At 32.6% G+C, this 144,179-nt stretch overlaps 5 protein-coding genes, 1 long non-coding RNA gene and 2 pseudogenes across 8 annotated transcripts in view; 5 read left to right on the forward strand and 3 right to left on the reverse strand.

Annotated features, from left to right (window-relative positions):
- The first annotated feature begins 12,760 nt into the window (after nucleotides 1–12,760).
- LOC128162641 (sarcoplasmic calcium-binding protein-like) lies at nucleotides 12,761–13,300 on the forward strand (annotated as a pseudogene).
- Nucleotides 13,301–55,519: 42,219 nt separating this feature from the next.
- Nucleotides 55,520–56,059, forward strand: LOC128162909 (sarcoplasmic calcium-binding protein-like; annotated as a pseudogene).
- A 7,426-nt stretch (nucleotides 56,060–63,485) lies between these two features.
- On the forward strand, nucleotides 63,486–66,716 carry LOC128162730 (uncharacterized). Its single transcript, XR_008240702.1, has 5 exons — nucleotides 63,486–63,538; nucleotides 64,933–65,050; nucleotides 65,552–65,650; nucleotides 66,481–66,495; nucleotides 66,629–66,716. It is a non-coding gene; the product is annotated as an uncharacterized LOC128162730 (long non-coding RNA).
- A 1,981-nt stretch (nucleotides 66,717–68,697) lies between these two features.
- Nucleotides 68,698–77,409, forward strand: LOC128162355 (uncharacterized). 2 transcript variants are annotated; one of them, XR_008240641.1, is made up of 16 exons: nucleotides 68,698–68,782; nucleotides 70,440–70,563; nucleotides 70,901–71,026; nucleotides 71,350–71,484; nucleotides 72,607–73,039; nucleotides 73,198–73,235; nucleotides 73,487–73,585; nucleotides 73,703–73,831; nucleotides 74,080–74,289; nucleotides 74,954–75,043; nucleotides 75,248–75,339; nucleotides 75,434–75,514; nucleotides 75,813–75,908; nucleotides 76,138–76,191; nucleotides 76,389–76,856; nucleotides 77,207–77,409. XR_008240641.1 is itself a non-coding variant. In XM_052825510.1 (15 exons), exons 2-15 carry the CDS (start codon nucleotides 70,458–70,460, stop codon nucleotides 76,410–76,412), a joined length of 1,713 nt encoding a protein of 570 aa, XP_052681470.1. In that variant the 5' UTR covers nucleotides 68,698–68,782; nucleotides 70,440–70,457; the 3' UTR covers nucleotides 76,413–77,026. The 2 variants fall into 2 exon arrangements, 1 of the variants encoding a protein (XP_052681470.1); XM_052825510.1 differs by lacking the exon at nucleotides 77,207–77,409 and having other exon boundaries at nucleotides 76,389–77,026.
- A 2,315-nt stretch (nucleotides 77,410–79,724) lies between these two features.
- On the reverse strand, nucleotides 79,725–92,450 carry LOC128163582 (probable C-mannosyltransferase DPY19L1). Its single transcript, XM_052827208.1, has 21 exons — nucleotides 92,293–92,450; nucleotides 91,938–91,962; nucleotides 91,678–91,765; nucleotides 91,130–91,267; nucleotides 90,541–90,661; nucleotides 89,881–89,974; nucleotides 89,301–89,358; nucleotides 88,465–88,556; nucleotides 88,179–88,251; nucleotides 87,951–88,055; nucleotides 86,545–86,631; nucleotides 86,213–86,269; nucleotides 86,026–86,106; nucleotides 85,640–85,741; nucleotides 84,884–84,955; nucleotides 84,516–84,617; nucleotides 84,138–84,257; nucleotides 83,567–83,741; nucleotides 83,123–83,222; nucleotides 82,595–82,720; nucleotides 79,725–82,227 (listed from the first exon to the last, which is right to left on the reverse strand). The coding sequence occupies exons 1-21, from the start codon at nucleotides 92,444–92,446 to the stop codon at nucleotides 82,068–82,070; spliced, it is 2,130 nt and encodes a 709-aa protein (XP_052683168.1). The 5' UTR covers nucleotides 92,447–92,450; the 3' UTR covers nucleotides 79,725–82,067.
- A 372-nt stretch (nucleotides 92,451–92,822) lies between these two features.
- Nucleotides 92,823–101,541, forward strand: LOC128163925 (spermatogenesis-associated protein 48-like). Of its 2 annotated transcripts, XM_052827618.1 has the most exons (10): nucleotides 92,823–93,477; nucleotides 95,809–95,870; nucleotides 96,149–96,166; nucleotides 97,075–97,166; nucleotides 97,905–98,043; nucleotides 98,525–98,592; nucleotides 98,700–98,741; nucleotides 98,927–99,034; nucleotides 100,242–100,352; nucleotides 100,826–101,541. In XM_052827618.1, exons 1-10 carry the CDS (start codon nucleotides 92,943–92,945, stop codon nucleotides 100,962–100,964), a joined length of 1,314 nt encoding a protein of 437 aa, XP_052683578.1. In that variant the 5' UTR covers nucleotides 92,823–92,942; the 3' UTR covers nucleotides 100,965–101,541. The 2 variants fall into 2 exon arrangements, with proteins under 2 accessions (XP_052683578.1, XP_052683579.1); XM_052827619.1 differs by lacking the exon at nucleotides 96,149–96,166 and having other exon boundaries at nucleotides 92,824–93,477.
- An 809-nt stretch (nucleotides 101,542–102,350) lies between these two features.
- On the reverse strand, nucleotides 102,351–114,900 carry LOC128162379 (tyrosinase-like protein 2). Its single transcript, XM_052825552.1, has 5 exons — nucleotides 114,845–114,900; nucleotides 114,267–114,441; nucleotides 110,468–110,658; nucleotides 107,548–107,651; nucleotides 102,351–103,896 (listed from the first exon to the last, which is right to left on the reverse strand). The coding sequence occupies exons 1-5, from the start codon at nucleotides 114,860–114,862 to the stop codon at nucleotides 102,471–102,473; spliced, it is 1,914 nt and encodes a 637-aa protein (XP_052681512.1). The 5' UTR covers nucleotides 114,863–114,900; the 3' UTR covers nucleotides 102,351–102,470.
- A 29,238-nt stretch (nucleotides 114,901–144,138) lies between these two features.
- The window catches only part of LOC128163614 (toll-like receptor 13), a 3,634-nt gene continuing 3,593 nt past the window's right edge, over nucleotides 144,139–144,179 (reverse strand). Inside the window, exon 2 of the mRNA XM_052827246.1 lies at nucleotides 144,139–144,179. This exon is cut by the window's right edge and continues 2,613 nt beyond it. The gene's annotated coding sequence lies outside the window, so the exon portion shown is untranslated.

Consider the following 144,179-nt stretch of genomic DNA (forward strand, 5'->3'; position numbering starts at 1 on the left):
CGTCCGTTCATCCTCTTTTTGCAGTAGACATTTTTTCTTAAACTAACATACAAAAATTGACTTATCATAGAGCCACCCCCCCCCCCCCCCCATGATAATTTTTTTTTAATTTACACATAGAAAATCGATTTATCCTGGAGCTACCCCCTCCACTTTAACAAAAAATATTTTTTTTTAATTTACGCTTTAAAAAAATTTGCTTATCATATTTTACAAGGAAAATGAAGTCCACTCCCCTTGGGATTGGGAGCATGTAATAAATGGAAGTCAGAATGAAGAAACCATTGAACTGCTAAAGAGCTGAAGGATTTCAATTTTCATGATTTTGAGAATTATCCTTTTTTTCTCTTTGCTTGTAAAGATTTTTTGGATGAGGCTGCCATCCGCCCACCCTTCCCCCTTTTAAAAAACCGATGCTACGTGTACGTTCCTGGAAATTAACGTTACCGTTATTATAGTGAATAAAATAAATGTTAGCATTCATTCAAATGAGTGCAAATTACAACTTAGCTGCAGAACTGTAGCTCTCCGGGAAAAAGATATTGACAGAACGAAGAGCTACAGGGCCACCTATTGAAAAAATTGTATATTTATTGCGCAGAAAAACGTGCGCTTGTTTTCGACTGATTTACCGTCTTGTCACTTGCCTCGGATAGTCTTTTAAACACCATCACCAGTCCCATAAATTCATGTGGCGACTCTCGATCTCGATGTAAATTCAACATACTTGATTTTCCGAGGTCGGTAGCGTGTTTCGATGAAAGTCTGAGGCAAATAAAGAGGGGATATCAGTAGTAAATTGCATGAAGAATTTAATGGTACTAATTGTTTTCACAGAATTTGCGATTAAATAAGGTTAATCATTCGAAAACTAGGGCACGTTTTACTGCGCAACAAATATACAATTTTTTCAATGAGTGGCCCTGTAGCTCTCTGGTCTGTCAATATTTTTTTTCCCGGAGAGCTACAGTTCAGCAGCCAGTTACAACTGTTTAAATGTCCTCATTCTTAAGCATTGCAAGATTTTGAGAGGAGTTTCAGCAGATTTACAATAAATGTGTCACAGGGGCAGAAGAACAGACGAGGAAGTCACGGATATTTTTTGTACAATAACTTCAGTTAGAGTAATTTCCCCTTATTGTGACGTCAAAGTTCACGTTGGTTATGTGTCGTCTGACTCTTTAAAACACCGCTGAGAAATAAAAGTACGCGTAGTATACTGTGGTTTTTTACTTTAAAAGCATGATGTTTTAAAATTACAGATCATAACGTTATATGCCTCTCAAAAGTTTTTCTTTGATTCTAGCGAGGACATGAGGTTGGAAACCATTGATACTATGAATTGTGGGTAAAAAAAATCTATCGGATCAATGTGTAAACCTTTATGACGTCACTCGATTATGTTTGATTGAGTGTACTGAGGTGAACTTTAGAGGTAACATTAGTTGTATGTCGTATACATCGTTATTGTTTTTATTGTCTTGCTGGTTCTCTTGAGAGTGTGAATTGATAAAAACTGCCATGACTACATGGAACTATTGGGAGGATTTAAACAATGCAATTCTGGTCCGATTTACTGACGCCAGAAAAATCCGTTGAATGAATGTGCAACTAGTCCGAAGTTTCTATTCACACACGCCTTGCCGGTAGAGCTGCGCTCGCTATAACAAATGATAAAACAAAAATAAAAAAGGTTGAATTAATTTCACTAATGGAAGAGATGTTACTAAAAATAATTTGATGTACATTTATATTTTGATCTGAAAAATGTAAATCTGAGTTTTGAACCAGTTTCATACTATTACGTTCTTCTGAAGGCAAATTTGGTGAGAAATAATTACTTTAAATGTTTTTATCTTAAATTTAAAATGTCTAAATATTATAAAAATGTTTTCATTTCAGGTCAGCGTCTCATCATTATCATTGTTTTTCATCATAATAAAGTAACGTTGGAAAACTGAACCAAGCATCCTTTTATTTATTATGTACGAGGAGTAACAACCTCGTAACATTTGTATTCCATATGCAAACCTACTTAAGCGTTATAAAATTATGCTTTTGAGATAAATAGTGCGTGTTTTTAAAAAATAATTTTACATCGAAGAGCAACTCTGGGTTCTTTCAGCCTAAGGCAATGTTTAGACCTCATTACCTGTAAGCACTAACAGTCATGTAATTGTCAATTGATATCAAGTTAGTAGATCGTATATGAATGGAAACATATGCAATAGGTAAGAAAGAACTTTCTTAATCCAAATTTCTAGTTCCTTTTTTTTAAAACTCTTGCACTCAATTTACTGACCGTAATATATATGGTCCAGTATCATACATGAATTTCATTTGGAATGTTTTAAACATTTTGAATCATGTTCATTAATGAAGCAGTAACACGAATATGTATAAGATCTTTATGCTTTTTGTGCAAAGGACCTTGTAAGTTAACAAAACTGGTGTCTAAACCTTTTGAATGTTTTACTATATATGTCAGATATCTAGACTGACAATTTTAAATTGATGGGGAAAGCGCAAAAAATTTAAAAATATAAGCCATTTTGTCTATAAAAGGAAATTTTTATTATTCTACTGTGTATATTGTTAATCAATACTTTCTAAAATGATTTAGTACCAAAATCACCTTTTACCATTTAGAAGAAAATGAGTTTAATTTGCTTGTAGCTCAATTTAAAAAACAAATTAACTTCTTGTTTAGAACTGAAAAACAAATTACCCTCATGTGGTAAGATGTCCTTTAAAAGAATAATATAAAAAAGATATAAGAAAATATATGAGAATACGTAAATTTAACACTTAAAATATGTGATTTTTCTCTTTACGAGGTAATAGTAAATAGCTAAACAAATATCTAAAATCTTAGGTAGATCTGATGATTATTTGTTGGTCATCAAGCATCCAAAATACACTATTTCTTGATTTTATAAGCTAAAATATTCCTATGACAACCAAAAGCTATTCGCACGGACACACGTATACGATTCATTGAAATGAGTACCGTTTGAGGGTAATCAAAGATGACATGTGGTGATAACAGTTTTCAAAATCAAAAGTCCAAAAGAAAAATACAAAAACAGGAGCATAGCAAACACGGATTTCTAAAAACAAATAGAGGTAGGATCAGGTGGGTAAAAAAATACCACATATAATGACGTATTTTAAAGTCAAAAACAAATTACCAGGTGAACATGACAACTATTTTCAGTTTATGGGTCAATCAGAATCGTTAATGAATGTTTTTTTGTCATAAAATATATTTAACAAAAAATTGAAATTCTTGAGTCGCGTAGGTGTTCCCCTGACCAAATGTCTTAATTGTTCGTTTGTTAACTTATTAAAAAATTTGACAAATGTCATTTAGAGTTACCCTTTACAATTTCATGATCATTTCAAGATTTGTTTGCAATAGTTATCCTTTCGAATTATAGTGAAATGTATACGTTGTTGTAATAAAGACAAATGTTTTCTATAAATTTATTAATTTAACTGTAAATACTTGCTTTTATAAATGATTTTGGTTTCCAATTTTTTTATATGTTAAAAAAGGATTTGATATAAAAGTATTTCAATTTCACATAAGCCTTTGAAAATGCGTTTAAGCTTCTTAATTAAAAAAGGATACTGATTAATATCAATGTTTAAAAAAGTTTAAACAGATACTGTCAATTCCTTATGTTACGCGATTACATAGTTCCGCGATTCCGAATGTTTTGTTTCAAATCGCGAGAATACAAAATCGCGAGTTCGGAACATTTATTCATAGTTCTAATAGTTTCTAACTCTCAGAAAATATTGCCGAGGTTTTAAAATCTGCGAGGGTTGCTTCTCGAGATTTTAGGAATTTATTGTATAATGATCAAAAATAACCTTTTATATATATAGCTTTAAAATACAAATTAAGATGAAATTATAAGTCCAAATAATATAATCTTTAAATTTTATTAGATTTGTCTAATAATTGTTGGCAGAATGTTATATTCATGAAAGCTAGATTCAATGGCCTTGAGTCTCATGACAAGAAAGGGATTGGAACACAAAACCGACTCTTGTGTACCTAGGAAATCGATCTGAGAGAGAAATGACTACATTTTTCTATATTTAACTCTTTTTAATATTTTGTTATACGAGTATGTGCCATTGTTGTTTACTTAAATTTATCGTTTTTTCACATTCTTACTGATTTTTTATAAATATTAATAGTAATTTTTCCCTTTTATTACATACGACAGTGTCTTGTAGTTCGATATTTATCAAATTTCTTATTTCCAAAGAGTAAAAATGGAGTTTATATTGTTGAAAGGATTAAAAAAAACATTATCAATTTTAGTTCTCGTATTTTGATACAAAAGAAGCTTAAAATTGGTTAATGTCTTATTAGTGCACTTTATTTGTTGAAAGAAAAAAAACAGTGCTCATGTTACTACTCAGAATATGAATCTAGTTCAACTAGTGGAATCAAATTGTCTAACTATAAGTATATTATGTCATCCATATATGTTAAACTAGATAAGTTTGCAATAGCTGACTTAATAAACTTAATTTATGACATGATTTTTAAACCACGATCTGCTAATCAATAAAATGTTAACAATTCGAATTTTTATTGTATTTTCTAGAAAAATCAAACATGTGAAAGTGTCTACTAGCATATTCTAGCGTAAAAAAGAAACTGTGCATTATTTAATATATGAAAAAACATTTAAAATTACAATGAACAAATTTTATTTTTTGTATTATAAATACTGTTAACACATGTATTCGTAACAATATCTCATAACACATTCATGTCAACGTCGAATAACGTCAATTTCAGCACACTCGAAAGGCACTGTTATTTGAAATTAAATTAACAAAATTAATAACGCGTGTGACCACCATTTGCGTTCACGCATGCTTGACAGCGACGCCTCATTGATGCCACTAAAGTGTTCAGAAATGCTTGAGAAATGTTGTTTCAGATGTTGGTTAAACCTGGCCTAAATCAGCCAATGTCACTGGCTGATTTGGTAAACGGCGTAAACGTCTTTCCATTTCATCCCAGACGTGCTCGATCGGCGACAAATCGGCGGAAACAGCTGGCCAAGGCAGGACATCGAGATTCTGTTCAACAAACAAGTCCCTGACTACACGTGCAACGTGTGGCCTTGCGTTGTCTTGCTGCAGAGTGATGGGATTTTGATGTTTCTGTATGAAGGGTATCACATGACGCTGACTAATTTCATCTCGATGGCGTACGCCGGTGAGATTTTCATTGACAATTTGTAGAGGGGTCCTTCCACGTGCTGATATTCCACCCCACAACCATAACGCTACCTCCACCAAACTGTTGACGTTGCACTACACAAGCGTCCTGGTAACGCTCTCTCCAACGCGACGATACACCCTATAACGGCCGTCACTGCTATCCAAATGAAATCTGGATTCATCAGTGAACAGAATATTGTCCCAGTCCTGATTTCTGAATCGCAGATGTCGTGTGCACCACGCTAGTCTGGCGATACGATGAAGTTGAAGCAGTACTGGGCGCACCGCTGGACGTCTTGGTCTGATGTTTTGCTCGGGCAGATGATTACGCACAGTTCTTGGACTAATTGGGGGAAGCCCTGGAATGCTACGGGTAGTCAAACTTGCTGTCTGGAAACGATTTCTCAGATGCACAAGTCTAATATGGTCGTCCTGTTGACGTGACGTCACAAGAAGTCGCCCAGAGTGCGGTTGATCTTGAGTGTTGCCAGATTGTTGAAAACGTCTCCATAATGACTGGATGGTGGTCTGATGAACTCCAAAGTGTCTTGCTACAGTATTTTGTGCCATTCCAGCTTGCAGCATCTCAACGGCACGATTACGTTGGTTTTCGTTGAGTTGTGGCATGACATAGGGGTAAATTTTGTTGAAAATAAAGTGATTTTCTTAACCAAAAAAAAGTATAAAAAATTTACAGTTCATATTCCGAACAGTATTGGCCCGTAAAACTCGTGCGTACAAATTCTTTAATAAACAACAGGTGCTCACTAACCATGAAAAAGTCCGTCCACCCGGACGATAACCATCCGATATTGTCAAAAACATTACCATTATCGATTATTTAATTTTTATAAATACAAGCAATAGATATAGAAAAATTATACTAAATTTTATAATGCACATTTTCTTTTTTTCCGCTAGTATATACGATTGCGCTGTGCTTTATGGTGTTACCATTTGCAATGGAAACCATAAAAAGAAATAACCCAAAGAAAACCAATAATGATCGGTATATGTCCGTGAAAATAAAGGTATATAATCAAAAAAACTTTTCACCAATCAAGAGCTTGATTTTGTTATTTGTTCTTGGAATTTATGGATTTAAAAGTTCGATAATTTCTTACCTGCAACAATATTTACATTTTAATTTTCATAATCAGTATAAAATAACTATCAACAGATAATACTGTAATCCTATTTTAAGCGATTTCAAAATTCTTTGATTCTGTCATTTTGCCTTAATTGCTATTGTACTTCTAGAATAATACTTATCTTTCCCGCAGTTCTAAAATATGAGCGTGTTTCTCACAATAATGGAGGCCATAAAAGTAAAATCCATAGATAACAGAAAAATCTGTCTAGAGAGAACCAAATTTCTAAGTGTTCACTGCAATCTAAGACCTTGATTATTGCTGAATATCACGATTACTTCCTGTCTGGTTTAACTTTGCCAAGAACGTTTGGTTTAATTTTTTCTGCCTATGGAAATGACGATACACTTATAGAAAAGAAACATTTCGTTAGAATTACGTTTAATTAGGATCTTATATCGAGGTCGAAATGAACAGCAGATGTCTTACTCATCTGTGGCATTATTGAGAAGACATATCAGTTACAAAAATGTTAAAAATATCACCTTTTTTTTCTTTTTTTCAAATTATTAAGTTTTTAATGGTGGACACTTCAAAGTGTTGTTTTAAATGTGTAGACTGATAAATGATCATTTTAATCACCATATAAAAAGTGAGTGATTCGTAGAAAAGATAATGACCTTTAAATAATAATCGTTTCAAATCTTTGTCCGTAGACTATTTCATAGCTAAAATGTCAAAATAAACTTTACAATTAAGTGTGGTGATCATATCTAAGTACAATGTCATAATATACCGTATTCAATATTAAAATTCTATATTAGTTGGTTACTTCGTATATTTTTTGTTCGACATAAGGGAACCAAGGGGCATCCTCGGTGACATGGACTTTGACATGCTGAAAGGAAGAAATCATTATCGTCAAGTGGGGCATGGACTTAACATTTCTCATTTGTAAGAAATATTTTGTTTTATTTACTATTAATATATTTGCAACGGACCACAAAACGTGAATCCCTCTCAGACGCATTTTATGCATATGTATTTATTTAATATTGATTTTAAAAAAGTATGGCTTTCCGCTGATTTTCATCTCGTTAGAAACATTTTATCTTACTCTCGAACTGTCAAAAAAATCATCAATATCTAATGTTAATTGATATGAGTGTATTTTATACATTTGTACGAACAGAAAAGAATTACAATCATGTAAAATTATTCGTCTCAATGCAATACAAAACCAAAGAATATCTACACCTCAATAAGTTTCGTTGCATTAATCTATCAATCAACTTTTGACGTGTATATTGTCTCGATATACAAAAATCGTCTATTCAAGACAAGGCAATACCCTAATTTAAGATCAGTATACCATTCTTATTTAATAATATATTTAAATATGTAACATTGTTAAAACTTGATCAATGTTTCAGCCAATCTCAAAACATAAGCTATAGCAAGCTAAAACAAAAGATATACTGCAGTGCATGGTTTGCCATATGTTGACAGAACAACAGCTGAAATTGTTCTTTACACAAAAAATGTAGTTCCACCGTTAAATGTATGTAATGTATAGCATGACAGTTGGTTAGTTGGTTAGCGTAAGTTATATTTGATTATATGAAATTTCGTGGTTCTCTTGTTCTTTGTAACCTTTTACAAGGTAAAGTTTCTTAGTAGCGGAATATATTGTTTACACTAAGTTCATGAAATCATACAATTAAAGAGCCCGCTATCAATATGAAAGAACAAAAGTTTTAAGAGCATGTTGAATAGTTAATCGTACTTGAGATATATATCTGACCGTAGCGCGATTTATTATATTTACGATATAATATGTATTAGATTAAGGAATAATCCAATAGCTGCCCAATTTATACAAAAATAAATATTTGTATAAAAATTGGCAGTCTACGCTTTTGTATGAGATCTAAAAACGGTTGATAAAAAAAAAATCAAAACTGTTTCAACATATTTTACATCATATGAATTAGGTGGTTATTAAAATAAATTTAATAAATTAGTCAGGCGGATCTATACGCTTATAAACTGATACATAAATTCATGAATAATAGAACAATGTGTCTATGTTGTCCTTTACATAGTCATTTCAGAAAACGTTTTCAATACACATTAAATTAGACCGGAAAGCTGTACGTTGAGTACTTTGATTGATTTAATCGACTTAGATAAAAAATCTAACCTCTCTATACCAGAACAGTTGTACTTAATATATATAACAAGAGGCCCACGAGTCACATCGCTAACCTGAGCAACAATAGGCATGATAAAATCAGCTTCATGGAGTCATAATACAAAATATCTGGACAATGTGGTATAATACATTTAGATCCTGTATAAATAAAAATTCATTTCCCCCTACACAAAAAATCTCTTTCCCCCTGGATATTCTTATATTTATAATCAAGTCCCTTTTTAATAGGATGATTTTATAGTCATATCACATTCAGCATTGCTGTTCTCAAAAAGACCCTTAACAATTGTTTATATACAGGATATAAACCTAAATCAAACTCTGAACCCCTTGTGATGCCCAATAATCGTCAAGGGGTCAAACTTTAAAGAATCAGCAAAATATGAAACTGCTTGCATATAAGTAAAAGCATATATAATAACATTTTCTGTTTTTTGTGAATAATTACAATGTTTTCCTTTGTACAACTGAATCCCCAATGTGGCCCCACACTAATCCTAAAGATTGTGATTTGAACAAATTTGAATCTACACTATCTGAAGTTTCTTTCACTAAAGTTACAGCTTTTCTAGGCAAATGTTTTAAGAAAAAAAATTAAAGATATATTTCTACATATTCCTACATAAAAATTTGCCCCCCCCCCCACCTTGTGAACCTATCCTACCCCCTGGGATTCATGATTTGAATAACCTTAAAATCTCACTACCTCACTACCTGACGATGCTTCCAAACAAGTTTAAGCTTTCCTGCCCCAAATGGTTCTTGAGAAGAAGATTTTTAACGATATTCTCAGTATATTTCTATGTTAAAAGCCGACCCGCTTCTTTAATGGCCCCATCAAACCCCCGAGGGTCATGATTTTCAAAACTTTAAATTTCACTATCTGAGAATGCTTCCATATAAGTTTCAGATTTCCTGGGATAATGGTGTCCGAGAAGTAGATTTTAAAAGATTTACACTATATAATCCTATTAAAAATCCCCCCTCAATTTTGGCCCCATCCTCCCCCTGAGGGTCATGATTTTTCACTACTTTGAATCTACACTACTTGAGGAGGCTTCCACACAAGAACACCTTTCCTGACCAGATTGTTCTTGAGAGAAAGATTTTTAGAAATTTACTCTTTGTAGTCCTATGTAAAATTTATTCCCCAGTGTGGCTCCACCCTACCCAAGAGGGTCATGAATTTTACAACCTAGAATTTACGCCAGTGAAGGATGCTTCCATGTAGGTTTCAATTTTCCAACTTGCCAAATGGTTCTTAAGAAGAAGATTTTTAAAGATTTACTCTATATATTCCTGTATAAAAAGTCGACTCCCAAATGTGGTCCCACCCTACTCCTGTGGGTCATGCTTTTTCACGACTTTGAATCTACTCTTCCTGAGGATGCTTTCACACAAGTTTAAACTTTCCTAACTGATTGCGTTATGAGTAGAAAATTTTTAAAGACTTACTCTATAGATTCCTTTGTAAAAATGTGGCCCCTTGCCAATGGTTCGTGAGATTTTTTAAATTTTCTCGAAAATTTTCAATAATTCCTAATTATTTCCCTTTGCAAACAGGCGTGGTCCTTATTTTTACAACTTTAAATCCCCTTCGCCTAAGGTTGTTTTGTGCCAAGTTTGGTTGAAATAGGCCAAGTGGTTCTGGAAAAGTTTACAGCAAGACAGACGGACAGACGGACAGACAGACAGACGTACGACAAACAGCTTGTGATCAGAATAGCTTATTTAAGCTTTAATGTCAGGTGAGCGAAAAACACTCATGAGGCTGACAGGGTCTTATTGAATTTATTCGGTTATTTTAGCTTTAAAGCAGATTTGTTTAAAATTCAACATTATTTTAAGCTGAATTTTTATCTTCAAAATCATAGGAGATGAAATACTTTAAGAAAAAAAAAACACAACCCCTCCTTATTCTGTCATATAAAATATGGTTGGCACCAAATCATTCTCAAATGTTCTTATACGTATTTTCTTCACCTGGAATGGCTGAAGTTTTATCAAAATGTGAAATTTGATTTTCAGAAATAAAGTATGATTGTACAAGATTGAATTAGAACACAAATATATACTTTGTTTACGAGAGGAAGCTAACTGCTTGCCTTTTGGGACATTCATTATGAGCAGGACAATCTCTGCAAGATGGGCCGGATGATTTGAAGTGATAATATTGGCAACAGCACATGTTGAAAAATTGCGAAAGGAATAAAAAGGAACAAACCACAAACAAAACATTGCTAATAAAGCTTGTTATAGTAGTGACTGGTCTTTTAGATGGTTTCCTGCGTCGTTTTTTCGTCGTCCATATGTGGTCCACATATGCTTTTCATCTTTTGATATTGTTGCAAAATTCAATGACCGTATCTTAATCTGCAGGAGATCTACTTGCTTTTCAGGTCACTTTTTAACTCACCTGAGGTGAAAGCTCAAGTGAGCTTTTCTGATCACATTTTGTCTATCGTCTGTCCGTCTGTTCGTCCGTCTGTCTGTCCGTCTGTCCGTAAATTTTTCACATTTTCAACATTTTCTCAAGAACTACTGGGCCAATTTCAACCAAACTTGGCACAAATCATTCCTAGGCAAAGGGAATTCAAAGTTGTGAAATTAAGGGTCCCACCCTTTCTGAAGGGGAGATAATTAAAAATTGATAAATTTTCAAAAATCTTCTCAAGAACCATTAAGACAGGAAAGCTGAAATTTGTGTGGAAGCATCCTCAGTTAGTGTATATTTAATGTTGTGAAAATCATGATCCTCAGGGGTAGGGTGGGGCCACATAGGGGTTCGAAGTTTTACATAGGAATTTATAGAGTCAATCTTTAAAAATCTTCTTCCTAAAAACTAACCAACCAGGAAAGCTGAAACTTGTGTCGAAGCATCCTCAGGTAGATAAATTCAAAGTTGTGAAAATCATGATCCCCAGGGTAGGGTGGGCCACAATGGGGGGGGGGGTCGAAAGTTAACAAAGAAATATATATATATATATATATATATATATATATATATATATATATATATATATATATATATATATATATATATATATATATATATATATATATATATATATATATATAAAGCTTTAAAAATCTTCTCAGAGACTAATCAGCCAGGAAAAAGCTGAAACTTGTGTGGAAGCATCCTCAGGTAGTGTAGATTCAAAGTTGTGAAAATAATGACACTCCCTGAAGTAGGGTGGGGCCACAATGGAGGGGGGTTAAAGTTTTCAATAGGAATATTTGGAGTAAATCGTAAAAAATCTTCTTCTTAGAAACTAATCAGCCAGTTGATTCTTTATAATTGATAAGACTTTGGCCCCAGGACAATTTTTTAGCCTTACAAGAAGGTTTTGAATTGATGTAGGTTTATATCCCATATATAAACAATTGTTAAGGGTCTTTTTGAGAATTACAATACTCAACATGTGATATGACTATAAAAACATCCTGTTAGAGAAGGGACTCATGATTATAAACATAAAATTATCCAGGTGAAAAATAGATTTTATTTATACGGGATCTATATGTATTATTGTACATTGTCTAGATTGTCTGCATAATGACTCTATTCAGCTGATTTATCATACCTATTGTTCCTCAGGTGAGAAATGTGGCCCATGGGCCTTGTTTGCAATTATTAAGCTTATAAACCCTGCCATCAATCCTAGAGCAATGGGGTCGGTACGTTTCTCGAACATCACAAATTCACAAAATGAATTAAAATGATATTTTCTTGTATTCTCTTTATGTTTGAATTTTACCCACACTCCTCTAAAGCTAAACACTCTTAGTCAAATTATCAATATCTTTAGCAGAAACTGGGATTTCCTAAATTTTAACCTAAAGTCCGAATTTGGAATAAGTTGATTTCTCTGTAAGGTGCAAACTTCTGTCAATTTATCTTAAAAGTTCGTTGCACGTTGCACAATTGGTAATGAATTCTCCAACAACTCCAAATACTTTGAGCAAGAACCCAGGTAACTTTCGATACACCTAGTAAAGCACAACATTAGTCAGAAAAAAAATCTGAGCTTGATGATATGGACTCCAAACTCATTTTTGAGCATTTTCCTATATCTTCATACAGAGCTCTTTTTCAGATGGACTTAAATATTGTCTAAAAATGGCCACGACCACCCAGCCCTCCTAATACGATAAAAAAAAATTATATTTACATTATATTAAATTTCAGAGAAACATGGATTATCTTACAAAGAAGTGGAAATATTGGTATTCCTATCTAGATGTAAACAAAGATGGCATGATTTCTTTCGATGACGTCGAGGAGTGCCGCAAGAAATTCGCAGAGCTCCACGGCCTGAAAGAAGACAAAGCCAAATCCGTCAAAGTAGATATCGAAAAATGGTGGAATAAGTACACATTCCGATCGGGAGCCTGAAAAGAATTAAGCGAAAAGGACTTCCTTGACATTTTGACCGCCGATTACAAAAAGGACATGGCAGAGTTCAAGAAGAGCATTGAAGAGTGTTTCACCGAGGTTTTCAAGGTCATCGATATCGACAAGGACCGTACCATTGACCTAGACGTGTTTCTGTACGCCTTCAGAGCGTTTAGTCACGATGACGACGCGATTCTGACAACAGTGTTCAAATCCTACAAGGAAATCAATGATAAAGTTCCCATGAAGCAGTTGGTAGATTCTTGAGTCCAGTTCGTGTGTGACGAAGACAGCAAGAAAAAGGACGTGCTGAATGAGGCCTTTGAAAAGGAAATGTAATGAACCATCTAATACATTTTCCGTGAATGGCTGTCAATATGATCTTGCTTTGAATGCATTGTATTATTAGATAATGAAGACATAATTCTTTGATATCTAGAAAATTTTAACAGTATAGATTGTTTTGCAAATAAAATTGATTGGGGTTTTTTTCTATTTACTTTCGGCTTTTTAGGTCAGTTTAGTCACTTAGGTGACCTATGGCTATTTTGTTTTGTCCATCGTCGTTCGTTGTTCGTAATACGTCGTTCGTATGTCGTAAATTTTTAGCCACTTCTCTGGAACCACTGAACAAATTTCAAGGAGAGCTAGCATATAGCACCTACGGGTGATAAGGGAGAACAAATTGAGAAATACATGACCCTGCCCCTTGGGGCCTGAGGGGTAGGCTTAAACCCTTCAAAATCAATGCAATCTTTAAAAATTCTTCTTGTTCACTCTTGGACACTTAGCAGTAAAACTGCTGGCATGATTGTAATAAACATTGAGGTCTCTACCAAAATTGTGAATTTCAATGCCTCAGTGTCATGGGTTCTAGCACTAGGGTGGGACTCTAATGATTATATAGTGAAAATGCATTCATTGAAAATCTTCACCTCTGCTCCTAGGTATCTAGTCCTTGAACTAAGTACAGGTAACTCTCGATAGCTCGAAGTCCATGGGACCGAGGAAAAAGTTCGAGGTTTCAAGAGTTCGAGTTTTCAAGAGTTCGGAATTTTCCGGGTTGACCGATGGGTTTTAAAATTAGTCTTACCGGATGTTATGATTAAGCCATTTATTTAGTGCTAACCTTATGCACGTGCTTAAACAACGTTTTCTTTTCAGTTAAATTCACAGACCTGTATATTTTAAAAACTAAATAAATAAAACTAAAAAAACAAATATTAAATTAATTCATGGTACACTGCAATTATTTGTCTTATGCATTATATTATGATCAGATTGCTCAATACTACTCTACTGCGAGACGACATGTTAAAAGTTAAATAAATGACTATCACCATGATCATCCATTGTTCCCATTGTACGAGTCCTTCACCAGTTGTAAGAACTTGTTAAGCAATAATCAATATAATTTCTACAGTTTTATAATTCTAAAATTTTCACCATGGCTCAAAACTATCTTTTCGTCTCAATTAATTTTTCATTTTCACTGCGTCTCCAGATTATCGCATAACGGTTTGGGTAAATTATAGATAAGGTTTCGATATGGCCAATCATCAAACAATTATCACCTTGCAGGACAAGTGTCGCCTGAATAAACAACTCGTGACACGGGTCACCCGTCTAACGCCTGGAACCATTTATTTGACCAAGTAGGTGTTAATTAGGTAACGCTTGGATATACACAGCCACTTCGAGGTATCGAGAGTAAAAAACTATAGATTATGAATAACGGGACTGCAGTTTGACTTCGAGGGATCAAGGGTTTCGAGAGATCAAGAGTTCGAGAAATCAAGAGAAGATTTGCTTAGTTATATAGGGAAAAAAATCGGGACCCTAGACTCACTTCGAGCGATCAAGAACTGCGATCGCTCGAAGTTCGAGCCATCGACAGTTACCTGTACATATAAGAAAGGATGCATCTTCCGAAATTAACAATTTTATGGTCCCTGGGTCAGAGGTTCTGGTGTTTGGGGGGCACTCTAATGATTATATAGAGAAAATGCACATTAATTCTTCAAAAATCGGTTCGTCTGCTCCTTGATATTGAGCAGATGAACTAAGTTCATAGTAATGATGAGGGAAAAGACCTCTGCCAAAATTGTGAAGCCCATGGTCCCTCGGTCAAGAGTTCTTGTGTAAGTTGCAAATCTCCTTTGATTCTGAACTATAAGTACATAGTTATGATGAAAAAGAGTGCCTCTTTCAAAGCTGTGAATTTCATGGCCCCTGGGTTAGGGGTTCCAATGTTAAGGCGGACTCTAAATGAATGACGTAATAACACTGCTGGATATTTATGACAATGCCAACCTGGCATTTTTTCACCCGCTTAAGATGCAATTTCGGAAAATTTCATAATTATGTACCAAATGATAGACCATTGTCTAGAGAGTGTATGACCACTTCTGTTTAAGTGTGTTTCACCTGACAGGTGAGATATTTACCTTTGAAAATTAATATTTCATAGGAAAATGATAATTCCCATAGGCGAAATGATTCTCCTACAGAAAATATTGACAATCCTAGAGGATTTTCGAATAATCCTTAGTGATTTTATTTTCTGTAGGAATTTGCTTAAGTAAGGTAGATTTCCTGTAGGAAATTAAGATTTCCTGAAGGATTTTATCAAATCCTATCGGAATTAAAATTCTTATAGGAAGTTCTTGTATTCCGATAGGAAATTTCAAATTTCCTATAGCAAAATTGTTTTACCTATGGAAATAATTATTTTTCTGTAAGAATTTATTTTTGAAATGTAAAAATCTCACCTGACAGGTGATATAAAATGATAACAAAGGCGTTTGTAAAATCTTTAAGCAATGGTCCATCATATGTCATATTTGAATTTGTCGATATATGCAACTTTAACGCGTGCAAAAATGCTACCTTGGTACTGGCTTAATTATCCAGCACAGTGTTTAATTCATTGAAAATCTTCTCTGCTTCTGTTTATTTATCCGATAAATTATGAACATAGTTATGAAAAGAAAGAGTGCCTCTTACAAAATTATGAATTTCATTACCCCTCGAGCAGGGGTTCTGGTTGAAGGGCAGGGCTCTAATGATTATGCAGGGTAGGGTGGTGTATTTCGATCGATCATTTTTTTTATCTAAGATTTGTTCAATTATATCACTGTACATGTATGTTTTGCTACACTTTTTTTTGTTGAAGTATTTGATTAATCGATCTCTGAATATTAAAATGATTTCATTAGCCCTGTAATTAAAATGCACATGAATGTACATTTCAAAAGCCACACTGCAGCTACTCAGGTGACCGATAAGGCCCAAGGGCTTCATATTTTGGGGGGGGGGTTTAAATATCCAGCGAAACTGTATTTGTTTCGATGAAAATTGATGAATAGCGTGAAAACGAATAACTTATACATCGATATCCTTTTGATCGTCTTACCAATATATAAATCACAATGTATTTTTATTCAGTCTGTATTGCATTTTTACACGTAGAAAGGAATTTTTGGTTACGTTCATATTTTAGAAACATTGAAAATATTGTTGTAGAATTAACTTTGCGGGCTCGGGTATTCTAATGGTACATCATCTTACTTTGAATCTAGCTCTAGCCAGCAGATTGACATTGACATATACTGTGGAATCATTAGAATTGTTGGTTCAATTTTTAATAATCTCGTAGATTCAAAAGATATTTTTGAGAAAAAAATATCAGTTCATTAGTTATAATTAACTTGAGAATGTTGTGTCTAATAACTTGTAAAAAAAAAAAAAGTAAATACCTTTCTGTTCCAAATCAGTATCATGATACAATGATTGCATTATATTAGTGTTAAAGCAGTAAGGTTGAAGTACATTTATTGGTTTTTCGATCAACGTGCGGTACAATGTATACTTTACACTTAAGGTTCTCGGCGGTTTCCGCTTATTATTACTACGCTGCATTTGTCAGATCTGGTTATTAGTCATACCATGTACCATATATGACGTCAAGCAAGTCGTCCATCAACAACTATACTTGAAGCAGTCCTAATTGCCAGTAAACTCATATCCAGTAAAGTAGTCTTAACTGTTTGTTATTCTGATAATAAATATTTTAGTTTCATCTGTGTTGCATCATCATAAGTGAGGATGTGATGGGTTTTTATCCGGTAAAATTGATTTAATTAAGTTAGAGGAATATGAGCCTGAAAACAAATGAATGAAACAAGAATTGGAAACCATGCAGAGGAGGCTAGAAAGTCAACAAATCCACCTTCAGATTCCATTAAAATTTTGACATGATTTCTGTGGCCATAAACAAGTATTTATTACAGAAAAAAAATACTAATTTAAGAAAAAAGGACTATATATGGTTTGAGCCTAAAATGGCCCCCTTAAATAAACATTGTCATTTTACTGTAATTCTTTGTTTTATGACATTGTACAAACATGCATTTGAAGATTTTTCATAATTTTCATTTTAATTTTCGTGCCCACAATTTAAAAATATGACATCATAAAGTTTACCTTTTCCCGCCATTTTCTCATTTTTAGCTTAAAACGGCTTGTTTTGAAGCCGTTTTTCTTTAAGGAACCATTGAGCGACTGCTTGAACAAACAAAATATTTTCACCAAAGATGTATCTCTCCAATACTTGTAAGTGACAAATAGATCTTTCTTGTTCAAAGAGTCGCTCTAAATTTCCCATTCGAAAAAAAAAATAAGAAAAATGTCAATTTTTGACTTATTTGATTGAATTATAAAAAAAGCGTCACTTCTGACGTTATATACTCCCAGTGAGTGTATATTTATCAAATAAATAGGTGAAAACATAGTTTATGACAACTCTTTTATAAAATAACACAACAAATTAATGTACCTGAATCATTTTAAAAATAGCTAATTATGGGGGCCAAATTTGACTGATATCATATATAGTTCTTTGGTTTTACAATTAAATTGAATACTGTAAACCAACTTTTTTTCGCGACGATTTATTTCCCGATTCAGTTCCTATAAGCTTGTTTGTGATGACTAATGCTTGCAATCAAGCCTTCTCCAGACCCGTCTTGTTATAAGATTCATAAGACAACAGGATCACTGTGAGAAATTAGCAGTATTTTTCTATATCTTTACAAACGCCTTATTTGCGTTACAACGCCTATGAAAATGCACTATAAGAGTTTTATGATAAATTTGACCACCTTAGACGAAATTGATCACCTCTTAATATGAAAAAAAAATGATGACTTATAACTTATATTTACAGTACACCTTAAAACAACATTTTAAAACCATTATTTTTTTCATGAAGCACACTATGTATTACTACGCGGCGCAGTCAATATACTTTATTGCATGATAGTGAGGAAAATTTAAAGATTTATTCCCGAGGGAAATATGATTTCTCTGGGGGAATAAATCTTCATGTTTCCCAAACATTCATGCGATAAAAGTTTTGTTAAATTGAACACTATATGATTACATAAATACGTCGATTTTTAATATTTTTCCGACTTGTCGAAAGCAATTACGTCGTGATTGTTTGGGTTTTTTGTAATTGTCTCTCTTTTCTTTTATAGATTCGAATCAAATATAGTAAAATTGGTTTTTTGTGATGTAAAGATAATTTAAATGAATAGATATTATGATTTGATCATCTTTGTCAACATCGTACGCTCAAATTAGCTTTTTCGTACATTTGGAATGAAAAATCCCGAGACTTCGGAAGAGGTGATCTATGAGACATGATATTTATTCCCCGGGAGACACGACGTTTTGTTCGCCTTGTCACGTGACGCTGGAGACCAATTAGATGCCCCTTATATAGAATAATCATATTGATGGTATTAAAATATTCAAAGTCTATAGCTCAATTACAAAACAAATAAACAATCCCTCGGATACAATACAAATTGAAAATTTTAGAATACAAATTGAAAATTATAGAATACAAATTAAAAATTATACAATACAAATGGAAAATTATACAATACAAATTGAAAATTATACAATACAAATGGAAATTATACAATACAAATAAAACATTATAGAATACAAATGAAATTTATACAATACAAATGGAAAATTATACAGTACAAATTAAAAATTTTAGAATACAAATGAAATTTATACAATACAAATGAATAATTATAGAATACAAATGAAAAACTATACAATACAAATAGAAAATTATACAATACAAATGAATATTTATATAATACAAATTGAAAAGATCGAATATTGCAACGTTTGACATGCCATACACTTGCCTATTCAAGTCTTCAGCATTTCAATTTTATTAAGTGCTTGAGCTTTAACAAAAAATATTTTAAAATAAAAATTATTTCAGGGTCTATTTCAGTGTATTTTACATTAAAACAGCTCTATTTATTTCCAAAGTAACGTTCTAAATTGTATAGCGCAAGTTCACAATGACCGCATAACACAATGTTACATCATCGATTAGAATAAAAAAAAATCATGTTATTCAAGTCGTTGTCTTAAAAGTTTTATAATCTAAATCAAGCCGTATGAGATAAATAAAATATGCACTACTGTGTGATTCTATATTTGCTTTATCCAATTCTTTGAATTTGTTATATCCGCTCGACAGGCTTCTTGAATATATACAACATGTCACCTCATCGAATAAAGTAAATATAAAATCGCAGAATATAAATATCCTCTACATATACAATTCATAAAAACCAACTCATTCATTTACATTAAAATATTCAGTAAATACAAAAATATTAATCTGAAGAAAATATATTGAAGAAAAAAAACTCTTATTAGAATAATCCCAAGAAAACGGAAGATCCAGGGTAATTGTTGCGTTGCTGACAATCTTTCTGCTAATTTATAGTGACTAAGTACACATAAGCCCATGGAAATTAGTTAAATTAGCTTTGAACCGCCTCTTCAAGCAGTTCTGCACAAGAAAGTTTCTCTTCTTAAGGTACTTATTATGTAATCTCCCAGGAAAGCTCTGAACATTTCTGTACTTTTTTTTTCTCTGTAATTGAAAATCTGAATGAAGGAAACTTGTCTCGCAGGATAGGTTGTTTTTATTCACTTTTACTCTATTTGCTTTCCACCAGTATATAATCATATGACTTGAGGGAGACAAAAAACATGTCATTTTGGTGTCTTTGCCTACGTATTCCTTTAATAATAAATGCATTTTACCCTTTCATTTTTAATTAATTATTTTGTGTTTGTGCATGAAATATATATGCATTGTACACTACTTCAAGTATGTATGACAAAATATTTCTTTTATCGTTGGGTGATATATTCAAAGGATTTTGACGAATAAAAAATGCCTTTTGATATCGGAAAAAAAACTTTTTTTTTTCATAAATCAATTCATAAATCAATAAAACACAGACTGTGATCATTATTATAATATGTCAAGGTCGTAATAATAAAATCTGTAAATATATTATTGCTTTTGTTATATAATTCTCAACAGAATATAATAATTATTAAAGCAAAAAACGATGGCAATGAGCCTCATCTTATGAAAGGGAGTGGGACACGAACAGTATAAAAACCGGATCATGTATCTCTCTGCAGCATTGGAACCCTTGGTATCAATATGAGTAAGTACAATCTATAAATTTTACCATTTCTTAATACTTTATATCTTTTACGTTGTTGATTCTTAAATAATATTCTAATGTGATGGAGATTTTGACCTTAAATCATAAAGTGTATAACATCCTACAATAGTTTTTTTTTAATTAAAAAAATAATGAAGCCCTACAATATATATTCAACTATATGGATGTGCATCGTTAAATTGATTTTAATTTTTTTAATCACTATCTACAGCTTTAAATTATTATAAGCTAATTAAATACTTTTTAATAGTATCGTGTCGCCATGTGTTTTCAATAGTCATGTGTTTCCGAAAGTCGATTTTCGTTACGTGAATTTATTCCAAAATGACTTCATTTTCCAAACTACCTGCGACATCAGATATATAAAATCTTCTTTTGTCCTTATACATACATGTATATGCTATCAAAACTATGGTGTGTGAAAGGGTTAAAGCCACATAATTACTCAGGTGAGTTTTAAAAAAATCTTCTATTTTACTAATACTTTAATTAAAGTCCCTAAAATTGCCAAAAACCTATTTATAAAATCGAGTATCTAAAATGTACTTATTGTCCGGTCAAATAAACTTCTGATGACGTATTTACTTGATCATATAGACTAGCTTTGTAAAGGTTTTTAGTTAGTTTTTTAGTTAGTTTCGAACCCTAAGAGCTCTATAAAATAAGCTTTCTTATAAATAAAAACGTTTATATTAATAACCATAAATTGACGGTATTGTAAAAATATATAAGTAAAAGATTAATGAATGGGAAATTTAAATAATTATGGCATTTAATTAAGTTGAAATAAAATCTTAAAAAACAATTGAAAATATTATAGAACATATTCAAAGGCTACGTAAAATATTTTGAAAAAAATTGTTGATGAATCATACTTTTAGAAACATATCACTCCCGTTTTCATCGGTTGAATGCGGCATCCAGTTTATTTATAACTAGAAACTCTGTATGTAGACGACTAACTGTGATTTTGTATCGGCGATGTTCGATGCATTGTCGTAGGTTAAAACTGTTACAGATCCAAAGTGTTGACTGGAGAGACAATCATCAGGGGGTAGCGTTAAATGTTAGACTATCGGAAACCCATGATACCGGGAAATGAATCATAAGAATCCTACGTACATGTATGTTTGCTTCATCGAATAAAAAGAATTCTTATCAAATCAAAAACTAATGCTGAGATTTGTCATCAAACCTCGTACAGATGAAATTCTCATAGTTCGGCCAACTGATTGTTGGTTAATACACATGAATTAATGTTGTCTATCCATAAAACGAAAACGATATTTATTTCATTTATTATGACTTTTTAAATCCTCTCATTGTTATTGTTTATGAGGGTTTTTTGCAGATTTTTTGCATTGTAGAACTTCGTTGAAACATGAATTGTTGATTTTAGTGAGATTTCCTTATTTTTTATAGATAACACTTCTATGACAAAGTGTTTGCTAATTTGTACCATTACCTTGTGCCTAACAGTGTTGTCGTTAGCAACACAATCCCCCGACAGAAATAGTCCAGAAGAAACCAAACATGAAAGGTCTGAATAAAAAGTACATGGTATGATATATTTAAAATCGAATGTAGAGTTTTCGCTATTTGTTCATGAAATGAAAGGTTTAAAAGTCTGATTAATTAAGAATATATAATATTGATTATCGACAAAAAAAAGATCATCTTGCGGTATAGAACAAAATGTGTTTCTTAAAATTAATATAGATACATTTATTTCCAAGTTCCTTGTTCCAACTGAAAAAGATAGTAATTTATATAATTGAATATAAGTTTGTTTCTTTTTTTATCTGTTGGACAGGAGGGAGCCACGGGGCGTTCTTGGTGATCTGGAATTTGACATGCTTAAAGGAAAGAACCGATATCGCCAAGTGGGGCATGGACTAAATATTTCTCATTAGTAAGAGACATTTTGTAAACTTTGCAATATCATATATTTATTGTATAATCATGGTGAGGAAAATATGAAGATTTATTCCCCAAGGGAACATCATATTTTCTTATGGCAACGCCTGAGGGAAACATGATTTTTGGCAAATATTCCAATATTTCCCGAAGGTCTATGCAATGATTGTTTATTATGCAGAATATCAGGTGATAATATGCTTGCATTCGTTGGATTCTTATCCTTATGAAAATTATGTAAAGCAAAAACGTAGTGATTGTATACTGGTTACTTATAATGATAGATTTCTGATATGAAAAAGATAATCGGTTGTTGATGTAATACGATAAAAAAAATACGCTCATCCTCGGGATTTTTCTTACGCATGAATTGTTAATTCTTTTGGCTTCAAAATGGGTAAGATATGAAGCGAAGTGTGACGATGACAGGTAAATATGTAGTTTAAATGCCAGGACACGTGATTGTCTAGAACCAGTCATATAACGCATTAAACATAGAGAATTATCTTAATGAGGTATAATAAAAAATATTTCGCAAAAGGTCAGGACACAAAACGTTGATTCCGTAAGTCCCTCTCATCGAACAGTGTTTTTCCTCTACAAATACAAACATACATTTAATGGATGTACAATTATATAAATTTTCATCAAAAATAGATCGTCGTTTATTTTCTTATGGACCGTTAATCAAAACCAACTGTATCAAATATCCTCGGTGTCTTCCATATTACATAATTCCATATGCACTTTATTGAACATGTGTTAAATAATTTTTGCTGTTTTTTTAACTTCAAGTACTTATCCTGTGTATAAACTTTATGTATTTTCTTTTCAGTGGAAAATGATACTCTGCAAAAAAGAAACCGTTTACCGTAAGGTGTTTTTAATTTGTTCCATTTTTTAATTTAATGTTTCACATTGAAAATAAATGGTTTATAATACTCTGTTTTCTTTCAACAGATTGGTCAGATGGCTGCTTTTTTTCAAACATCTTTAAAATAAGAACAGAACATCAATGCAGAGAAGAAAAAGAAAAAATATTAACAGAAACCCAACGAAAACCACCAGTTTTGTTGAATATATGTGTTACTTTTTCATCAGTTTGATAATAAACTAGTACGATTTTATTTGAATTTCATACACAATAAATTTTTAATTCAATTTGAATATAGTGTCTGTTTGCATGTTTTATATTATTACTGCATCATAATTCAAAACTGTTTTAACAACAGTTTGTTTTCTAACTATTGACGACTAACGGAATGAATAGTTTCTTTGCCCTTTGACACATATTCTTTATCAGTTAAAAGACTATAATTATTAAATTATTAAAAACTACGTCCTCTCTTAAGGGGTTTGAGTTCTCAAATTCCGATTGTTAAAAAGTTCAATGTAATGAGTAAAATTTGTTCTAAATACAAAAAGTATTTATGAAATGGATTATTATTGACAAAACATTCAATAGTTTTACTTTATTATGGAGTTATGCTCAAACAAAAATTGACTTTTAGCCAAACAGAGGAAATTCGGACTAAATTTTGCAAATTTTGTTTTCTGCTAAAAGTTTTCTGGCAGTAGTCTTATATTAAAAGTTAGGATTTTATATTTAAGTCTACGTAATTTTGCATATTTTCCGTTGGTTTTACCTCACTTATTCATTAGAATAATCTTATGGCACGAATAATAATAATATTGAAAAATGCTTAAAAACAATAAAAGGCATCATATCTCAAAATTTTGATCATTGACCTCATATAAATTTTATGCCAACAGAATAAGGTCAATATAAGTAGCTCAATATCATAAATGTTTTTGTATTATCATCATTCAATTTTTTGTAAAATTGAATCAAAAATGGGTAGGGATTTGAAAACTGATAGAGGAAATTTGGACTGAATTATTTTTAAAAATTGATGCTGAAATCTTAATGTTGTGCACTTATTTAGTGCCACTACAATTCGTTAACTGTATCTTATTTTTTAAAGTGTTTAATTATTTGTAATATTTTTATAATTAAGAAAATCTCAAACGTAGTGTAAAATTTTATGGGATTTTTCTTGAACTTTCAATAAATATTCAATGGCCATTAACTCAAAAAGTAGGTCATTGACCTACTTTTCTGAAAGTGAAAAATAACAATACAAGCAAAGGTCTATAACACACAATAGATGGTTTTTCATTATCATCAGTGGATTTTTTTTTCATTCTGAGTAAACGTCATCCTTAAAGAGATAAATTATAATTTTAAGTAAAACGATAGAGAGGTCTGACCGGTACCCTGGCTTAATTATACAAATCTCAACTAAATTGGACAAACTATTAGAAACCAGAAAATAATCAAGACGACCTTGCTTTAATGGGGGTTTTTATCCCTTGTATAAGCATTTTTATCTGGATGCAAAACTCTATAGTGATCAAGATATTGTAAATCCTCCATGACTTCTAAAACTTTACAACGAGCCTTAGGGTTATTTATATTACAATAATTATGGGAATATTAATCCCATAAATGATGAAACACTAAATGAAAACACCACATAATATGTAATATTCATTGTCAAGTTCTAAAAATATATCTCTAATATTTCCTTGAAATTGGAGATAATCTCAATTTGAGCCATAAATGTTTATACGGGTTACCCTGTTATCTTCAATTGACAAATCTAAAGCAAGTAAATTACCCCCTGTCCTGTTTTTCACCATGGATTTTAAACTCAAAATTGTTGTTAAAAAGAATACATACACTCCTTGAATTTGAAATGTAAGTATAAAAACAGCATTTATATTTCCACTGAGATTCAACGAATGGTTCATTATCAGGAATACAATTTGTATCTTGAAAACAAATTATTGAATATTGTTTTTGTTTGTAATCATTAATGACATCTTTACGTTTACTAAGAGCTGCAAGCCCCTGACAGTTCACCGTAGCTATTGTTATATTACCTAGTTGTGGCATCTGAAAAATAATGTGAAAAGCAATATAGAATGACAGAGAATAGAATGGTTTTGAAAGTTTTGTAAATCCCTGGCAGTTCACCAAAGCTACACGTATTAAAATATTGTCAGTCGATGGCATAAACTTGTGAACATGAACACAAAAACATCAAAAAATAAAACAAAGTAATAATAAACAAATGGATAGTTTCCTATAAGCAAGCAACTATTTACCAGCCCATGGTTAAGCCCAAACACACACGCACCTGATCTTACATTCACACAGTCATTCATTGTTTTTAGAGTATTTTGACTCAAACCACCACCAGTCACAAAGTCAGGATATTTCGATTCTCAATCCCCATCAATATAGGACACCCCACACCTTAAAATTTTAAACTTCCTTCCGACAGTTTCTAATATGTCAAACTTATGACGAACCCCTTTCTGGTACAGTAGGAAGATTTTTTCATTGTAGTGCCACGCATTTTGGATTCGATCGTCATTTTTCAATTCGCGCAGAAGTTCGGAATTTATTTGCGTGATATGGTCAAACTTAAGAAATCTTTTCTTCACCTCTTCCTTTGATTTGTTCTTAATGATCTTCATCTTTACTTCCAAGTTCATGAATTTAGCGATGTCTGGCCTCGTTTTCCCTAGTGCATCTGGGGTTTTAAATATCGTCAGTATATCCGAGGGGTCGATGGTCACGCCTGCCGCCATAATAGAACACAGATCCTCCCGTAGGTTTTCCTGCCCTCAAATTTAATGATATTCTTTTGGTAGTACTGTTGATTGTTATTAGCAAGTGTAAGGGTAGTTACCGTCACGGCCTGGTACCGCTTTAAAGTGTCCTTCAGTGTTCTCAATTCCTGTAGCGGGTCAAGTAATTTCTCTCGCAAAACCGTTAAATCCATGTTCACACCATGTGCGATTTCTTTGTATGCGATTCGAATGTTTTTTTTCTTGCTGTCAATCTTGTTTTCGAATTTAATTTTGACCAGAACCGTTACGCTTTCTGTGAGTTCTTGTGTTAAGGTTGCCTTTACTTCCTCAAAAATTTCTTTCTTAATCTCGCTCTTTATTACTTTGTTTGCAATTCACCAATGTGAAAGGCTACTAGGCACCGTACTGTGTGTAGATAACTCCAGCAGTCTTACGTGCAAAGAGTTCTCCTCAGTGAGGAAACGTGCTGTCGAATTTTTTAAAGGTTAGAAAATAATAGTTGTGGTTTGAATTTTCAAAAACTCAATTATATTTTTGTTAAACTTGGACATACCTAAAACAAAATGAAAAGGAAAGAAAATATTTTATTTGAGTACATACATAAACCTGTCAAGTTGCCTAAAATAAGCTAATATTTGTCGTTAATAGAAAGCAAAGACAGATTAAAAAGCAAGCTCAAGTATGGTTGATGTTTCAGAATGTGTGCACTTAAATTGTTGTAAACAAACATTAATATATTTATTCATCTTAATCGAAATGGTTGCCTTCAAAGAGCTTGACAAAAACAAACATAGTAAACTCCATCTGGACAAAATTGTTGACATGGATCCACACAGTTAATCCCATTCGATACGAAAATGCTAACAGGAACGAACATAGTGAACCACATTTAGACGAAAATGTTGCCATCTTTGGTTTTGGAGATTAGTTGGAATATGTCAGTGGAATTTCTTTAAAGATTCAAGACCAAATTGCACTTACATGTAAATAAACTATACAAAGTATAGATTTTTGTTTTAAATGTCTGAAAAACTAATTTTCAGCTTTGTTAAAGACATATTTTCAGAGTACGTAAAAAATGTATGTTTCAGGTTCGGAATATTTTGATAATTCATATGAATTATGTTTTCTACATGTCCTGTTTACAAACATGTGTTTTAATACTTGTCAGACAAAATGAAAAAGGAAACTATATACAGTTCAGGATCAATACAAGTACTTGAGGCAGTCGTCACGGTTGGCTTTCTATTAAAAGAACATGGTACTGTATAAAACAATCAGCTTTAATTTGCTAGTAATTTATCTAGTATACTCTGTCCCAAGATTCTGCTTCCGCGTTTTGCATAATATATCGATAATAATAGATACCTTTGCACCCAAACTAAATCCATTCATTGGAATGAAAATAGCCCAGATTTTCTCTTTCGAAACTTCCGTTTTGATACAGAACCAAAAACTAGAATGTCTACGGGGATTTTGCATCGCAAAAGACATGAACGTACCCGGGATGATAACGTTAAAAAATTGTCCGAGGTGTCCCGAGTACTTCGGAATGGAGAAAAGACGTAAACACTTACCATATTGATTCTCCGTAAGATGTTTGGTTTTTGTGTTTGTTTGTACCTGTGAAATTCTCCGGGAACAAACAGATGATGTATCGATGAATTTATCGATTTTAATTGCTCTTCATTGTTAGGTATATTTATTTAAATTAAAAGTTTTTGAAAAGTGATGGAAGCAATAACTTGGGACAGACTGGGGTATAAGCATACTGGTTCACTTTTCAATGTATTTTAAATTTAATCTAGAGCAGTTTCTGCTTTCCGTGTAGAAAACGAGAACGCGATGTATCTATATACTTTGAATTAATAATATAATTATAATTGAATTCAATTTTAAAATCCCTTTATATCGTTTTAAGCCGAGAGGCTAAAGTAAAGTTCTTATACTTTTCTTTTATTTTTTACAACTTGGTGTAAAGCAGTTGATTGATCGGCTTAGAGACAAGGACATGTGTTATCCTGTGTATTGTTGCAATATTCGAAGCTCTGTGGTATGTTTTTATTTATCTATTTTAAAATGTCATATTTTTTTCATTCAAAAACATAAGTACATGTAATAGAAAACTCTCTCTCTCTCTATAATATCTATATCCCGCATGGATCATTATAGAAGGCATTTTATTGTTTATATTAACATCTTTCTTTTAACCAATTGTAAAAAGTAGATAAAATTCACTAAATTACTGTTAATGTACATAAGTACGTTAGCTAAAGCAAACAGCCAAGCGGTCTCAAGGTTATTTCATGCTGTCCGTCATTTTTCTTAGGTAGTTGTAGGTCTCGACTTATCGATAAACTGGGCGTGTCAATTTCAGTCCTATCACTATCCTGTCAATTTCAGCCGCTGTAGATTTACCAATCAATAAACGGGGCGTGTAGATTTCAGTTTGGCTGTTTCTATAAAGCTATGAATTAAGTATAAGTTTCCGAAAAAATAGAGGGAATAATACTTGGTGTATATATAGATATATATATATATATATATATATATATATATATATATATATATATATATATATATATATATATATATATATATATATATATATATATATATATATATATAAACAGATGAGGGTAATGGTAAAAATGGTCAAGCGTTAATAGTCTATTTTAGATTAAAACTCCTCTAGATTGGTCATGAATCTATACAAATAAAAAATAAAAATCTTTATTTTGAAGTGGAATGATATATTAATTGTAAACCACTTACAATATATAGTACTAATTAAAAGTTCAGAAGTACATCAAAATTTACAAATCTTTTATTTATCAAACACTTTAATTATTTATGGAAAAAGTTTTTTTAAAGGAAAAAAACTACATTTATTTAGTATGGCATTGGATATATTAAAATTATGTTAAAAATTGTGACATGAATGAACAATGGTCGGTTTCTAGTTGTGATACCTTCCTGCAGTGGCGATTTCACGACTTTTACTCTGGGTCTACCTCAAAACAGAAAAGAAACGGAGCACAAACCAGTCACTAGAAATTTGTTAATTAAATAACATGTTGCTTTTTATGATGAAAGTTTGTTTGTATTAGAATGTTTATTTCGTGAATATATTTAAAACTTATTCCAATTATGTGATTAAATGTGTTGAAGCTGCATGAATACAAAATAAATCCAAGTTCATTATGCTGAAGAAGAAAAATAATTGGTTCTGTGAATAAAATATTTTAAGGAAAATAATCAATAAAAAAAATGAGCGTTTTGATATGAAGTGTTGTTTTTATACAAAAATACTGAAAAGAAATGTTTCATATGGGAACATTTGATATATTCGATAAGAGATGTAAATTTTACAATGTAAAATTGCTTCATAAAAAATTCAAATCACCTTGTTACCAATCTGCATTTAACAAATTATTTAATATTGGCAGAGAAAATTGGAAAGATATTTATGAAAGAAAGGTTAAGAACATGTATGACAAAAGACTTAATGAGTTTAATAATAAGTTGTTAAATAATATTTTGAATTGTAATTCCTTTCAATACAAATGAAAATCAAGGTCTAATGCAAAATGTGAATTCTGTTTTGTGAAAAGGAAGACATTAAGCACCTTTTATTTGATTGTCTATTTGTACAAAGATTGTGGCAAAATTGATTAGTATTTTGAATTTCGATGTATGCTGGAAACACATCATTATAGGCTTCTATTTAGAAAAAAAAATAATGAAAAACAGTATTTTTAATACAATTATATCATATGTATCATTTGTGATTTATAAATATAAAATTACATGTAAAATAACAGAAAATTTTCAGTCATGTAACACTTTTGAATTTTTTCAAAAGCTCTCTCTCTCTCTCTCTCTCTCTCTCTCTCTCTCTCTCTCTCTCTCTCTCTCTCTCTCTCTCTCTCTCTCTCTCTGAAATGGACTTGATGTTAAATTTTTCAAAAACAAAAATATATAAAGGTAACTATTTGAAATTATTCGATTGTTATAATTTGTTTAGTTTAGATTTAACTGCTTGATCTGTCCCGAGGCAATCAGATATTGTAAAGGGTTGCAAATTTCTGAATAAGATATATAATAAGGAAAAAAGGTTCATGTCTTGTTTGGCATGACTAAATTGGGAAATATGCTTCATTCAAATAATATAATATTGGTGTCTATAGTTAGACAATTTTAATTATAATGTTCGATAGTTTATTTTTTCCAATTTTCATGTGTGAAATTACTTCTATTTCGTTGCAATAAATACCTGATTGCGTATTCATTAAACTAAGTATTTATTATGGGATAATTATCTTTTTCTTGTCATATTGTAAGATTTGATCACACTCTGACCAAAATTTTTACCTCAAAATATTCAAAGAATGATTACTTTTTACTTATATTTATATAATTTTCAACAACTGTACGATTAAAAATTAGAATAATGACATATTTATGTGATTTGCATTTCTTTTTATTGATATGCAAACCCCACTTACGCCCAAACAGTGCGTTATTTGAATTTATTGGACTGTACAATACAAAATTGATTTGAAGTGTTATCACAGACATAGGAACTAGCAAATGTAAATATTATCAAATAAGTAAAGCTTGTAGTAAACTTTTCAACGGTAAGTTTATTTGTTTTTAAAGACTAAAGAGTACTACAGTATATCAGGTTTTTTCCGCATGCATCCAATTTCCGCTTTGTTCTGGACGATTTCCAAATCGCGGAAAATATCTCAGCGTAAATAAGATACAAAGTTTTGTTCTTATAATATAGTTCTCTCTTTCCTTATGAAGTAAACAGGTATGTAAAAGTACAATGAACTGTGTTCAGTAAGTTTAGAGTAGAAATTGCGGGATCGGAGAGCAAGCGCCAGATTACAGGTATGTAAGCCTCATAGTTTATTTAATAATCCATGGACAAGCTAATTAAAACGGTTGCTATTCTTTCGTAAACCAATGTCTAATTATACCTGAGCTACTGGTATATGTAACGGTACATGATCTATTTATCTATGACTGTTTGCGTCTCTGAAAAAAATTATCGGTAATTATTTAACATTAAGGAAATCGTGTAAATGGTTTAATTGTCCGAATTTTACATTATAAAGAGCGGCAATTAAGATACTTTTACCCTCTTACTTCACAGGTTTAAACAATCTTGAATTGTATTTTCACTATGACTTTAAAATAGTGAAAATTTGATTCGCAAAAAATTTTATATACCGTTCTAGGTTCTGAATCGCAGAAATTAACATGACGCAGAAAAAAACCTTATATACGGTATTTCCATATAAAATCCGTAACAAACCTTGTTGAGACCACTGGGTGTTTAATACTACCAACATTACTTATGATAGAGACATTGGACATTTGAACACGGTATAATACAGTCATTGCAATTTCTTAATAAAAAAAATCGTGCTCATGTTGCTGAATGATCCCGAAAAATTTCATCAAGGTTAGACTTTTTGTTGTATTTGCTTAAAGAAATCATTTTTTATTTCTTTTAAGATATATGCGTTAAAGTTTACACAATATACAATAGAGATGCACTCTAAAAAACTTTTTTAAGGTCAACTCTAGAAAAAAAATTTGAAAGACTTTGATGATATATCGGAAATTGAAATATTCGAGCGAGATGTCTTGATTTTTTATGACATCTTGTTCACAATAATTTAATAACAACTTTGATCACAGGATTTTGATATTTTGTCATCAGGTGCATTTACTAATTTAGGGAGTGTTTTAATGAAAACCATCAAAATGTTTTGCGTCATAAAATATTTCAATAGATTACAATTTTACATGATGTCATGTTGAAGCTATATTTAAATCTCGTCTCTCGATGCCTAGAAAACAGTGTGCTATGAGAGCTGTAAATGTCGAATATTCTGAAAACACGTAATTTAATTCAACAATACAGTTAACCCTATATATGATTTGATAAGCAGGCGCGTTTAATCTTGAGAAGATTGTTAAAACAAACGCCGCAGACGAAGAATAACGTATTGTGAAATAATACATACCAAAGATTTTTTTAGCAAACATCAAACAGTAATTCAGCCTTGTGATATATCTGATTGACGACATACACAATGTTAGGGGGTTAGATTAATGCCTTCTGGATACAAACTCATTCAAAACTAATATGACATCCATCATAAAATAAGTCTTCAACGTTCGTAAGTATTATCAATAAAGCCCAATGCTATTATTCTTTTTAGTGTTGAATGAGACGTCCATTGTGAGTTTTTTGTCTATATATTGTCATCTACGCAAAAGTTGAGTTTAATATTTTTCTAAAGTATATTTGAAAATTAATTTTGACCTAATTTGCAAAACATAATGTTAAAATAAAATTGAAAATCTTAAATATAATTCAATTCCATTGAATAAGTAAAAATTTTGATGAAGTCGGAAATTCAAAGCAATGTAATATGATAAACACTGGTTTTGCATGTTTGCGATCGCAGTGGAAGATCAGCTATCGACCATCCAAAATTCTGAACTTTGAAAAGAAGTACTACATGTATTTCAAAGAAGGCTAAAGATTAATAAAATATAGAACTATGAAATGAAACCCCTAGCCTTCTAATCTTGATATAGCTATATAGCATGAAAGCTATCAATAACAAACTACCAAACCATCTATTAAAGATTGAATTTCAAAATCATATCATTAATTATAAAAAAATCACATCCACTAAAAATATAAGAGAAAAACCTAAAATAAGTTCATCAGTGTACCTTTGATGACACAACTGTTCAACCTTTAATGATTAACTTATGTATGAAATAGTACTATTTGAAAATTTGCTCTTTGACTGTACCTCTTCATACATTATCGTTATTGGTTGAAATATTTTCATTTACAAAGGCCCTCAACTAGAGCTAACGCAATAAAAAGATATATCATAACTGATCAAAGATGTACTTGTTTTAATTTTTTTATACTCTTAAAAGAAAATTAAAATCTGTAACTGCATCTAAAGGAAATATTACTAAATAATAAAAAAAAATCAAGTAAGTGTCTTTAATGGTTTTTGATTTCGTTTTAACTCGTGACTATTTTTGACTTAATTTCAATTTAAAACTGTTTGAAAAGATCAAAAAAAAATTCTGAGTGACAAAGACGTTGGGGAAATGTTGCATTATTTTTGGTAGTCACTGTAGTTCTATTTCTTAAACTAAAACCTCTATTTACACAATTGGGTTAAACACTAAAACTAATTGGGTTTAACAAAAATTTAGTAATAACTTCATAACTACATGTATAATTCATTAAAACAAAATAATAATAAAACAGTACTGTGTCAGTTTCTTTTATTGAATACAAACGCTTTGAATCGCATATATGAAATTTAATACTCTTTTATCTTTATTCTTAATGTTAATTGTAGTCTCAAATTTTGGAGATGTTTGATCTTTAATCAAAATTTGATATTTTGCAAGAATACCTCATATAAATGTTATACTATTCAATAATCAAATAAATAAAGATCCCTTTCTCTGCAATTCATTTATTTTAGAAAACAGACATGCTAAATGATCTGAAAAGAAGTCCTTTGAATAATGATTTACAGTGCTGCTATCGTGAAAGTTGACAAAACAATCCTATCCTATCTAATATACTGGAAAGCAATTAACTTCAACTCATGAACAGAATATATCTCCATGTTCTGATTAACTATCCAACAAAAACCAGTAAGATGATTACTTAAAATAATGTTAAGTTTGTAGACAAATCTGGTTTAGATAAATCTGATAAGACCGATTCCGGTCGTATCTGATCAACCTGCTGAGTGTCGATGTTTACGAAGTTTCTGGTAAAAAGATGTTGAGTTTCAGTTTTGAGTCAATTAAATTATTCTGTTTGTTCTGGCCAATTTTATGTGTATTGAAAACGTATATATAAAATAGCAATATAACATACTAAATAAACACATTGAGTCATTATAATCAATTTCCTTTTTCATAATCCTATTGATACATATTATATCGTAAATACATGACATCGTAGGAGGATCACATATTTACCCCAACTAAGATTTACTGTAGAATATTCTCTTAAAAGATGTGGTCTCTCATATTGATAACGGGATCTCACATTTCAGAATTACATAGGCTTTGAGTGTAAACAATAAGATTCAATGTTGATATGTTGAATTGAAATAAGGTATAACCACATAGATATTCGTCAACAACAATTAACATATCTCATTTCTTCTTGGAATAACAAATTCTATTTTTCAGTGTTTGCCGTATCTTATATCTTATATTTTTCGAAAATGTTTGAGGCACCTTGTAAAATACTGATTTGCTTAACTGATCGTCGTATATATTTTTTTAGAAATATTTGCACAATCCTGATTATCTATGTGTAAAACAGGCTTATTAATTACTTATGCAAAAAAAAAAACAGTATTACTGTCTTTTCAGATGAAATGTTATTAATTTTTTTAAATCCATGAAAATCTAACTTCAAATGAATTGGTTAATATAATTTCCTATGTTTGAGTATATTCAGATGGATCAATGGTGCTGCTGTGCTTAAATTATGTAACTTAATGGGCTGAGTTTTGCAATATATTGACAAAACGAGAATCTATAACGACTTCTATACGGAGAGAGCTGAAAGCATTACATTTAGTATCACAGTTTTTAGGTACCTTTTTTCGCAAGAACGGTTTTGGGGCAAAGAGATAATCATAATTACAAATAGATTTCGCAGAATGGCAAAACCGGATTGACGATCATTAACATTTGATATATTTGCTATATATCTATGTATTTCTAGGATTTTTTTTTTCAATTCCTATAAATTTGATTACAAGGGCACTTATCTAACATCATTGATTGATGAGGTATTGGCAAATAAAGAGGTTTTTTTAAGTTTAAAAATTCTTTCTGGGACTCGAACAATTTCAATATTAAGTTAGAAAGTTCATTTCTTTTTTTAAAAGTTGCATAAAAAATAGTATTCACAAAATTCAAAAACTAGGGCAATCAAAGAATACCTAGACATTATTGCTATCTGCCATACATATCTCATTATAGTACTTATTAAACATTAAACAATGCAGCATTATTTATTTTTTTGATATGAAAAATTTCGTTTCATTTGATGAAAAGGTTTTGTTACTCAGTTATAAAAGCAGTTTGTCACTACAGAGCACAATGACGTCAAATGGAGACGCCAGTTAAAATCGTACAGAGTTTAACAAAATACCCCTTTATACAAGACACTTTGTCTCGTTTGCCTTCCCAAAGCTTTTCACAATGATGGTTTACCACATGACATCTTAAAATTGTTCGAAAATTAGAGGTTTAATTGTTCTTCGATATTTTTGCCATTTTTCTCTTTGTTTACAGTGAAGAAAACGTTAAAAGTTGAATCTATACTACTATATTAAAATAATAGACTCGAATTTTTGGCCTTTAATACCGATAAATCGGAAGAGTATTGTCTTTTGTTTTATATATTCTAAGCATCATAGATACTTCAAGATTACCAATTTGTTTTCTTTTTTTCCTCAATCAAGCTTCGCTATTTAATAATCAACGAAAATTCCTCAACAAATTCCGGAAATTATCTGAATTTTTTGTTTTGTAGTTTACAATCTTGTGCATGCGCATTTCACACTAATTCACGGGAGGCTCTTTATTTTATGTTTCCACAATATCACATTTGCAGGGTGTATAGAATAACCGAAATCCGCGGTAATCACCGAAATCCTCCCAAAATCTAGCAAAATCTAACAAATGTGGGCATTTACTTTATTGATGGATAAACTCAGAGACAATAAAACATATGCGTGTAAATTTTCATTGGAATTTTTTTTCTGTTATCAAAGAAAATACAGGAGACAATTAACACAGTGCATTTACAAAAAGGTGGCAGGGGATAGTTTCGAAGGAAAGACCCGGTCTTAATTTTAAAATAAAGGGAGAACCTGGGGTTTGGCTGGTTATTTGAGGCGTATAAATTGCTAGAATATTTATTGCATTCATTTTGTGGATAGAGGAGCTCATGTCAATTTCATTGGTATATGACACTTTAATACTGGTAGCACTTCATCAGATATGGAATGAAAATGCGAAACTGTGGCCAAAATTTTCACTTCCGGTTCTGTGCCTAAAAAGTAGGGTGGGTTCAGAACAAGAAATGTCACTCGAAAAGAAGGTGATTGACCCCCCATCAATTGGTGATTATTTGCATGGGTATACATTACCAGTCCTATGGTAGTTTATGGCAGTTGCTCGGGACTGGAGCGTGGTTCTGGACCCGTAAAAATGTGAAAAAGGGCAATTTTTCAGAAAATTTTGAGACCGTCCCTGGCTATTCTTTATAGTGCTATATGTAAGTTGTACTTGTTTTATTCTGAAATGTTTCAAAATTCTCAAGAGTCGGGACCATGTGTCCCCTGCATGCAAACCAATTTTAGCAAAATTAAAAGTCCACTGAAAAATTAAATCTCATATATGAGCACTATATGCCTCATATTTCCTCGACCAAAAAAATATCCACTGCCACCTAAAAAATCCCGAGAGTTTCGAATGTCAACATGGTGAGTAAAAAACGTTGTTGAAGAAATGTTGAATTCTGCTGCAATAAAAGAATTAAACTTTTCGAAGAAAGGTATTAACAGCTTCAAATTGGTTTGTTATGAACAATTTGACAGTTATTTTCAATGCAACTTCATTTATTTTCTCGAAAATCGTTTTGGAGCGCTTCTGCAATTTTCTGCTACATTACGGGTATCAAGGAGACATTTTAACTGTGGTGAAGGCATTTCCCCAGACACAGTTACATTATTCCAACTCAGCAGAGTGTAGTGAAATTAATAGCACTATTGTAGGCTTAAAGCTTGGTTATGCAAATGTCAACAATATACAGTGTCGATGGATCTATTTCATAAATGTCCGATACCATATGCTTTGTCAACCCGTGCACGCACGGGTCAAAATATAGTGGTTTACTAAACCTTTCGACCGGATGCCTACTTATAATCTACTGTCTTTTGAACTGTGTTATGTGGAAACAAAGTGCGTACCTCCTTAAAAAATACACAACGCGAATAACTTTTTATATATTATTTTCATTCTGTATCGATGTTTTTCAGAGAAAACCCCTTACAGATATCACTCATCGCTGCTTGCCGACCTTGGCAACGTCACCATCGTCTTTTGTAGTCAATTTCAATGAAAAATCCCTGTCTTTAATAAATGATTTTGTTTGAAAACAGATACCTCGTCAAAAGTTGGTACATAGATTAACACCACATTACTCAAATTGCAGCTTTCAATTTTAGATATTTCATAAATATTAAGACAAACATGATTTTAAAAAATCAAATTCATTAAAATTATGGTTCATTTTTCCATACAATATGGTGGTAGTATGCCGTAAAGTGAGAAAAAACTCTTTCAAAAGTCCTCGTTTTCATTGACTCTCGCAAATTCATGAAGATGCTTTATTTTAACTTGATTCTCAAATTAAATGAAAGATATCAGATCTCTGATATACTTCTGGGATCGTCTGCAGGTTTCGTGTCGATGATATCTTTGTTCAAACTGTTGAAAACAAAACATCGAATAATCGTAAATATACCTGTTAATATTACTTTGGACTTTTTGAAAGAAAAATTCCTCTTATATGAAAATTAGAAATAAATCAAAATCAGCTTACATTAAACGCTTTCCCTCTTATAACGATTGGCTATTTTCCGCTGAAAATACACAAAAATTTTAAAAAGGAGAACTGGAAGATTAATAAAACAAAAACTAAAAATTGAGACGAATATACCCACAGTGTATTCCTTATCTGTTCATATGGAATGCACTGAAATCAATTAACACTAGATACTGGTGATTTAAATTGACAGTTTTAAAATAAAATAAACAGTTTCCTAAAATATCAGCGGAAAAACATACCTTTTAGAATCAGTATTTAAATATATTATATAAAATGCATCTGTGTTCGTGGGAGGAGAGGGATCCACTTTTTGTGGTCCTTTAGGAAATATAATAATCTATACTTATGAACTAAGGCATTTTGCAAATAAACTGCAAAATGCCTTCATGAGATGTCCGTAAGGTATAACTGAAATTCTACTGATAAGTTATTATTGTGAAATTAATTAAAAACCTACTTTCATTTTCGGTAAACAAGCCCGAAATAGCACAAATGAGAGTATGGTGGTGGACACGCTTTGGCGGATCCAAATCAGGGATAATTTCCATCAAAATATATACTTGCAATTAAATAATATTAAATGATTTCGTATAGAATGAATACATTTACTGTGAGCCTATTTAGAGAATATATAAAAGTTAAGATTTGACAAATGTTGAATAAATAAAATGTCAATTCGTTTCTTTAGTGGGCGACTTAAGTTTTGATACTCATTCGCTTGCGAAGCACGACCTCTGGAGAGAGAATGGGATAGAACTTTTCAGAACAGGTAACAAAGAACGCGGATTGACTAATTAACGAAAAGTGTGAGACGAGTCCATCAGGCATCGCGGGCAGATCGGACTTCTATAAATATAAAAAGTTGATAAATAAAATGGAACAATTCATGCTATTTTAGTATTAGTATAAAGAACTTTCCAGAACGGGGTGCCTAGAAACGGGTTGACTAATTGACATCATGGCGGAAAGTGTAGGGCTATTTAACAATCGCTTTTGACCAGCTACTTTGAGTCTGACAACTTTGGATTAAAATATGTATGCAAATGGATAATAATGCATAACCTAGCGTGTTTAATTTTATGCATTTTCATATTTTTACCACAACAGATCGGTTGTACACCTTAAACATTAATGAAGGGGAGGGATCTCATCCTTCGGTTATGAAAGTTATAATTTTTAAATGTATTACCGGAACTTGCATGTGGCCTTCATTTTTAATTAAACTGGTACAAAACAGTGTTATTTAAGGGCAAACACTTAGTGCGGGTATTACTGTCTAATGACAGCATCTAGTTTCATTACCGCTGTATTAATTTTCTCAAAAAAACGTTTCGGAGCAATTTTGTAATTTTTTGCTACGTTAAGTGAGAGTTATTTTACTGTGGTGAGTAAGACGGACCCCATGCAGTTAGATTATTCTATCTTTGCAGAGTGTAGTAAAATTAATAGCATTATTGTAGGCTTAAAGATTGGTATGTAAATGTCAACAAAACGGCCGATGTGTCGATGTATCTACTTCGTAATAGTCTGATATCCTATGCAATGCTAACTCGTGCATGCACGGATCAGAGTCTAGTATAATATATTGTAACGTGCAAGGGGGTCACTGTCAGTGATCCCCGCGGGCCTATACCCGAGATCGAATCGGATAGCCCTGATTGCTGCCAATATTTACAAGTGCAGACTTTAATCACCACTCCTGCACATATATAGGGACTCAACGTAACGCAGGCAGGGATGACCGCACACCTACGCAACTGAACAGGTACCAACGTTAACTCAAGTAGGGATGACCGCACACTTGAGCCAACAACGCAACCTAACGCAAGCAGGGAGTGCCGCACACTTGCGCTAGAAAGGCCAGAACACCAGCAGGAATGACAACACACTAGTGCTCCGCAGCAACCACCACCAATACAAGCGGGAATGACCGCGCCCTTGTATTCATGCGATACAGAGCAGTGATGATCACACACTCTGTATCGTATGTTAGAAAACACGAGGAATAGATAGAGCAGGGATGTCCACACCCTCAATCTAGCCGTACCTCTTCAAGTTTAACCCCAAACTGTCGTTCATCGTAACGCAATAAACACTGTCCCTATATATGTGCCGGCCTAAAATAATTTGAAGTATCTCAAAACGGAAAATCAAAAATAAACAAACTTATCCGGCCTAACCCAAAACTACTTATGCATAACAACTTATATACATATACTATTTATTATTGTATAAAAATAATCATCACAATAATTGGTTAACAGTGGATGCATTAATTAAAATAAACAAGAATCAATAAATCAAGGGCAATAACTCAATACAGTAATACAAAAAGATTCTAATGAAAAATAGCTGCCTGCTTCAATACTCCTCTTGGAAAAGGGATTTTTGTGTGATATGATATGACCTTGCTACTTGACATACAAACATCATTCAAAATCAATGCATATTCCTTGATCAAAGGCACCATGTGGGGGGAGTATTGGAGCAAAGGGAAAGAAGATATGCTCCGATATGTTTTTTATATAGTTCCGCTATGACCTTTACATTTGACCTTGAAAATTAGTCTAAGGTAAAGGTATTGTGAGTTAATGCTATGTTTACAGCATCTGTTTATATGAAGTGTGAGTTATATAGGGCTAAGTGGACAGAATAATTGCTCTGAGAAAAGGATTTTTGCATGGTCCTTTATGACCACGACCCTTGGTCTACAAACTTCATTCAAGATCACTGCACATTCTTTGACCATAGATTTTCTGTGAGTAAAGTATGAGCCAGGTTAGAACAAGGAGAGAGAAAATATGCCCCCGAAAAGGATTTTGTATATAAATCTGCTTTGACCTTAACCATAGACCTTGAAGCATGGTTGTAGGTCACGAAACACCTTTTACCAATTGACATACTGACAGACGGACGGATAGACAGACATATATGGACGGACAAAGTGATCACTATAGGATGCCTGCAGAGCGGGGCCCTAATAAAGATTTTCTACATATGATCCACGCTCTGAAATATATATTTCAGGTTAGACAGTTGATTTTTATAACAGATACAGAAAATACATGTACATATATAGTCAAGATAAAACGGTGCATACATACCCTGTATATATATATATATGTTAAGAATTACAAAAAAAACCCCAGAGAAACAGGTAAAATAAATAAGCGATCAAAGACCCCAGTGTCCTTCATACTAATCATACAATTTATATACTATTCCAGCGAATATGAATTAGTAAAATTATATATAAACTTACATTTTTATTGAAGAAGACTTCAACTTCTATATAATGTAACATAAGAATATATTCAATTAACTTTGCCATTAAAGATTACAAAGACTGAAGAAGAAACGTATTCTGTAAATAAAAATAGCCTATTCTTACATGTATATGGACGATTAATTATTCTACAAGAGGAGAATTATATATATTTCGCTATCTAACATAATGTGTATATATATATATATATATATATATATATATATATATATATATATATATATATATATATATATATATATATATATATATATATATATATATATATATATATATATATATATTGTTTGTGAGAAAAAGAACGCGAAAACGTATGAGGTACTTTTAAAAATATTAACTCTTTATTCGCATCTAGTCTCCTTTGCACCCCTCCCCCTACTTTCAACTTAAATTTTTTACCCCAAATAACAACCAACTATTCCAAGTTATTTAAGAGTCATCCGCTAGTTCTTAAATGTGTATTTATATTGAACTGCGTAACTCTGTCTGAAATCCTTCAACTTCATAATTAATTCTATCAAATGTCTAATACATGTACATTAAAATCCTTGTGCTTTAGGGATGATTGCTGACCACTTTCCCACTTTCTTTCACCGCAAAAAATATTGCCATACCGCACAAATACTAAAGCAATCTTTTAATAACTCCTGGATATTCCAACATTTCGACATTTATATGGGTGTTTTATTGAGTGAAACTCATAATGCTGTCACATGTCGCTGCTCTGTGACGTCATGCGACTTTTTCATTCGGACTGTCTGTCCTCTGTGTATGACTTTGTTTCACTTTATAGCATAGGCATCAAAAATATTAATATGTTTACGGTGCGACCGTTTGGGCCAGCGCCGCATGTGAGCAAACAGTGTATTATGATAAATCAAATAAAAATAAAATTAACAACGTAAATAAATTTGATTGCAAAATAAAATAAAACAAACCTATTTTTTCAGCAATTTACATTATTCATAGTTTATAAGATTTGTCATTTATTTATTTATTTATTTATTTATTTATTTATTTATTTATTCATTTATTTATTTATTTATTTTTTTTAAATAGAACATTAGTTCAATCTCAGATACAATGTTGTTGAATGATAAAGATTTTAATATAAATGTTCAATGCACTCTATCTCTATGATTGTAACGTACGTCCGTTCATCCTCTTTTTGCAGTAGACATTTTTTCTTAAACTTACATACAAAAATTGACTTATCATAGAGCCACCCCCCCCCCCCATGATAATTTTTTTTTAATTTACACATAGAAAATCGATTTATCCTGGAGCTACCCCCTCCACTTTAACAAAAAATATTTTTTTTTAATTTACGCTTTAAAAAAATTTGTTTATCATATTTTACAAGGAAAATGAAGTCCACTCCCCGAACCTTGGGATTGGGAGCATGTAATAAATGGAAGTCAGAATGAAGAAACCATTGAACTGCTAAAGAGCTGAAGGATTTCAATTTTCATGATTTTGAGAATTATCCTTTTTTTCTCTTTGCTTGTAAAGATTTTTTGGATGAGGCTGCCATCCGCCCACCCTTCCCCCTTTTAAAAAACCGATGCTACGTGTACGTTCCTGGAAATTAACGTTACCGTAATTATAGTGAATAAAATAAATGTTAGCATTCATTCAAATGAGTGCAAGTTACAACTTAGCTGCAGAACTGTAGCTCTCCGGGAAAAAAATATTGACAGAACGAAGAGCTACAGGGCCACCTATTGAAAAAATTGTATATTTATTGCGCAGAAAAACGTGCGCTTGTTTTCGACTGATTTACCGTCTTGTCACTTGCCTCGGATAGTCTTTTAAACACCATCACCAGTCCCATAAATTCATGTGGCGACTCTCGATCTCGATGTAAATTCAACATACTTGATTTTCCGAGGTCGGTAGCGTGTTTCGATGAAAGTCTGAGGCAAATAAAGAGGGGATATCAGTAGTAAATTGCATGAAGAATTTAATGGTACTAATTGTTTTCACAGAATTTGCGATAAAATAAGGTTAATCATTCAAAAACTAGGGCACGTTTTACTGCGCAACAAATATACAATTTTTTCAATGAGTGGCCCTGTAGCTCTCTGGTCTGTCAATATTTTTTTTCCCGGAGAGCTACAGTTCAGCAGCCAGTTACAACTGTTTAAATGTCCTCATTCTTAAGCATTGCAAGATTTTGAGAGGAGTTTCAGCAGATTTACAATAAATGTGTCACAGGGGCAGAAGAACAGACGAGGAAGTCACGGATATTTTTTGTACAATAACTTCAGTTAGAGTAATTTCCCCTTATTGTGACGTCAAAGTTCACGTTGGTTATGTGTCGTCTGACTCTTTAAAACACCGCTGAGAAATAAAAGTACGCGTAGTATACTGTGGTATTTTACTTTAAAAGCATGATGTTTTAAAATTACAGATCATAACGTTATATGCCTCTCAAAAGTTTTACTTTGATTCTAGCGAGGACATGAGGTTGGAAACCATTGGTACTATGAATTGTGGGTAAAAAAAAATCTATCGGATCAATGTGTAAACCTTTATGACGTCACTCGATTATGTTTGATTGAGTGTACTGAGGTGAACTTTAGAGGTAACATTAGTTGTATGTCGTATACATCGTTATTGTTTTTATTGTCTTGCTGGTTCTCTTGAGAGTGTGAATTGATAAAAACTGCCATGACTACATGGAACTATTGGGAGGATTTAAACAATGCAATTCTGGTCCGATTTACTGACGCCAAAAAAATCCGTTGAATGAATGTGCAACTAGTCCGAAGTTTCTATTCACACACGCCTTGCCGGTAGAGCTGCGCTCGCTATAACAAATGATAAAACAAAAATAAAAAAGGTTGAATTAATTTCACTAATGGAAGAGATGTTACTAAAAATAATTTGATGTACATTTATATTTTGATCTGAAAAATGTAAATCTGAGTTTTGAACCAGTTTCATACTATTACGTTCTTCTGAAGGCAAATTTGGTGAGAAATAATTACTTTAAATGTTTTTATCTTAAATTTAAAATGTCTAAATATTGTAAAAATGTTTTCATTTCAGGTCAGCGTCTCATCATTATCATTGTTTTTCATCATAATAAAGTAACGTTGGAAAACTGAACCAAGCATCCTTTTATTTATTATGTACGAGGAGTAACAACCTCGTAACATTTGTATTCCATATGCAAACCTACTTAAGCGTTATAAAATTATGCTTTTGAGATAAATAGTGCGTGTTTTTAAAAAATAATTTTACATCGAAGAGCAACTCTGGGTTCTTTCAGCCTAAGGCAATGTTTAGACCTCATTACCTGTAAGCACTAACAGTCATGTAATTGTCAATTGATATCAAGTTAGTAGATCGTATATGAATGGAAACATATGCAATAGGTAAGAAAGAACTTTCTAAATCCAAATTTCTAGTTCCTTTTTTTTAAAACTCTTGCACTCAATTTACTGACCGTAATATATATGGTCCAGTATCATACATGAATTTCATTTGGAATGTTTTAAACATTTTGAATCATGTTCATTAATGAAGCAGTAACACGAATATGTATAAGATCTTTATGCTTTTTGTGCAAAGAACCTTGAAAGTTAACAAAACTGGTGTCTAAACCTTTTGAATGTTTTACTATATATGTCAGATATCTAGACTGACAATTTTAAATTGATGGGGAAAGCGCAAAAAATTTAAAAATATAAACCATTTTTTCAATAAAAGAAAATTTTCATTATTCTACTGTGTATATTGTTAATCAATACTTTCTAAAATGATTTAGTACCAAAATCACCTTTTACCATTTAGAAGAAAATGAGTTTAATTTGCTTGTAGCTCAATTTAAAAACAAATTAACTTCTTGTTTAGAACTGAAAAACAAATTACCCTCATGTGGTAAGATGTCCTTTAAAAGAATGATATAAAAAAGATATAAGAAAATATATAAGAATACGTAAATTTAACACTTAAAATATGTGATTTTTCTCTTTACGAGGTAATAGTAAATAGCTAAACAAATATCTAAAATCTTAGGTAGATCTGATGATTATTTGTTGGTCATCAAGCATCCAAAATACACTATTTCTTGATTTTATAAGCTAAAATACTCCTATGACAACCAAAAGCTATTCGCACGGACACACGTATACGATTCATTGAAATGAGTACCGTTTGAGGGTAATCAAAGATGACATGTGGTGATAACAGTTTTCAAAATCAAAAGTCCAAAAGAAAAATACAAAAACAGGAGCATAGCAAACACGGATTTCTAAAAACAAATAGAGGTAGGATCAGGTGGGTAAAAAAATACCACATATAATGACGTATTTTAAAGTCAAAAACAAATTACCAGGTGAACATGACAACTATTTTCAGTTTATGGGTCAATCAGAATCGTTAATGAATGTTTTTTTGTCATAAAATATATTTAACAAAAAATTGAAATTCTTGAGTCGCGTAGGTATTCCCCTGACCAAATGTCTTAATTGTTCGTTTGTTAACTTATTAAAAAATTTGACAAATGTCATTTAGAGTTACCCTTTACAATTTCATGATCATTTCAAGATTTGTTTGCAATAGTTATCCTTTCGAATTATAGTGAAATGTATACGTTGTTGTAATAAAGACAAATGTTTTCTATAGTTTTATTAATTTAACTGTAAATACTTGCTTTTATAAATGATTTTGGTTTCCATTTTTTTTATATGTTAAAAAAGGATTTGATATAAAAGTATTTCAATTTCACATAAGCCTTTGAAAATGCATTTAAGCTTCTTAATTAAAAAAGGATACTGATTAATATCAATGTTTCAAAAAGTTTAAACAGATACTGTCAATTTCTTATGTTACGCGATTACATAGTTCCGCGATTCCGAAGGTTTTGTTTCAAATCGCGAGAATACAAAATCGCGAGTTCGGAACATTTATTCATAGTTCTAATAGTTTCTAACTCTCAGAAAATATTGCCGAGGTTTTAAAATCTGCGAGGGTTGCTTCTCGAGATTTTAGGAATTTATTGTATAATGATCAAAAATAACCTTTTATATATATAGCTTTAAAACGACTTTTCAACCTATTCATCACAATAATTGTTTTTTCCTTTTTAAGGTATCTGTTAAAAAGATTTCTTTTTTCTGAATCTTCTGACAAAACCCTGGACATTTTTTATTAGCTCTGTAATTGAAAAAAAAATCGAAGAAAAATATGTCAAGCAGGATAGGTTGTTTTCATTCATATTCGCTCCATTTATGCTCGACAAACACATAATTGTATGCATTTTTATGTGGATTCAAGAAAATAAACGTCAATCTGTTTTGTCTTATTGTCTACTTTTTACTTAAATAAAAGCAAATTCTATAATTTTATTTCTTATTGTTTTTTCCTGTGGGAATCATAAGACATAGTTTATTGGAGTGAACTTCGTAGGCCTTTGCATATGTATAAACATGAATAAGTTTGACAATGTACGTTTTTGATGCAATATTAGATGTGGGAAGATTATTAAAAATTAAATTCTTTAGTTTATTTTTTTACAAATTAAGACGAAATTATAAGTCCAAATAATATAATCTTTAAATTTTATTAGATTTGTCTAAGAATTGTTGGCAGAATGTTATATTCATGAAAGCTAGAATCAATGGCCTTGAGTCTCATGACAAGAAAGGGATTGGAACACAAAACCGACTCTTGTGTACCTAGGAAATCGATCTGAGAGAGAAATGACTACATTTTTCTATATTTAACTCTTTTTAATATTTTGTTATACGAGTATGTGCCATTGTTGTTTACTTAAATTTATCGTTTTTTCACATTCTTACTGATTTTTTTATAAATATTAATAGTAATTTTTCCCTTTTATTACATACGACAGTGTCTTGTAGTTCGATATTTATCAAATTTCTTATCTCCAAAGAGTAAAAATGGAGTTTATATTGTTGAAAGGATTAAAAAAAACATTATCAATTTTAGTTCTCGTATTTTGATACAAAAGAAGCTTAAAATTGGTTAATGTCTTATTAGTGCACTTTATTTGTTGAAAGAAAAAAAACAGTGCTCATGTTGCTACTCAGAATATGAATCTAGTTCAACTAGTGGAATCAAATTGTCTAACTATAAGTATATTATGTCATCCATATATGTTAAACTAGATAAGTTTGCAATAGCTGACTTAATAAACTTAATTTATGACATGATTTTTAAACCACGATCTGCTAATCAATAAAATGTTAACAATTCGAATTTTTATTGTATTTTCTAGAAAAATCAAACATGTGAAAGTGTCTACTAGCATATTCTAGCGTAAAAAAGAAACTGTGCATTATTTAATATATGAAAAAACATTTAAAATTACAATGAACAAATTTTATTTTTTGTATTATAAATACTGTTAACACATGTATTCGTAACAATATCTCATAACACATTTATGTCAACGTCGAATAACGTCAATTTCAGCACACTCGAAAGGCACTGTTATTTGAAATTAAATTAACAAAATTAATAACGCGTGTGACCACCATTTGCGTTCACGCATGCTTGACAGCGACGCCTCATTGATGCCACTAAAGTGTTCAGAAATGCTTGAGAAATGTTGTTTCAGATGTTGGTTAAACCTGGCCTAAATCAGCCAATGTCACTGGCTGATTTGGTAAACGGCGTAAACGTCTTTCCATTTCATCCCAGACGTGCTCGATCGGCGACAAATCGGCGGAAACAGCTGGCCAAGGCAGGACATCGAGATTCTGTTCAACAAACAAGTCCCTGACTACACGTGCAACGTGTGGCCTTGCGTTGTCTTGCTGCAGAGTGATGGGATTTTGATGTTTCTGTATGAAGGGTATCACATGACGCTGACTAATTTCATCTCGATGGCGTACGCCGGTGAGATTTTCATTGACAATTTGTAGAGGGGTCCTTCCACGTGCTGATATTCCACCCCACAACCATAACGCTACCTCCACCAAACTGTCGACGTTGCACTACACAAGCGTCCTGGTAACGCTCTCTCCAACGCGACGATACACCCTATAACGGCCGTCACTGCTATCCAAATGAAATCTGGATTCATCAGTGAACAGAATATTGTCCCAGTCCTGTATTCTGAATCGCAGATGTCGTGTGCACCACGCTAGTCTGGCGATACGATGAAGTTGAAGCAGTACTGGGCGCACCGCTGGACGTCTTGGTCTGATGTTTTGCTCGGGCAGATGATTACGCACAGTTCTTGGACTAATTGGGGGAAGCCCTGGAATGCTACGGGTAGTCAAACTTGCTGTCTGGAAACGATTTCTCAGATGCACAAGTCTAATATGGTCGTCCTGTTGACGTGACGTCACAAGAAGTCGCCCAGAGTGCGGTTGATCTTGAGTGTTGCCAGATTGTTGAAAACGTCTCCATAATGACTGGATGGTGGTCTGATGAGCTCCAAAGTGTCTTGCTACAGTATTTTGTGCCATTCCAGCTTGCAGCATCTCAACGGCACGATTACGTTGGTTTTCGTTGAGTTGTGGCATGACATAGGGGTAAATTTTGTTGAAAATAAAGTGATTTTCTTAACCAAAAAAAAGTATAAAAAATTTACAGTTCATATTCCGAACAGTATTGGCCCGTAAAACTCGTGCGTACAAATTCTTTAATAAACAACAGGTGCTCACTAACCATGAAAAAGTCCGTCCACCCGGACGGTAACATCCGATATTGTCAAAAACATTACCATTATCGATTATTTAATTTTTATAAATACAAGCAATAGATATAGAAAAATTATACTAAATTTTATAATGCACATTTTCTTTTTTTCCGCTAGTATATACGATTGCGCTGTGCTTTATGGTGTTACCATTTGCAATGGAAACCATAAAAAGAAATAACCCAAAGGAAACCAATAATGATCGGTATATGTCCGTGAAAATAAAGGCATATAAACAAAAAAACTTTTCACCAATCAAGAGCTTGATTTTGTTATTTGTTCTTGGAATTTATGGATTTAAAAGTTCGATAATTTCTTACCTGCAACAATATTTACATTTTAATTTTCATAATCAGTATGAAATAACTATCAACAGATAATACTGTAATCCTATTTTAAGCGATTTCAAAATTCTTTGATTCTGTCATTTTGCCTTAATTGCTATTGTACTTCTAGAATAATACTTATCTTTCCCGCAGTTCTAAAATATGAGCGTGTTTCTCACAATAATGGAGGCCATAAAAGTAAAATCCATAGATAACAGAAAAATCTGTCTAGAGAGAACCAAATTTCTAAGTGTTCACTGCAATCTAAGACCTTGATTATTGCTGAATATCACGATTACTTCCTGTCTGGTTTAACTTTGCCAAGAACGTTTGGTTTAATTTTTTCTGCCTATGGAAATGACGATACACTTATAGAAAAGAAACATTTCGTTAGAATAACGTTTAATTAGGATCTTATATCGAGGTCGAAATGAACAGCAGATGTCTTACTCATCTGTGGCATTATTGAGAAGACATATCAGTTACAAAAATGTTAAAAATATCACCTTTTTTTTCTTTTTTTTCAAATTATTAAGTTTTTAATGGTGGACACTTCAAAGTGTTGTTTTAAATGTGTAGACTGATAAATGATCATTTTAATCACCATATAAAAAGTGAGTGATTCGTAGAAAAGATAATGACCTTTAAATAATAATCGTTTCAAATCTTTGTCCGTAGACTATTTCATAGCTAAAATGTCAAAATAAACTTTACAATTAAGTGTGGTGATCATATCTAAGTACAATGTCATAATATACCGTAATCAATATTAAAATTCTATATTAGTTGGTTACTTCGTATATTTTTTGTTCGACATAAGGGAACCAAGGGGCATCCTCGGTGACATGGACTTTGACATGCTGAAAGAAAGAAATCATTATCGTCAAGTGGGGCATGGACTTAACATTTCTCATTTGTAAGAAATATTTTGTTTTATTTACTATTAATATATTTTCAACGGACCACAAAACGTGAATCCCTCTCAGACGCATTTTATGCATATGTATTTATTTAATATTGATTTTAAAAAAGTATGGCTTTCCGCTGATTTTCATCTCGTTAGAAACATTTTATCTTACTCTCGAACTGTCAAAAAAATCATCAATATCTAATGTTAATTGATATGAGTGTATTTTATACATTTGTACGAACAGAAAAGAATTACAATCATGTAAAATTATTCGTCTCAATGCAATACAAAACCAAAGAATATCTACACCTCAATAAGTTTCGTTGCATTAATCTATCAATCAACTTTTGACGTGTATATTGTCTCGATATACAAAAATCGTCTATTCAAGACAAGGCAATACCCTAATTTAAGATCAGTATACCATTCTTATTTAATAATATATTTAAATATGTAACATTGTTAAAACTTGATCAATGTTTCAGCCAATCTCAAAACATAAGCTATAGCAAGCTAAAACAAAAGATATACTGCAGTGCATGGTTTGCCATATGTTGACAGAACAACAGCTGAAATTGTTCTTTACACAAAAAATGTAGTTCCACCGTTAAATGTATGTAATGTATAGCATGACAGTTGGTTAGTTGGTTAGCGTAAGTTATATTTGATAATATGAAATCGCGTGGTTCTCTTGTTCTTTGTAACCTTTTACAAGGTAAAGTTTCTTAGTAGCGGAATATATTGTTTACACTAAGTTCATGAAATCATACAATTAAAGAGCCCGCTATCAATATGAAAGAACAAAAGTTTTAAGAGCATGTTGAATAGTTAATCGTACTTGAGATATATATCTGACCGTAGCGCGATTTATTATATTTACGATATAATATGTATTAGATTAAGGAATAATTCAATAGCTGCCCAATTTATACAAAAATAAATATTTGTATAAAAATTGGCAGTCTACGCTTTTGTATGAGATCTAAAAACGGTTGATAAAAAAAAATCAAAACTGTTTCAACATATTTTACATCATATGAATTAGGTGGTTATTAAAATAAATTTAATAAATTAGTCAGGCGGATCTATACGCTTATAAACTGATACATAAATTCATGAATAATAGAACAATGTGTCTATGTTGTCCTTTACATAGTCATTTCAGAAAACGTTTTCAATACACATTAAATTAGACCGGAAAGCTGTACGTTGAGTACTTTGATTGATTTAATCGACTTAAATAAAAAATCTAACCTCTCTATACCAGAACAGTTGTACTTAATATATATAACAAGAGGCCCACGAGTCACATCGCTAACCTGAGCAACAATAGGCATGATAAAATCAGCTTCATGGAGTCATAATACAAAATATCTGGACAATGTGGTATAATACATTTAGATCCTGTATAAATAAAAATTCATTTCCCCCTACACAAAAAAATCTCTTTCCCCCTGGATATTCTTATATTTATAATCAAGTCCCTTTTTAATAGGATGATTTTATAGTCATATCATATTCAGCATTGCTGTTCTCAAAAAGACCCTTAACAATTGTTTATATACAGGATATAAACCTAAATCAAACTCTGAACCCCTTGTGATGCCCAATAATCGTCAAGGGGTCAAACTTTAAAGAATCAGCAAAATATGAAACTGCTTGCATATAAGTAAAAGCATATATAATAACATTTCAGTTTTTTGTGAATAATTACAATGTTTTCCTTTGTACAACTGAATCCCCAATGTGGCCCCACACTAATCCTAAAGATTGTGATTTGAACAAATTTGAATCTACACTATCTGAAGTTTCTTTCACTAAAGTTACAGTTTTTCTAGGCAAATGTTTTAAGAAAAAAAATTAAAGATATATTTCTACATATTCCTACATAAAAATTTGCCCCCCCCCCCACCTTGTGAACCTATCCTACCCCCTGGGATTCATGATTTGAATAACCTTAAAATCTCACTACCTCACTACCTGACGATGCTTCCAAACAAGTTTAAGCTTTCCTGCCCCAAATGGTTCTTGAGAAGAAGATTTTTAACGATATTCTCAGTATATTTCTATGTTAAAAGCCGACCCGCTTCTTTAATGGCCCCATCAAACCCCCGAGGGTCATGATTTTCAAAACTTTAGATTTCACTATCTGAGAATGCTTCCATATAAGTTTCAGATTTCCTGGGATAATGGTGTCCGAGAAGTAGATTTTAAAAGATTTACACTATATAATCCTATTAAAAATCCCCCCTCCATTTTGGCCCCATCCTCCCCCTGAGGGTCATGATTTTTCACTACTTTGAATCTACACTACTTGAGGAGGCTTCCACACAAGAACACCTTTCCTGACCAGATTGTTCTTGAGAGAAAGATTTTTAGAAATTTACTCTTTGAAGTCCTATGTAAAATTTATTCCCCAGTGTGGCTCCACCCTACCCAAGAGGGTCATGAATTTTACAACCTAGAATTTACGCCAGTGAAGGATGCTTCCATGTAGGTTTCAATTTTCCAACTTGCCAAATGGTTCTTAAGAAGAAGATTTTTAAAGATTTACTCTATATATTCCTGTATAAAAAGTCGACTCCCAAATGTGGTCCCACCCTACTCCTGTGGGTCATGCCTTTTCACGACTTTGAATCTACTCTTCCTGAGGATGCTTTCACACAAGTTTAAACTTTCCTAACTGATTGCGTTATGAGTAGAAAATTTTTAAAGACTTACTCTATAGATTCCTTTGTAAAAATGTGGCCCCTTGCCAATGGTTTGTGAGATTTTTTAAATTTTCTCGAAAATTTTCAATAATTCCTAATTATTTCCCTTTGCAAACAGGCGTGGTCCTTATTTTTACAACTTTAAATCCCCTTCGCCTAAGGTTGTTTTGTGCCAAGTTTGGTTGAAATAGGCCAAGTGGTTCTGGAAAAGTTTACAGCAAGACAGACGGACAGACAGACAGACGTACGACAAACAGCTTGTGATCAGAATAGCTTATTTAAGCTTTAATGTCAGGTGAGCGAAAAACACTCATGAGGCTGACAGGGTCTTATTGAATTTATTCGGTTATTTTAGCTTTAAAGCAGATTTGTTTAAAATTCAACATTATTTTAAGCTGAATTTTTATCTTCAAAATCATAGGAGATGAAATACTTTAAGGAAAAAAAAACACAACCCCTCCTTATTCTGTCATATGAAATATGGTTGGCACCAAATCATTCTCAAATGTTCTTATACGTATTTTCTTCACCTGGAATGGCTGAAGTTTTATCAAAATGTGAAATTTGATTTTCAGAAATAAAGTATGATTGTACAAGATTGAATTAGAACACAAATATATACTTTGTTTACGAGAGGAAGCTAACTGCTTGCCTTTTGGGACATTTATTATGAGCAGGACAATCTCTGCAAGATGGGCCGGATGATTTCAAGTGATAATATTGGCAACAGCACATGTTGAAAAATTGCGAAAGGAATAAAAAGGAACAAACCACAAACAAAACATTGCTAATAAAGCTTGTTATAGTAGTGACTGGTCTTTTAGATGGTTTCCTGCGTCGTTTTTTCGTCGTCCATATGTGGTCCACATATGCTTTTCATCTTTCGATATTGTTGCAAAATTCAATGACCGTATCTTAATCTGCAGGAGATCTACTTGCTTTTCAGGTCACTTTTTAACTCACCTGAGGTGAAAGCTCAAGTGAGCTTTTCTGATCACATTTTGTCTATCGTCTGTCCGTCTGTTCGTCCGTCTGTCTGTCCGTCTGTCCGTAAATTTTTCACATTTTCAACATCTTCTCAAGAACTACTGGGCCAATTTCAACCAAACTTGGCACAAATCATTCCTAGGCAAAGGGAATTCAAAGTTGTGAAATTAAGGGTCCCACCCTTTCTGAAGGGGAGATAATTAAAAATTGATAAATTTTCAAAAATCTTCTCAAGAACCATTAAGACAGGAAAGCTGAAATTTGTGTGGAAGCATCCTCAGTTAGTGTATATTTAATGTTGTGAAAATCATGATCCTCAGGGGTAGGGTGGGGCCACATAGGGGTTCGAAGTTTTACATAGGAATTTATAGAGTCAATCTTTAAAAATCTTCTTCCTAAAAACTAACCAACCAGGAAAGCTGAAACTTGTGTCGAAGCATCCTCAGGTAGATAAATTCAAAGTTGTGAAAATCATGATCCCCAGGGTAGGGTGGGCCACAATGGGGGGGGGGGGGGGGGTCGAAAGTTAACAAAGAAATATATATATATATATATATATATATATATATATATATATATATATATATATATATATATATATATATATATATATATATATATATATATATATATATATATATATATATATATATATATATAAAGCTTTAAAAATCTTCTCAGAGACTAATCAGCCAGGAAAAAGCTGAAACTTGTGTGGAAGCATCCTCAGGTAGTGTAGATTCAAAGTTGTGAAAATAATGACACTCCCTGAAGTAGGGTGGGGCCACAATGGAGGGGGGTTAAAGTTTTCAATAGGAATATTTGGAGTAAATCGTAAAAAATCTTCTTAGAAACTAATCAGCCAGATGATTCTTTATAATTGATAAGACTTTGGCCCCAGGACAATTTTTTAGCCTTACAAGAAGGTTTTGATTTTGATGTAGGTTTATATCCCATATATAAACAATTGTTAAGGGTCTTTTTGAGAATAACAATACTCAACATGTGATATGACTATAAAAACATCCTGTTAGAGAAGGGACTCATGATTATAAACATAAAATTATCCAGGTGAAAAATAGATTTTATTTATACGGGATCTATATGTATTATTGTACATTGTCTAGATTGTCTGCATAATGACTTTATTCAGCTGATTTATCATACCTATTGTTCCTCAGGTGAGAAATGTGGCCCATGGGCCTTGTTTGCAATTATTAAGCTTATAAACCCTGCCATCAATCCTAGAGCAATGGGGTCGGTACGTTTCTCCAACATCACAAATTCACAAAATGAATTAAAATGATATTTTCTTGTATTCTCTTTATGTTTGAATTTTACCCACACTCCTCTAAAGCTAAACACTCTTAGTCAAATTATCAATATCTTAAGCAGAAACTGGGATTTCCTAAATTTTAACCTAAAGTCCGAATTTGGAATAAGTTGATTTCTCTGTAAGGTGCAAACTTCTGTCAATTTATCTTAAAAGTTCGTTGCACGTTGCACAATTGGTAATGAATTCTCCAACAACTCCAAATACTTTGAGCAAGAACCCAGGTAACTTTCGATACACCTAGTAAAGCACAACATTAGTCAGAAAAAAAAATCTGAGCTTGATGATATGGACTCCAAACTCATTTTTGAGGATTTTCCTATATCTTCATACAGAGCTCTTTTTCAGATGGACTTAAATATTGTCTAAAAATGGCCACGACCACCCAGCCCTCCTAATACGATAAAAAAAATTATATTTACATTATATTAAATTTCAGAGAAACATGGATTATCTTACAAAGAAGTGGAAATATTGGTATTCCTATCTAGATGTAAACAAAGATGGCATGATTTCTTTCGATGACGTCGAGGAGTGCCGCAAGAAATTCGCAGAGCTCCACGGCCTGAAAGAAGACAAAGCCAAATCCGTCAAAGTAGATATCGAAAAATGATGGAATAAGTACACATTCCGATCGGGAGCCTGAAAAGAATTAAGCGAAAAGGACTTCCTTGACATTTTGACCGCCGATTACAAAAAGGACATGGCAGAGTTCAAGAAGAGCATTGAAGAGTGTTTCACCGAGGTTTTCAAGGTCATCGATATCGACAAGGACCGTACCATTGACCTAGACGTGTTTCTGTACGCCTTCAGAGCGTTTAGTCACGATGACGACGCGATTCTGACAACAGTGTTCAAATCCTACAAGGAAATCAATGATAAAGTTCCCATGAAGCAGTTGGTAGATTCTTGAGTCCAGTTCGTGTGTGACGAAGACAGCAAGAAAAAGGACGTGCTGAATGAGGCCTTTGAAAAGGAAATGTAATGAACCATCTAATACATTTTCCGTGAATGGCTGTCAATATGATCTTGCTTTGAATGCATTGTATTATTAGATAATGAAGACATAATTCTTTGATATCTAGAAAATTTTAACAGTATAGATCGTTTTGCAAATAAAATTGATTGGGGTTTTTTTCTATTTACTTTCGGCTTTTTAGGTCAGTTTAGTCACTTAGGTGACCTATGGCTATTTTGTTTTGTCCATCGTCGTTCGTTGTTCGTAATACGTCGTTCGTATGTCGTAAATTTTTAGCCACTTCTCTGGAACCACTGAACAAATTTCAAGGAGAGCTAGCATATAGCACCTACGGGTGATAAGGGAGAACAAATTGAGAAATACATGACCCTGCCCCTTGGGGCCTGAGGGGTAGGCTTAAACCCTTCAAAATCAATGCAATCTTTAAAAATTCTTCTTGTTCACTCTTGGACACTTAGCAGTAAAACTGCTGGCATGATTGTAATAAACATTGAGGTCTCTACCAAAATTGTGAATTTCAATGCCTCAGTGTCATGGGTTCTAGCACTAGGGTGGGACTCTAATGATTATATAGTGAAAATGCATTCATTGAAAATCTTCACCTCTGCTCCTAGGTATCTAGTCCTTGAACTAAGTACAGGTAACTCTCGATAGCTCGAAGTCCATGGGACCGAGGAAAAAGTTCGAGGTTTCAAGAGTTCGAGTTTTCAAGAGTTCGGAATTTTCCGGGTTGACCGATGGGTTTTAAAATTAGTCTTACCGGATGTTATGATTAAGCCATTTATTTAGTGCTAACCTTATGCACGTGCTTAAACAACGTTTTCTTTTCAGTTAAATTTACAGACCTGTATATTTTAAAAACTAAATAAATAAAACTAAAAAAACAAATATTAAATTAATTCATGGTACACTGCAATTATTTGTCTTATGCATTATATTATGATCAGATTGCTCAATACTACTCTACTGCGAGACGACATGTTAAAAGTTAAATAAATGACTATCACCATGATCACCCATTGTTCCCATTGTACGAGTCCTTCACCAGTTGTAAGAACTTGTTAAGCAATAATCAATATAATTTCTACAGTTTTATAATTCTAAAATTTTCACCATGGCTCAAAATTATCTTTTCGTCTCAATTAATTTTTCATTTTCACTGCGTCTCCAGATTATCGCATAACGGTTTGGGTAAATTATAGATAAGGTTTCGATATGGCCAATCATCAAACAATTATCACCTTGCAGGACAAGTGTCGCCTGAATAAAACAACTCGTGACACGGGTCACCCGTCTAACGCCTGGAACCATTTATTTGACCAAGTAGGTGTTAATTAGGTAACGCTTGGATATACACAGCCACTTCGAGGTATCGAGAGTAAAAAACTATAGATTATGAATAACGGGACTGCAGTTTGACTTCGAGGGATCAAGGGTTTCGAGAGATCAAGAGTTCGAGAAATCAAGAGAAGATTTGCTTAGTTATATAGGGAAAAAAATCGGGACCCTAGACCCACTTCGAGCGATCAAGAACTGCGATCGCTCGAAGTTCGAGCCATCGACAGTTATTGTACATATAAGAAAGGATGCATCTTCCGAAATTAACAATTTTATGGTCCCTGGGTCAGAGGTTCTGGTGTTTGGGGGGCACTCTAATGATTATATAGAGAAAATGCACATTAATTCTTCAAAAATCGGTTCGTCTGCTCCTTGATATTGAGCAGATGAACTAAGTTCATAGTAATGATGAGGGAAAAGACCTCTGCCAAAATTGTGAAGCCCATGGTCCCTCGGTCAAGAGTTCTTGTGTAAGTTGCAAATCTCCTTTGATTCTGAACTATAAGTACATAGTTATGATGAAAAAGAGTGCCTCTTTCAAAGCTGTGAATTTCATGGCCCCTGGGTTAGGGGTTCCAATGTTAAGGCGGACTCTAAATGAATGACGTAATAACACTGCTGGATATTTATGACAATGCCAACCTGGCATTTTTTCACCCGCTTAAGATGCAATTTCGGAAAATTTCATAATTATGTACCAAATGATAGACCATTGTCTAGAGAGTGTATGACCACTTCTGTTTAAGTGTGTTTCACCTGACAGGTGAGATATTTACCTTTGAAAATTAATATTTCATAGGAAAATGATAATTCCCATAAGCGAAATGATTCTCCTACAGAACATATTGACAATCCTAGAGGATTTTCGAATAATCCTTAGTGATTTTATTTTCTGTAGGAATTTGCTTAAGTAAGGTAGATTTCCTGTAGGAAATTAAGATTTCCTAAAGGATTTTATCAAATCCTATCGGAATTGAAATTCTTATAGGAAGTTCTTGTATTCCGATAGGAAATTTCAAATTTCCTATAGCAAAATTGTTTTACCTATGGAAATAATTATTTTTCTGTAAGAATTTATTTTTGAAATGTAAAAATCTCACCTGACAGGTGATATAAAATGATAACAAAGGCGTTTGTAAAATCTTTAAGCAATGGTCCATCATATGTCATATTTGAATTTGTCGATATATGCAACTTTAACGGGTGCAAAAATGCTACCTTGGTACTGGCTTAATTATCCAGCACAGTGTTTAATTCATTGAAAATCTTCTCTGCTTCTGTTTATTTATTCGATAAATTATGAACATAGTTATGAAAAGAAAGAGTGCCTCTTACAAAATTATGAATTTCATTACCCCTCGAGCAGGGGTTCTGGTTGAAGGGCAAGGCTCTAATGATTATGCAGGGTAGGGTGGTGTATTTCGATCGATCATTTTTTTTATCTAAGATTTGTTCAATTATATCACTGTACATGTATGTTTTGCTACACTTTTTTTTGTTGAAGTATTTGATTAATCAATCTCTGAATATTAAAATGATTTCATTAGCCCTGTAATTAAAATGCACATGAATGTACATTTCAAAAGCCACACTGCAGCTACTCAGGTGACCGATAAGGCCCAAGGGCTTCATATTTTTTTGGAGGGGGGGGGAGTTGTTTTTTAAATATCCAGCGAAACTGTATTTGTTTCGATGAAAATTGATGAATAGCGTGAAAACGAATAACTTATACATTGATATCCTTTTGATCGTCTTACCAATATATAAATCAAAATATATTTTTATTCATTCTGTATTGCATTTTTACACGTAGAAAGGAATTTTGGCATAACGCAATTTCAAAAGTTCATGCATAATAGTTAACATAAGCGTTTCATATTTTAGAAACATTGAAAATATTGTTGTCGAATTAACTTTACAGGCTCGGGTATTCTAATGGTACATCATCTTACTCTGAATCTAGCTCTAGCCAGCAGATTGACATTGACATATACTGTGGAATCATTAGAATTGTTGGTTCAATTTTTATTAATCTCGTAGATTCAAAAAATATTTTTGAGAAAAAATATCAGTTCATTAGTTATAAGTAACTTGAGAATGTTGTGTCTAATAACTTGTAAAAAAAAAAAAAGTAAATACCTTTCTGTTCCAAATCAGTATCATGATACAATGATTGCATTATATTAGTGTTAAAGCAATAAGGTTGAAGTACATTTATTGGTGTGGAATTCCACTTTTTCGATCAACGTGCGGTACAATGTATACTTTACACTTAAGGTTCTCGGCGGTTTCCGCTTATTATTACTACGCTGCATTTGTCAGATCTGGTTATTAGTCATACCATGTACCATTTATGACGTCAAGCAAGTCGTCCATCAACAACTATACTTGAAGCAGTCGGAATTGCCAGTAAACTCATATCCAGTAACGTAGTCTTAATTGTTTGTTATTCAGATAATAAATATTTTAATTTCATCTGCAATAAGTGAGGATGGGTTTTTATCCGGTAAAATTGATTTAATTAAGTTAGAGGAATATGAGTCTAAAAACAAATGAATGAGACGAGAATTGGAAACCATGCAGAGGAGGCTGGAAAGTCAACAAATCCACCTTCAGATTCCATTAAAATTTTGACATGATTTCTGTGGCCATAAACAAGTATTTATTACAGAAAAAAAATATTAATTTAAGAAAAAAGGACTATATATGGTTTGAGCCTAAAATGGCCCCCTTAAATAAACATTGTCATTTTACTGTAATTCTTTGTTTAATGACATTGTACAAACATACATTTGAAGATTTTTCATAATTTTCATTTTAATTTTAGTGCCCACAATTTAAAAATATGACATCATAAAGTTTACTTTTTCCCGCCATTTTCTCATTTTTAGCTTAAAACGGCTTGTTTTGAAGCAGTTTTTCTTTAAGGAATCATTGAGCGACTGCCTGAACAAACAAAATATTTTCACCAAAGATGTATCTCTCCAAAACTTGTAAGTGACAAAAAGATTTTCTTGTTCAAAGAGTTGCTCTAAATTTCCCATTCGAAAAAAAAAATAAGAAAAATGTCAATTTTTGACTGATTTTGATTGAATTATAAAAAAAAAAAGCGTCACTTCTGACGTTATATACTCCCAGTGAGTGCATATTTATCAAATAAATAGGTGAAAACATAGTTTATGTCAACTCTTTTATAAAATAACACAACAAATTAATGTACCTGAATCATTTTAAAAATAGCTAATTTTGGGGGCCAAATTTGACTGATATCATATATAGCTCTTTGATTTTACAATTAAATTGAATACTGTAAACCAACTTTTTTTCGCGACGATTTATTTCCCGATTCAGTTCCTATAAGCTGGTTTGCGATGACTAATGCTTGCAATCAAGCCTTCTCCAGACCCGTCTTGTTATAAGATTCATAAGACAACAGGTTCACGGTGAGAAATAGTGGCGACGACAAGGCACTCGCGAAACTCGCAAAAAATGTCGCACGCGAATAAAAATTGGTTAACAGTATTTTTCTATATCTTTACAAACGCCTTATTTGCGTTACAACGCCTTTGAAAATGCGCTATAAGGGCTTTATGATAGATTTGACCACGTTAGACCAAATTGCTCACCTCTTAATATGAAAAAAATGATGACTTATAACCTTTATTTACAGTACACCTTAAAACAACATTTTAAAACCATTATTTTTTTCATGAAGCTATGTATTACTACGCGGCGCAGTCAATATACATTCATTGCATGATAGTGAGGAAAATTTAAAGATTTATTCCCGAGGGAAATATGATTTTTCTGGGGGAATAAATCTTCATGTTTCCCGAACATTCATTCGATAAAAGTTTTGTTATATTGAACAATATATGATTACACAAATACGTCGATATCTAATATTTTTCCGACTTGTCGAAAGCAATTACGTCGTGATTGTTTGGGTTTTTCGTAATTGTCTCTCTTTTCTTTTATTGATTCCAATCAAATATAGTAAAAAATGTTTTTTTGTTATGTAAAGAGAATTTAAATCATTAAATATTTATGATTTGATCATCTTTGTCAACATCATATGCTTAAATAAGCTTTTTCGTACATTTTGAATGAAAAATCCCGAGACTTCGGAAGAGGTGAGACACGATATTTATTCCCTGGGAGACACGACGTTTTGTTCGCCTTGTCACGTGACGCTGTAGACCAATCAGATGACGCCTTATATAGAATAATCATATTGAGATATAAAAATACCGTTTGTCGGTTTTGCTATAAGACACTCCCATTTTGTTTCGCTCATCTTTTATGAAATTATTGAGCTATAGGCTTTGAAATTGATTTGTAATGTTATCATAGATAAAGACAGTTGAATAGATACATATTGTTAATATTTCTCCTTTAGAGCTTATGTCCTCCAACTATTTGATTTAGTTATTGGAGTGGCATATGCTTTAATTAAAATTTTAACAATCCCAAATGTTATCATTTTACAATCTCTTATCTATCGTTCTAATTTCATTTCTTGTTATTTTTGTCTTTTGAAGCAAATAATGCATCGTAACACTTTTTGCATATCCAGTCTTTTTATATGTTAATGCAGTTCTGGAAGCTGTTATAAATGACATTACGCTGGTATCTATCATTTTTAGGGAAGGGTCAAATTGTTGGAGAGAGAAAAAGGCGAATGATGCAAACCTTTATGTGTGTTACAAAATTTGAGGTCTTAAGATAACTTATTTTATGTTATGTTCCACGTTCCAGTCAATACAAACTAACGAGCATTCGCAATTGTTATACATGTACACTTACTCACACTTGCCTATTCAAGTCTTCAGTATTTCAATTTTATTAAGTGCTTGAGCTTTAACACAAAAATATTTAGATATAAAAATTGTTTCAAGGTCTATTTTAGTGTATTTTATATTAAAACAGCTCTATTTATTTCCAAAGTAACGTTCTAAATTGTATAACGCAAGTTCACGATGACCGCATAATACAATGTAACATCATCGATTAGAATTTTAAAAAAGTCATGTTATTTAAGTCGTTGTCTGAAAAGTTTTATAATCTAAATCAAACCGTATGAGATAAATATGCACTACAGTGTTATTCTATATTTGCTTTATCCAATTCTTTGAAATTGTTATATCCGCTCGACAGGCTTCGTGAATATATACACCATGTCACCTCATCGAATAAAGTAAATATAAAATTGCAGAATATAAATATCCTCTACATATACAATTCATAAAAACCAACTCATTCATTTACATTTAAATATTCAGTAAATACAAAAATATTAATCTGAAGAAAAATATATTGAAGAGAAAAAACTCTTATTAGAATAATCCCAAGATTACGGAAGATCCAGGGTAATTGTTGCGTTGCTGATAATCTATCTGATAATTTATAGTGACTAAGTACACGTAAGCCCATGGAAATTAGTTAAATTAGCTTTGAACCGCCTCTTTAAGCAGTTCTGCACAAGAAAGTTTCTCTTCTCAAGGTACTTATTATGTAATCTCCCAGGAAAGCTCTGGACATTTCCGTACTTTTTTGTCTCTGTAATTGAAAATCTGAATGAAGAAAACTTGTCTCGCAGGATAGGTTGTTTTTATTCACTTTTACTCTACTTGCTTTCCACGAATATATAATCATACGACTTGATCTGAGGGAGACAAAAAAACATGTCATTTTGGTGTCTTTGCCGACGTATTCCTTTAATAATAAATGCATTTTCCCCTTTCATTTTTAATTAATTATATTGTGTTTGTGCATTAAATATATGCATTGTAAATCACCTCAAGTATGCACGACAAAATATTTTTTTTATCGTTGGGTGATATGTCTAAATGATTTTGACGAATAAAATAAGCCTTTTAATATCGAAAAAAAAACCTTTTCTTCATAAATCAATTCATAAATCAATAAGATACAGACTGTAATCATTATTATAATATATCAAGGTCGAAATAATAAAATTTGTCAATATTATTGCTTTTGTTATATAATTCTCAACAGAATATAATAATTATTAAAGTAAAAAACGATGGCAATGAGCCTCATCTTATGAAAGGGAGTGGGACACGAACAGTATAAAACCGGATCATGTATCTCTCTGCAGCATTGGAACCCTGGGTATCAATATGAGTAAGTACAAACTATAAATTTTACCATTTCTTAAGACTTTTTATCTTTTGCGTTGTTGATTATCAAAAAATATTCTTATGTAAAAATTTTAGAAATAATAAAGCCCAAAAATATATTTTTTAAAACTATATGGATGTGCATTGTTAAATTGCTTTTTATTATTTTTATTTTTTTTTGTTCACTATCTACAGCTTATTATAAGCTAATTAAATCCTTTTTAATAGTATCGTGCCGTTATTTGTTTCCGAAAGTCGATTTTCGTTACGTGAATTTAATCCAAAATGACTTCTTTTTCCAAATTACCTGCGACACCAGATATATATATAATCTTTTGTCTTTATACATATATGCTATCAAAACTATACTGCGTGAAAGGGTTAAAGCCACACAATTACGCAAGTGAGTTTTTTAAAAAATCCTCTATTTTACAAATACTTTAATTATAGTCCCTAAAATTGCCAAAAACCTATTTATAATATCAGAGTATCTAAAATGTACTTATTGTTCGGTCAAATAAACTTCTGATGACGTATTTACTTGCTAAAATAATCATATAGACTAGCTTTGTAAACTTTTTTAGTTAGTTTTTTAGTTAGTTTCGAACCCTAAGAGCTCTATAAAATAAGCTTTCTTATAAATAAAAACGTTTATATCAATAACCATAAACTGACGGTATTGTAATAAATATTAAGTATAAATAAGTAAAAAAATAATGAATGGGAAATTTAAATAATTATGGCATTTAAGTTGAAATAAAATCTTAAAAAACAATTGAAAATATTATAGAACATATCTGAATGCTACGTAAAATATTTTGAAAAAAAAAATGTTGATGAATCATACTTTCAGAAACATATCACTCCCGTTTTCATCGGTTGAATGCGACATCCAGTTTATTTATAACTAGAAACTCTATATGATGACGACTAACTTTGATTTTGTATCGGCAATGTTCGATGCATTGCCGTAGGTTAAAACTGTTACAGTCCCAAAGTGTTGACTGGCGAGACAATCATCAGGGGGTAGTGTTAAATGTTAGACTATCGGAAACCCATGACACCGGGAAATGAATCATATGTGGTCCTACGTATTACTGCTTCATCGAATTGAAAGGAGTCTTATCAAATCAAAAACTAATGTTGAGATTTGTCATCAAACCTCGTACAGATGAAATTCTCATAGTAAGGCCAACTGATTGTTGGCTAATACACATGAATAAACGTTGTCCATCCGTAAAACGAAAACGATATTTATTTCATTTATTATGACTTTTTAAATCCTCTCATTGTTATTGTTTATGAGGGTTTTTTTTCAGTTATTTTTTGCATTGAAGAACTTCGTTGAAACATGAATTGTTGATTTTAGTGAGCTTTTCTTATTTTTTTTTTTTTTAGATAAAACTACTTTGACAAAGTGTTTGCTAATCTGTACCATTACCTTGTGCTTAACAGTGTTGTCGTTAGCAACACAATCCCCCGACAGAAATAGTCCAGAAGAAACCAAACATGAAAGGTCTGTATTAAAAGTACATGGTATGAAATATTTAAAATCGAATGTAGAGTTTTCGCTATTTGTTCATGAAATGAAAGGTTTAAAAGTCTGATAAATTAAGAAAAAATAATGTTGATTATCGACCAAAAAAAATCATCTTGCGGTATAGAACAAAATGTGTTTCTTAAAATTAATATAGATATATTTATTTCCAAGTTCCTAACCAACTGAAAAAGATAGTAATTAATATAAAAACATTGTAGACTGCATATTAAACCTTTAAACAAAATTAAAATGACATAAAATAATAAAAATATATCGTCATAAAATCGTTATGATACGTTAAAAATCACATTGTTTTATTTTTTCCATTTCTCCTAAAACTTTTCCATTGAAATTAATCCGTTATAATTATTATTAATTTTTTTTGGAGGGGGGGGGTGATCATGCCCATTTGCAATTACTTATATTCAAACAATGAAATTGAATATAAGTTTGTTTCATTTTTTATCTCTTGGACAGGAGGGAGCCACGGGGCGTCCTTGGTGATCTGGATTTTGACATGCTTAAAGGAAAGTACCGAAATCGCCAAGTGGGGCATGGACTAAATATTTCTCATTAGTAAGAGACATTTTGTAAACTTTGGAATATCATACATTTATTGTATAATCATGGTGAGGAAAATATGAAGATTTATTCCCCAAGGGAACATCATATTTTCTTAGGCAACGCCTGGGGGAAGCATGATTTTTGGCAAATATTCCAATATTTCACGAAGGTCTATGCAATGATTGTTTATTATGCAGAATATAAGGTGATATAATATACTAACATTCGTTGGATTCTTATCCTTATGAAAATTATGTAAAGCAAAATCGTAGTGATTTTATACTGGTTACTTACAATGTAAGATTTCTGATATGAAAAAAATAATCGGTTGTTGATGTAATACGATAAAAAAAATACGCTCATCCTCGGGATTTTTCTTACGCATGAATTGATCATTCTTTTGGCTTCAAAATGGGTAAGATATGAAGTGAAGTGTGAGATGACAGGTGAATATGTAGTTTTAATGCGAGGACACGTGATTGTCTAGAACCAGTCATAAAACGCTTTATACATAGAGAATTATCCTAATGAGGTATAGTAAAAAAAATTCGCAAAAGATCAGGACACAAAACGTGGATTCCGTAAATCCCTCTCATCGAACAGGGTTTTTTACAAAATACAAGCTTAAGCATACTTTTGATGGATGTACAATTATGTAAATTTTCATCAAAAATAGATCGTCGTTCATTTTCCTATGAACCGTTAATCAAAACCAACTGTATCGATTGACCTTAGTGTCTTCCATACTTACATAATTCAATGTGAACTTAATAATTTGTGCATGGTTTTTTTTTAATTCAATTACTTCTCCTTTCTATAAACTGTGTGTATTTTCTTTTCAGCGGCAAATGATACAAGTAAGAATACGTTTTCTGTAAACTTTTTTTTAATTTGTTCAAATCTTTTAAATTAAAATTTTCACACAAAAAAGATGTTTGAATAAAATGAAGGGACTCTTCATTTCTTTCTTCTTTTTTTTTTTTACAACAGATTGATCAGATGACTGCGTTTTCAAACCATTTCAAAACAACAACAGAACATCAATGCAGAGAAGAGCACAGACAATATTAACAAAAAACCAACGAAAACCACCAGTTGTGTTTAGAATATGTGCGTTTTGTCCTTCATTTTGATAAAAAAAAAAAAACAGTACATTGTGCAGTACATGTAATTTTTTTTGGATTTTGTACACAATAAATTTCAGCGACATGAATGCTTACTTTACTTGAATATAGTGTTTGTTTTTATGTTAAAAGTAAGTTACTGTATCATAATAAAAAAAATCCTGTTTTAACAACAGGGGTTTTAAATACAAAAGAGACAAATAAATGTACTAGTCTTTTTCCGGTTTTATTTGAATGTTATAATGTTCTTATTCGTTCCACTCAAAAGAACATAAATAATTTATAAAATAAAACACAAGTTGAACACGTTTGTTAGGACGTGAAGCGCTCAGCAGGCAGCTTCACGAAAGTTTCCTAAGATATGACTTAGGAAAAAAATTAGGAACAGTCTATGATCAACTAAGGACACGTCTTAAGATATCGCTCGACGGTAACTTAGGAATGTCTTAAGTTAGGATATCCTAACCTTCTTCAGCCAGTCTTATTTTTCACATTTATTCATACCAATCGAATTTTAGAGCTTTTGCAGGGATAAATCATCAAACATGTTGCAGAGAAAATTATACGTGTCAGTAGTTAACACAATAGGCCTAAAACTAGTAATTTCAACGTATACATTTTTGAAAATTTACATTTACGTAAAGATAAATTAGTGAACAATAACAACTTACTAGTAGTTAAAAATATTTTTAAAAAAACAAAAACAAACAAACAAGATAAAACAAACAAAAACAAAAATAATAATAAACAGCACCCCCAGAAATCCAAAATTACTGCTTTTTTCGATGAAAATATTATCAGGATTACGATTTCTTTCAAAGATTATTTTCAGAATGAAGTGAGAAAAATTCAAATGATCACGCATGGCTTCTATAAACCGATTTTTAACTTTTTAGCCAAAGAAATTTGAATAATCTTATCAAAAAGTAATCAAAACAATGAATGTAACTTACTAAGTGTACATTATAGATATTAAAAATAAGTCAATAATTTTCATTTGTCAAACAGAGACAGTATTTGCGGAAAAAAAAATTGCTTAATTTGTTAGCCACCAGGAAAGCAAGTAACCACCGGGGCACCGGGGGGGATGTTCAGGGTCCCTCTCCCATTTATAATGAAAACATGAACGTACATGATAGAATAAATGATTATGCCCCCTCCCCCTCCAGGATTAGGAATTAGATGTTTGTCGGAAATGCTGGAACTGTAGAAAATATTTCTTTATTCTACCGGTCTTAAGAAAAAGCTTCACAACAGCCCTAACATCCCCCAAAATGTTATTTTATAGCCTTAACATGGTCTTAGGACAAGGTTAGTGATGTCCTAAAGTTAGGACAAAGTTATGCCTTTTCCTAAATTTAGGAGAGCTTCGAGAAACAGACTTAGGGCTAATACGTATCCTAGGATGTACTTACATGTAGGACGAACCATAATCCTAAGATACCTTCGTGAACATGCCTGCTGAAGTCCAGTTTAATTACATACAATGTAAATTCATTAAATTTTCATCTTTTTCTTCATTTCTACAAAATAAAACAATACTTTTAACGTAATATTCCAATACATTTTGTATACATTTCAAAAGCAAGGACGGGAATGGGAATGAAGTTATCTGCACTAAAAAGAGCCTCCGAATGGCTATATAACTTTCCGCGCTAACATTGGTCAGTTAAAACCCGTGAAATGAATATTTAAATGTCATCTGACAGGGTGACCAACAACTAACCAATAGATAACAGGCGTAAATAAACCTTTAATAAATACATTTTCATTTTTTATAATTGCATGACCGTCGTTAATATTCAAAAAGAGTAGAAGGTCACAATTTTTCTTGAGATTCAAAGTATAGATTAAAATTTAGGTAAATATTGAATGTAAACACGAGTAATACAAGTAAATGGGACACATAGATATACATATCCAGGTTGTAAGTTTAAAAAGATAAAACCGAAAGTAGAATGTAGTTAAGTAGGGATTTCCTTCCGTTATTGATTGTGCTGTTTACAGAATGACTTTATCAGTAAGTTTTTTTACATTGAAGTATCATAACCCATTCTTATTTTAGTTTACATCGATGTTATGAGGCTGTGGGCTGAAAAATTGATATTCTTAACTATATGTGTAACGTTAACGTCTTTGTGTAAAATAAGTATCTTTACTACAAACTAAGTAATGAATGCAGGACGTTTTCACATCCGATACGGCTTTATCTAATATCCGGATTGGACTCCATGACTGACACGGAGTCTGCACGATCGATGACGATCTGCAAGGCTGATACGCATTTTTATTATAAACTTAGTAATAAGTACAGGGGTTTTTTTTGCATATATGACACGGATGACATCACATGACAAGTATCGGCCACCGCAGCTGATACAGGTTATCAGCCCTAGAGGGCTGATACGGATCCGTATCACACCCCTTGCGAAACTCCATATCATTTCTTGTCGTTTCAGCATTTGTGCATGTTAACAGACGAAAGACGAAACATTTGTTACAGTCGACATTTTTAAGTGCAGATGAAAACTTCAATTGCTAGCAAATGTTTTGGTGCATTTAACTTTTTAAAACTGAGAAAATTCCGGTTCTGTAGCTACATATGTTTGTTCAACAATTAGATCTCTTATTTTTATTTATTACATGTACAGGCTACTTTCAAATAATATTTAAATTCAGTTTGTTCAAGATGATTGGGGTTTTTTTTTATTTTATTTATAAGTATGTAATAAATATAATAAAAGATATTTCAGCTATCAGTTCTTTAACAAGACTTACTGGCATTTAGCTTAGTAAATATAATAAAACACATGAAGAATGCACACTAATTGTTGGATAAAAAGCATATATCACCAATAACCTTGAGAAAACTTATAAGTATCTTCTGTAAACTATCATACTCCAGATAATGTTAACAAAGAAGTCATCGGTGCAAATAATTGAAGTTTTTCAGGTTTTAAGGTACATACATGTCAAAATCAACTCGCATTATCCATTGAAAATGGATGATAAGGTTCTTATCATTATGTGAACACTGTCCTATATGTAGCATTGCTATCGCATAGTTTATGCAGCAAACAATATGATGCTCAACCTTAATTTAGGAAAATTGCCAGCAAAAAAATTCAATGTGTTGTTATACCCCGTCCCGAAATTTTGCTTCCACCACTTTTCGCTTGTTGTTTCGATAATTATAATTACCTTTGTGCTCAAACTACCTTCATCCGCTAATATGAAAAATGTCCAGATTATCTGTTTTGAAACGCCCCTTCTACCACTTCAGGTTTCAATACACAATCCAAAAATAGAAAGTCTACGGGAAATTTGCATTGCATCAACCATGATTAAGCCCAGATTATAACGTTGAAAAATTGTGCGAGGCATTCCAAGTGAGTTCCGAATAATGAAAACATGGAAACAATTCCCTTTAATCGATTTCATCTGTATTTCTTTCACAAGTATGTGTATTTTTATTTAAAATCATCCAAAAGCGATGGAAGCAATAACTTGGCACAGACTTAAAATATTTTAACCTTAACATTGATACATATGGATTCTTTTAGTGTTAGATTATATTTATGGAACTTGATAAGAGCTTGAGAAATCAATAAATAAAATTTCTTCAACACTGAAAATATTTTCTTGCATTGTTTTCTTCTCTTTTTTTTTAATCGAAGTGACATTTTCTGCATAACATGGCGACGTATTTGGAGAAAAAACTTTTAAGGGTATTAGTTAGTGCTAATTCCACCGAAAAGATACCCATTTTGGCCGCAACATACGAAGAGTTAGTTGCTGAATGTAAGTACCATCCAAATGTGAAGCAATGATTTTCAAAATTCTATTTATAAAATTTGAACTGTCGTTCTAAAATTTTGGGCTTAAGAAAAAAAAGAAAATAAGAACTATTTTTATCAGATGTATGATTATGCTTCTGTTACTATGCACATCTTTACAGTTTTATATTCCAAAGTATTTTTCTTGACAAATATCAATAAAGAATTAAAAAAAATCGTATGGACAAGCAAAGGCTAATTATCTACAGACCTGGTACCTTGTTTGTTTAATGTTTTTTATTACACGACATGTCACAAAGATTTTTATTTTACATTTGCATGAAATGCAACTGATTGAATAGGCAAAAGAAAGCTTCCGCATGATGGTGGTGGGAAGCATTTTGACCTTTACACCGAGGACAACACAAAAATTGATGAAGATTTTTTCACCAGGATCGGCGACGACATCATCGTTCGTCTTTCGACAGGTACAGAAACAATTATTTCGGTTGGAAATGTAAACATTTCTTGAAATGAATTGTTTTTGCATAAAAATTGATTGGAACATTGTCAAATGATAAAAAAAATAGCAATTGTTTAAAATATGAGGTTTTGCATTTTGTTAGTATGAAAATTACGCAATAAAAGAACAAAACAATGCCTTTTTAATTACCTAAGGCAGCTAAAGAACTTTTGGCAGAAACAAGCCAGTTCAAGAAAAGTTTACGTTTTGATTCTCAAATGCTGTTCGTAGCACATTTATTTGCCATCAGTAAAACTTATGGTTAATATATATATTTGTTTTATTCAGAAGCATCTTTAGTTTTTCCATCGATCGTTTTCAAAGTTAATTCGAAAAATGGACTTTATCAAATCGGTGAAAGGAACTTGATGGTAACTGTCAACTTATCGGACAAATACACCAGCTTCATGGACGACTTCAATAGTATGTTATTTTCTCTAAGCATAGTGTATGAGCAATAATTGTCTTTGATTAAAATGTACAGTAATCTTAACTTTCTATGAGCAATGGTCATAAATCCGTTAATAGAAGAAAACCGTGTTGTATGATAAGACTTTCTGATAATTCTAGAAAAAAAAAGTGTAATTAAGCCCTAAAAGAAGAACACATTTTTTTAAAGATCGCAAATAAACTGACTTGAAAACACTATAAATTAAGCAGATAAAGTTTTGGGATGGATGATTAAACTTCATGCGCATTCTATGAGTTGTTAAGATCATTAATGCCGATATAAATGTTTTGCAAAACTAACATAAACTATCAAAGATAGATCTTTTGTGTAATCAAAACTCACATCATCAGTAAATTATGCCCTTTTTAAAATTCAATATAGCTAGCTGAGATCTCCACGAGAATTTTGCCGTGAAAATGCCCCAGTAAAATTTTCATCAACAAAGGTAGTGCCATTTTTATACGTGAATTTAAGGAAACTAAATGGTTAGCCAACTGAGATATTCATGTACATGAAAATATTAAACTTGGTTTTTTTGGACAGAAACAACAATTTAATAAATAAAAAATCCACATAACTTACAGCTTTTAAATTATCACTTTTCCGTATATTTTACAGACCTTTATATTTTATTTTTAAACACTATCACGACCATTCTGCTCTCTAAAACTCTCCTTATATCATTAATACTTATCACAACAATAAGGTCTGCTAGAGAGTCTGGAAACTTTTCATAATAAATGAATAGGAAGATATTAATTTAACCTTTCTAAATGTTTAACTCCTATATTTTTCCTTAATTTCTGTCGATCATTTACCTATCATCCATCTGATAATTCGATGATTTTACTGATCCACAACAGAATTACATTTAATGGGAAATTTTGAATCTTTTGGGTGTAATATGTTTTTTGGGTTTGTTTTTTTAAAGGACGATTATGATGGTTTTTAAAGTTTTATAAAAGATCCATTTTGAGAATCTGCGAATACGCAATGAGAACTCTTCTGTAAACAAAATGAAAACTAATGACTTCTTATATCCGTTGAAGTTTTATACATGTAACTTTAACTTGTTCTACCTTTTCTTAAAACAGACAAAATCGAGGACGATGAGGAGATATTCTCCTTGGAATGGTCAAGATGGGAAGAGCACGCAAAGGTGTTTTCTTGTGGACTTAAAACAAAGGTTACTAATGCCCTTGACGAGCACTTATGTACAATAGAACATGTAATACTAAAATATATTGGAAAAGAAGATTTCAAGGTTTTAAGGTCACTAACCGAAAAGTTTTTCGTTGAGTTCAAAGCCATGATGAGCGCTGTTTTTCAAGGATGTCTAGACTTCCGTTTCAACTTTCTATCTGCTGATGAAAGAATGGTCATGATGCAAGATTTGCCAAAAGTTCAATCCATCTTAAATCGCATGTTGTTTCCACCAGACTTCGAAAAGGATTACCCAGGGGTACAATTAACTGCAACAATCAATCATGAATATACAAGTGATGGAGACACGTCCACTCAATCAAGGTAATTTGTTGTACTTAAAAGAAAGTGAATTCTTCAGATTTATAACAGTAGTTTTAACAATGGGAGATTACCTTTGATAATGTACATTTTAGTTTTCATTTCATGATCTACCGAAATCATCTATTTTTATCAACAATACTTCATTCATAACATTGTAGCATTGAAAGTCGCAATATACAGTACTTGTATCAGACAGGTCAGTATTTTATACAGTATATTTTTACCTAAATATAACGTAAAAGTTATTGAATTTTTTTTTTCATAATGTCATTTTGATTTTGATCATTCTGCAAAACATTAACTGTATCTTTGGACATTCTTTTTCATGGCGTCTTAAGAACATTATTTGTTGTGAGTATATGTACCAATTAAGAGTACTAGAGAAGAGTAAAAAATAAGCCATCCATTAAAAACAATAATTTTCAAAAAACAATTTAATGTTTGCAGAAGGGGATACTGTATCTGTCAATTTAAGATCCTTAGAAGGTGAACTTCTTCCGAATGCTTCTCTGAATAGTATATATAGTGTTCTTCGAAATTTCTCAGGTAAGAGTCACATGATTAGGTATCATGTCATAAGAATTCGAATGTGATATACATATAATATTTTCAGTGATCTTGATGTGCTTGTATTAATATATCGATATATTGACATTTTTCCAGCAACCACTTCGTCTGCAATTCAGCAGAGTGAAAGGATACTGTACACCGTATTGTGTGTAGATAAATCAAGCAGTCTCTCTGTCGCAGAGTTCTCCTCCATAAAGAAATGTGCTATCGAATTTTTCAAAGGTTAGAAAATGTTTGTTTTGGTAAAATTTGGTCTCAACTAAAACCAGCGAAAAAAATGAGATTTGATTACAGATATGTTCAGTTGTCCATCCTAAGCTAACATTTGTTGTTAAGAGAAAGCAAAGACAAATTAGAAAGCAAGCTTGAGTCTTGTTGATAACCGTATTTCAGAATGTGTGCGTCAAATCTTTGTTAACAAACATAATTATATTGATATATCTTATCCGTATTGGTGTTTGTCTTTTAAGAGCTTGACAGAAACGCACATAGTGAACTCCATCTTGAACAAAATGTTAACAGTGATCCATATGGTAAACCCTATCCGGACATAAATGTTAACAGGAACGAACATAGAGAACCACATTTGGACGAAAATATTGCCATCCTCGGTTTTGGAGATTCGCTGGAATACCTCAGTGGTTTTTCTTTCAAGATTCAAGACCAAATTGCACTTATGGGTAAATAAGCTATAACTTTATAGATTGTTATTTTAAAGGGGACGATTTTGGTCAAATATTTTTCCGATTTTATATGTTATAATGCTTCAGTAAGGCATTTCTAATAGGCAACCGAAATTTGAGTGTTATATGTTGATTATAAGCGAGTTACAGAGCTTGCAATTCTTCGCTATGTAAACAAAAAGTTTGTATACATTTTGAACGTTGAAGTAAAAATTCCAGTTTTAAACCTAAAACGATTGTGTTAAACGTTAGGAGCTGCTTATCTATGCCTAAAATAAATAAAAAGATAGACAAATAAGCCGGGAAAAGGTTTTTTACTGGTATATTGAACCTATGTAAACAAAAACAGGGCACCAGCCATATTTACATGACAGAGAATTGTGAGCCCGGTACCTTACTTATAACTCTACGAATGACTCTCAAAAATTTATTTAATCATTAGAAATGCATTTCTAAAGCATTGGAAATAATAAAACATAAAATAGAATTTGACCAAAATTGTGACTATGCCCTTATAAATGTCTGGAAAACTAAGTTCAGCTTTGTTCGTTACATAAGTTTCAAAATACGTGAAAATGTTTTACATTTGGATAATTTTGATTATTCATGTATACATGTATATTCTTTTCTGTTTACATGCATGTGTTATCATACTTGTCAGATCAAATGGAAAAGGGGACTGTCCAGAGTTCAGGATCATTGCAAGTACTTGAGGCAGTCGTCACGGCCAACTTTCTATTAAAAGAACATGGTATTTTATAAAACAATAAACTTATATTTATTTGTAACTTATCTACTAGGATATGCATAGTGGTTCCAATTCCAATGTATGTTGTTTGTACAATTTAATCTAGAGCAGACAGCCCTAGTTTCTGATTTCCGTGTAGAAAAAGGGAACGCGATATATCTAGTTCTAGTTGAATTTATTTTTAAAATCCTCTTATATCTTTTAAAGGCAAGAGACGAAACTTCGGAAATGGGGAAGAATTTCTTCCTCCTCGAGTAGTTTTAATCTCGGGCAGTGGGTTTCCGGATGTTCCGGAATCCGTAAGTAAAAAACTTCAACCACGTAAAAAAAAAGTCGTATTTTAATGGCTTTGATTATAAAGTTTTTATACTTTTCTTTTACTTCTTACAACAGGGTGTAAAGCAGTTGATTGATCGGCTGGGAGACAAGGACATGCGTTATCCTGTTTATTGTTGCAATATTCGAAGCTCTAGTGTATGTTTTTATTTATTGTTTTATTTAAACATAAGAATGTAATTTTTTTCATTTAAAATATAAGTAATACAACCAATACTCTCTCTCTCTCTCTCTCTCTCTCTCTCTCTCTCTCTCTCTCTCTCTCTCTCTCTCTCTGTATGCTTATAACTTTTGCAGTTAATAGAATACAAAAATGTGCAAATATAAAGAAAGCTGAATTTTATCCAAAAAAAAAAATAGAGGTCTGATAAAAAAAATTTGGGGATTTGTTCTTAAACAAAAAAGGATGATAAATGTAATTATTTTCTTATTTCAGAACCAAGATCGGCTGTCGTTTTTAACAACACATACAAATGGCAAATTAATCACAAAATCAAAGTCGTATTTACTGGGAGCGTTTCACCGACTGAAAGTAAATAACTACAAGATTGTCAATTCAAAATAATAAAAATGTGTTTTAATGAACTGTCATTTTTTTTAATGTTGTCTGATTAAAGCATTCGGTGGTATTATTATCAAATAAAAATGTGTTCCATTTCAAATAATTTAAATCAGTTTGTACTTTCTCTTAACCCGGTTGATTCTTCATTTTACCAAGTTTAAGGACATTGTATCTTTACCTTCCATTTTTTATTAATTAGATGAGGAAAACTTTGTCTCAAAACGAAAAGAAAGAAGATTCTGTTGAATCACAGGTAGATTCGTTTTTACCATGAATGTTTTAATTAATTTATAAGAAATTTTGAAGTTTTATGATAGAATATATTTTTTTCATATCATATCGTCAACTAAACTAATGCTTTAAGAATAAGTTTTTTGTCACAAATTTTGTTTTGTGATATTGTGTAAACAAAGAAGGAAATTTGCATAATAATAATAACTTTTATTTCAGGACATTGAGTTCTTATTTGGATGAACTATGAGGGCAATTTGGCGACAATGGTCTACGCTTGATAATAAATTTAAATAACTAAAATAATTGTTACATGATGACTAACAACGAATATCCTAAACATTAAGTGAAAGGATATAATATTGACCACTTGTAAAATGTACTGTATTTTTTCATACCGGTGAAGCAAACATTGAAAACATCTGTGCAAATATTCGTCTGAGAAAAATAATACATTCATTTTGGAGCTTCTGTAAGGTTATACCAGTAAGAAAGTTTTATAAAATGAGTGTGACACTGGACATGGCTTTACATGTGATGTGACATTTTTGAACATTGAACGCTTTTAAAAAATGGAATTCTTTATGATCATGACGATCTCACATCATCATACCTCCAAATGGAAAGAAAACAGATCGACCAAACCAGTCATTAGAAGATTGCCAATTCGTTAGTTAGTAGAGTTGGGTATGCATACTGTGCTTAAATTAAAAAGCGAATTTACATTTCCTGTTATAGATGAAAATGATTTGAAATACCATATAAAAAAAATGATTATACTCTTTTCTTGGTTGGCATCGATTAAATTTAGGAAATGTCTTTTCAATTAATAATTCAAATATAAGATTGTGTATTTATTGTAGATTTTATATTTATATATATATATATATATATATATATATATATATATATGTATAACTATCATATCTATCAACTATTAACTATGTCGGTACGTCTTTTATTACGTACATGTTTATGCATTAAACTATGTATTCTTTTGCGATATTCATCTTTTTCTCGTCTTGTTTTGATATCAGTGCCTTTACAAAGGAAACAGTTTGTCTTTGGCAGTCAGCAATGTCACAAACTCTTTGCTTTCCGTTTTACCTCACCACTTCAAGTGGATTCAAGTTAATTGAGCACCAAGATGTGAAACAGAATCTGAACTTGCAACTTGACTGGTACGGCTATGTCAAATAATATGGAAAGGAATGTTTGCAACAATAGTGTAATGTATTCAGCTTTGATGTTGAATAAAGATACTTTTTTTTTTAATTCTAAATTTATTAAGTCCAAAAATCAATATTTCACAATAAAACAAAAAGTGCAACTAAATTTATCAAAGGTCTGAAGTCGAACACCATGCACAAAAAAAATTCAATCACCGATTTTTAATTTCAAAAATATACAATAGTTACCCCCCCCCCCCCCCCGGTTCTCTATGGCGCACGCTCTTAAAGGTGATAACGTATTACCTGCTCGGAGACGAGCGCAGAAACCACAGTCAACAAGCTAGTCTGTATAATAATTTATTTGAATATACACCTACCCTCTTGAAGGCCTTTTTAAAAGATTATATACAGGTTAAACATACCAACCCCTGTTTGTCTTCTGGCTTCAACGTCGTGTTGATGCTTCGGCCGCTAAGTACAGATCCTCTGATCATCCAATTTTCTCAGCTTATATACCCGACAGGTATCATGTGACCAGAGGAGAATCAAATGGGATGCGTACATGAAACCGAGAATCAGCACAATGCTACCATAGGGGACCGAAGGGATATTTTCTATTTTGGTTACAACTTCAGTGACACAACTACGTACAGTTCTATTCTAGAAAAGTTGTACATTCTCAACGGAGAGTTTTATTCCCAAAATAAATCTTGTACAATATGATCATTTACGTACAATAAGCTTTTCAACGGTACGTTTAATTGTTTAAAAGACTAAAGAAGACTTAATTCCGTAGAAAGTTAGGTACAAACCGTTTTACTGAGATATGTTGGTTAAGACACGCCATTACATAAATAGTACCTGTTTAAGAGGGTAACAGTTGAAATTTGACATGGCCCGAGAAAACCTCTAGTTCACGTATTTTTTTTTTTAGAAAAAAGTGATATATTCTAACGAGTTGTTTGACTGTACAAACAAATAATAATCATATTCGTAGCACCTGCTTCCCAGTATATTTAGTTTTCAAAACATAGATGACAAGACAGATATGATGTTTTAATCAACCAATAAACAGGTACATGCATGAAGTAAAACTTTGGCAAACTAAAAGTAAATTTCATTTTTATATTGAAATTTAGGCCACCACTCAGTGCAAAGGTGTTCGCTTTACATACATGTACAATTTTTCGACCTAGCAACATTTTCTTTAAAAAAATCATTTTCTTTACGAAATAATTCAAGAGATAAAGCTATGTATGTATGTAAGTATGAACAGTATTTATAATCCATGCGTTAACCCTGAATTGATAAACGCTGCTTAGACGAATAAATGTGGTACCCTAAATGAAATATTTTACAAAACGAAAAAAGTCGTAAATTCAACAGCTTGTATTTCTTGCATAAGTTATCAAGGTCACAGTGACCTTATTTCACTTTATATAATTATTCATAGTTCATTTTACAGTTATTGTATATTTAAACAAGAGGCCCATGGGCCACGTCGCTCTTCTGAGCAACAATAGGCATGATAAAATCACCTTAATGGAATCGTTATACAAAATATCTGGACAATGTGGTATAATACATGTAGAACCCGTATATATATAATATTCTTGCATGTAAATACGGTGAGGCATAGGACCATAACATTGGTCAGTTGATGCATCTTATTTCTAAATATATGATGTTCAAAAATGTAGGCTTCTTTTTATATATTATTTAGATACACGTTTCTATTTTGACCTTTGAACTTTTGGGGGGACAGCTCCTAGTGGCACAGTTTATCAATTTAGAATCTACACTGTTTTAGGATGCCTGCATAATAATCTCACAAATTGTAGCATTATAAACATTGATAACGGGAAAAAAATGAACAATATTATGACCATATCCCTTTAATGTATTGCCAAATCTTGGAATATAAGTAAATATTACAATATTTTTCAAGAGTTTCATTACAGAATGAAACAAGGAACTGTTGTTTAGATGAGTGATGTGGCCCATTGGGCCTCTTGTTTAAACAATATGCTCTAGTTGACGTCCAAAGAAGCCTCAAGATGGCTGTTCATTGAAAACAGGTACTGAACATATAAATATACTGAACACAGGGTTATTATCGCCCTTCATCATTTATGAACCATTTCTCACCGTCTTAAATTCGCCAAAATTAAGATTAAGTTGTGTTGAAAGAAAAATAATTTGAGACATTGGAATTCGCCCAGGCTTAAATTTGCCCACTAACAACGAGGGCGTAGGAGCGAAAATAAAACGGGGGCAAGTATTTACCTATATGCAGTATGTCATTGTTGATGTCTGAATTGCAATACATGTATTATCTGACACAAGCACTGAACATTTTTCAAAAAGAGTAAAACAAATTCAATTCATATAGATGGATAATATGACAGTGTTTATTTCTATAAATATTGTGATACATGACGGTAAGAATGATATTTTGAGACAGAGTTCAATAACCCTTAAATTGGGTATGATGTCACAAGTTCATTGTACATGTACAATTGCTCTTATTGATTATGCAAACACTCATATAAGGTCATTTGTAGATTTCATCAAATAGATTTCTAAATTGCCTACTGAAATACAATTTATATTTGTAAACATAATTTCAAAGAAATAAATTAATCCTGATTGGACCATATCTATAATTTAAAGGTATAAAGGTGTCTTTACCAGTTTTTTCAAAATAATTGACATCACTAAATTTTGGCAAGAAACAGTTCAATCAAAACAAATACCGGTAATGAAAAAAAATTCAACAATACATATTAATTTGGCAGGTATATTGACTTAATATCATTTACAATAATTAAAACCATGCACATTTCAACAAAGATACATGTATCTAATGATTGTATTAGGATGACAATGAATATTTAGTAGTAATGAAGAACAAAAATCTCATAAATCCCAAACCAATAATGCCACACCATAACACACACACAATGCCAGTAATGTAGATGGCATCCAATCAAATACTTAAGAATCATTTAAATTTGTAGAGATCATAAACAGTCTCATTAACCCCGAACCAATAATGCTACACCGTTACACACAATGCCAGTAATGTAGATATCATCCAATCAAATGCTTTTAATAAGAATGATTTAAGTTTGTTTGGAGCCAATCATAAACAGTCTTCATTCATATGGAATGTTTTCTGAGAGGGGGAAACCAATGACATTTACAAACACCAGCACTTGGAATACAAAAGAGTTATTAATTTAAGCCATAGATTTTAAATATCTTGACTGAAAAAGAAAATTAAAGCTGAACACAGCTCATAAATAGGCACTATTTGCCATATTTCTCTTCTACCACCGTTATCCCTTCAGCCCCTATATAAGCTGCAGACCTCTTAACAGTTTTAAGTATTTTGCTGTAAAGATCTCACCTGCCTGTTACCATGTTACTCGGTCACAATGAAATTATCAAGTTTTCCACACTTTTTTCAAGCCAGGAGAATACTTACATCAAATAAACTGGTCAAAATATAATTCTAAAAACAGAATGTGCACAAAAAATAAGAATTAAATGCATAGAATCCAAAGACCACAAAAGCATTACTACACGTCGGCCAAAAGTTTCAGGTGTGCAATCAGGTGTAACAAAATCGAAGAGTTTATATACCAGGTACCTGTGTGACGGTGCCTATTTACGAGCCGTGTTCAGCTTTAATTCAAGAAGTTTTTAAAAATGTATTAGATCATGTTTGTCCATGATTAATTTCCCGCCTTTCCCTAATTATGGTATATATACTAAAATGATGATAATGCTGACTTCGTAAGTCTAAGACAAATACTGCTCCATGGCTCTGGAATCTGATCCAGAATAAAAAATGAAGATTCAACAGTAAGCCCCATTCTATCCCTTATAACACTATATATAATGACCACTCAAAATCATTCAGAGGCATAAATCAAATGAACAACACATTCAGCAAGCGAAATCACACAACTCCCCTCCACATAAAGCAGTTAAACCAAAAAAAAAACAAACTGCCATAACAAACAAACAAACTAAAATAAAGCAAAAAAAGAAAATCACATCTAGTGGTTTGAGTCTGAGATTGCATAATTGCCTGAGAAAGGCCAGGGATTCAAAATAATAACGGAAAAAATTGTCATGTTAATTTTGGCAAGCTATACACAGATTATGATTATGCTTATCCTTATTTGTATATACATGTATTAAAGATAGGTACATATAATAACATTTCCCTATTAGTTTATAAAAGAAATAAAGAATGCCATTATTCTCATTGAATGCACATGTATTTCTTTTAACTGATATATCACTTATAAAACAAGGCATTCTAAATATTTTAAGGAACTTCAAAAGGGTTTTTATCTTTGCAATAAAAATGTTATATTCATATGGTTTCAACATCCCATATTTTTCCTTCATACTTCTCTGTATAAAAAAAAGATAAATAAAAGAACAATATCACTGTTCCAAAGCAGAAACCAAATCAAATAAAATTAATACTTTAAATTTTTTAAAATAACAAATCAATAAAGTTAATGTTAACTTCTTATGGCTCTAAATCTTGTTAAATTAATATAACAACATTACTGGATCTTAGATAAAATAAATTAAATCACTTCATCTCCATTAAAATAATTTGTATAATATGTTAAGGGACTAGTTTAGAAAGTATCACATTTTTTTTAATTGTAATAAAAACTGTTCTCCTCCTTCCCTGTTTTTACCACTTGGAAACCTTTAAGACGTCGTATATGTCGTTTCGGAACACTCGGCTGAAGTATGGTTCCGGTCTTTCCCTGAGTTTCGTACATGCCTGGACAGTTTCGTGTCGATTCTTCTTGTCCTCGATGTCCCAGATTTCTGCCATTCCACATCCCTCTCTAAATAACAATTTTTTAAAATTTATTTTTAAAATCCTGTACTTCATAACAATCTTATCACAAAAATTTTTTCCATTTTTTTTTCACAATGAAAAAAAAATTATTTCAAAATATTGAGAGTAATGAAATTATCATAGATTAATTGGTTATTTTTTACCATACCCCTTGATTCATGACATGTCAATGACAACTAAAATGTGACAAAGGTAATATTGAAGGTGACATACAGGTATTTTTGAAGGCAATATAAAGGTAATTTTAAAGGTGACTGAAAGTCATAGTTCTGCCACAAGGTCACCTTTTCCAGACCATTCAGTTAACATTAGATAGATCGAATGAAACAGGTTTTATTCCGACTTGTACTCACTTTTGGCGGCGGACACACCAAGAGTTCTCCAGGATTACAAAGTCCACCTTCAGATCTATCATGTTCTGTTTGACCTCAGAGAGAGGCTTCTTACTGAACATGGAGTACACCTTCATCGTCCTTGCTCTGAAACAGAGTCAAAACAAATCATTGGTTTAAAATTTGTTGTCTTTTGTTAGTACCCAAGTATTTCCCAAAACAATGCCGTGTTAATTATAGACAATTATTTCAATAAATTTTATCTTAAAGTTAATGATAACATCATAATTTGGGATGTCATCTTTTACATTACATTCAGGTTAATAATAACATAAATTTAATTATTTCAAATGTCATTTTTTATTTCTCTTGGTAAATGGGTGGGGTAATATGTTAATAAATTAAAGGCAGATAAATTGCTTTTTAGTTATTTCCTACTTTCCTAGCAGCAGAAGAAGTTGACCTGTTGATTAATGTTTAGAGAGAAGGAATGAGGGAGAGGGGGAAAGGAAAAAAGAAAACAGTACAGTTGTTTAAAATACAGCCTACCTGAGCCCTGCATCCTCGTAGTGGGGGTGATTCACTATGGGTCTCCCAGTGCACAACTTAATGGTGGCCATTGTTGGCATAGGACCAGCAAACACAGCATCTACAAAGCAACACAATATCAAATAAAGCTATCCCAAAAGCTTATTCTTGGTCAATAATATTGCTAGTTCACACTTGTCCATTTCTTGTTCACAAATATCTCATCTTATGCTTTAGCAAGTCACAATTTTTAAATTTCTAGACTTTGAGACTTATTTGTTATGACTTTGCCATTTTTTTCACCTTGAAATTAAACCTAATTTAGTAAGGCGTTTTCTTTTTCTGCTTGACCTATATTTAGCTGTTTGGACATTTACACATTTTGTGTAACCTTTTTTTAATCAACAAAAATTTTTCGTCAGCATGATCATGACCTACTTTTTCATCAGCATGACCATGACCTACTTTTTGGGGTCTGGACCTTGACCCACTCGACCAGCTCCTCCAGGGGATAGTTGCTGTATTCTCCCATGATGCTCCACTGATGCCAGATGTTCTGGATTCCCTCCACAGTCATACACGCCAACAGGACAGCAATGACTGCATAATGCTTCTCTTTTCCTCCAATCCAACCAAACAGCTTTTCAATAAAAATACATTCATTGGTACATGTACATTAAATTTATAGATTTCCAGATTTCCATCTATCAATATCAAGGAATTTCTCTCTTTTATTATGAATAGAGCAAATGTACCTTTAATAAAGTTATTCTCTACCCTTTTAGATTGAGTTCTCTCCTCTACCTCTCTCTCCTTTCTCTCTCTCTCTCTCTCTCTCTCTCTCTCTCTCTCTCTCTCTCTCTCTCTCTCTCTCTCTCTATTTAAACCAAATTTAAATTAAAAGAAAAATTTAGCCAAATACAAACATCTCTTAGCAAAAGACATCCTACAGCATCTCTTGTATATGATACATTATTCATTGATTAATTGTGATATAAAATGGTCAAGAATACCAAGAAGTAAATCTACAGTATACCTTTCTGGAGGCCAGTAGTGAGGTCATCAGACAGAGATGTGGCGTCCAGAACAGCTTCAGTCGCATGATAATTACCGCCATCAGGGTGAACGCCACCAATTGGAACATGTGGTACACATACTGAAAAATAAACCAACACAAATTTTCAATGACATTTGATTTTGCCTATTAAATACCAAACTTTTGACTACCGTAACTTTTCAGTATCAGCTATGATTCTATTTTTCTAGTCATTAAATCAAAAATCACTTTGAGGATAAGAAAGTGTAAACTGTCTTAACCCAGTTTTTTATATTAGCATAAATGCGCTATCATATACTTCAAATTATTCTTATTCAGAGGAAGCATCATGTTAAGATGATATTGCTGCACACTCACATCAGCGTGGGGTTTACTGCGATGTTCTCCCTCCAGCACAATCTCTCCTTCATCCTCCACAGGGGATGTCTTCTTCCATAAATTGTACTCTAACTTTAAAACCTACAGCACAAAAAAAAAAAAATTACTTAGATAACAAATTTAATGCTCTCTCTCTCTCTCTCTCTCTCTCTCTCTCTCTCTCTCTCTCTCTCTCTCCAGCAAAATATGCTATTTTCGAATTTAAACTAAAGTTAAGTAATAAAAAACTTTCAAAATAAAAAATAAATTTAAAACTTAAAACTTCTTAATGTTAATATCAATATTTCATTGCACTACTGTATCATTTATTTACTATCAAACAATGATAAAATGAAGTATCCCATTACCTTGACACTGAACACAATGATGATGACACCGACAGTAGGTAACAGTACGGTCTTCAGCAGCTTCCAGTACGTCTGTCGGAGAACAAGATTGTCTTATTGTACTTAAATATCTTTCATTTTCAGACATCCATGGCAAATCTAGCATCTCCTTACTGGCCATAGGCAAACCCCAGGAAATTTCCTCGGTTTCATGAATATTCATAAATTTCCAATCCACAAAAGAAGTGAAACTCTTTGGTTTTCTTAGATAATAGAGGAAGACTTTTTTTAAACCTCAATATTTATAACATGACACCACTGCCTGTGGGGGTTTTTTTCACACTGACTCCCTATCTAAGAATGTATTACAGTGATAAGTTCATTACCCTACATCCGCAACCAATAAGTCTAATTCAGGAGCAAATTAAACTCTCTATTTCTTGTTATTTCAAAACAAAACCCATTTAAATCCTAGCATCTACTGGTATACACAATAATACACCACTGTGTGATATTTTTGTATATAGAATACTTTCATTTATATTCATGTTAGTGGGTAGCGAAATTTTTCCTGATATTTGGGGATGTAATTTCGTTGGTAAAAAGTTCAGGGTAATTTTAATAAATATTAAAAGAAATGCTAGTATATAAGTTCATGGGGATGAAAAGTTGTGGGCAAGGGTTACCCCCACAAACAATGATGATTTCACAGTATGCTAGGCTGTGCTATATAAACCCCATTACAGACTAAATCACAGTGACACGTTCATTACTTACCTCAGCAGCCAGGAAGTCAAATTCTGGAGCACATGTATACAGCATGGTGTGGAAGTTGTTGAAGTCCGAGAACTTGCTTCTGAAGATGTCCCCTATGTGTTCCTGGAATAAACAACAAACAAAATTAATTTGAAATCTCTTACTGGAGAGTGCATTCCTGCATCTGTGTGGGGGTGTGTTTTTGTAGTGTGATTTGCATTATACATGTATTATGTATTTCTTGAAAGAAATAAGAAATGTTTATTTTTGATTTTTTGTTTTCTTTTTAAAAAAAAAATAAATTCATGTTCAAAGAAACAGTTGAAGTTACAAGTTCAAAGAAATCATCGTAAAAGAAACTGCATCCAGCCCACTGTGTGAGTTGAGATAGAGTTATCTGTCCTTACATCATCAGCCACATTGATGAGTTTAGCTATCAGGATCTTCATTCCAACAGTACCCACAATCAGCAAAACACCCTGCGCAGCCTGTGTAAAGATTCACAAAAACATACCAGCATCAAGATTTTATAATTCTTTCCAAAATGGCATCACAGCATTGAGTAAAATGAATTTCATTGTCTGACATACTTACCCAAATGATGATTTTGTAGTTGAGTTTGTTGAGCAATGGTTCCATTGATACAATAATCTGAAAACATACACAGCAAACATTTACGTGATAAATAAACTGAAACATAAACATACTTAATAGACTCTGATATAGTCACAGCCTTCTGTACATGTAGAGTAATGAGAAACAGTATTAATCTTCACAAAACAAGAATCTGGTTTAAAACTTTCGCTTCACATTTGACTAACAATTTGTTTCAATATTTTTGGATCTTTTTACTGATTGCAAATCATTATGTGTTGCTGGAAAGCTATACATGTACATGCATTAAATCAGTTTTGGACAATGCTTACAAATATGGTGACGAGTGAGGACAAGAAGAAAGAGGTTAGCAGCATCTCATTCCCGAACAGGAGGACATAGCTCACTCCCAGACCCATCTACAAAGACAAGACATACTCATATATACAGTAAAACATAAACACAGCAAGGTCATGTGGACATAGCTCACTCCAAGTCCCATCTACAAAGACAAGACATACTCATATATACAGTAAAACATAAACACAGCAAGGACATGTGGACATAGCTTACTCCAAGTCCCATCTACAAAGACAAGACATACTCATATATACAGTAAAACATAAACACAGCAAGGTCATGTGGACATAGCTCACTCCAAGTCCCATCTACAAAGACAAGACATACTCATATATACAGTAAAACATAAACACAGCAAGGACATGTGGACATAGCTTACTCCAAGTCCCATCTACAAAGACAAGACATACTCATTATACAGTAAAACATAAACACAGCAAGGTCATGTGGACATAGCTCACTCCAAGTCCCATCTACAAAGACAAGACATACTCATATATACAGTAAAACATAAACACAGCAAGGTCATGTGGACATAGCTTACTCCAAGTCCCATCTACAAAGACAAGACATACTCATATATACAGTAAAACATAAACACAGCAAGGTCATGTGGACATAGCTCACTCCAAGTCCCATCTACAAAGACAAGACATACTCATATATACAGTAAAACATAAACACAGCAAGGACATGTGGACATAGCTCACTCCAAGTCCCATCTACAAAGACAAGACATACTCATATATACAGTAAAACATAAACACAGCAAGGACATGTGGACATAGCTCACTCCAAGTCCCATCTACAAAGACAAGACATACTCATATATACAGTAAAACATAAACACAGCAAGGACATGTGGACATAGCTCACTCCAAGTCCCATCTACAAAGACAAGACATACTCATATATACAGTAAAACATAAACACAGCAAGGACATGTGGACATAGCTCACTCCAAGTCCCATCTACAGAGAAAAGATATATTTATTTATACAGTACTAAACATGAACACAGCAAGGAGAGAAGGGCATAGCTCACTCCCAGACCCATCTACAATCAAGTCAAAAATCAAAAACAGAAACATACAGGACATGTTTTATACATGTACTGCTATCACTATTCATGGGTACGGTCATGTTCTAATGTACAGCAGTTGGTTAAGTCTTTGTCGTTCCTTTGTAAAAAATAAATCATTGCTGTAAGCTACGGTATTTATCAAATCAGTAAATAAAGCCATATATTAAAAGTAAAATGAATTCTAAGCTAAATAAATAATCTACCTGATTATACCATTGATACAACATCAAAATTCTTTACATTCATAAACTTGAAACTGGCTGATTCATGCTGAAAGAGAACTGATATTACTCACCAACAATCCTGAAAGAATGACCTTGACCTTATGAGATCCGATATACCCAAGGACGTAGGTACAGAACACGGCTACGGCCTGGGTCATCAAGGCAAACTGGGCAAACTATTAAAGACAGTCGACATACAACAGAATGTAGCTACAGGGCAATGTTGTGTATAGAAAAATACGTATTAATGATGTACATAATGAGATGTACATAAAATCATGTACAAAAATAATACACACCTGCCATGGAAGCATAAAACTGATGACAGCCATGGCTATCCCAATACTGTGGATGTAGGAAGGATTTTTTACTCTGTAAATAACATAAATATTGATTAGTACTCTAACAGAAGTTTCTTGGGTGCATATTTTCAGAGAGGGTTATACTTGTTTGTGGATTAAATTCCATAATCTTTTATTATAAACTTTTATTTCAACATGGCAGATGCTTTACAGTTCCTGATAATGAGCGAATTATTTTAAATACATTATCATACTGGCCCAAATGAATGAATGTGAGGTTTACCTGAGGGTATGGGTGACCAGGAACATTTCAATGATAAGGAACGGGTAGGCGAAGCTCTCTCTGAGGGGAGGAGTCCATTGTACTCGGGTACACTATAAAATAATAAAATTTCTACACACATAATACGGTATAAAGGGTTATTTTCGCCCCATGTAATTTTTGCCCTTCCACACTTGCTAACAGTTTCGCCCCGTCTTAAATTCGCCCAGACAGAGTTGTGTTTAAAGAAAGATAATATGAAACATTGGAATTCACCCAATCTTAAATTCGCCCGCTGGCAACAAGGGCAAAAACGACGAAAATAAAACGGGGGTGAATATTTCACTGTGTACAGTAGTCATGTGTGAAAGCATGCAGACATTAACTCATTAAGCTTTAAGTTAACAGAGTCCTGTAAACCAATTTTAATTAAAACTAACTTTATTCCCAATTTACCAAAGATTAATTGATTCTGGGTAATCAACTTTTGCCAAAGAGCCTTTGACAAATATTAGAAACTTTAAAGGACAGGTTAGCAGTGAAAAATATTTACAAGTACAACATTCTCACAAACCTTCTGACTTAATTCAAAAGATGGTTTACAATATATCTTAACAATACATCTTAATTATATGTGATACATGAAAGTCTTCTGACAATGCAAAAGTTCATTACTTTAAAATAAAATGCATCAACTACTGCAATAATCAGACAAGAGTTAGCTAGGCCAGCATGTGTGTCAAAATATTCAACAGAGTTTAAAAATGAAACATCCCCACACATGTCTAGGTACTACCTGTAAGTTCAAAATGAAATTTGAGAATTCATGCATGTGATCTGAATTAAGTAAGAGTTACCTCCCCATGATTGTAGAAGAAAGAAGCCACAGCTAAGATTCCACCATTCACATTGCCACTGGAAAACAAAGCATATAAACTGTTCAAAAATCTACGTAAGTATTCAGGCACATAGCATCGTTTTTGAAACTGGGGGGGGGGGGGGGGCAGACTCATCCAAAAAATCTTGACAAGCAAAAAAAAAAAAAAAAAGAAAAATTTAAAGTTCCCCGAAATTTTCAAAATCCTAATCGGGGGGGGGGGGGGGGTTGAACTTCAATTTCACTCCTCATTTCGTTATTTTCATATCAATTTTTTTACATACTTCCAAAAAAGTGGGGGGGCCACCTCATTCACTTTTTTTATATGTAAATTTTAAAAAATTTGTTGCTGCGAGAAAAAGTGGGGGGGCCAGGCCCCCCTTGATGCTACGTGCCTGGTATTATTGAATTTGCCAAATGTTCCAGTTTACAAGTATCCCAATAATCCCAATACATATTTACAGTATAAAAAAAAATTCTTATTTATATAAAAGAAACATACACTTCATTGTCACATGTATCTATCGTTTACATTTTTTTTTTACTTTGAAACCACCTACCTCAAATACACACCGAACAGAAAGAACACGCTCATCATTAAGCCATTTAGAAAGAAAACGGCCTCTACATAAAAATAGGAAGGCTCTCCTAGACCTACAAAAAAAGTTCCTACTGTGTTACCTACTGCACTTCAAACTACATTGTATATAAAACACAGGTGTTATCAGTCTAGTGCATAATAATATTTAAGGTTTTCCATCTACCTGTAGTGATTGTATATTTCTGGTTTTCATTTTATAAATCTTCTTTTTCATAATATACATTTTTTATCTTTTAAATCATTCCCATGAAATAAAGATCTACATGTAGCTAAAATCACAGCAATCAGTATAAAAAACATAATTTTACTAAAAATATAAAGCACACTCTTTGATACTCAACCCCTAAGCCTACTGTAGATTCCTTCTTTTATGCGAGTACTTAATTCTATGATTCAATGATTTTCAACCAAATCATGAGAACATAAAATCGCGAATACCGAAATTTTTATCATAGTTTCATAGAGTTTACATATGTCTGTAAATAAAAGCGAGATTTTAAAATTCGCAAGACAGGCTTCTCATGATTTTACGCGGATATTAATTCCTTGCGATTAATTAGGAATTTACAGTATTTCATTTAAATTGCATTATTTTCTCCACCTCCTACTCTTCCCTTACCCTCACAGCTCTGGACAGGGGACAGTCCCTCCCCTCTGTTGACTGTCCAGCATATCTTGGTATCTTTCTTCATGGCAGCCATGACAGAATCATACACACGATAGGCAATACCCAAAGCAACCTAAAATACAAATCAAAAACAAAGTGTGCTTGTGAATTATAATGCATTGCCAAACATAATATTCATATAAAAGTAAATGTTCCAAAGAAAAGGCTCCGTTTAAAATAATTATCCCTTATACATTTGATTGATTATCACCAGAATGTAGCTTTTAATTTTTTTCAAATAATGTAAACCAACTTTTATTTACGCTGACTTTATTTCGCGATTTACCGGAGATAAGCTTGTTTACGCCGCTAATTATCCCAATCAAGAGGTAGATTATCTGGAGAATATATGAAAACTGGTGTGCAGCAAAAAATATTCGCGATGACGAGGCTCACCAGAAATATTCGCGATGACGAGGCTCACCTTGTTTGCAGCAAGAAATATTCGCGATGACAAGGCTTACACGAACCTCACAAAAATTTCTTGCACTCGAATTTAAGATGCTTTACAGCACTTGACAGCAAGCGACTGATGACGTACCTCGGGGTAAAGGTTGAATCGCTTGAGAACATTGATGGTGTCGGGATACTCGGTGATATTGTCATACATTATCTGGTTCATCCCATTCAGGAATGTTGGAGCCTCTATGATGGTTTTAAAGTATGAGAAATAAAGGCCCTACAATGAAATTGAAAGATCTTTAATTACCAACTCTGTAAAGGTGACACAGAACATGAGAATTTTCCAAACCCTGGTTGTATATGTTGCAATGCCACTAAGGGTTGTAGATTTTTATCATAGATATGACAGAATACACATGTACTTTTGAAGTAAATATTTACAAGTACATACACTTAATAAAATAAAACATTTCTTCAAATATAATTTTGTTGATGAAAAATATTTGTTAATTGACAAAATTGTGTAACTGTATGCAACTGACTCAGTGTCAAAGTAGCTAGTCACACTTTGTTTATATATGGATGAAGAAAAAGAAAACAACACTCTTTGACAATGTAGAAATACAACACATGGAGTTGTATTTTTGTACATGTGATTCTGTGATGCAAACATATTGCAGCTCATACCATTTCTGTTCTGAAAGACAGTTCCCTCTCCAAACCAGACAAGTGGGAGAAGTGCTTGTCTCGCTCAAACATCCCATACACATGGTTTCTTTAAAAACATGAAAATAATATCAATTGATACATGAGTGAACAAAGTGCAATTTGACATGGAGACAGATTCCTTGGATATAAATGCCAGTTGCGATTCTATTCTATCAAGAAGTGTACCTCAATTTATGCAAAGTAATAAAAATTCAAATATGTTGATAAACAAAACAAACCTGTGCACATATCCAACTGCTAAAGCTGCAATATATAAAGATATAAATTATTCAAAAAATTGAACAAATCTAATAGTATTACAGCAGCAATTAACCAAAATTCAAGAGTGAAGAGTACTTTGTGAAGTTGCAAGTATGAAATAAAGTAATTGTGTTGCAAAGAAATTCATTTCAACAAAAAATCAAGCAATGTGCGCTCATGCAACAACAGACATTGTCTATTTTATAAAACCCACACGGAAACAATGAGTAAAAAACAGTGGAGCAAATTCATGTGATTCACAGGAAGTCGTATTTGCTAAGCTCTCAGGGATTACGTGTACACAAAATAAAAGAAAATTGATATGATCCTTACCTAGAACTGCAATAAATATTTTGTACTTAAGATCGCCCGACATTCCATTGTCTTCATTGCTCTCCTTCTTTTTACCAGCTTTTTTGCGCGTGGTATTGCTTGATTCGGCGTTTGCATTTGTGTTTTGATTTTGGTGCCTTTTTCTAGCTGCCATTTTGTTTCAAGTTAACCCGTACGATGAATAAACGACAAAATATAAATATTTGTTTAATGGCATTATATATACTTCTTGTTTATAAAAAGGATAAAGAATAATTTAAAAAAAAGAAACTCATGAAACCAAACTTGCTTGATATAAAATATTTTTTGTTAAATAATGATTCATTTTCAAATTTCAGCCGAATATTTTTCGCAAAACTTATCATGTTTTTATTTTTTTTTCTCGCCAGTCTTCTAGCAACGACAATTAAAATGAATATAATTAACATTAACGTTCCAACCATCAATTTTATGTGTACATATCATATTATTCTTTAGTTTCTTATAAACGGGCACCTGCTACTTCCGATTTCTTCCTTATATGGAAGTTTCCGGAGTATCCACGGGTAACATGGTAGTTTACAATATGTCGGACGTGTAAGAACTTTAAACCTGTAGATTTTGTGATAATCGCTCAGAACTTCTGTTGTACTGAATAACAAAAAGTGAAAATGGCTGCAGCAATAGTTGAGGGTCCAGTCTTAGCCGACTCGAATTTTAAAACCCGTCCGCCGTTCCAATCATATTTACAAGTGGACACAAATGCAGGTGGAAACACAGTGCAACAGATTGAAAACCATAGGCGGATCCGACAGATGAAATTCCCCACCCTCAGCGGCAGGGCTGATGTCGACTCTTTCAAAGCATTCCCGGCAAAAGATATCGGGTTCAAACGCTGGAATGATGAAGGGGACTTCCGTGCTAACGCACCCTACCGGGATTATGATAACATCGTTGACCCCGTGTCTGGGTTTGTATCGGCAGGGGGAGATGTTGACAGGGGGACGGGACACAAGAAAATAAGGCCCCTGGCCCAGCTGAACGATGTTCCACAGTGCGCCGCACCCCAGAGCAAGCACTCGGACAGAAAGAATTCCGAGAAGGCCCCTCCTGAACTCAGGCGCTCCAATACTTATGAACCTGGGGCACCGTCCTTCTGGAACAGTAGGAAAACTTCTGATGAGTGGATCAAGTCTCAGCTAGGAGGTATAGATATTTCAGTGTCAAATGATTATTCGTAACATGAAACATGTGAAAGATAGTGTAATTTTAAAAGAAACAAAATTTAAACTCTCTCTCTTTCTCTCCCCTCCTCTCTCTCTCTCTCTCTCTCTCTCTCTCTCTCTCTCTCTCTCTCTCTCTCTCTCTTTCTCTCTCTCATAATGCATAATGCTGGATTGGAATACATGCACGTTGTTACAATTTGTAAAGCTGTCTGTCATATTGAATAAAAGTGGTTGAAATCTCTCTCTCTCTCTCTCTCTCTCTCTCTCTCTCTCTCTCTCTCTCTCTCTCTCTCTCTCTCTCTCTCTCCTAGCTCTATATATTTAATATATATAGAGCTATATTTATATAAACAAATTCCAATTTCACCCTGTTATTTATTATCATACAGACTTAAATATTGACAAATCAACTCATTTATGCCGGTTGACGATTTTTTCCGCTGTGGGTCTGTTAAATTCTAAATGCATTCATCGTCGAGCACAAAAGCTCTCGATGACTTACCGCTTCTAAATTACACTGCAATATAAATGAGATACTAATCTGAATTTGATTGATCGATAGATTCGTTTCGAATAAGAATTCATTTGTAATACTAATAACACTCGATACTTCGCTGGAGAAATCCCAATGTCACTTGTTCCATTCAACGAAAACCTAACAAGGAAAGTTTTAATTACCTTGGGTATAGTTTGCACACTTTACACCATTTAGAATTTTAAATGGAAAATATAATCGGTTCATATGAAGAATGAATAGGGTCATTTATTAATCCTGCTGTGCTGTTTATATTATAGCCCTATATAAAGTTCAAGTTTATATGTGTACAAACAGTGAAATTGAAGTAAATTACATAATGACTTTAAATTCATAAACTTACAAGTAACATATACACGTATAGATACAAATAATGCACCCACGGATATTAGATTTGATGGAGTACATCATATCTTATACGAGTAATTTAATGTAAAATATGATCAAGGAACGAACTCGATTAAATTAGGGGGATATTTACAATACATATTTATACTTTAGTTATTTCATACATAGATAAAATAAATGATTTTTAACAAATGTACAAGCCTAAATGCTCAATCTTAAATTTACAATGAAAAAGGCATTTACAGAATTTTCCCAATAAATTTAAGCTCCTTGCATGTTTTTTTTTTTTTAATTAAATTTTCAATCCATACGCGCAAAAAATAGATTTTAAGTTGTCATTTAAATTCCTCATGAATTCTCCAAATCAGTTTTTCGTGCAGCGATTTATATTCATGAAGTTATTTTCAGCGTCAAAACAAGATAACTTTTGGCCACAGCCTCTGAAATATTGATAATGTAAACTGTACCTCTTGTTTATAAAACAATACTACACGTGCAGCGAAATTTTCGAAATCTTGTCAATTTTGAATCAACTTATTTATAAATAATTGATATGCCTTAGTTTCGCACTGTTTGCGTGCGAAAACTCTGTAATTAACAATACTTTGACAGTCATTACAAACCTACATTTATTAGTTTTAGCGCTAATTAAACATAGAAGTATGTTTGGTCATTGGATCGGGTGGCGACTAATCGACCTGTCTTAAAATTACAAAGGCTGGATTGTGTCTTACTTACAAAACGCCGTTTAAATGTCTCGATATCCGACATTGATAGCCTAACAGACTTACACAGAGAGAGAAAAAAACCTGTATATTTGGGGATTTTAAAATATCGATTATTTTAAAATGATTTTTACCTTTGCCATTCTCTTGGGGTATATCTTTTTCTTTTGGATTATGCAGGCTTCGTGCAAATATAATTACATGTATATCTGTAATCATCTGTTTAAATCGATAAGATAACAAGTCTAGGATCATATCGACTAAATAAAGAAAAGATTGCAAAAAAAACTATGTACAAAGATCTTGTATACAGAAATAAAAATTACATGTCAGATTGCATATATTGTTTTAGTTTGTTTCTTCTTTTATATGAAGCGACCTCTTGTTAGAAAATGATCAAATAGGAGAACAAAATTTCGTTCTATTAAAAATTTCTTTGATCATTTTCTAACAAGACGTCGCTTTTTTTTTAAAATTATTATCATTATGCCGTCCATTTATTTACATATTTAATGTAATTCAGATGAAAAGCATATTTACATGTAGATAAGAATGCATACGTATAAAAAAGGAAAATGAATTAATACGTTGTTATACGTTGTTATACGTTGTTATTTATGTATGGTCTGTTTTGTTGTTCAAAGTACTTATGTGTACCTTCATTTTTGTATTACATGCCGAGTTTTGTTTTTTTTAATTTTAGGTTGGACCAGTGATTATGATCCCCGTAAAGAGGCCCCCGAGACGTCACGGTGGAGGTCAAAGGTGAGAATGAATACGTAAAGGATACATTGTAATTCAGATATACTTGAAAATGTCTTGATACAAAACTTTAAAAAAAATTTTTACATGGATTCATTTAAGACAGCCATTTACGCCGTTGATCATGAGGTGGCAATTGCATTGCATATTTTATTCATATCACAGAAATTTGGCATACCTTGTCCTATAAAAAATGTTCACCCATTTACACGATGAATTGCTCATATAATGTTTGTTTCATGTCACAGTGTTCATGTAAGTTAATTTTGTTATTATCACAGGACGGAAGTTACAAGCAGGTACAAATTAATTACAAAAAGAAAACGCGTAATATAAGGTTTTGCTATGAAGGATCTAACTCGTGGAAATCACGATGCATTTGGGTGTTGAATTCAATTTTGGCACACGCGCAAATGACACGCCCTTATCCACAATGATCAAAATCCCTTCCTGCACGAAACAGAATATAAAGCATCTACCATTTATTTTTTATTCCCACTTCACCTTTTTGATTATTTTTCCCCCAGTTTGACATAACATGGACAGTTCATTCCCATCTTATAACCTATTAAACTTTGAATCGATCAGATTCAATATTCTACCGAGTCATTCTTTTATAACACGAATCTTTATAGCCATCTCCATTTATTTACATGAAATTCTTTTTAAAAAGATCAATCATGTTACTCACCTTCTTATTTCGGGTTAACGTAAGAACTTTACTTATACACAGTTTTATATTTGCAAGTTGGTAAAATGCAGGCGAAAATTGAAATGCACGTTTTATGTGTTTGAACCATAAAGATGCTAATGACACACTTTGAGAAAAAGTTATATAAAGCATAAAGAACGTACTCTACAGATATAAACGACTAAACGAGTATGACTTACTAGTATATTTATAACTTCATTTTCTAAAATATAATAATATGATATAAATATAAAGATTATGATAAATATATGATATTTTATTGTGACTGAACTAAAGAAATAAGAAAACGCAAAAAATTATATACATGTACAAGAGAAAAATTTTACCATGAACTTTGCATCTCTCATACATTCATGTAATAGTTAAGTTTAGAAATCTTTGATTATAAACTTGTAATATAACAAACAAGAGTATGACATTGTAAGCTTGCGTTTCATTATGTATTAAGTATTAAACTACTCGGTTTATATAACTGTATTTCACCATCTATTGCAGTCGGCCTTCGTTCCCAAACCTCCCTCTGAACAAAGCAAAGATGGACGGGACCACCTCGCCCTCAAGTTTATGTATGGATCCTCCACCCAAAAGTAAGAGATCGTGCAGTGTGGAAACGCATTTTAAAAATTGTAACTAAGACAAATATTGCAAAATGCATAATTTATCAAAGTGAGTTGTAACAATGCAGAGAAAATATCAGAAATATCGATCTCGCTGTCACATGTGTCAAGTAATTATATATAGTATAGGGGGAAAGGCATCAGACGTGCGTAAAAATGTACACGAATGCGAGGAAAATTAGACAATGCAGACACGTTGCGATTTTAAAAAAAATCTAAGATACGTAAAATGTCCACGCCTTTGGTACATTTATCCATGATTACTTTTTACCATAAATTGATGTTCAGTTATCTCTCAGAAAAGTGATGACGATGTTATTTTCAATCTCTTGTAGATCAATGTCTTTTCGATGAAAAAGCCGCATTTTTTGGCTATTTGTTAATGCGTGTAAACGTATTGATCCAATACGTTTTAGACATCAAAATGAGGCGTGAATTACCGGAAATATGGAGAATGAATAAATAGAAAATTACTTTTCAATGTGATTAAGTTCAATTGTATAATTGCAGAAAGTTATAGTTTTACAATATAATCATATATATTTCATGTTTCAATAAATCGTTCATTTATTACATCGTCCATATAAGTGCAGTCTAGCTTAAAGTAGAGCCCACACAAATATGCGGGAGCCCTGTCTGAATCCCGTTGTACCTCTGTTTGTCAATGTGATAACTCAAATTAGCTTTAATTACTCTTTTCAATGTCAGATCTTACGAGGAGGTACCGTGGGATAACATGCTTCCCTCCAAACAGTGGGCGCCCGTCAGTACCCTGGAGGACAGGCCAGACATGATCTCCCAGACCTACACCCTCAAGAGATACGACCCCGCGGCCCAGGAGTGGCAGGTATATCACAAATACTGACCAATCAATGAAAACGAAATATAATACTGACCAATCAATGAAGACAAAAATATAACCCCGCCCAAATACTGACCAATCAATGAAAACAAAATATAATACAGACCAATCAATGAAAACAAAAATATAAACCTGCCAAATACTGACCAATCACTGAAAACAAAAATATAAACCCGCTCAACTCCCAAACTCCATTTGTAAAGAAAAGAAATATTCCAATCGTTATATTATGACAATTCATCATTTTTTATCAACAAGAGAAGCGTAGATCTCCCACCTCCAAACAATCACTGTTCTTGGTTTTGGATTCCAATAATTTTTTTCTAGACCGTATCTTATAAAAATGTAAACTATAAATTCACCACCGCACCCCAACCCTTATTTGTAAAATAAGAAAAACATTTCTGTCGTTTTCAATGTAAGCATCACTGTAATAGATTTTCCTGCTTTTTTTTTTTGCGCATAGGGTACCGGAAGATCCTGGGACTGGTTCCAAAAAAGGCGTGGCTATTACAAGGACGGACCAATCAACTTGTGAGTCAGAGTCGCCATGTGATTTTCAGTTGGTTCCTATAACATGCAGTCAGAATTTTAAAGAATATTTGATGTATCTAAATATTGTTTTTTCCTAATTTTTGAAGCTCAAGCCCTTGCCCAAGAACTCAACATATACCGAACTATAGGTAGGTATTTTAATCTAGAAATTGTGTGATGGTTAGATATATATAAAGTTATTTTTTTGGTATAACTTAGTAAATTCATATTATCATGAGAAACACAGAAGCTAGCATTATATTTGAAGTAAATGAAATGTAACATATTTTTGATAGATTTTAATCTACAACAAATTATTTGTTTTCCATTCCAGCGGTTGTATAGGGGCAGATAACTTGGACGAAAAAGACAACCAGAAAGAGCCGTTTTATCCTTATACAATCAAGAGAGTTAACATTCCTAGATATAGCGAGACAGGACAGTAAGTGTTACAAGTATTCTATGGGAATGGTCACTAAACCAGACACGCCATATTTACCTGCCTCTCATTCAATGTAAGGCTGTCAGAAATGAGATCAGATTACTATTCAAGCCTCCAAACTGAAAACGTACAGTAATACTTAGTCTAGTATACTACATGCAGTATTGGTTTTTCGCAATGAGCCCATTATGAGAACAGTTATTGGCAGAAGTTAACACATTCAAGATTTTGATTTATCATTGTGGGTTAACGTCAACCTACAACGTGCTTGTATAAACTGTAAAACTGAAATTAGATTTTGACACGTATATTTTGCGACACTTGTATCTCAGTTAAAATGTAATTTAGAATATCTCAATGGCAATATTGGATAGAGTTCCGGATAGTGTATTACATGATATTTAATTTTGAATAGGTTTTGAAAGGATGAAATCACTTAACAGATGAAAGCAGTCTCTTTTTATACAGTGAATTATTGAAAATTTACAATGCTTTGGATAAAAAACGGGTGAATATATATGTTACATCCTGAGTATAGTGTTGATAGCTTGGCACATTTCTTATCGACGCATTTATCGATGATTTTATAAACCCAGAACATGCAGTGAAATTCCTTGTGACTATGCTCTTCCAGTAAATAAAAATGAATAGAATGGGCAGACCTTGGTACAAAATTTGTACCAAGGTCCGCCCATTCTATTGAAAAGACGATATGTGTATGAAGGAATTAAGCAGATCGGACAAGACTCGTTTATAATTTTATTTATTGCCAAATTCTCACCTCTTATATGGAAAAAAAACTTAGCGATCAGAAATGAAATTTTAATTAAATGTAGGGCAGGGCGAAAAGTCTTAGGAGATTGAATGGAAACATTGTACCCTTACCATAAATAGTGATTTATATCTCCCATGTGATTGTTTTGTGGGGTTTTTTTTTTGTTTTTGTTTTTTTTTTTGGGGGGGGGGCGAGGGGGGTGAGTAAGAAAGGGATTCTTTTAGAGTAAATTTATCAAAGATAAAGTGTATGCAAAACAATAGCATATGCAGTATGCATAAAAAGAGAGAAATCCCATTAGATAATCTAATTTTCTTGCCAATTTACTGGAGGCTGCATTCACATTATCTTTTTACATATCTTCTATTAGACCAAAAATCAGTTTTGTGTAACTACATGTATAATAATGCCTTTGTTGTGGTTTCATTTCAGCCGGCCCAATATCCCTGGCTATCAAGGCTGTACCCTGTGGCAGGGCGTGTATGCCCCCGCCCACTCCACCAAAATTGTCAATGCTCAGAGTACCACTTCTACCGTTCACAAGTAAGTCATTCGAACACCTCTTACTCTACTTTCGTTGTCATTGTTTTTCTTAAGACTCTTACTCTACTTTCGTTTTCATTGTTTTCCTGAAAGTTCTACAGTCAGTTTTACACCCATATATTGCGTTTGTGATGATAATTTTCAAACTTAAAAAAATCATCGTAGTTGAAATAAACAACTACAGTTTGGATTTATTTTGCAGAGCGCCATTTAAGTTATATCACATTTAAGTTCACAATTTTGTGAAAAAATATTTGTAAATCCTCCCTGTTAAGCCTAGCATCTTTCTAAAGATAGGTTTATTTTTCTTACGAATAAAGATTTTTTTGGGAAAATCGGATATTTTTTTTGAAGTATAATATGTGATTTCCCTTTGTAAAGAAAGGGTCACATTCAAAGGTTAATATGAAGAAATAAGTAATATAATAAATTTAAAAAAAAAATTTGACCTTTTGACCTTTTTTTAAAACTAGGTCAATGCCAGTCTCTCCCAATAACTCGAACCATAAGAGAGACTCACAGATGTCCAAGATGGTGACCACGGTACCCCCCTGTAACCCATTCAACCAAATCAACAAACTGGAGGAGGTGCTAGAGAGCAAAGTGCAGTGAACCGTGAAAATCCAAGGTCACACGAAGGTCATTTACTGATAAAGACTTACCTGTACTTGTGAAGATGCTCAATGTTTGTCCCCCTAAATTTCTTCTTGACCCTTGCCTGACTTATGTTTTATCATCTGTTGAGCTATGCTGTTAATTTTCTTTAATTCAGTAGGGTTAAAACAAAGGAGTAATTGCATGTACTTATCATGTGAAATATTTGCTCATTTGTTGATAGAATTTCTAAAGAAAAATAATTATATGTCATCTGAATTCTATTGAACCCGATTTGGATTCTCTTGTGTCATTTAAAGTTTTTCCTTGATGGGTATATTTTAAAACTGCATTCTGGGTATTTTTAAAAACTGCCTTGCGAGTTTAAATTAGACGTTAGTGTGCCCTTAGCAAAGAAGTTTGTGTCAAAGTGCAAGATTAATCAGTATTATTTATTGTTATCGTTAAACTGATTTCATTGTTAAATTCAATGTATTTGAGACCATTTTTCATATTAGATTTAGTCTAGATTATATAACTTTTTTAAAAATTTATATTTATATCCTGAAGGGAATTTTTTTTGTCACATTTTTTGTCACAATATGTTTTTTTATATTGAGAAGGCGTATTGAAGAAGAATATTGGAATAATTTTCATATTCCTGATATTTTATAAGCAAAAAATTCTAAGGTTTAAATTTTTTATTAATGAATGAAAACATTCAATTTTGAGTATTCTAATGTAATTTTATTTTTTAACCTGGAAGCGCAAAATTAATGTATTTTTCTATGAAAATACTTTTCTTTCTTTTTATTATGTGGTTTTTTTTTTTGGTCTCATATTATATGCTATAATTTTTGTCTATAGAATATACAGGCTTCTTCTCTCGATGTGTACTTATTTTAGATTAATTGGAAGAATCCCTTGCCTTTAAGCATATATATAAAGTAAAAATGGCAGTGCCCTCTGGTTCCATTGTGAAAATCCAAAGGTTACTTGTACATGTTTACCCGTAATGAAATATAAACCTCTAAAATAAGTACACATATTTTTTTCTAAAATCGTTGTATTTTCATTTTGTTTTTTTCTCTGAAGAGTGACATGAAATAAAAGTTTTAAAATATTTTTCAAATGAAAAACTTTTCTATGAATATTTCAAGATGAACGACCAACGAACCTCAGCCATGTTTTAAACTCATAGATATTTTAAAAAAATTTGCCTTATCATTGATTTGGCTTTCATGTCCAAAAATGGGCTCTGGATCGGAGAATATTAGGTGCTCATTATTGGTTCGAGGTTAACATAAGTGTTACATAAGAACTATTCGATTTGAACAAACGTACCTTGTACCCTGAAACATTCAGGACACTAAAAGTTTAATTTGTCTTAATTGTTAATTTTTTTTATTAAGAAACAAAAATGGGTTTTAATTTTCAGCTAGAACAACAGCACGGTACCAAATAACCAAAACCAGTAGAAGTAAAACACAAAACGTGTTGTTGATTTGCTGAAACTTAACACTCTTATGGCGCTGGAATCCATTTTTCATTCCTTTTGCAATAGAACACAATTGGAACATTTCTCTCATTAAACGTTGGTAAACTTCCAGGCTTGAGGAAGTTGAAGTACATCAGAACGGCATCATCAAAAGTATTTGCATACCCCTTTGGACGTTTCACGTCTATTTCCATTGCTCCTGTACATGGTTCGTATCGCGGGGGCTTTGATCCGGGTACCAAACACTCGGGGGTACAATATCTTCCACAATCGTCAAACGCTGTCAAGTAAACTTTGCTGGATCTTCGTTTTGTCGGACGTTTAACGGCTATGTAAGCCATTGCAGAGGACAGAGGAATCCTGTCGTCCACGATGGCATATTCTTCGTAGTTACCGCGATAATTTAGCCCGTAGGAATTAACATTGATCTTAAACGCCCCCGATTCTTTTGCTTTGCAATTCTTGAAATGGCTTGGATGTCCCGTTACCGTAAGCCGGTCAATTTTTTGGATTTCCGGTCTATTGTCGTAAAAATCGTAGGCGGTGGAGGACAGCACAGTTCCGTTTTTTACCGTAAATGAGTTGTACACTTGTTCGTCTGTACATCTAACATACACCACTTTGACAGGTATGTATCCCCATAAAGTAGTATCACTCTCGCAATCAACCCTAAATATGTTCTGAACAGGATAAGATAAGACTTCACGCTTACGTTTTCTGAAATGTCTGTTCCGGCGGTTCGCGCTACGTTTTTTACGCTTTTCGAATGGTGAGAAATTACCCGAAGTGGCAGATAAGCACCTAGATGAGACACATTGAAGTCCGTTTGTCGCATACTGTGAGTTGCAATTCTCGATGCAATCCGCTGGCGAGATTTCGTAGTCAACGTTATCCAACCAGCGCCTGTCATATCCGTCCTTAGTCAATAATTCCCCTTTATATACCAGGTTATCCATTGGCTCGGTCGGAGCATGATCTCCATCTCGATTTGTACCGGGGTACACAAACCTGTCGTCCCTACATCTCCCGTTCGGACACTGATAACGCCACCAGAGGTAATCTATCCAGCAATGGTGCATGAAAAACACTGGGTCGTAGGTGGCATAACGTAAATTGTTCATCAGTCCACCAACATAAATATGACCGATGTTGTGAACATTTTCGAGTTGATCGGCAAAAGAACGCGCAGAAGTAATGGCGAACAATTCGGCGACTGAATCTTCGTTAGTTGGATCGCGTTGCGTCGTGCCCACGTTCCGGACAAGTGTTGTGCGGTTTATAACCCAATTTTCAAACGGACCATTTCTAACCCGCCCGTCTCCATTCCCTAGATACTCATGGGTCCAAAGTATCGAAGAACCAGGGGATGAAAGGCGATAATCCAGTCTCCAGTCTATGTAAGGGATACCACTCAACTTCCCATTACTCGCCTCAATTAGGGCCTCTTCATATCTAAAAGTTCATTTTAGGTCAACATGAATGTTTCAACGTTTTTCCAAATTAAATAAAAATAAATGTTAAAAATGTTGAACTATGTAAGGCAGGATGAAGATTAAAAGCAAGAGCGAGGCGTTTTGCAATGTTCAAGAAATCAAATGAAACACAATAGCATTAATACCATAATACACATTCTTCTTGAATTCTCTTCCATCTACTGGCATTTTATAACACGTATATAAAGAGATCAGAAAGAATTTCCTAAACAATTGCCCAATGGCACCGCCAAATTAAAATAGTCAAGAGCTGTATGTGAGAATCATCTTTAAAATTTCAAAGGCACTTGGTCTATATATATATATATATATATATATATATATATATATATATATATATATATATATATATACAAGAGGCCCATGGGCCACATCGCTCACCTGAGGAACAATAGGTATGATAGCTTAATGGAGTCATAATAAAAACAATCTGGACAATGTACAATAATACATGTAGATCCTGTATAAATAAAATCCATTTTTCCCTCTTGGAACTGGGATAGCTCCGATTGCTGCCAATATTTACAAGAGCAGACTTTAATTACCACGCCTGCACATGTATAGGGACTCAACGTTTCTCAGGCAGGGATGTCCGCACACCTACGCAACTCAACAGGTACCAACGTTAACGCAAGCAGGAATGACCACACACTTGCGCCAACACTTCAACATAACGCTAGCAGGGGAATGCGGCGCTAGAAAGGCCAGAACACCAGCAGAGATGACAATTTACTAGTGCTCCGCCACATCCACCACAAGCAAGTATGAACGCACACTTGTATTAATGCGATACAGGGCAGGAAAGAGCAGGGCAGGAAAGAGTGCACACTCTGTGTCATAGGATAGAAAACACGAAGATTAGATAGAGCAGGGGTGTCCACACACTCAATCTATCTGTAACTGTTCAAGTTTAACCCCAAACAGTCGCACTTTGTAATGCAAGAGACACTGTCCTTATATATGTGCCGGCCTAAAATAATTCATAGTATCTAAAAATTGGAAATCAAAAATAAACTAACTAATCCGGCCTAACCCAAAACTACTTATGCAGAACAACTTATATACATTGAATATTTATTATTGTATAAAAATAATCATCACAATAATTGGTTAACAGTGGATGCATTAATTAAAATAATCAAGAATCAATAAATCAAGGGCAATAACTCAATACAGTAATACAAAAAGATTTTAATGAAAAAATAGCTGCCTGCCTCAATTTTATAGTCATATCAAATGTTGAGTATTGCAGTTTTCAAAAAGATCCTTTTCAATTGTTTATATATGGGATATTTAGCTGCATCAAACTCTGAACCTTCTTGTGAGGCCGAAGAATTGTCCTGGAGCCAAAGTCTAAACAATTATATATTTACTCTATATATTCCTATGTAAAACTTCAACCCCCCCCCCCCATTGTGTCCCTCCCTACCCCCAGGGATGCTTCCACAAAAGTTTCAGCTTTCCTGGCTGAATAGTTTCTGAGAAGAAGATTTATAAAGATTTACTCTATATATTTCTATGTAAAATTTTAACACCCCCCCCCCCCCCCAATGTGGCCTCACCCTACCCCCAGGGATCATGATTCACAACTTCGAATCTACACTACCTGAGGATGCTTCCACACAAGTTTCAGCTTTCCTGGCTGATTTGTTTTTGAGAAGATGATTTTTAAAGATTTACTCTATATTTTCCTATGTAAAACTTCGACCCCCCATTGTGGCCCTACCCTACCCCCAGGGGTCATGATTTTCACAACTTTGAATCTACACTACCTGAGGATGCTTCCACACAAGTTTCAGCTTTCCTGGCTGTTTAGTTTCTGAGAAGAAGATTTTTAAAGATTTACTCTATATATTCCTATGTAAAACTTCAACCCCCATTGTGGCCCCACCCTACCCCCGGGGGTCATGATTTTCACAACTTTGAATCTACACTACCTGAGGATGCTTCCACACAAGTTTCAGCTTTCCTGGCTGTTTAGTTTCTGAGAAGAAGATTTTTAAAGATTTACTCTATAAATACCTATGTAAAACTTCGACCCCCCATTGTGGCCCCACCCTACCCCCAGGGGTCATGATTTGCACAACTTTGAATCTACACTACCTGAGGATGCTTCTACACAAGTTTCAGCTTTCCTGGCTGTTTAGTTTCTGAGAAGAAGATTTTTAAAGATTTACTCTATATATTCCTATGTAAAACTTCAACCCCCATTGTGGCCCCACCCTACCCCCGGGGGTCATGAATTTCACAACTTTGAATCTACACTACCTGAGGATGCTTCCACACAAGTTTCAGCTTTCCTGGCTGTTTAGTTTCTGAGAAGAAGATTTTTAAAGATTTACTCTATAAATACCTATGTAAAACTTCGACCCCCCATTGTGGCCCCACCCTACCCCCAGGGGTCATGATTTGCACAACTTTGAATCTACACTACCTGAGGATGCTTCTACACAAGTTTCAGCTTTCCTGGCTGTTTAGTTTCTGAGAAGAAGATTTTTAAAGATTTACTCTATATATTCCTATGTAAAACTGCGACCCCCCATTGTGGCCCCATCCTACCCCCGGGGGTCATGAATTTCACAACTTTGAATCTACACTACCTGAGGATGCTTCCACACAAGTTTCAGCTTTCCTGGCTTTCTGGTTCTTGAGAAGAAGATTTTTGAAAATTTCTCGAAATTTTTCATTAATTTCGAATTATCTCCCCTTGGAAACGGGTGTGGCCCTTAATTTTCACAACTTTGAATCCCCTTTGCCTACGGATGATTTGTGCCAAGTTTGGTTGAAATTGGCCAAGTAGTTCTTGAGAAGATGTTGAAAATGTGAAAAGTTTACGGACAGACGGACAGACGGACGGACGGACGGACAGACGGACGACAGACAAAATGTGATCAGAATAGCTCACTTGAGCTTTCAGCTCAGGTGAGCTAAAAATATATGGTCTTTGTCTTAAAATATAAGCTTTATTTGGGCGTGGGTACGAAAACGTGATAGAGGGCGAGGCTTGCTGAGCCCTCTTCACGTTTTCGACCTGAGCCCAAATATCGCTTCTAATCTCTAACATAAAGCTCACTTTGTCAGAAGACTTTTTTTTGTTAAAACGTTCTACCTGTCTTAATCGACAGTTTATGATTAGTCTTCTGATTGGCAGGGAGAACAAATATCAGAGTCCATCTTTTCAGAAGTCATCAGATTTTTCATGCCATTGGTATGAAAAAGCCGAGATGAGCTTACGACGTAAATAAATGATTAAATTTTAAAAATCTAAAAATGTTAAGTTTTCTTATGTCAGAAAACAAATTTAGGTATTTATGATTTGATAAGAAAAAGGAAAAGATGATAATTTAGAAAATCAAACATTTATGTTGTTTTTTCTCGTTTAGTGTTGATAAACAATAAAAACTCGACATGAATTAAATAAACGTATGTCTTTAGATATACATGTAATTAACAATTTATTGCATGAATATATGGGAAATGAAGATTTTGTCTCCCAAAAATTGATATTTTCCTATGGTGTTGCCCATCAGGTATAGGATTTTTCCTAGGAAAGTACATCTTTATATCTCCCTCACCATCACGCAATAAATATATATATAACAGTACTTACATAAGAAGAAATACTCTGTGCCACCCCGGAAAGTTTGGTCCCCCATGGGCCGATTGGCCTGCATTAGCTTGGTGGTAGTTGGCAATGGTCTCGTAATTGCTAGTCTGAAAGGGATGGGTATGGGCAGCGGAAAGGGCAAAAAATACATTTTTACAAAATCAACGATAAACTAAGTTCAGCAATCTAAAATAATATTATCAATGACCATAAATGCAAAACCAACAGTCTTCTTTGAAAAATAAATGTACATAAAAATCAATCAAAGGTATTTAAATACAAATCAAACACAAAAAGTAAAACCAACAGACATAAATGTAAAACGAACATACATCAACATGAAACAAGCGGACGCACAAATAAACGCCAGGTGGCGTTTTTTGGGAAGCAATATATGTCATCGATTATTGGAATCCGGGATGGTTCGCACCTATTCTGTTTCGCCCTGAGATGTTTCGCACCTGCCTCGGAGCGAAACATCTCACTGTATTTAGATATTTTTCTCGTATTAACAAAAATTGAAATATGTTTTTAAAAAAAACTATTGAAACAGTGCTTGTCTTTATGCATGCACGGCCAAGAGAGTGTTCTTGCTTGATTAGGATTTTTATCTACTAATTTTATGTCGTTTTATATGGTTCAGAACAAGAGGTGTGAACTGTGTTGTAATAACATTTATAGCCTGTCATTCACTTGAGAATTACCTGTATTTTTATAATGAAAAATTTGGGAATGTTAATTACAAATGTAAAATATTATATTGTTAGCATAGCTCTGTTTTGGGGATCATTTAATTACATAAATTATCAGCTTGAACTTTACATTACCCACCCCCTCCCCTGTATCCATTTTTTAAACTACGCCTATTACCAGTCTTATTCTTATGGCAAAAGTCAAACTCGTTAAAAAATTTATTTCTATCCGACTTTTTTTTATTCTATAAATTGTTTATTTACCGGATGGCAATAAATACAAAATTTACAAAGATGTCAAGTTGTAAATTTTGCATTACTTCCACCCGGTAAAATTAAAGTGATACGAAATGCAACAAAAGACTGACAAATTTTACGTGAATAGAGGCGTGAACATTTGGTTTGCTATAATTATCAATATAGATGTGCCTTAGCCTGACGGAAACGGAAAGTCATAAAATAAACATTTTGTTTAAATTGTTATCATCAAAATATGCATTAATTAATGCATACAATGTTTTCTATAACGAAGTTTGATTTTATTTTCCTACAGTCTTATGTATTGCCTGTACAAGTAGTTTGAAGAAAATTTAAGGCATGGCAGTATTCATGTCGCACTGGCGTCGGAAGCAAATTGAAAGTGGGGGGGGGGGGGAGAGAAGGGGGGCTAGACTGATCCTCAGAAATATTGAGAGAAAAAAACCTAATTCCCAAAATCATAAAAATCCTAATCCGTGGGGGAGGGGGGGGGGGTGAGGGTGGGGGGAGTAAACCTATACTTCCAAAAGAAAAAATCTAACCTACATTAAAAATTATTTTCCCCCAAATCATGAAAATCTTAATCCGTCGTGGTAAGGGGTGGGGGGGGGTGGGGGGGGGGGCTAGTATGCCTAAGACTCTAACTTCTCAATCTTTCAAGGTACATTAAGGAACAATTATATTTCCTGCGAGAAAAAGTGGGGAGGGGGGGGGGGGGCTGAACCGTCTATTCTGCTATGTGCCTAATGGTTAGGACTAACTTTGCAAAAAGCCCCCCCCCCCCCCCCCCCCCCCCCCCCGGTTCCGAAGCCTATGTGTCGATAAGCTTTAAGTATTCTGATACATGCACTTAATTTTAATTCACAATGTACATATATGTCTTGTAGCATTTTAAAAAATTTTTTTTTCCAGATATTTGTATATCATCATGTTTATGGGTAACAAATAAATGACTTTTTTTTATATGACTGTATAATAATTGATTATACATATGTTTTCATCCGAATAGGAAATTTGGAACAAATGTACGAGTATAAACAGGTCATTAAAATATTATTTATAATTTTAAATAAATCATAACAAATAAATGGGAATGGAAATAATATTTAACCCCACGTTTGCTATAAGAATAAGACTGGTAAAAATCGTAGTTAAATAGTGGATGCAGTTGGGTAATGTAAAGTTCAAGCAGACCCCGGTAATTTAAGTAATTAAATGGTCCCCAAAATAGATCTATGCTAACTATATATACATGTACATTTCTAATTACATCAACACTCCATTACATTACATTACAATACAGTCAGATGTTTTGCTCCGAGGCAGGTGCGAAACATTGAGGTGGGAAACATCTCAGGGCGAAACAGAATAGGTGCGAACCATCCCGGATTCCAATAATCGATGACGTATATTGCTTCCCAAAAAACGCCACCTGGCGTTTATTTGTGCGTCCGCTTGTTTCATGTTGATGTATGTTCGTTTTACATTTATGTCTGTTGGTTTTACTTTTTGTGTTTGAGTTGTATTTAAATACCTTTGATTGATTTTTATGTACATTTTATTTTGCAAAGAAGACTGTTGGTTTTGCATTTATGGTCACTGATAATATTATTTTAGATTGCTGAAATTAGTTTATCGTTGATTTTGTAAAAATGTATTTTTGCCCTTTCCGCTGCCCATAGATGGGGCTTTAAAACTTGATGGTGCAAAACTTTTACCCGTGATTTTGTGAAAGTGATTAATTCGTGATAAAGAGTCTACGTTGGTTTGTGATGGTATATCATTATAATTTTTATCGCCATGTCTCAAAATATCGTCGGTGATAATTATATACCATCAACTTTTATCTCTACTTTTTCTTACATACTATATATGTCTTGAAATGCAGTTCTGCAGTTCTGTTAAATATGATTGAAAATTAACAAAGTATATGTTACATTTCAGAAATGAATGGAATAAACAAATTCACGTACAGATTTTGCTTTCAATGCAAGGACAGCGTCGTGGAACACTTTTCTTTCCTTCTCGGTTAGAGATCTGTATTCCTTTCTCTTTCGCTTATTTTGTGTCGCTCGTTTCTTGCGATGGTTTTTGCTTTTATTAAAAAGACTTCTGAGATAATTTAACTCTGTGTTTGACATCTTTTTGCAGGGAGTTTTAGATTCTACAAAACAAAACAAAAAATAATGATAAACTTCCACAATTATTATGAAACACAACAACCAAACAGAAAAGAGAGTCGGAAATTTCAGGATTCTTGGTTAAAATTGACAACATACTAACAATAAGATCTACCTTAAATTGGCATGGTCACAATTTTTATCAAAATTTATTTTTCCAGTTTTGATGTTAACAATATTTAAGACAGGCATTTCTAATAGTCAACCATTTGAGTGTCAGCCGTCCAGATATAAGCGAGATACAGAGCTCGCAATTATTTGTTATGTAAACAAAACTGAAGTCATGTTTTTGTTTAATATATTTTTAATTTTCACAAAAAAATCCCAGTTTTAAACCTGAAAAGAATTTGACAAACGCTAGGAAATGTTTAAATATGTTCAAAGCGAATACAAACTCTTGAACAGCGCACATCTTCGTCCCTGCTTAAAAACTCCTATAAATGTTAGGTAATATGATCTCAATCTCGCAATATTGTCGGGGTTTTTTCTTTTGTAGAACGTATGAGTCGATTGTAGATAGTGATCAAATATATTTCTTAGAATTTCCAAATAGTATGGAGATGAAATATTTAATATAAATTAAAGAGACGCAAGTTTTCATGGTAAGTGCTAGTTTTCCGCAAATACCATGAAATGACAATTTTCTCATAATTTATATGAACTTTCTAGCAAAAGTAAAATTATTATCTGTGCAAGAATAATGGACTATAAAAATTGAGAATTCTTTATTTACCGTTAAGTTAATAATTTTTGAGGATCCAGACAGTAAATGTTGCTAACTCAGCGTTTTGATCAACAGCGTAGCGCATTGTATTGAAAACATTTGAGCGTCGCTTTCTTCAGGAGGGTGCAAAGACCACATAGGACCTTTTTGCTGTTTTCAGAAGACAAATATATTTTTTTTTTGCGTGGTAGAAAACAAGGAGCAAATGTTGTCACTTTGAAATATTGAGAAAATATATAATCTCTCGACCAACACTGCTAACTCATTTTTATTATTTTTACTATTCATTTTAATTTGCAGTAAACTTTAAGTTAATATAACACCAGTTTTAATGACATTGAGGCTATTTTTATCGTTATAATTATCAAAAGATAGATTTTTAATGCGTATTACTATATTTATCAATATAATCGTGGAATGATTTGTGTTATAACACCTCTAATACCCCCGTTATTCACTTAAAAAAAAATATTCTGTCAAATGTTTTTACACTTTTTTTCACGCATAACACCTTTAACTGACAGCTTTTAAAGATACGCTGACTTCCCTCTTAACCACTTTCAATCGACAGCGACAACGCCTCACTGCATGTGGCCTTGGTTAAACCTATGCACATTTCAAGTGATTTTAATCTATTTGTTTAATTATCCTTATACAAAATGTAGTAGGTTTACTATGCATGCCAAAACACTTTACTGATCATAGTCAAAAACGAAAATAATCGTAAACAGTAAGTAAAGTAAAACTAAATGAAAAGATGCCATACTACGATCAAGGCTAACAGTACTTGAGAGAATATTCAAGCTTCACAGAGCAGTGGTTCAACTTGTTGAATATTCATGATAACAGAATAGATACGGTTAGTGTAACTACATAGAAAGATGCAGATTAATCGATAATGCGCAAGTGATAAATGGAACCATTTCATGTGTATTCATTAGATCTCATAATTGTTTAATATTTTGCCCACCACTAGATGATTCTTGACTCATTATTTTACGCCACGGACAGGAGGCTGTACCAAAAAGTTAAAAAAGCGACCATACGATTATACTACAATGTTGCTTGTGAACCCCAAACATCCACAATATTCATTAAACTCATGCATATTCATATTTATTGTGAATTTGACGTAGGAACCACCAAACGTTAGAGAGAAATTATGTTTATTAATTGCCATATGTATAGTTCAATTTATTGTATATTTTGTAATTGCGAAAAAGTTATTTAATTGAATTATTTTGAAATATGAAACTTTAACGAATATTGCGAATTTTTGCTGTTAGGTGGTGTCCGTCAAATCTACTTGGTTCATAATCGACGTCACATGCAAGTTGACCGGTAGCAATAGTGGAGGCTAACAAAGCCTCCGTCCAAAAATCACAGCTTCAAGGATAGATTACTTTAATTCGTTGCCAATTTTCCTATCAATACAAAATCTTAATAGAAATCGCACTTCAATGAACACTTAATTCCGTGGATTAACTAAACAACAAAATCCACGAAAATTGGTCGTCAACGAATATTGATAAACCACAATATTCATTAGTGGCGATAAATATCATTATCAACACTTGAGTACATGTACACATTCGTTGATCGAATCATAATCATCATAAAACTACATTTATATATATATATATATATATATATATATATATATATATATATATATATATATATATATATATATATATATATACGAGGGTCAATCAAAAAATACGAAGACATTGTGGCTGTCTATCAGATATTTTTCATGAAAGTCATACTCAACAGATTAATCTGTGCACCAACACTTATGTTATTGATATGCGAAGTTTTAGTCCATTTGATGAAACGGTATTTTTGTTATCCCTTTTTAAAAACAACATGCTTTGTCACCACGGCGCACGGTAACGTTCAAAACATGATGTCAATATTAAACACGCACAGTTTATAGATATACCCCATCTTTATATCACGCTTAGTCTCTTGTGCCTTTCTCCTTACAATTTAAAATTGCACTGAACCACTTAACATCTTATTTGCACACATTTGTTCGAGAATCATAAGTTAGTTCTTCAAAGTTTTCATTTTCTAACCGTGTATCTCTTGGTTTACAGTAAGGATAACCCTGAACGTCGGTTGCCGTTACTTATTTTTTGACCAAATATTTACAGATATTCTACTCTCTTTCGGACTGTTTTATATTCAAAATACAATTACCACCACCCCCACAAAATTTATTACAGTTAAACACAAACTTGCAAATAATTGTTGACTTTTTTTTGCACCATTGAGCATTTTCACAGCTTGTGTCGGCTTTTTCCTAAGTTAAATCCATTTTGTTTGTACCTCTCATTGCGCCGTGACGTCCGGCGACGTCGATGTTTTTAGTCAATTCTAAAGAGGACTATCTGTCTTTAGGTACTAATATCTGCTCGACAAAACAATATATCCCGTCATTATTTGGAACATAGAATACCAAGACAAAACTTAATTTGAGGTTTCAATAATATTTGGTTTTAAGCCCAATTTATAGAGATATTACTTTCAACATTGTATGATTTATTGTTGACATAACACAAATTTTGACCGTGCGCCGTGACCTCATTTTTGCAGGATTAGATTCTAAATAATTCTTAGAAATAAAGGAATTTTTTAACTTTTTTTCTTGCAAATTGTTTGAAACTATTGCTTAATTATGTCTACCAAATTTAGTAATGATATGACGTTAAGTAACATAGCTATGACAAAAGTCTTCGTATTTTTTGATTGACCCTCGTATATATATATATATATATATATATATATATATATATATATATATATATATATATATATATATATATATATATATATAAGAGAAACAACTCTTTTATTACAAACCCATCCATGTGAAACGCTGGAGACAAATCAATGACTGTTGTTCAACAGGGTACTGTTTCGTATAGGGGTTCTGCGAATACCTTTGGAAACACTCCAGCAGACTTTTTGGCAATCCTATGGGTCTAACTCTAGCATCAACGGAGCAGAACAATATAGTGGTCACCAAAGTTGTTATCTAAATCATAAAACAAAATTATAAGATATGAATGAAGTTTCAAGAACAGAAATACTGTCAAAATAATTTGCCTAATTGCGACGCAAAATTAATACACATGTAGTTACAAGCAGCGAGAATCATCTTTAGAATTTCAAAGGCACTTGGTCGTCCTGTAACTATATTCCGAAAAAACAATTTAAACCCAAACTTATGCTCAATTTTGTGTTATTAGTCATATAATTACCACATAGCAGAAAAACTCATCTGAACATATGCAAAAAACATTGCAATAGTTCTATGATGGACTACAAAATGCATCGACAAACAAAGCAATTGTTCTTCCATTGTTATCTGAAAAAATACGGATAACTGAATTCAAAACATGAAAGGTATAGATAATTTGATGGTAAACTACCCATACCTTTAGTATTTCCTTCATTTTGAGACTATGCTTTGGGAAAGAATGAAGCACTTTATCCGTTTATTTCGGCTTGTTGTAAAAACATGTAAATCACTTGTAAGTAATATAAAGTGACATGCTATTTATTGATTTGAATGTATGAGGACCATGATGGGGATCAGGATAAAATAATTGCATAGAGACCTCTTACTTTTATTCTAAACTTGAAAATAGTTATGGGTAGCAAAAAGAAAGAAGCAAAGGTGAAAATAATTTTTTCTTTGATATCAAAATATCATAAGATATAAATCTTGATAATGATTCGTGTGAGATAAAGGGACTGTGTTCAATATGATGCTTTGTTCTAACCTTAGGTAAGTATTTTGACAATTATTAATGAGAACGTACAGATTTGAATCATTTCTTTAATATCAAAAATAGCCTTGATGATAACTCTTGGGATATCGTGTATTAAAATTCATTCTTTTTATGAATACCTGTTATATTAATGTTGGGCCCTGTTGATATCTCAATTTACATAAATATTGTATATCATTAACACTCACTAGGATTTTCCAGTTGTTGGTTTTTTACATACAAAGGGTTGATTGCAGGTACTGGTCCATGAAACAGATTGCAATGTGGCAGGTAATAAAGTTTTACTCCCAATATCATTCAGCTTGAATTATCTACATGGAAATGGTAACCAAAAAGACGTTTTATCATTAAACTTATCTTACAATTGGGACAATCGTTGAAATATCCTTTGAATATACTGTATATTGGAAAATATTCGCCCCTCCGTGGTTTTTTTTTTCGCTCTCGTGCCAGCAGGCAAATACTGAGCGAATCACAATGTTTAAGTTATGTTTCTTTAAACATAGCTTTTTCTGGGGGAATTCAAGATGGGGCGAAACTGTTCAGAGTGTAGTAGGGGAAAAAATACAAATGCCGAAAATAACCCTGTATAGAAACTGAAAAAAATATAGACTTAACACTTAATCTGCCTTGGCTTCGTTTTTGGACATTAATTAATACTAATGGTCGTAAAAAGCTTTATTTCATTATAAACGCTGTGTACATTTTTTATTACAAAAAAGGTGTTTGTCATTTCTCTTTCGGCAAAATGAAGGAAAAACGGCTCTTATAGATTGTTAATGACAAGTTTACATATAATTTTTTTTTATAACAGGTAGAACTAAATTGATAAAACAAGTGAAAACCATGAAGTCATGTTATTTATCGACAAAATTGTTAGAACTTTATTTTGAATGAAAATAGTTTTTTCAAATTAATCCACATTTGGGGGTTTTTTTTCTTAATAAAAAAAAATGGAAGTTTCATTGGTAACATATACCAAAATTTGACAGAATCTAAGATATCTACATGTTTTTCTTAATTAAAAGATATTTTTCATCATTTCATTAGTTTCATTTCCATGAGCAAGTACTTGTATATATCAAATAGAAACTTTAAACAGTTCATAGAAAAAGATTATTGAGTTGACCTAAAAGATAGGTTTTTCTTGCTTCAGTAGAAAATAATATTTTACAAACTTTTGTTTTACAGTCTGTATCAAACTGTTGTGATCATTTGGAAAGTTTTAAAATTAATTATTATCCATATTTTTGAAAGTCGACAGAGATAGAAAAACCCCACAAATATTGAAATTCGATTAAAGAGGCAGAATGGTCAGCAAATTTTTAGATATGATTTATTCAGTCATACACTATGAATTAGTAAAGACAAAAATCCTGATATTTTAGCTTTAAAAATCAAATATGCATCTTTATGCACAACTCTCCATTTAAAGGAGATAAATTTATTCTACGAATGGTCACGGTCATCCTGCTCTCTTCATACCAGATGTTATTTAACTTTCAAAACCTACACGTGTACACCAATTACAAACTTAAGATCACAGGATCATAATATCACCGATACCTTCTTTATAACTTGGACAAATTTCCACTGATGTATTTGAAAGGAATTATTTACATATATACTCTGGAATCATAAGAATTCAAAGTGCCTCAATCTTCATGGTATTCGTGGGTAGCCCTACCCAACGAATATACATTATCGACGAAGCAAATTAAGAAAGCGTTATCGTTCTAACTGACACTAAAAACGCATCAACGAAAATACATTCTCTTGAATAAGAAAATCCAAAATCCACGAAATGTCCCCCTTCCCCCCCCCCCCACAAATTTAATGATTAGACAGTAGTTGTCTATGTGTCTCATAACCAATTAAATAAAACAAGGTTTAAACGAATACATGTATTTTTATAGTGTCTATAACGTCTGAAGAGAGATATCATAATCTCGATAGAAATTAAAGTTATCATTACAACTACTTACAAGGAAAAATATTGATGCAAGCGTCAATACAATGCACCTTTTTATTGCTGCTGTCAAATCGTTAATTGTGAAGACGTCCTATGCGCAGATACTTCTCTCTCTCTCTCTCTCTCTCTCTCTCTCTCTCTCTCTCTCTCTCTCTCTCTCTATATATATATATATATACTGTATACAGGGAAATATTCATCCTCGTTTTATGTTCGCCCTTTCGCCCTCGCTGTCAGCGGACGAATTTACAACTGGGCAAATACTAATGTTCCAAGTTATCTTCTTTAGTACACAAGCGTGTCTTGGCGAATATAAGACGGGGCAAAACCGTTTGAAAGTGTAGAAGAGCAAAAATAACACGGGGCGAAAATAACTCTGTATACAAGGATGATACTAATCATAAATGTATAACGATAGATCAGTATAACTGGACACCATTTTTTTACGTTTATCAAGGAAATCGTGTTGTCAGCAATGTAAACCATCAGATGTACATTAATATTTTACACATGATGTTTTAGTCTAAAACTGTTATTTAATAAATGTATATACCTTACATTTCACCATTAAAAAGTTCATATTTTCCTAGTTCTTCTTCTTTCGAAGATTAATATAGTCTAAAAATGGCTTCGACCATCCAACCCTTTTAAATCGAGTTTGTCACACTGCATTAAAATTTTCTGAAATATATCAGTATAAAAGAGCAAAGCTACCTCTGTATGAAAAATTTTGAAAAAACCTGTGCTCAGGTAAAACACAGACTGTTTTCTAAATAAGATTTCTAAATAAAACTGCTGAAACGGTAATAAAAGGGGTGACTTTTAATCATTGATAAAATTTTGATAATAGACAAAACGTAAATGAAATGGAAGGTAACACCAATGCAAATTACATTTACGTGACATAATTCGGTTCTTGGCCTCTCTTGTGTGGTACATTGTGAAGGTGTCAGAAGAAGGTGTCATTTTTTTTATTCGTGTAGGCGATAAAAATCGAAATTGAGCACAAACAAAGCTAATGGATGTTCAAGTGGGTTTTTTTCTCGTAAAAATAAAAAATTACATTTCATGATCACTACTCATATTGTAAAAAGTTACAATGAGTTTTTAAAGGCATTTTAAAAGGCTCAATCAAATTAAAAAAAAATAATAAAAAGAATTTCATTTCAAAATCGTGAAAGAATATCAAAGATAAAAAAAATTGTTAAAAGTAGGTTTTCTAGCTGGTAAATTTGCAACTCCTTATGAAGAAGAGCGCTTTAAAAATATTTAAAAAAAAAATAGTCAAATTCATTAGGCTATCTATTGCTATGAATTTTGATTTTACTAAATGATAGTTTATAGCTAAACAAAACATGTCTTAATATTGTAAGTAGATCTGATGGCTAATTTGTTGGCCATCATGTCTCCTTAACTTAAACAGTATTCAGGATGTCTGCTAGTTAAAATATTGAAACATCAGCTCCTTTCAATGAATATAAACCCTTTCAATATTTGTTGTTGTTTATTTTCTTCGTTTGTTTGTTTGTGTTTAAGAAATGAATCAGACTAATTGTAGCTTGCATCTAGGAATCTCTAAAGAGAAGCATAATATCATATATCTTTTCCGTTTAACCTCTATTTGTAAAAATTCGAAAAGAGATACCACGTAACTGCATGAGGTGATTTAACCTTTTTTGATTTACTAAACACTATCGTGATTGGTTGACACCCGATACCTTTTCAATATATAAAAGATGATCAGGAATTCCGTTTATCCACTGTTGTGTTCAAACATCAATCATGGTTGTACTTCTTTTGACCACGCTTCTACTATCTCTGAGCCTAATTGAGATGTCGACGATTCGAACACCGTCACAAGGTTTGTTAAGTCTTTGATTTTGTATTCCTCGTCTAGAAGATAGAATTAAGGCTAATAGTTGAATGAGATTATGTATCATGTATTCTAGGTTCCTCTTTTCTTTTCTTTTTACCTAAAAACCAAATTTTTTCTAGAAGCAGCCTAAGGCAAAATTTCTAAATCAATTCTAGTCGTAGGAAAAATGTACGATGATTTAAACTTTGCAACAAGTTTTATGTCTTCCTCTTTCATTTTCTTGATGAATATTGATACAATATTTGGTTGTTAAAGTGTTTTATTCATTCAAATTGCATAGGTAAAGTGTCTATAAGATTTAACTTCTAAGAAGATCGACGTAGTGAAAATGTAAGCTGCGTAAATGTTTTTTTGATAAAGTTCATGTGAAAAACATCAAAGCATTTTATTAATTGGTTCATATCATTGTCCTTTACATTATTAGGTTTTTTTAAGAGAGTTGAGTGGTAGTGGTCATTTTTGGGCTGTACTGACCGCCTTTTGAAGAAGTGCTTTGCATTAAGGCATAGGAAAATACTCATATATAAAAGCTGAAATGTAAATAAATTTTTTTCCTTTGCTAAAAAAAAGATTTTGTTTTTAATTCTTCTTCACAAAACTTGGAGGGGAGAGTCTAACCTAAATTTTTTAAGGCATATGCATACATCATATGCAATTGGCTGTTGATCTAGCCTCCTTAAAAAAGAGATTGTGTATTGAGTAAAACATAATCAACAATCTTCATAACTTATTAAATATAGATTCAAGTAAATCTTAAAATAAGGGTCATAAAAGTAGGATTTGAACTTTCATCACGATCTTCTACAGTTGATTTTACCAGAAAATTGTCAGAAAAACACTGCTGACTAGTTTTATTTGTCGTTTTTTACTTTCTGTAATCTTTGATTCTAGCAATTGCATAGAATTGGTTTTAATCGGACAATTGTTATTTATCCTAAGTTTGCAAATATTAGAGGTTGTGATCAAGCCTTTAAGGTTTATATGAACACATATTGCATCATAAGCATAAAAGGAAATTTTTTATCAATTAAAATTAAGTTAAATTGTATGATAGGTGAAATATATTAAGTTTAAACTGTAACAAATATTTTGCAATGATTAATATAGGAGGGCAGGTGATTTACGATGTTGGACCATTAAATGTATCTTCTTTCAACATGATAATTTCAAAAGTCAAGAATTACATCGCATCTTCCATTAGATATACATGTAAAACAAATTTAACCTACTATTCTAATTTCTCTCCAGCATTATTTTAAGCTATACAATATTCTTGCACAAATGATGTGTTTCTACTATATCTAGACTTCTTTAAACATCGAATGAAATTCCTTTTTCAATTCAAGAAAAAATCATATGATAAAATTCAATAAATTTTATTCCAAAATTTCAAACTTTGGCGTAAAATGGATAAAATGACTTTTTGTAAAATGCATGAGAACGTCCGTCTAAGTTGAATAATAACGTTAAATAACCTTTTGTATGGAAAAGAAAAAAAACGGCAATATTGAAAATACAGATTGTTGCAAATTTGATAAGTGATAGTTTTATAATGACGTATACTTCAATAACTGACAAATACGAGCATGACATTTAAATTAACTTTGGTTGCAACAAAAAGGTACCAGACAAATCCGTGGAGACTTGAAAAGAAATAAATTCTTTGTAAATCATGTTAGCTTACAAAAAATATTAGATTTCGACAATATTAAGATATATTTGTAAAGTGCTTTTGTAATTTTTCTTTCAGTTAGACGTTTCATTAACAGAATTTTTCAAAAAAAAATCCAAAACTCCCTATCATATTTCATCTCTTGAGAAATAAGATTACAGTATTATGTCTAGCATAAAACCACTGTAGGTGTGTAAATAAGATAAGATAGACGAGTGAGCACAGAGCAGATAAAAGTCAATAGCTGAGAGACTCTCTCTCTCTCTCTCTCTCTCTCTCTCTCTCTCTCTCTCACCAATCGTGTTAAATTGAGTGATTTTTAGCAATCGATTCGTGAGTTTAATTTTGTTGAACCCTAAAGATTTAATTACTCTTACACGTTTATGCTAATATTATAACTCGGTTCTCCGGCTTTATTAACACATTAGTTCTATTTGACATTTTTTATTGATTAAATGTTAAAATAAATAGCCAAAATTTGCAATACTCTACAGTTGCTGAATAGCTTACTATACAATATTCAATTACAAAGCAACTTGTTTCCGCACGATAGTGACTAAGACATGACCAACTGTGTCATAAATACTTTTTAATCATAGCTGCGTAATTTTCAGTCTAAAAATAAAGTCATCTGTAAACTCTGATTAGATAAAGCGCCAAATGTACCTTTAAAGGTAACAAAATTATTCATATCTGAGTAAGTAGTGTGCACGTTGTTAATTGCATTAAGGATTGGCGAATACACATTAAAATTCCATTATTTGAGTGTAATTTGTTTTCTGTATAGGAATATAAATGTGATTTTTATGGTATTTTCAGAAAATAAAAAATACCATTTTTGTTGTTAACGTTGAAATAATAATGTCGAAATATTTATAAACATTACTATATTGTTCATGTTTTGTGTTGTATTTATAAGCAGCACGTTCAGTTGAGTATCATAATACATGTACTACCATTGGTTTTTTTTTCCAGAATGTCATGATTTTAATAAATATGAATAAAATGAACAATTTCAAATGATTTATATTGGAATGAATGAATGAACGAATGAATGAACACATACATTCAAAGAGGTTGAATGGTCAACAAATCATCTATCTACCTTAAAGTTTAAGATATCGTGTTTTTAGCCAACAACTGTCATCTAGTAATGAGAAATTTCAAAAGATTTTAATTTAGATATTTGAAAAGTTATTACATTATCTTCATATACAGAGCTATTCTTTTCAAGGAGATAAACCATTAGATTTTTATGCACTACTTCAGGATCTGTGCTTGGGAATGTCAATCACTTGTTCTAAAAAAAAATGATCATAATTCCCAACTGGATTGGAAAACTATAGTACAATCTGAAGTTTAATTTTGATTTCTTGCTTGGATTCTGCCATTAGAAGTGAAACTGTGGTCACAGTTAGTAGCTTCTGATGTACTTAAAAACTAGTTTTTTGAGAGATATCCTTTAACAATAATAGATTATTTGTAAACAGTTATTTGAAGTGTTAACAGTTTGACGTTATTAACACTTGGGAATGTGGAATATTTCACAGCGGTTTCTTGCACGTTTTTCGACAGTTTGCTTTCACCTGCTATTTTCATTTGTAACAAAATGAAAACATTGTCTCCATTAACATACTCGTGTTATAACACCTCCCTAAACTCTAGATTTCCAAGTTTTACAATACCGTCTTCACCTTAGGAAATTTAACAAATTTCTTGGTTAATGAGGATGATGGTGATGATAGTGGGATACATCTATTATATCTATAATGATAAGTTTGTCCCTTCTCAGATTTTCTTTATATACTCAATTGCGGATATTTAATCTTACAAAGTTACAATACATATTAAATGCAATTAGAATACACAAGAACGTCGGAGTAAAGAACTAGAAAGAAAATATAATCAACTGAGAAAGCAAGTGACAAGTACCGGTATATACAAGTAGAAGAAGAAGCAAAGTTTTTATGTACACACTTTAAGTGATAATTAAATATTTTGGGTCATAAATCTACCAGAATATATAAAAGGTGGTGGGTCAACTCACAATTTTGTATACATACAGGGTGATAAAATCGTTGTTCCTCTAATGTTACATTCATCTCCATCCAACCAAGTAAAATATTATCTCTTATATAACTAGTAGACGCAAAAACACGAACCTTTGTTGTCAGATATAAATAACTTATAACTTAGAGAAGTTCATTGGGACGACAATTTGCAGACAACTACCTAGCTAGCTGTATTGATTACCGAGTCATTAAGGATGTCATTGTATCCTTCAGCAATTAATTGTGTACATTCATAAAAATCCACAGTGCGTAGCTTCGTTTATAATATTAGAGGCAAAAATTTAGTCTAACATCTTTATTCTTTTATTAAAGAATTACCTAAGAGAACAAGCATCATGCAAAGGCTTTTGGAGGCGTGTCCACCGGAAGTGAGTCGGAGCATGTGCCACCATCACCTGATGTCCTTCTGGGTGCGAATTTTACTTCAGAAGTCCGCCGAAGACATGGAAACGGCATCTTGAAATTAACATGACCAGAAATATGTGATTAATTACATGTACTTTGATTTCGAAGATTCGAATTTGGATGATGTGAAATACGGCCCCTAGTAAATTGACAAATATATTAATTTTGGAATTTGTGTTCCATTTTGTATTCATTCAATCTTTAAATTATGTAAACTCATACATGTAATTCCTATTGTATCCAACGTAAACAATATGTAGCATAGCCAATTAGAATTTTTTTAAAAATTAATTTTAAAAAAATTATTTAATAGATGATAAAATTTTTATAACTTTGTTTGATTAGAGAGATAAACAGAAAGAAATAAATGTTTCTTCTAAATTGTCGTTTTTGTTGTTTGTTTGATTTTAAATAAAAAGATAAAGTGTTCATAAACATACCTTGATTAACGTATATCAAAGTATCTTTTATACTTTATGCGCATAATCCTTGCTCTCAAACTTCGTAGACATCAAAAAGTGTACAAAATAGAACCATTTCAACAAAACCCTAGACTTTCAGTAGGGCGTAGCTATCTATAACCTGCGTCAAAACAAATCAAAAATGACGCGGTTTCAAGCGAAATATGCATCGATTGCGTAATCTTTGCTAAGAAACCAGACAAATACTGTTGATTTCAAAGAGCCATGGCTAAGTGGCCAGCAATGAAATAGACAGACCTACGTTACATTGCAGTTTGACACAACTACCCAAAGTCCAAGCTCTTGTTAAAATGATTCTACTTTTGTTTGAGGGGAAACATGGCAGTTTATGTTAAAAAGTAAAGAATACAGGTCTATATGTACTAATCTACAAATGAAACTGAATAAACTTCAACAGAAAAAGCAGGACCTATTGCACTCAATCGAAACAAAAATACCTGTAATAATGTTTCAAATAAAAATAAAACCTGTAGTTAGAACTTGCCAGGCATCTTCAGTGGATAGAGCTTTGCTAGCCTATTTTCCCCTTGAGAAGGAGTTTGTAAGGGTTGATAAGGTGTGGACATAACGATTATGGTGTCAAAGGTATAACATATACCCGTTGATTTCGTGTCTTCCTCCAGTTCATATGACTCGTGTCCTCTTTGTTTTTCATTACCATTTTGACGTCCCGCAGCTGTCGGATATAATGCTTTTTTCGTGACAAAAATTTAAGAAGATACCTTTCAATTTGTATTGTATTACATTGTATCGTTACATTTGCAATGTCGAATACTAGTAAGCGTAATGAAAATTGAAACTACAGTTTATTAAACTAGACATTAAATTAAAGATAAGTGAAACTTGGACTTGATTTTGCCCTTTTATATAATACGGGGTTCATTTCACTATCATTTTTATTTATGTATCATTATATTTTTACTATTAATGAAAAAAATGACAATAACAAACTGTCAACCATCTCAAAAATCCATAAAACAGAATACAAATTCAAAGCAGAGCAACACGGACCTCTATAAATATGAAGGTAGGATCAGGTGCCATGGAGGATCGAACATCCTCTGCTGACCGGCCACACCCGCTGTGTGCTCTTTGTTGTAATCGGGGAAAAACGGAAAAGTCTGTAGAAAATTAGGTGATTAATTATGATTTAATAATAAGTATGAAATACGTCAGTCAGCATGCGACCCAGTGGAAGATTGTATGTGCTGACAAGGTCGTTGTATCGACCATAGAACTTACGAAAAGAAGACTTCAAACGAGACGGTTGATAGTCCTGTTTTTTCAATTTGTTTGTCAGTTGCTTGCCTCGGCTTAGAAACTGATCATACGAAGAACATGCCCTTGCATATCGAAGTAACTGAGAGACAGAAACGCATTATGCAGGTAATGAAGGTATATTGCTACATAAGTAAGGAAAGTTGACTATAGAAAAATTAAAGTCATCGCGTTTATCATAAAGTTTTGTTGTTAGGTTACCATTAATGTCCATTTCCAGTAAAATATCCAAATATGAAACAGATGACGCAGACTCAGTGGTATTTTTTATTTCAAGTTCACTTGGATATATCGAGTCGACATAAGTATGGAAATAACAATTGTTATTTAATAATCCGTCGTCAATATATCTGAATGTTGAGTTCAAGGCCACAGCGATGGACATACTAGTATTTTTTCACGTACAAGTTTTTGAAATAAATTCTGCTCTAATGATACAGAAATAGGTCTGCTAATTTTTATCCTCCCGCAAACTGAATTTCCGGTAATGTCCGTCAGATGGTCTGTGAGTCTGTCTATCTATGAACATTTTTTCTGACCATATCTTAGTGCACGTAATTTTGTTACAGAAAATATTTAGAAGTTTATTCTTAATAATTCTTGATAATAAAATTATCACACTTTCTAATGGTGTGTCGTGACCTTATTCTTATTGCTAAAAATCTCCTTATCAAAATTCAATTGGCCAGGGAGGCTAACACTGGTGCGAAAGCATCCTCAGGTAAGGTAAGTTCAAGTTGATTCAAATTATGATCCATGGGGTATGGTGGGCCACAATTGTTTGTTTGTTGATATCATAGGTGCAAGATGCAACATAATTATGACAACATGTGCGACCTTTTTTATGTGCAAGTTATTCATGTTAACATGCAAGAAATTGATGTTAACATGCGAGAAAATTGTGTTGACGTGCAACTTATTTATGTTAAAATGCGAGTTAGTTATGTGAACATGCAAATAATTTATGTCAACATGCGAGATAATTGAAGATTTTATGAAGGCGTTTTAGCGCCTGATATGAAATATAGATTATACGAAGAAAAGTCATGTGATATATCATTGCAATTGCTTCCAATAATAGCTCAAAAAACAAAAAAATCAGCCGTTCGTAGCCTGTATACCCCTATAGAAAATTTAGACTCGCCCACTCTCAGGTAACACACCTGAGTGACCAAACCGATTGCTTTCAATTTTTTAAAATAAGTAATGTTGGGCGAATTTATTGATCAAAAACTAGTTGAGTTTAGGTTTATGGTTTGATAATAGTTTCATATCTGTTTAAAACCAGTTGGGTGGTTTGAAGGTTTAACACTAAATGGAAAGTTAGTTTAGAAAAATGGGTGTCATTACACTCGTTTAGAATAATGGCTGTCATTGCACTCGCATACCTACTGAATTTGTTCTTGAAATTTAAAGAAGATAATTTTTTTAACTCATCTGCATTTGCATGAAAGTCTTTATTAAACAGTGCAGACAATTTTTTTCCTGGCAATACCCACATATTAGGTTATTCTGCAAACCCATTGCAATATTGGCTTTTAACACGATATCAATATTTTGGAAAAGTGAATGCTGCTATGAAAAACTATATCAATATTCATTTTTCTACATGTATGTCAATAGATATCATTTGATTCACTAAGGCGTTTGAAACAAGTTAAAAATGACACTGGTTTCAAGTGAAATATCCACTAATTACGTGGTCTTAGCTCAAAAGCCAGACACATCTTGATGATTTCAAAGAGCTGTAGTTGAATGGCCAGCAATGAAATAGACAGACGAACTTATCACATGCATTACAATGTGTACTAAAAAAATGGTATGATCAGATCTTTCAATGAATTTTATTTTTCATCAACCACTTTGAAAGTTTTTCGTTTGCCTGTTGTAAATTGCAAAGGGTAATTCTCTGTGTTAGTATTAACGAAATCGCTCTCTTCCACATTATTATTTTGGTCAGTACTATATGTACTATAATAGATCCTTTGAAACACATATGTTTAACGTTAGAAATATATCCATATGCTTCGCCGAGTTCATTCTTTGACACATGTGCTACACTTGAGTATCAACAACTCTCTTTCGGACACCTCTCCGCCATCTTGAAAGGATTTAAAACCCAAGAAACCGCACTCGAAGCTGGTTTTAGGTTTCCTGGAAACTTGTTTCAGTTTAAAGCCAATAAATACAAAAACTAGTTTTAGTTTAAAACTAGTTCAAAACCAGTTTTGCAAATAAATGAAAAGTTTGCAAAACCGAATTAAAACCTAAACTAGTTTTTGATCAATAAATTCGCCCATCGAAATCTTATTCAACCATTTATTTTCAGTTTATATACAAAATAATTCCAGGAATCTATTCAAGGCGGAACACCGGCTGCATCCAAATGAATTGCAATTATATATTATATATACAAAGTTAAGAGTTTTTATAAGGGTTTGGGTGTGGCGGGATTGCAATGTTATATCTTATGACTTTTCTTCGTATTATCTAAAGCGCCTTCATAAAATATTCAAATATACTTAAAAAAAAGTCATAAGATATAACATTGCACGTTCAAAGCTCACAATTTATAAATTTGTGCACTCGCCACATGATAATACTGCATTCCCATATGCGCCTGCAGATGAGACTGGTCTGCAATAAAAATTTTGAAAGTTGTTAACATTTGTCCAATCAGCCATATCCAAAATCTCATTTAAAAAAACTTCTTTATTATTAGCCTTACTAGTGGACGCCCCTCTCGCAGAGTGCGCCTGAAACTTTGCAGTATCTATTCCGGATAAAGTCATAATGTTTTTTATCCAGTTTGAAATGGTGTTTGGTGTTACTCCTTTATGAGGCTTGACTACTGCACGAAGCAAGGGATCGCTTACCTCAGAATTGTCCCTATTCCTGAAACCTTTTGTGGCTTCCAAATAGACACATAAACACTCCAGAACACAGATGCACTCGTCAGAAAATCTGTGATAGGTGACTTCTTTAGCGGTGCAGTCCCTCTGGGATTTTGATATACCTGGTAAACGAAAAACAACATACTCAGGTGTTTATTTCTTAAACGTATGTCTAAACGTGCCAATTCAAAGACACGTTTTGGCGCTATTTTGGCGCTGTAATATCTAAAAAAAATAGCAAATTTTTTGGATAATACTTTTAAAGATAAATCTTTCTTATCTGGCAAGTCTTTTAAATGTGAAAGTACAATATCTACATCACATAAAACGGTATATTTTGGCAAAGGCGGGGTTTCTTTCAAAATTCCCTTCATAAGATGTTTGACAAGATAATGTTGACCAACAGGTAAATTACCTACAAATGGAAGTACGGATGAAATAGCGAATCTATGAACGTTAATTGTACGATACTGATAACCGCTATGATGTAACCAGATCAAACATTCTAACACGAATTTATAGATACCGAAAAGGGATCAGTTTGCCAGCAGGTCCACTTATTCCAGGCTGAGTCGTACTGAAAAGTAGTTTTTCAGCGTCCTCTGATAGCGAATACGATCTAAGGTTATACCTGAAACAACCCAGCCTACTAGTTGTAGGGATTCGTTCTGAAGAAGTGTGTGAATCTGACTGTCCGGGGCTATCAAAGTTTGCGGGTGGACCGGGAGGAGAACTGGGTCCTGTAAAGACATCTCTAGGAGAGTTGCGTACAATGGTTGTGTTGTCCAAGCAGGGGCAATTAATAGAATCGTCGTCTTTTCCATTCTCATCTTTTTGAGACAACGAGCTATAAGACAAAACTGGAGAAAGGCATAGCCCTTAATATTGTTCCATGGATAGAAAAGATCATTGTACGCTACTGCATGGGTATCTGGGAGCCAGCTCATGTAAGTCGGTAGCTGAGCGTTTGTTCGATCGGCACAAAAGTCTACATTGCAATATATGGTCATTTGACAAAGTGTCTGAAACAATTCTGGGTTCAACATCCAACTGCTTGAATCCAAATAATGCCTCGATTCCCAGTCTGCTATAAGATTTTGATGACCTGGTAAATGATCTGCTCTTATTATTGTGTTTCTTTGAAGACACCATTCCCATGGATAGAGGGCAATTTGATTGCATTGAGCGGATTGGGTTCCCCCCATTTTGTTTATACATCATAGCGGTCTTGTATTCGGTTTGAACTTAAACTTGCAGATTCGATTTTTCTTTGAGAAATGCTTTCACCACGTACGTTACCGCTAAAAGTTCCAAAACGTTTATATGGTTTTGAGACTCCCCTGGCATCCAAAACCCTCCTATGCTCACTTTCTCGCATACTGCACTATACCCCTTTTCGCTTGCGTCGCTTTGAATTATAACTGCGGGATTGGGATTTATAAGGGACTTTTTGTTCCACATCTCTACCTGATTTACCCACCAGTTTACCTCTTTTTTTGGTTTGATCGGATAGCATCACAATTGTGTTGTATCCCCCACCCTGTCTTAGGACCCTGTTCTTCTTTGATTGCAAGTAGCGATAATGCAACGGAGCCGAGAATATCGCTTGAATTGACGCAGTTAAATTCCCTATCAGTTCGGACAGAAAACGCATCGACACATGATTGCTTTGAATAACTTGACAACTCAGCTCCTTTATCTTTTGAATTTTTTTGCTTTGGAACAGTGTCATATCTATTGTATTTACTGTAAATCCTAGATATTCCATCACACTGGACGGGACTAACACTGATTTTTCGTAATTTACGACAAAACCCAGGCTTTCCAATACATTTATCGTTCACTTGTGATCGGTCAGAACTCCTTGTTTCGACTAATTGTTTATGAGAATGTCGTCCAGATAAATGACCAAACGAACGCCAATTTTTCTCAAGCAACTGATTGGAACCATCATCATTTTTGTGAAAACAAGGGGTACTACCAATATTTCTAATGGAAGGCATGTAAATTTGTAAATTTCTTCTTTCTATCTGAAGATTGCAGAAATTTCTGAAAATTATTGTTGATTCGTATTGTGAATTACGCATCTTTTAGATCCAAATTCACAAGCCAATCTCTCTCCTGAATAATACCCTTTACAAAATGAATGCCTTCCATCTTGAAATGTTGGTGTTTCAGAAACCCGTTTAATTCCTTTAGATTCACAACAGGGCGTTGCACCCTCCTTTTTTGTACCAGAAATAAATAGCTTAAGAAACCCTTTTGGTCTTTTACTAATTTTATTGCTCTTTTCTCAAACATTGTTTTTGAGAAATAAAAAGGTTGTTTCTTAACTGTATTAGTTCTTGTTCGTTCTTGTCTGGTTCTTATCTCGTGGACAAGACTTTCTCTGATATCGGCCTCTGCTGGTCTGGCCCCCAAACCGACTGACGTGCTGAAACACACCTATCAGGTATCGTAATAAAAACATAATTTGGACATAAAAAAATAAACATATCTGAATTTTGTTCTACGAAGTTTTATTCATTTATATTCTTTAAAAAATATAACATTTATTGCGGGGGATAAATGATTCATGTTAGATATGCCTGTAGATAGAATAATGTTATGGATCGACATCGTAAAGAGGCATTCTTGAAAATTACAATCTCAATTTGTCAAAGGAGTTTATTCAGTTAAAATTCATTTCTAACGTATACAAGCCTAGATTAAAATCACAAATGCAATAACACAGACCTTTCGTGTTAAGTCCATTCACGGAACACGGTCAAATTTATCTCCTTGTGCTTCTCTGTCCGTTTTGTTGCGTAAAAAGAACTTAGATGTTAAAATTGCTTTCCTCTAAAATGTCGAAGGAAAATCATTATGCCCTTGAACTTGATTCTGCGATAGAGTTTGCCCTACAAATGCCTAAGTAGACTCTAACTTAACTTTCAATCCCTTTGTTTTCAAATTTCCAACCGCTCTGCGATTTCAGCAGAAGTGGTACTATTCCACCATGCTTCAATTTTCTATTCAATTGTACAAATGAATTTTCTTTTCTGTTACAATTTATTATAATAGAAAAGTGCTGTCTTGTCAAAAGTAGTGTCATATTTATTTTTCATGATAATCAAATTCTTACAACATTGTTGTACTATTTTTTGTTACGTCAGCTGAATCGAAGCGACTTTCTGGGTCATCACAAAAAAGAAATATGGAGCATTGTTATTGTCACAATTTGCACAAATGTAAATATAAGAAATAAGGTATCATTTTTGGATGTATATCGGGATATTAATACGGGTTGGTACGTGATCAAATCTTCCATAAAGCCCTTCAAGCTTTATGGGATTTGATCACGTGACCAACCCGTATTTTTATCCCGATATACATCCAAAAATGATATCTTATTTCCTAAATAACTTAATATATCGTTTAAAATTAATAATAGTAAACTTGCTTTGTATCCGCATTAGTGCCAAAAATTTAATTGATATCAAAATACTAGAACTGAAGCCGTGCTTCAACAAGTATCAAACATGGGTACTAGTTTTTGATAGAAAAACAACATCTGCGATATAGTCTTTTAAAATTCAACTGTCAACTAAATACTTTCAGGCAATCAGAATGAAAACCTTTTAATGTTTTGTTGTTGTTTATTTTATTCGTTTGTTTGTTTGATTAAGAAATGAATCAGACTATCTAGGAATATCTAAAGAGAAGCAGAATATCATATATCTTTTCCGTTTAACCTCTATAGTGAAAAATCGATAAGACATGCCACGTAACTGCATGAGTTGATTTAACTTTTTTTTAATTACTAAACACTATCGTGATTGGTCGACACCCGATAATTTACAATATATAAAAGATGATCAGGAATTCGGTTTGTCCATGTTGTGTTCAAACAGCAATCATGGTTGTACTTCTTTTGAGCACGCTTCTACTATCTCTGAGCCTAATTGAGATGTCGACGATTCAAACACCGCCACAAGGTTTGTTGAATCTTTGATTTTGTATTCCTCGTCTAGAAGTTAGAATTAAGGATAATAGTTGAATGAGATTATGTATCATGTATTCTTGGTTCCTCTTTTTTATCTTAAATCAAAACGTTTTCTAGAAGCAGCCAAAGGTAAAATTCAAATATCAATTCTAGTCGTATTAAAAATGTACTTTGCAATAAGTTTTATGTCTTCCTCTTTCATTTCCTTGATAAATATCGATACAATATTTGGTGGTTAAAGTGATTTTTTAAAAATTTAAATGCAAAGATAAAGAGTCATATATTTTAACTTTGACGTATAAAATGGACGTACTGAATTTGTAAGCTGCGAAAATGTATGGTTGATAAAGTTCATGTAAAGCCTTTTAAGCATTCTAATAATTGGTTCATGCCATTGTCTTTAATATTATTACTAGGTTTAGTATTGACTTCCATTAGAAGCAGAGCTTTGCATTAAGATATAGGGGGAAAACTCATATTTAAAAGCTAAAATGTATGACTTTTTTCTTTGCTTAATAAAGATTTTAAAAATTCTTCTTCACAAAACTTGGAGGGGAGGGTCTATCATATCCAGTCTCCTTAAAAACAGAGATTGTGCGTTTAGTAAAATATAATAAACAATCTTTAAAACTTATAAAGATTCATGTAAATCTTAAAATAAAGGTATCGCGTAAAGATAACACTTTTTGTCATAAAAGTAGGATTTGAACGTCCATCACGATCTTCTACAGTTGATTTTACCAGAAAATTTTCAGAAAAAACACTGCTGACTTATTTTATTTGGCGTTTTTTACATTTTGTAATCTTTGATTATAGCAACTGCATATAATTGGTTTTAATCGGACAATTGTTATTTCTGCTAAGTTTCCAAATATTAGAGGTTGTGGTCAAGCTTTTAAGGTTAATATGAACACGTATTTCATCAAAAGCGTACAAGGAAAAAAAATTTTCAATAAAAAATTAACTTAAGATCAATTCTATGTAAGAATCAAAATTCGGTGGCCATGCATAGTCACAGATTTTCTTCATACTTGACAATTTGATAGACTTTGGTAAGTAAAAAAAAATAACACCATTTATTTGTTGCTGTGTGGCCCCGTTGCCATGGTAACCGAGGGTAAAGATGTAAAAATGGCATTTTAATGCTTATTTGAGAACATATTGTGAGTAATGTGCACACTTTGGGGTTTTCAGAATAGAATATATTATTAAAAATAGTTGTCATTTTTCAAAAGAAAGAAAATAATTCAATAAGAAACGCATATTTTTAGAGCGTTTCCATGGTTACTAAACAGAAATTTAAAAATCTGTTTTCTTCATTTCATTTGAAAAAAAAAGTGAAGATCTTGGATTTTTAGGTAAACACTATTATGATTGTGCAATTGAGAATTTAAAGATGAAAATTGAGAACCGTTGCTATGGTAACAAGCTAAAAAAAATTAATATGTTTAGGCATCTTTGAATTGATATTGCTCATTTATAATGAATAAATATATAGATTGAATTGGTGAGATAAAATAAAGTATGTCCTTAACTTTAATGACACTTGAAAAAAAAAAATAACTGCTGTTGCTATGGACTTTTCAAAAAGTAAGATTTTCTGTGTGATTTTTTACGCAACTTAATTTTCCATAGCAACAACACTTCTCTGATGCATAACAAAGCTTTTGTGGTATATTATGAAAATTGAGATATATTTTTGCAAGTTCCAACTAAAGCAATTGCAAAAAAATTTCTAAAATCAGGAATTAAAGCATCACAAAATCACCTTCAATTTCTCAGTTTTTCCTATTTTTTTTGGTCTTGTTGCCATAGCAACGGATGTCAATTTTCATAATAAAAAATATATTGCATGGACATTGATATAGATGTAAAATTTTAACAGTTTCCCATTTCGGCTTATTAAAAAAAAACCTTAAAAAACTCATTTCAAAAAAAATTTTACGGTTTCAATGATAACATTGTAAAAGTATTGGTTTCTCCATCAATTTTCTGATATAATGAGAGAATTGAAAATAGGACAAAAGCTGTTTCATGTTTTTGATAGTATACATTAGTGGGCAAAGCCTTCTAATATGGCTTCAAAGAAGGTAGGTTTTGCTATTTTTTGCATCTTTAGCCTCGATTACCATGTCAACGGTTACCCAAGCAACCAATTTTTAGTGGTTTTTTGCGTTTTACACCTAAGTGTGTCCATGTATGAAATATAAGGAAAATTGGTAACTATGCGTGGCCAGACCCTTTTATAAATCTTTGATTCTTACATAGAATTGATCTTAATGTAGTAGGCATATTGCATCAAAAGCGTAAAAGGAAAATGTTTAAAAATTGAAATTAGGTTCAACTGTATGATATATGAAGTTTAAACTGTAACAAATTTTTGCAATGAGTAATATAGGAGGGCAGGTGATTTAAAATTTTGGACCATTAAAATATATCTACTTTCAAAAGGATAGTTTCAAAAGTCAAGAATTACATCGCATCTTGCATGAGATATAAATCTAAACCCTATATTCCAATTTCTCTCCAGCATTATTCTAAGCTATACAATATTCTTGCACAAATAATGTGCTACTACTATATCTTAACTTCTTAAACATCAAATTAATTTCATTTTTAACTCAACAAAAATCGTTTGATAAAAATCAATAAAGTTTATTCCAAAATTTCAAATTTTGGCGTAAAATGGATAAAAAGCCAATTTTCCCTTTTTTTAATGCATGAGAACTTCACTGTAAGTAGAGTAATAACGTTAAAAAAACCTTTCGTATGGAAAAAACTGCAATATTTAAAAGACGTACTGTTGCAAATTTGATCATTAATAGTTTTAAAATGACGTATACTTCAATAAATGACAAATACGAGTATGACTTTTAAATTAAATTGGAATGCAACGAAAAGGTACTAGACAAATCCGTGGAGACTTCAAAAGAAGTTCATTTTTTGTAAATCATGTTAACTTTCAAAAGATATTAGATGTTGACAATATTAAGATATATTTGTAAAGTGCTTAGGTAATTTTTTTCTTTCAGTTAGACGTTTCATTAACAGAATTTTTCAAAAAAAAGAAAAACTTTCTAGCATATTCCATCTCTTGAGAAATAAGATTACAGTATTATGTCTAGCATAAAACCACTGTAGGTGTGTGCATAAGATAAGTTAGACGAGAGAGCACAGAGCAGATAAAAGTCAATAGCTGAGAGACTCTCTCTCTCTATCTCTCTCTCTCTCTCTCATTCTCTCTCTCTCCAATCGTGTTAAATTGAGTGATTTTTAGCAATCGATTCGTGAGTTTAGTTTTGTTGAACCCTAAATATTTAATTACTCTTACACGTTTATGCTAATATTGTAACTCGTTTCTCCGGCTTTTTTAACCCATTAATACTATGTGACAGTTCTTAATGATTAAATGTTAAAATACATAGCAAAAATTTATCATTGCTCTACAGTTACTGAATAGCTTATTATTTAATATTCAATTACAAAGCAGCTTGTTTCTGCACGATAGTGACTGAGACATGACCAAATGTGTCATAAAAACTTTTTAATTATAGCTGCGTAATTTTCAATCTAGAAATATAGTCATTTGTAAACTTGATTAGATTTAGCGCCAAATGTACTTTTAAAAGTAACGAAATTATTCATATCTGAGTAAGTTGTATGCACGTTGTTAATTGCATTAAGGATTGGCTAATACATATTAAAATTCCAATATTTAATCTATATAGGAATCTTAATGTGATTTTCATGGTATTTTCAGGAAAAAATAATACCAGTTAGTTGTTAACGTTGTATTCATAATGTCGAAATGCTTATAAATATTAATATTTAGGTCATGTTTTGTGTTGTATTTAAATACCCAATTTTCAAGCTGCACGTTCAGTTGAGTATTTAATACATGTACTAACATTGTTTTTTATTTCCATAATAAATATGAATAAAATGAACAATTTCAAATGATTTATATAGGAATGAATGAAGAACGAATAAATGAACACATAAATTCAGAGAGGTTGAATGGTCAAAAAAAATCAACAATCTACCTTAAAATTTAAGATATCGTGTTTTTAGCCAAAAACTGTCATATAGAAATAAAAAATTTCCAAAGATTTTAACTTAGATATTTGAAAGTTTATTACATTATCTTCATATACAGAGCAATTATTTTCAAGGAGATAAACCATTAGAATTTTATGCACTACTTTAGATAATTTGTGCTTGGGAATGTCAATCACTTGTCCTCAAAAAAGTAATCATAATTCCAAACTGGATTGGAAAACTATACTACAATCTGAAGTTTTATTTTGATTTCTTGTTTAGATTTTGCCATTAGAAGTGCAAGTGTGGTCACAGTTACTAGCTTCTGATGTACTTATAAACTATTTTTTTGTGAGATGCCAATTAACAATAAGCTCATATATATAATTCCTTTTTTATCCAAAGTAAACAGTATGTAGCAAAGCCAATTAGCTATAGCATTTTTTTTTAATTGACTTTAAAAAATTCATTTATTAGATACAATCATAAAAATCCACAGTGCATAGCTTCGTTTATGAAATTAGAGGCAAAAATTTCGTCTAACATCTGTATTCTTTTATTAAAGAATTACCTAAGAGAACAAGCACTATGCAAAGGCTTTTGGAGGCGTGTTCATCGGAAGTGAGTCGAAGCATGTGCCGCTATCACCTGATGTCCCCCTGGATGCGCATCCTTCTTCAGAAGTCCACCGAAGACCAGGGAACGGCATCGTGAAATTGACATGACCGCAAATCTGATTAATTACATGTACATGACTTTGATTTCGAAGATTCAAATTTATATGATGTAAAATACGACCCCTAATAAATTGACAAAAATATAAATTTTGGAATTTGTGATCCATTTTGTATTCATTTGATCTTTAAATTGTGTACCCTCATTTATTTCCTACTTGTGGTGTATATTACCCGTGTGATAAACCTTCGCTATATCAAACAGGTGATATTTTTACAAATACTTCCTGTCCGAACTATTTTTGACACAGCCCCTTGCTTCAACGCTTCAGTGATCTATTTTCGAAGATTTGCTAGTACTTTCAACATAACTATATCTACTACAAAATTTGATATAAAAAGGATTTTTCAAAGACTTCAATTACAAATATGAAGGAAAACACATAACTGCGTAGCATAGGCGTCGGAACCGGGGCTATTTGGGGGAGGGGGGCTCCTCCAACCCCCCCCCCCCACCCCCCCCCCCCCCCGCCAACTTTTTTTGCAAAGTTGTACATTACCGTAACCAAAAGTCCTAAAGACTTTTTTCTTGTTTGTCAAGATTTTTTTATAAGTTTATCTCCTTTTCAACCGTACGTGTTATATAAAGTTCATCCTGACGACGCGATGAAAACAGAGCGTACTAGTTGTGTTTATATACAGGAACTTACCGAAATAATGTTTCATAAGACTTTGATTCCACCACTAGTAAGCATCCTTATTCACTATTTTCAATCTCAAATCATTGGGCTGGTGTTTGTGTTATAAAACATCAACTGTTCCTCATTCGAGTCAATTCAAACCAACGAGCTTTCGCAACTTTGTGTATGTCAACAAACTTTATTATTCAAGTCTTCTGATCAGTATTTCCATGTAATCTAATGAATAAGCTCTTAGAAAAATTATTTAGAGCTCAAAAATTATTTCAAAGTTTATTTGAGTGATACTTTACATTAAAACAGATAGATTTATCTCAGAAGTTAAGTACCCAATTGTATTGCGCAAGGTCACAATAACCGCATAACACAACGTTGCATCATTGTTTTTAATCTTTGAAAAAAAAAAATAAATTCGGGTCATATTAGGGTCTGTCTCAAAAGCTTCATAACATAAATCAAATTTTATGATAAAAAGAACATCTCGTATAATTGTGTGATTTTATATCTGCTTTTTCCAACTCGTTGAAATGGTTACATTCGCTCGGCAAGCCTCGCGAATATATACACCATTTCAACTCGTTGGATAAAGCAAATATATAAAATCAAACAATATAGATATCCTCTATATATATAATTCCTATTTCATCCAAGATAGCCAATTAGAATTTTTTTTTAAAATTGACTTAAAAAATTTATCTAAAAGATAAGTAATTTTCTTATATTTTATGTTTGATTAGAGAAATTTACAGAGAGAAAAATATGTTTCTTCTAAATTGTTGTTTTTGGTTGTTTTTTTTAATAAAAAAATATCTGCAAAAGAGAAATAGTGTTTATATACATACCTTCATTTACATATATCAAAGTATCTTTAATACGTTTTGCGTATTATCTTGCTCTCAAACTTCGTAGACATCAAACAGTGTACAAAATAGAACCATTTTAACAAGACCTTGGACTTTCAGTAGGGCGTAGCTATCTATTACTTGATTCAAAACAAATAAAAAATGACGCGATTTCAAGCGAAATATGCATCGATTTGCTCACAAAACAGACAAATCTTGTTGATTTCAAAGACCCATGGCTAAGTGGCCAGCAATGAAATGGACAGGCCTGCGTTACATTGCTGTTTGACACAACTACCCAAAGTCCAAGCTCTTGTTAAAATGATACTACTTTTGTTTGAGGGGAAACATGACAGTTTAAATAAAAAATAAAACCTGTAGTAAGAACCTGCCAGGCATCTTCAGTGGATAGAGCTTTGCTAGCCTATTTTTACCTTTAGAAGGAGTTTGTAAGGGTTGATTAGGTGCGGGCATTACGATTATGGGGTCAAAGGTATAACATACTAGTATACCCGTTGATTTCGTGTCTTCCTCCAGTTAATATGACTCGTGTCCTCTGTTTTTCACTGCCATTTTGACGTCCTGCCATTGTCGTATATAATGCTTTTTTCGTGACAAAGATTTAATCAGATACCTTTCAATTTGTAATGTATTACTTTGTATCGTTACATTTGCAATGTCGAATAAGTGTGATGAACATTAAAACCACCGTTTATCAAATTAGACATTGAAATTAAAGATAAGTGAAACTTGGACTTGATTTTGCCCCTTTATAGAACACAGGGTTCATTTCATTATCATTTTTAAATTAATTATCTACTGTATCATTTTATTATTTACTATTAATATACAAGTAATTGGCAGATGGATAATTTTCGTACATAAATAACGGTATTTCATTATATTTTTTATCCTCCCGCAAACCGAATTTCCGGTAATGTCCGTCAGTTGGTCTGTGAGTCTTTCTATCTATGAACATTTTTTCTGACCATATCTTACTGCTGTTTTGTTAAAGAGAATATTTAAAAGTTGTTTCTTAATAAAATTATCACATTTTCTCATGGTGTGTTGTGGCCTTATTCATATTCCTAAAAAATCTCCTTCTCAAAATTCAATTGGCCAGAGAGACTGAAACTTGTGTGGAAGGTAAGGTAAATTCAAGTTGTTTCAAATTATGATCCACGGGGTATGATTATTAATAAAGATGTTTGTGAATAATTGAGAATGAATAGTTAAAAATAATCAAATATTGCGTCAACGATTTTTATCGTTAGTTATTATATTTCTCTGAGAAATTTCACGAGCCGAAACCGGAAGAGAATCAAGACCGGACAACTGTGGTACATGCGCAGCTGGTAGAATATTTGTGCACTTTAATTTAGCAGCTGATTGGAAAAAATTTTACAAGCGTATGTTGCAATGTTGCATTAGTATTTGAGTACGGTGGGATGATCGTATAATGCACAAAACATCACGATATATTCTGAATAAATCTTCAATCAAACGAAAGATTTTGCCCTTGTCACACGCGGTTATTCATGCATTTATATTCATTTCAGCCGACAACTTGTTTTATAAGTACATACAATGTATAAATACGCTAATTTTTAGATCATCAATACCCCGTGTATATTGGCATGCATACACAAGCGAGTGTGTTTCCCTCTGGGCTTCACACCTCTTTCAATATAGGCTCCACCCCCTGGAAGCATTCTCAGGTAGTGTGGATTCATACTTGTCTTCCAGGTTGCATGGGGCCACAAAAGGATATCCTTTTGTGGCCCTAATATAGGAATATTTTCAAAAATAACTTTCAAAAATTTTCTTTCTTGGTAGTTGAATTTTTAGAAGGAATATATTTTATATAGAAAAAAGTTTTTTTTCTAAAAAAAAACCAGTCAGACAGAAAAGCTGTAATTTGTGTGGTGGCATTCTCAGGTAGTGTACATTCAAGTTTGTTCAAAACATGATCCTTAAGGGGTAGGGTGGGGCCACAATTGGGGGTTGAATTTTTACATAGGAATTATTATATAGAGAACACTCTTTAAAAATCTCTTTTAAAAGCAGGAACCAATTGCCCCTGGACAATTTGTGGGCCCCTTTAGGGACTTAATTTGATGTAGCTTTATAGATATATAAACAATTGTTTAAGATCTCGAGAACTGAAATGTTCAACATCTGAAATGACTATGAAAGCAACCTTTTACAAAAGGGGCTCAATGTTTAACATAAAAATATCTGGAGAAAAATTTGAAAATATCTTGATACAGAATCTATTTTATTTACAGTGTCCGCATATTTGTATAGGATTCCATAAATCTGATTTTATTATGGTTATTGTTGCTCGGTGCAATGTGGCCCACAGGACTCTTTTTTATGGGGTTGGGGAGTTGGGGGATCTTTAGGGGGGGTGCTTTTGGTTTTAAGGGTTTTTTTTTTTTTAATTTTTATTTCTTTTATTTAAGGGTTTTTGGAAAAGAGGGGCAGAATTCATGTCAGTAGCATAAAATTTGTATCCATTTTCTGACTTTTAATTGAAACAAAATTTTTACTTCACACATATTTTGTTTATGGTTTTAGGGCGTAAAGATTATGAACACTGGGCTTCTGTGCATGTTCTATCAATTTCACTTTGAAAAAAGGCATTTGGTATTCAATGAAAATTCATAAAAACCACAGTATTGCGATTTGTGATTTTCTCAATAGATGTACTATTTTGAAAGCTCGCTCACAGTGCATGTAAATTTCTTTATCACGTTGAATTGAAGACCAGAATGTGATGCGCTCGTAAATTAAAGAAATAGAGAGAATATTGAATTCTAAAGCTGAGATATGGAGTTAATATATAAAAGATTTCAAAGGAGGGCAAATCGAGCTCTATAGGCTGACACACAAGATAAAGAACGAGATATTTATAGTTTTATAAGCTTTTTAAAGAACTTAGTCTAATACAGCAAACAAATTATTTTGTCATTAAAAACATAATGAATAAAATTGTAAATTATCTCTTTAAAAGATATCTGTTGTAGTTGATGTTTGGAAAGAGCTCGGCAACCACTGAAATACTACTTTTATCCTGTAACTACCCCTTTCATTGACCGAAAAAAGGTAACCCAATAAATCAAAGCTATATTCAAGATATGCAGCGAAATGTGTCAGATAAAGTTCGTTTGAGGCGCAAAATGTGACATTATGTTGCAGGATAAACAATATACATGATAACTGTCTTGAAATATAAGCGATGTTTGGGCTCGTGTCGAAAACGTGAAGAGGGCTCGGCAAGCCTCACCCTCTGTCACGTTTTCTTACCCTCGCCCAAATATTGATTATATTTCAAGGCAGTAACCATGTATTTTATATTTATAAGTATCAATCATAAACGAGGGAGAACCCAGATCCAAAATCTCCATTACAGGAGTTTATTGTTGTTAATGTCTAATACGTGGAAAACAGAACAGATAATGGAACGATCAGATAATTTGTTAATTATTTAATTTATTGATTTACATTTGATATAAATTTGATTGCAATTAACATACCTTGTTTATTATTGTACGGAACACAGATAATTACGGATAATAATGCCAGTGCTAAGGTGGCTATACAATGTTCTATCATTTGGTATATATGATTTTGTACGAAACTGCATCAAATGCCACCTTGGCATTGGCATAATTATCCGGCTCAGAGTTACTGATGACGTAAGAGTTGTCGGACTTTGATGACAAACCCGTCCTTGCTTGATGCTGTAGAGAATGGAGTCAGGTTGATGCATGTTTACGTATTCTGGAAAGGGCATTGCTATTTAGAACAATATGATTAAACGCAACGATATTTTTATAATGAGCGCAATCTTTTGTTGTGAAACGCAATCATCAATTAAAAATTCATTGTCTTGATTAATCATGGGTTGTTTTGGGGGTTTTGTTTTGTTTTTGTTTTTTTGTTTTTTGGTGTTTTTTTTTTTTTTTTGCTTATTTTTTTTTGTTGTTTTGCTTTGTTTTGCCTTGGGATTGGGATTTTTTTTTCCCTTATCTTTTTAAACAAAGTTACAGTTCACCTCGAGTGCTCAAAATAATAAATTCAAACAGACCTTAAAAATGTCATTGTACACACATTTGATTATAAACATTTCACTGGCAGTTCATCTTTCAACACCTTGATTCATAAATAGCACAGAATACATTGTATGACACCGTAATCGGATATTGCCGTAAAAAATAAAGGTTCACTTAATTGTTAATTGTTTTTGGGGACAACATGATGTTCCCTCACTTAATACACCTCAGTATTCTGATTTTCGTAATGGAAAAAGAAGTTCTGGTTTGCGGCCAGGAATGTCCGAATCAATGCCGCTGTCAGAACTCAAGGGTCAAATGTCATCGTCTGCAAACCTTTCCTCACCTGGGATTCCCGGGAAACACAACTAAAATCGCATTTGACCACGCGGATTTGGATGAAATTCCTACCAATGCTTTTCAGGGTCTATCTTCGCTGGTTGCTGTCGAGTTTACCGAGTGTTCGATTTCTTCTATTGCTGTGAACGCTTTTTCAGAAGTTATGTCTCTGCGGAATCTTCGGTTTGAGATTTGCACCATCGGCAATATCCATCAACATGCATTTGCTATCACAGGACGGCGACTCAAAATCGAATTTTCAAAATCCATAATTCGTTATATTCACTCGTTTGCATTTTTCGCCATTGCTGGAGCCAATAAGATGAGTTGGAAACAATCCCAGATCTTTAATCTTCTTTCAAATGCATTTTACAATGTAACAGACCTTAAAAAGTTGAGTTTTGATGACTGCGAAATGACTGTCTACGCCACGGCATTTGGAGAAATCCACGCCTTACAGGAATTGAGAATTAGACGAACCTACTTTAATACTCTAGCTTGCAATGGAGTTACGGAACTTTTCAAAGCAACGAATGTCTACCTTTCCCGAAATTCGATCAATTGCGACTGTGGAATAGAATGGGTCAATCAGGAAGTACCGGATCAGTCTTTCAAACGCTTTCTGGAAACTACGACCTGTAAGAGACCAGAGGAGTATAAAAACGTCACCATGGAAACTGTTTTATCCAATGAGAGAGCTTGGTGTGCGACCGAACATCGAAATCACAAAACCACTTGTTCGTCAAATGCGACTTTACCTGAAGCCTTTATTAACGTTGCATCTTCATGTGTAAAGTATAAGCATTCACGGTCAATGTTGATGTATGGTTTGTTTGTTTTGATTATTATCGAACATTGAATACATGTGAAAAATAATCATGATATTGAAACAAGAAATTTTCGTATTCATTTTTATTTATTGCGAGAAAAAAATGTTTTAAAAATGTTTCTCTTTATTCCGATCGGTTGTCGTTCATTGTTCAAGTAATATTTATGTGTAGTGTACATATATTCTTAGATCCAAAATAATGCGCAAAATGGAAAGGCACTAATACTTGGATTACATGAAATATACTGACTTGATAAAATAAAGTCTATACTTTTTGAGGAATTTTAAAGAAAGGTATCATGCGAGATGATTGAAACTTTTGAGAAATGTATATAAAGCACGCTATTTTTCCATCATGAAGTTTATGTTCTCGAGTCCTCATTGCGTGTATTAATGATATGATTTTTTCGCGTCATTTTCTTTTTGGAAAATATCATTGATGATCAATTAATTATGCATCATAATTCAAATACTACACGTAGGCGTGTGAGATGAGATTAAAAAAAACAATAATCAAAACACAGCGTTCTAACTATAAAGGCTATATATATTATGCTTTAAAAACGACCGTATCATGCCGAATCTACGTCCATGTAAATATGACTAATATACAAATAAATAATATCCGCTGTGAATAATTGTAAACATGTACACATCTAGTACATGAGTATGATGTCGAACTAAAAGAAAAATCTCTCTCTCTCTCTCTCTCTCTCTCTCTCTCTCTCTCTCTCTCTCTCTCTCTCTCTCTCTCTAAAATAACAGAGAAATAATAAGCAAGAAATATCATCATGTATACATGGAATGGAAATTTTAGCAAAAGTCTGTGAAATTGGCTTCTATTATTTGACATTTTCCATGACA

Source organism: Crassostrea angulata, chromosome 9 (genome assembly GCF_025612915.1).
Source record: "Crassostrea angulata isolate pt1a10 chromosome 9, ASM2561291v2, whole genome shotgun sequence".
Taxonomy (NCBI): Eukaryota; Metazoa; Mollusca; class Bivalvia; order Ostreida; family Ostreidae; genus Magallana; species Magallana angulata.

Bases quoted from the DNA above. Each gene is read 5' to 3' on its own strand.
- LOC128163582 (XM_052827208.1), bottom strand. From the start codon at position 92,446: ATGGCAGCTAGAAAAAGGCACCAAAATCAAAACACAAATGCAAACGCC. The intron at 89,359-89,880 runs GTAGGTGGTTTC...TTTGTTTTCCAG, and splicing joins CTGTTCGGTGTGTATTTGAG to TGGCAATGTGAATGGTGGAA. The intron at 82,228-82,594 runs GTGAGTACAAGT...ATTGTTATTTAG, and splicing joins TGGTGTGTCCGCCGCCAAAA to AGAGGGATGTGGAATGGCAG.
- LOC128163925 (XM_052827618.1), top strand. From the start codon at position 92,943: ATGGCTGCAGCAATAGTTGAGGGTCCAGTCTTAGCCGACTCGAATTTT. The intron at 98,044-98,524 runs GTATATCACAAA...TTTTGCGCATAG, and splicing joins CCGCGGCCCAGGAGTGGCAG to GGTACCGGAAGATCCTGGGA. The intron at 100,353-100,825 runs GTAAGTCATTCG...TTTTAAAACTAG, and splicing joins ACCACTTCTACCGTTCACAA to GTCAATGCCAGTCTCTCCCA.
- LOC128162379 (XM_052825552.1), bottom strand. The intron at 110,659-114,266 runs GTTTGTAATAAA...TTTGTTTTGTAG, and splicing joins CCAGCGTTTCACATGGATGG to AATCTAAAACTCCCTGCAAA. The intron at 103,897-107,547 runs GTAAGTACTGTT...ATGAACTTTTAG, and splicing joins CACAGAGTATTTCTTCTTAT to ATATGAAGAGGCCCTAATTG.
- LOC128162355 (XM_052825510.1), top strand. From the start codon at position 70,458: ATGGCGACGTATTTGGAGAAAAAACTTTTAAGGGTATTAGTTAGTGCT. The intron at 75,909-76,137 runs GTAAATAACTAC...TTTATTAATTAG, and splicing joins GAGCGTTTCACCGACTGAAA to ATGAGGAAAACTTTGTCTCA. The intron at 76,192-76,388 runs GTAGATTCGTTT...CTTTTATTTCAG, and splicing joins AAGATTCTGTTGAATCACAG to GACATTGAGTTCTTATTTGG.